General features: G+C 50.6%; 2 protein-coding genes and 1 long non-coding RNA gene across 16 annotated transcripts in view; 1 reads left to right on the top strand and 2 right to left on the bottom strand.

Moving 5' to 3' along the window:
* The window catches only part of LOC137666529 (uncharacterized), a 9,004-nt gene extending 8,689 nt beyond the window's left edge, over positions 1-315 (top strand). The window contains exon 3 of the long non-coding RNA XR_011048661.1: positions 1-315. This exon is cut by the window's left edge and continues 905 nt beyond it. This is a non-coding gene — a long non-coding RNA (uncharacterized lncRNA).
* A 31,926-nt stretch (positions 316-32,241) lies between these two features.
* On the bottom strand, positions 32,242-35,878 carry P2RY1 (purinergic receptor P2Y1). The gene is made up of 2 exons (XM_068406724.1): positions 35,749-35,878; positions 32,242-35,221 (listed from the first exon to the last, which is right to left on the bottom strand). Exon 2 carries the CDS (start codon positions 35,151-35,153, stop codon positions 34,062-34,064), a length of 1,092 nt encoding a protein of 363 aa, XP_068262825.1. The 5' UTR covers positions 35,154-35,221; positions 35,749-35,878; the 3' UTR covers positions 32,242-34,061.
* Positions 35,879-58,479: 22,601 nt separating this feature from the next.
* Positions 58,480-140,006, bottom strand: MBNL1 (muscleblind like splicing regulator 1). Of its 14 annotated transcripts, none has more exons than XM_068405969.1 (11): positions 139,837-140,006; positions 121,877-122,814; positions 82,864-83,034; positions 79,577-79,777; positions 73,660-73,917; positions 72,699-72,752; positions 71,727-71,880; positions 66,534-66,569; positions 65,745-65,839; positions 62,899-62,973; positions 58,480-61,857 (listed from the first exon to the last, which is right to left on the bottom strand). In XM_068405969.1, the coding sequence occupies exons 2-10, from the start codon at positions 122,048-122,050 to the stop codon at positions 62,917-62,919; spliced, it is 1,200 nt and encodes a 399-aa protein (XP_068262070.1). In that variant the 5' UTR covers positions 122,051-122,814; positions 139,837-140,006; the 3' UTR covers positions 58,480-61,857; positions 62,899-62,916. The 14 variants fall into 14 exon arrangements, with proteins under 14 accessions (XP_068262070.1, XP_068262069.1, XP_068262071.1 ...); XM_068405968.1 differs by lacking the exon at positions 139,837-140,006 and adding an exon at positions 139,501-139,592; XM_068405970.1 differs by lacking the exon at positions 139,837-140,006 and adding an exon at positions 133,273-133,463.
* Positions 140,007-143,109: the final 3,103 nt, after the last annotated feature.

Raw genomic sequence — 143,109 nt, 5'->3', positions numbered from 1 at the left:
AAACGAGATCTCAGGTCTGAGGATCTATTCCAGTTAATCCTACTCTAATGCTTGTGTTCATTTTGGCCAGTTCTTGATTGCTCAAGAAGAAGTGAACTTTGAGGATCTCTTAGTGTCAATGAAACAGATGTGGCGTTTTAACACTGTAAGCAAAACAAAATGTCAGGATGGTCGGAGGGTTTCAGTCTTCATCTGTACTTCAGGGTTCTTTGCTTGGTTTCACCCTCCCAGTGAAGCCTGCAGGCTACTTCACACCTTTTTGTGTAATGGTAAACTAAAAATTAAAACTAGATATGCCATTAGAGATGGCATACAAGGCACAAATATTTGTCAGTTATCCAATTTATCAAAATCAGTTAAAATTCCAAATCTCTTCCCCAGAGTGCTGACAACCAACCCGACAGCATCAGCAAAGTCTGGATTTGGACTGCTGATGTTCGAGGCATTAATACAAATACAAACTGCATTACAAATCTTCTGATATGTCTTCCACTTTTGGGGCAGACTATTGATAACTATTCTGAATACAATAATATATCAACACTGTTTCCTTGCTGGAAACAGGGGATGTGGGAAAAGCTTTTCTGCAGCCAAAAATAGACCTGATCCACTGACTTCCACTTCTAATGTCTGGCCACTGCAGGGACAAAAATGGAAACTGTGTACACTGTGGTGTGGTTTGGTCATGTAAGTTTCCTGACAGGTTGTTATCTTCCAGATGCTTTCACAGGCTGTTTAATGAAGCGTTGTGGTGTTCAGCCAGGTGTGCTGACGCTGAGGTGACTGACTAATGCAAATATATATATATATAAGAGTTGGTTTTGATTTTGTCGTTAACTAGTGCCTCGGTATCTGTACAGTAAACAACATATTTCATAATTTACATCAGATCCAATCCTTCTGCAAATATAAACAAATACATTCATGGGAACAGGAAAGTAAACTCAGTGGGACATCCATGGCTGCAGTGACAAATCAATTAGAAATAGTCTTTTTTTGTTGATTTTTTTTTAACGAAACCATCCAGCACCCAGGTGGTAAGGCTGGACAGCAGGAGGACAAGGGCTTTCGGGGCGTGCTGTGACCGGTGTTCAGCACGCGTGAGTCGTGTTTGCTCTGCGTCTGCCGGGTTCATGCCTGGTGTGAGCCCAGCGAGGGCAGTGCCTGGGTGGTGCGGTTAGAGCCCCTGAATCCCACCCCAAGAGCGTGAGTCACGCCTCGGGGCAGGGCTGGAAGCCGTTCCTGGGACTTGGGGAGTGGAGGGAAGCAGAGAGCACATAACACCTGGGACATTCTGTAGGTGTGGTGCTGACTCAGGCCAGCCGCAGCCAGATCTTAGATTTTTCTGACCAATGGACAGAATTAACCAGTTACAACAACAAAACACCATAGTTTAAACATCAGCAGCACGAAGTGGCCATCTGCCATGCCGTGTAAGATCAGTGAGGACCAAACCCAGCATCCCATCTCGGGAGGAGGACGCAGCTGGGGGCTGTAGGGCTGGGAACCGCCCCAGCAGTGCAGTGACAAACACGGCCAGAGCCCCTCAGCCCTGACAAACGCGTGCCCTGGGGGTCGGACAGCCTTGCCTTGGTGTGGAGGCCTGCCTTGCTTCGCAGCACGTAGTCATCAAGCTCAGCCATAAGAAGATTGACATCTATTCATAAATCGATTGCATTTAAACTCAGTCTGCTCACCACTCGTGCTGATAAAGGAGATTACCAGATGCTATTGCAAAATCAGATCACCCGACCAGAGGCACGGTGCAGAGGGACAGCGCTGCAGCTGCAGGCATGAGCTGCGTGCCAGCTGTGATGGGGAGCGTGCCCCCGCGCCCGGCCGTGCTCTGTGCTTGGTACCACGGTCACTGGTGCCTCCGCACAGCCGGGTGCCCTCTCGTTGCACAGACCTGGCTTTATTTTTAGCTGGGTTTGTGGAGAACGGCAGAAGTTGGGGCAAATTCCTTGCATCTTCTTTGCCACTCGCGTGTCTGTAGGGAGCAGGCACCACCAGGGAAAACAAAAGTGGGTTTGCTGTTTTAGTGACAAACATCACTGCTCTGAATGATTAAAAAAACGCTATCCGAGTGACAAATTCATTAAAAGCTAATTCTCTTATTGTACATGTAGCACGGCCGCTTATTCCCATCAGCAGCAGCAATCTTATAGAAGCTATAATTACATGTAATTAACTTTTCTCTCTCTTTCTTTTCAAAACCAAATACCTAAAAACCTGTGATCTCAGAAGAACAAGCTGTGTTAGAAGGGGAGAGCTGAACGTGGAGTCAGTCGTGGTCTGTTCTGCTAATGAATGTGCTCCACAGAAAATACACCCTGGGTTTTGCTTCCCTTGAAAAAGAGCAGAGGCTCCGACAAGAAGTATCTGGGATGTTGTGAACTTTACTGTTCTATAGTGACTATCACTGTATGGACTATTTCATAGTTGTAGAGAAGGATTGAGGCTCCTTAATATCTAACCTGAGGTTCAGGTTGGATTTAGGAAGCATTTCTTCTCAGCAAGGGTCATTAGCCATTGGAAGGGGCTGCCCAGGGAGGTGGTGGAGTCACCATCTCTGGAGGGGTTTAAGAAAAGCCTGGACATGGCACTTAGTGCCCTGGTCTAGTTGCCATGGTGGTGTCAGGGCAATGGTTGGACTCGATGATCCCAGAGGGCTCTTCCAACCTCATTGATTCTGTGACTCCTGTGCAAGGGGACTTGGCTGAAGGCAATGCTGACTCATGTAAGACATTTCAAAAGAGAAGTGGGATTATGGCATAAAAATTACTTAAAGCTCTCAAATTCCTGATCTTCTGATCACTACAGGACAAAGGTAATATAATTTTTTTAATGGTATGGACTGTACTTAGACTGTACCAGTAAGGGAATGTTTTGAGGGAATCAGTCGTAGTTCCTGGACAGAGAAAAGGTGGACGCTCTGAAGTTGCCTCTGGATCCAAGTGCTTTTTTCACTGATGTGACAATAAAAGCTGTACAAAGAAATGGATGAAAATAAACGCTGCATTTTCAATGCAGATGTTTTTGTAAGCGAAATTAAAGACAACACAGAGACGAAGAATGAAAGTTTGGAATATTAGTGATCCTTGGCTTCACGGGTGAAAACAAATTGTGAAAAAGGAGTAAAAGTTGTCTGGAACATTAACAAAAACCCTGTAAACTGTCTAAACTCTCTTTATTGTAGATTTACCATGACTCTACAAATAGACAGACTGTGTTCTTACTACAATTGCTTCGTTTTTAAAATAATGTATTAGTAGCAAAAGTAACATTTAAAAGTATAGTGTAGATAAAGACCAAACCACCGTTCCTGCTCCTACTTACCCTGTGTATAAAGCCATTGAGTGCTACAGCTATGCTGATAACTAAACTCGTAGTACAGTGAAGTTCTGTACATAGTATTTAAGCACTGAGAGCAGGCCCTGATGGTTTCACACACTGAGCCTGCTGTAAGGGTGCTTTTTCAGCATTAGGAAATCTATTGCTTAATTAATGTTTTATGGCAGTTTGCATATCTAAAGCACTGTATAAATGCTGAGTATGATTCAGTTGTCAGTATCTGAACATAAATTATTTTTTACACAGGGCTTGGGATAAGAAATTCCACAGGATTTGGCAAAATGGCTCATGCATTCCCAGTAATTTTACATAAAATCTGTTCATAGTGTCCATTGACTGGAAACAATACACATGATTCTTTTAGTTGAACTGCTTAATTCAGCAGATAACCACTGCTGCTTCATAGTTCATGGATGAGAATTTGAGAGAGCAGCTGAGGCATACATTTGAATGTGATTAATGACAAAGGAACCGTTTCAGAGGACAGAGGACACACTGTCTGCTTAGCTCGTAGTGCAGAACAAAAAGTCAGAGTGACCCCTTAGAGCTGAACCATCAAACAGGAGCTGGTCCTGCCCTGCCTGGGCAGGATGAAGGTGTGATGGATACATCAGTTTGAGCGCTCCTACCACAGTCCAACCTGGCACAGAGCTGGAGCATCAGCCACCAAACCCACGTACCCGTGAAATGCCTGCGAAGGGAAGGGGCAGGACAACCACCGTGGAGGGCCGTCATGGAGCATAGCCTTAGCACATAAAATAATTGCCTAGTAGTGTCTAAAACTGATTCATCCAGAAATTTCTGACAGCAGAAAATTTCTTTCTGCTGTTATTTTATGAAGTAGTGTTAGTGTTCACTCAAATAACGAAATCCTTCTTTAAATTGCCTGTTCTCCTCTGAACTGGGTATCTCAAGAGACTGGGTTGCAATGGGTGGGGTGTTTGCTCATCAGAAGATGACAGTCTGAGCTCAAGGAGGAAATTATTGCAACACACAGAGTAACAGCGTGGGCTCGCTTCATCCCTTGTTTTGGACAAAATCCATGAGATTTCACTCAGAGAGCTGTAAAACTGGACCCCAGAACTGCTGGCACTAGTTATTCCCTGCAGAATGTGTTTTCTCTTTTGCTTTCCTGTTTTATGCTCTTCGGGGCGGATCCCCTGTAGGTCTCTCAAAGCTACGAGGAAGTCTGGTCAGATCCCAGTGCTTGAGTGAGACCCAAGCTCTCAGCACCAATTTGCCTGGAGAGAATTCAAAGTTAGAGCTCGGATTAGTGGAGGACCAACAGCTTAAGTCGTTTGTGCTTTTCTTACATCTTCAGTTTGAGCAAGAGAGGTCTGAGACTTCTTCCCGCTGTTGGTACGTCTGCAGGGATAGTGAGAGTGTATGACAAACCCACCGCGCCTTTCCTGCGTGTTTTTATTAAATACAAAATACTTTAAATGCTCCTGGTGGAGCTGAGTGACTCACAGGGCTGGTAATGGGATTAGATCATTGGTTCAAGACTAGTTCAGGACCAATGTCCTGTAATCTGATAGATGTGGCTAAACCCTGTGTACTCGAGCTGTGGTTTGTGGAGCTTGTCCATACTATTCTTTAGTTCTAACCTAGGAATAGCTTCAGCATGCTAAGAGATTTCCATGTCTGCTGTCTCTCAGTGGTAGGTATAGTCATTCTCTCTCCTTTTCTGATAGGATTTTTATCTCATATGGAAGGACAGCATCTTTTTCTTCTCATTTAGTGCAAGGAAGCCTTGCTATGGCCAAGAGGGACAGCTTTCAAATTGCCCGAAGCTCATAAGTTTCAGAATATAAAAGTTCATATCTGCATTGGCCGGGATAAAGATGCTGTAATTGTATTTTATAAGAGCATCGGTGTGGTCACCGTTGCTTTCTCATGGAAGGAGAATGTAGAACGTGGCCCTTCACAGTCTGTCACCACTTCCATGTCATCTTTGGAAACAACAGGAGTCTTCACTTCATTTTCCTGTCCAGCACATAACTGCCAATATGTCCATATTCTTTCTGCTCTAGCATTAATTTTTCCCCATCATGCATATTTTAATTAAAGTGTGTTTATCTGCAGTTAGTTATTTCATGAGATTTCCAAAATCTCCTGAACCTGCCTGCAGGTGGTCTTCGGGGTGGAAAGGAAGGAGGCAAAGGGGAATGAAGCGTCGTTATTTCTGCCGTCACAGGAACAATCCTAGCAACAGCTGAGTTTAAGGAAGTTATATATATGTGCATATATATGTACATAAAAATATATACCAGGGTATTATATATTTACATGTACAAATATTAAATATATATTTAAATATATATATATACTATAGATTATATATTTCTATATGTAATACATATTATATATAATTACATATTTAATAGAATATGTATTCCATCTTAAAAATACATACACAATTCTGTATTCACCGTGTCTTTCGCTGTTCTGTTTCTGGGAATTACAGGCATCATTCTCACCCCCCGGTTTGCCAGGACTGCTGTGACCTGGCCACACCACCACCATTTCTGCCCCCAGCCAGGTCTGTCCATCTCCTTCCACAAGTCCCCTTTTTCTTTCTTTCTCAGGTTTTCTGTTCCTGATAAAATTGTTATTCTAGTTTCCAGCTCTTCCTGAGTGACTTGCAGGAGGCAGTGACAGGTTGCAATTTTAAATCCACTTAGCTATTTTTTCCGTGAATAATCCTGTTTGACAGGCTTTTCTCCCCTCCCTCCTTGTCATTAAGCACGGCTGCAGTTGGGGCTGAGCTAATTGATTCAGTTGGGGACACAAATGAGAGAGAGATTCTCAGCTACTGTAGCTGCAGCAGAAACAACAGGACTGGTGTCTGTCATCTAGTAACAGTTGGCGGCTCTCCATCTCCGCCACATTTGCCCTGGACGTCTCTTGCCTCCTGGCTCAGGCCGTGGCCGTGGGGAAGGGATGCCCCGTGGGATGCCCCTGCCCCGGGATGCCCCGTGGGATGCCCCTGCCCTGGGATGCCCCGTGGGGCCCCGAGGGCCAGGACCACTCGGCACAGGCACAGCTGCCCATGTCTCAGGGCACCACGGGGAGCTTCACCAAGGGAGGTGGCATGGATGGCCCTGGAGCTGGAGAGCTCTATGGACCCAGGAATGAGTAAGGCAAGATAACGCTGATGCAGTGGAGAACTGATATTCGGGCTGTGACGTTTTCCTTGACGTTTACTCCCTAGATTAAGCACGCATCCTTCAAAGGGCCCTGCCGAGTACTTGTTGTTTTTATTGCAGACAGCCTCCATTGTGCCAATGTCTTTTACAAGCCAAATTAATTCAGTCTTTTCCACTTAGTGTTTTTGACAGGGATTTTGAATAGGGTGGAATTAACAGGATGAATGCTGTGTGTTAACAACTGTTAGCTTTAGCCTAGCTGAACGATCAGTTGTATGTCCCTGCGCGGTTGCATCCCTTCATGTTGAAGCAGTCTGGGAAAAGTAATTTATTTTACTTCTTATTGATTAATTTAAAAGGTTTCTGCTTACCCTGTGCTTCTGAAAAGATACAAGCCTAGTTATTTTGAAAAGCTAATGGAATTTTTCAATTTGTAATGGATACAGCTATTGCCATCATGTTTAAGGGCTATTTGCCTCACATCCAATTGTCCGAGTAACCCACCCATACAGCACATCCACTCTGATGTGTTTGTGAGTCTAGAGGAGAGAGGGAAATAAAAAATAACCTCCTGTCCCCTTTTAATTGCTTATTTCCTGCTTAAGACAGCAAATGCCATTTTGCTGCTCCAGGATGGATGGGTGGGATGGGTTTGCGCTCCATTCGGAAGGCAGCACTTTAATTAATTATTACAGAAGCAAACTGAAAAAATACTTATTAGTAAAAATAAGCTAGAGGTAGTATTGTTTTCTTAAGCACGTAATAAATGCAGATGATTTCCTCCAAATGCATAAAGGTTCCAAAGTCACATAACGTGGCACTAATTGATCTGACTCTTACGTGCTGCCTGCTGAGCAGATGGGTTTATCCTTGTGCTCCAAACCAGAGGCTTGGCAGCTAAGTGGATAAAAGCTCTGGCCTTTCACCTCAGGTGCAGCTTTGGTTTAACAGCAACGTGGGGCTTGTCTTTCTCAACACTTCTCCTGTCTCTTTATGTGTAGAAGTTCATTCCTGGCTTGTTATTTACATTTCAGCTGTACTAAATTCCCTTTAAAAATTTGGTTTCTCTACAGTTTTCATGGGCTTTTCAAGGGCCTGAGATTTGATTAAGGGCAAAACATCAAATCTAGACTTTTTGTGATGTTTCAGCTCCAGGATGGTGCAAATATCACATGGAAAACTAGTGAAGTGGCACAGCTGGGAGAGCAAAACTCTCTCCCTGGGGCAGGCAAAGGCCGGGAGGAGCGGGACCAGGGATGCCAGCACACAAAATAATAAGCAAAGCTCTTAAAACTAATTAACAGCTACCACTTATGAAAGTTCTTTGGGTATTAATGAGAACTGCTGCCCCACTGATCTTGGCGTGCAGCATTTTCACGTTATCAAGGCAGAGAATGAAGCGAGTGGGAGTCAGGCGCGGGGAGCTTAATCAGTCACCGTGGGCTGAACACAGTCCTCGGCGCAGCGCTGGATCTCACGCTTAATAAATCATTGTGACAGATGTTGAGAAATCTGAAAGCTCGTATTTTAATGTGGTGCTAAATTCATGTAGACATGTCTACAGAATAAAAAATGAGAGTGCACCGACTGAGCCGGTCTAAATGCACTGAAATTTCATCATTAAGTGGCCATTTAAGCACCTTTGGGTTAATGCTTTTGGGGTGAGAAGTCGGAGATGTGTGTGTGGTGCTTGCACAGGACATGGGGCGGTGCCACGGGGAGCTGATGGGGTGACACGGCAGGAGGCTGCCAGTTCCCAGCTGCTGAGTCCCAGGGGGACCTTCAGCCTCTCTGGACTGCCTTGTGTCTCAGCTCTCTGCCATGTATCTGGGTGCTTTGTGCTTAAGCAAAGCTTACAGCTGGTGGTGTGTAAGAAAGCCAGACCCATCAGCTATTTACGTGATTGCTTCTCTGTGGTTGCTCGTCCCAGCAGAGCACTCAGACCAAAACATCCCCTGGCCCTGCAGGTGACAGGTCTGTCCTGGTGGGAGAGAAGGGCAGGTTATTTCTGTCACCTTCCCCAAGCAGCCACCGTGGCTACAGCAGGGCGCTGTCCCTAGCCAGCATCCCTCATCTCCCACAGAGAAGATAATTAGAAAAGCAATTATTTAAATCGTTTGGAGACCTTCCAGCTCACATACCTACCGTCGGAGAAGAGGGAAGGTGAAGGAGTGTTTCCAGAAAACAAACTCACACACTTCACATGTCCCAGGCTGAAGAAGGGGTTTGCCTGGTGACTGGTGCTGGCGGAGCCCGATTCATGTGAGCTGCATGAACGGGAGGCAACGGGGTTACTTCAGCCTCAGCCTGTGAAGGGCTGGGTGACAGTAAATTCCAGACTTTGATTTGGCTAAGGGAATAAGTCAGAAATATAGCTGAGGGCACAGGCTGTACTTCATTCCGTGTTCCTAGCGTTAGCGCTGCAATCAGCACATTGGCATCTACCCTTGAGAAGTGTTTGGTTTTGTGCTGCCTTGTCTTTGCGTTTCTGGGATTGCTCAATCACGTGGAGATAAATTTTATTTTAGTGGAAAAAGACTCTCATTAACTTCGATGAATGGCTTACAAATCCAGCCCGGCTTTACTTTGGTTTGCTTGCACTGGGGCGACCTCTGTGCTGGTCAGCCCCTGGTGGGTCACAAAAGGGGCTGCACAGCAAGTCCATATACAACTTGATACAGTGACTGGAGCCACAATCAAGTCAGTCTCTAGAGAGGGCAGCTGAGAGCCTGTGCAGAAGACAACTTAAAATTCCTTGCACCATCTTAATAAAAAAAGTGTCAAAGTTCCTTGAAACCTTAAATAATCCTTTACTCCCATGGCAGTTTGTGGTGGTTTCCCTGGTGTTTTCAGCCTTTTCCCTCTGGACGCAGGCTGGCACAGAGCTGGGAAGGGGAAGGGTTTCCAAGGGGGGTGAAGAGCTGCTGTTCCCTGCCGTGGGGTGAGCCAGCCCCGTCCATCCCTCCTGAAGGCCTTTTGGCTGGTTTCTTCACAACGCCCTGGAAATGGGGGTCACTCGTGCAGGGTATTAATGCTATGAGAATACTTAAAATCTTATAAACATTTTATTCAAATGTACTGGTTATTTCAGTGGTTAGTGTTAAGATAAGCTCCGTGTGTGTATTGTGTTTGAAGCCTCTGTGTCAGCACTCACCCCCTCCGGATCCCTCCTGAGCAGCGGGGACTGCTGAGGCTCAGAGCAAAGTTAATCAAATTGCCCTGAGCAGGGTTATCTAGTGAGGGGGCAGGAAGGGCAAATGCAGGTGGAGGTTTCACATCTGTAAACAACAGCTCCCCCAGCCCGGAGGGTTTGAAGCGGGGAAGGTCCCGTCTGACACATGCAGCCGTAGTTCCTGGAAGGAACAGGCTGGAACAATGGGAACACTGAGGCTCAACAACCCATCGGGAGGTTTCAAGCACCATTTGCTGCTCTTGTTTACAGTCTTGTCTGGTTTAAAATCAGTTCTCTAAGCCAAACAAGGTGACAAAAAGAGCCAGATTAGCCACCAGGATCAGTCTTCTGGCAGGGGTGTGTCAGCAGTTCGTCAAACAAAAAGGTGTTGAACATTCAAACTGGAGAACACCCAAAGAGGTGAGCCCACGTCTGCTCACCTTCATAAACAGGGCATTTATAGGTACGTACCTGAAGCTCTCCAACCACTAAGGCAAGATCACAGTTGAGAGCAGCCAAAGCGACGGGATGGACACAACTGCAGATCAGGGAGCTGACGAGGGGGTTTAGGAGAGGGTCCCCTTTCCCAGGTCCAACGGTATCCCAGCAATGAGGACAAAGCAAGAAGAATTCAAGGACTTGGTCAGCAGCTGGTGGAAATCATTGCAATTCCACTGGCTTCCACTGAGTTACCCCAGATTATAAATACTGAGTCCTGGGAGGGTTTTAAGCACTGGACTTATGGCCTTGTTGATATTGACCTTATTGATACATCTGCTGCTATTTTTTTTTGATGCAAAACAGATAAGTATTTGGTCTCAGTTGTGGTGTGGGTCCAAAATTGCTTCTGAAATAAGTGAGCAACCACCAGCTTTAAAAGCAACTCTTCTTCTTTATCACCCCCACACCAGGCAAGCCTGTAACCCTGTCTCCAAACCCCTCGTGGACTGAAACCTCTCTCCTGACAGGTCTAGCTGTTGGTCACAGCCACCAGGTACAGGAATAAATGGTGTATTTTTTACCTGAGCTGTTAGTTGGAGGATTTACATAAGTATACGAGAGCGGGTTTTCAGCTGGTATGAGAGCAGTCGGCTGCGCTCATCAGTGTTACACCGACCATTTGGGGTTGCTGCGCATTAAAGAGGGGGGTTTGTCATCTGAATGGGAGTCAGACTGGTCTAGGGTGTCGTGTACACTGCAAACAGCCACAGGGAGCAGGAACCCCAAACAGCACAGGTCCCTGCAGGGCTGGAGCCAGGGAACACCTCGGCCGCGTGGCCTCGGCGGAGCAGAGCGGGGAACGCCGCGTTGGCGAGCCTGGCACGGGCAGCCCCTCGAGCAGGGGCACCAGCTGCCCACCCTCACCAGCTGGCACTGCCTTCTCTCCCTTTCCCCCCCCTCAAAAGCATGGACATGTGCTCACACTTGGCTCTTCAGCCCAGCGGGAGCAGCTGCTGCCCCTTCCTGTGCTCGCCCGGAGGCCAGAGCTGCCACCCAAGCAGAGCTGGGGGCTGCGGGCAGGGCTGGGGGCTGAGGGCAGGGCTGGGGGCTGCGGGGCAGGGCTGGGCGCTGCGGGGCAGTGCCGGGGGGAGCAGGCTACAGCACCTTGTGGTGTGGTGCAGGAGGGAGCAGGCCTGTCGCTGTGCAGGTGCGATGCTCAGCCTTCCCCCGGTCCCCGGAGCAGGCCGGGAGGATGGATGCGAGCGGCAGGGCAAGTGGAGGGGATGGAGCAGCAACCCGGGGCAGCGAGTGCCATGGGGACATGGTGGGGAGGCAGCAGTGGTGGCACAGCCTGGCTCAGCTGGGGGCCACTGGCCGAGGTACAGGAGAGCCGGGGACCCCGCGCTGCCTCTGGCCAAAGGTCCCATGACACGAGGGCAGGCTCGGGACCGAACCGCTGCAAAAGGCAACACGTGAAGAGATACGCTGCTCTTCACCACCACCCTGGGCACAGAGGAAGCCTCGTACCTACTTCTGTGTGTAAAATATCTCCCAGGCAACAGAGCTCAGCAGAGAAGCTGCGTTATATCCAGCGGTGTCGGCTGAGTGGACTCTCGATGGTGGGGAACTGGCAGGATGCTCAGGTAGGTCAGCACTAACAGCCTGTTGAATATTTCCAGCACTGCAATATTATGAGTGTATTCCTGTTTATTTTCTACACCTCTGCCTGTTTCAAATTCAGCTTGGGTGTGGAATCGGTTTTAGATTGAGTTATATTTAAAAATGCAAACAGCAAAACCCCACGAAACCACCTGCTGCTCCTCATTCAGAGCTGGAAGCTGGTGAATCAAAAATTGAGGTCCGGTTTTAAACAGTATTTGACACTCTGTACTCAGGAGCATAATCTGTTTAACAGAAAGATAATTACAGTCGTTTGATTACAGCTCATGAACACACGTAAGGAGAAACGAAGTGTATTAGTTTCAGGTCCCCCCGCCCCGGCCCCTCGCTCCGGGCTCTCCCTGGGCTCGCTCCCTTGGTTCGGGCCGGGCGGGACAAACCCGCGGCCGCTGCCGCCACCTGGTGGCCCCGGCGGGGCTGTGCAGGCTGCGGGGGGCCGCGGGGCGAGCGGGGGCTCCGGGCGGGGGCTCCGGGCATGGGGGGCTGTAAGGGCTGTGCCTTTGCTGTGGGTCTTCTGGGCACCTGCTGGGGCCGAAGGGGCAGAGGGGGGCGGAGGTGCCAGCCCCGCACCAGCCGGGGGTCTCGGACCGCGGCTGCGGGGCTGAGCGCGCGGGGGGACTGTCCCCCCCGGCGGGGGCAGCCGGGGCTCTCCGGAGGCAAAGGAGGGACCGCAGAAGTTTGGGTGCTGTTTTCTTAACACCCTCTTTAACTCTTTCATAATACATGCCACAAAGGCAGCAAGGGGACGGGTGAGTCTTTGTGTTCTTCTTCTACGCCACCATGACCAGAATCGCTGCCAGGCGCATTGACCTCGGGGGCTGTGTGTGGAGCAGCATGAGAAACCTTGCTCTGGTGATGGCTCTGGGCACCGTGGCCTGCGTCCGCCCCCACAGACAGCCCCTGCCAGGGTGCCCTGGCTACACGGGGAGGGCAATGGGAGCCAGCCCCCCCAGCAGGGCAGAGCCCAGCGCCCGTTTATTCTTGGCCCCGTGCTCCAGCCGCCACGGCGGTCTCAAGTGACGCTAGTTGTCATGGCAGGTCCTGCCTCGTGCCCTTCCCTCGCTGGCAGGGGACGTCTGCGGTGCTGCAGTCACCAGCCAGCCCTGGGGTGTCACCTCCGGGGCAGGAGCTGAGCGTCGCTGCGGCCGTTGCCCCTCGTGGGCACAAATGGCTGGGCACGGGTCACCCTGTCTCTGCCCGCTGACCCCGGCGGGTGGTGACAGTTCTAGGACTGGCACGGTGACCCAGTCCTCTGCTGGCAGCTTTATTAATCGAGTATCACCAGGTTGAGTTTAAGATAAAGGCTCAGAAAATAAAATGTCTTTCATGTAAAAGGAAAACAAAATCCCGAGCACAACCCCTCTGCTTCCAGTCTGGTTTCTTACTAATTGCAGCGGTACAATACATCAGCTCGGTTCTGTTTGGTGTTTTCCAAGGGGGACTAGCTCTGCCTTTCATAGATTTCCTCAAGTCTTTTAGAAAAATGTGTTCTTTAAGGCTTCTTAAATAACCCTGCGAGCACAGGGCCTGTAACAGGAGGTGCCCACTGATGTTTGCTGGAGAAGGTTGGGGAGAGGGGATGACATTTCCAGGTCACAAGGAGTCCAGGTCACTCAGCTCCTCCCTCCCAGCACAGCCTGGGCTTCCCGAGGTGTAAAGGGGCACATGGGCTGGCACTGGTCCCTGCCTGGCTCCCAGCCCCCTGCGTGGGGCCGCCGGCCACCCTCCACAGAGGGTGCTGGGGAGTTTTGGCTTTAGTGGTGGGAGATGGAGGGCTCTGCATAATTAGTGCTGGGGAAGTATGTTAATTGTCTGGCAAACACTCTGTGGAGGTGGATTAACGTGTGTGAGCAGCAGGGTGCAGCATGGAGGATCCAACGGGACCCGGGACCCTTCTGTCACGTGTCTTTCCAGGATGCCACAAGCAACAGTTTGGGTGTTTGGTGTTTGTTACCTCATCTTCTCCCACCCCACCGCTCCGTTTGCAGCTTTCTCAAAGCCCGGCCACGTGCTGCTTCGCCGCAGCTCTTTGCCAAACGTTACTCACCGCGCAGCACAAGACTGACATATTTAGCCAGCGCAGAGACAGCATCACCAACTCTAAAACAGGCATGAAGGGGCCTGCAGCTACAGCTGGCAGCAGTGCCAGCGGGGCCGGGGCTGTGGTTAGCCGTGGGGCAGGACAGCGGTGGGTGCGTTACCCATCGCCACGCCAGTGCCAAAGCCACTTCTGCCCTCGCCCATCTCGGCTGCGCTGAGGCTGTCTCTGCCCAGCGCTGGCCCTGAGGGGCTCTGCACAGCCACCCGTCACCGCGTGTAACCCCGTCCTCCCGTGTCCTCCCTCCCGCTCCTGCCCCGCTCCCCGCGCCCGGCCGGTGCTGCCCGGGCACCCCGCGGGAGCCTGCGCTGAGCAGTAACCATGGCGATGCCTGCGCCTCGGGCCCGTCCTCCGGTGGATCCGCAGAGGAGGAGGAAGGCTGCTTCGCAGAAAAGCAGATTATTGTTGGCCATCGTCCCCTTCTAGATCTAGGAGGAGAAGAAACAAGTACATGCTTTGCTAAACACAGCTAAAATCTGGGTCAGGGTGAGACCAGCTCCACACAACAGTGAAAGATGTTGTCGTTCCCTGTCCATCCTTCGGTAAGGTGGGAGATAACACTGCCTTGAGCTGCCCAGCGTGTCACCTACCTGCTCCTGACACTGTTGCGAAGGACCAGAGCACAAGTGGCACTCGCACAATGCGTGTTGTTCTCATAAACCACACGCTGCAGAGAGGCAGAGCGGCCGGCTGTGCAGGACACAGGCACGTCACAAGCAGCAAACCTGCCTGATGGCCAGTAGCCTGCGTGTGGTGGGCAGAGATGCCCGGACACCTGCAGTTCCTGGGAAGATGGGACCCAACTTGAGGGATCTCAAGGGTATAAAATCCTTTGGTGCCAAACCGGGCAAGTGTAGAGTCCTGCATCTGGGCAAGAACAACCCCATGTACCAGCACAAGTTGGGGACAGACCTGTTGGAGAGCAGCGTAGGGGAAAGGTACCTGGGGGTCCTAGTGGACAGCAGGATGACCATGAGCCAGCAGTGTGCCCTTGTGGCCAAGAAGGCCAATGGCATCCTGGGGTGTATTAGAAGGGGTGTGGTTAGCAGATCGAGAGAGGTTCTCCTCCCCCTCTACTCTGCCCTGGTGAGGCCGCATCTGGAGTATTGTGTCCAGTTCTGGGCCCCTCAGTTCAAGAAGGACAGGGAACTGCTAGAGAGAGTCCAGCGCAGAGCCACGAAGATGATGAAGGGAGTGGAACATCTCCCTTATGAGGAGAGGCTGAGGGAGCTGGGTCTCTTTAGCTTGGAGAAGAGGAGACTGAGGGGTGACCTCATTAATGTTTATAAATATGTAAAGGGCAAGTGTCATGAGGATGGAGCCAGGCTCTTCTCAGTGACATCCCTTGACAGGACAAGGGGCAATGGGTGCAAGCTGGAGCACAGGAGGTTCCACTTAAATGTGAGGAAAAACTTCTTTACGGTGAGGGTGACCGAACACTGGCACAGGCTGCCCAGAGAGGGTGTGGAGTCTCCTTCTCTGGAGACATTCAAAACCCGCCTGGACGCGTTCCTGTGTGATATGGTCTAGGCAATCCTGCTCCGGCAGGGGGTTGGACTAGATGATCTTTCGAGGTCCCTTCCAATCCCTGACAGTCTGTGATTCTGTGATTCTGTAAACAATTCTTTCTAGTGTATTTCTCAATCGACCTGTGATACGTTATTTACGAGCTCACATTACAAGACCATCATTCTTTTAGTGGGGTTAGGACACTGTTGAGCTCGAGAGGAGAAATACTCTGACCTGCTGGGGTTACTGGGAGACTGTTTCATTCACCCTGCTTCCACCCTGACATATTTGCGTCTGCACCGTTTGCTGAGCGCGCTGCTGGAGCTCTGATTCACATTTTACCAAAACATCACGACTCCTTTCTCAGCCTCTCTCCACCCACCTCGCTTGGCTCCAGCCCCGACGCCGGTGCTCAGCCTGCCTCGCGTGGTGCCAGGGTTGTGCTCTCGCTGTGAGAGGAACGTGGAAGCGCTTTTAACCGTGGTGCTCTTTCTGCCACCTGCGCAGGGTCCCCCCCGGCCAGGCTGGGGGCTGCACCCGGGTCTGATCCTGCTGGGTGCTGTGGGCAGGTTGCAGCCGCCTGTCCCCCGTGCTCACCCCCAGCGCCCGGAGAGGCTGCGGGGAGCTGAGCTTCAACGGGACCAGCCCCGGACAGCCAGACTGGGGAGCATAAAAGTAGGATAAAGCTTTAGTTTTCCCCCAGATGCTCCTTCTTCAGGCGCTGGGAGGGGAGGACGGAGCCAAGCTGCAGGCAGGGCAGGCAGGGCGGGCAGCGGGGGTCACTGTGCCCCTGTGCCACCGGCCCCGGCCATGGCGCCTGGTCAGTTGGCAAGCGGCAGGTCCAGCCTGTGCCCTTGGTGAGGCCCGGCATGGCCGAGGGCAGCTCCAGCATGGCCAAGGGTGGCTCTGGCATGGCCAAGGGCGGCTCTGGGATGGGCAAGGGTGGCTCCGGCATGGCCAAGGGTGGCTCCGGCATGGCCAAGGGCAGCTCCGGCATGGCCAAGGGTGGCTCCGGCATGGCCAAGGGTGGCTCCAGGATGGCCAATGGCGGCTCCAGGATGGCCAAGGGTGGCTTGGGATGGCCAAGGGTGGCTCTGGCATGGCCAAGGGTGGCTCCGGCATGGCCAAGGGCAGCTCTGGCATGGCCAAGGGTGGCTCTGGCATGGCCAAGGGCGGCTCTGGCATGGCCAAGGGCGGCTCCGGGATGGCCAAGGGTGGCTCTGGCATGGCCAAGGGCAGCTCTGGCATGGCCAAGGGCGGCTCCGGGATGGCCAAGGGCAGCTCTGGCATGGCTGAGCATGGCTCCGGCGCAGGAGCCCGAGCCCTGGCTGGCGGCAGCCCGGCAGGAGGGGGCTGAGGCTGCCGCAGCGCTGGGGCTGAACGGGAGCCGGAGATGCGGCGTTACTGCAAGAGAAGCAGCCGTGGGAGGGTGGTATCCCTGGGATAATGTTTTCTCCCTGTCTCCCGTGCGATAATAAATGTTAGCTGGAGCGCAGCCGGAGCGCGAGGCGCGGCCGTGGGCGCTGCGCCCGGGGAGATGGAGAGTCCGGGGGGCGGCGTGAGAGCGATGGGGAGCGTGGGGAAGCTGCCTCGGGCAGGAGCCGCTCTGCTCCCAACAGCCGTGCTGCCGCTCCCAGTGCTCCCAGTGCTCCCAGCCGTGCTCCGTGCTCCAACACTGGCTGAACAACAGGTCTCCAACAGTTTGTTTCTTTACTTATTTTTAGCTTTTGCCGCCTTTAGCTGAAAGCACAGCTTGTGCAAGTGCAAAAATAGCATAAACGGTGTCCCGTAACGGGGTTTTATTTCCCCGTCGTCCATCGAGGGCTCCCGGTCGGTGCCGGTGGGTGCTGGGGGCTGTTCATGGCAGATGAAGCCCGGCACCCAGGCAAGGCTTCCTGCAGAGATGCTGCTTCTCACGGTCCGACCGGAGCCTGGCAAAAGTCAGGAGGTTTTCTAAGCAGGAGGGATTAAAAAAACTTGAGTCACGCTAAGGGGACTTGCCCAAAGCAACAGCGGGTTTGTGTCTGGTGGAGGTGACACAGAACTTGTTTGACATTTTCTTGCTACAGCTCTGACATAGTTATCCTGAGTATTTAATAAATAAAAAGCTGAACGAAACGCAGGACACATGGATGGCTGCGTGGAGCTGGGCAGAGGACGGCCTCCTGCAGCAAACCTCTCCCAACAGTTTCTGGTCCTCTCAAAAGAGGTATTTTTCTCCTGAATGCACCTGGGAAAGCAGCTTTGCTAAAATATTGAATTAAACTACTTTTTTTTTCTTCTTTTAAAGTGGTGATAAGCAGCTTAACACAATGAAAGGCGCTGGGGAGAAGATGCCTTGTAATTTTCCCTGGACGAGGGTCCCTGGGGACAGCCAGGAGGGATGTGGGGAGCCCAGGTCGGACCCAGCACCATCCCCTGAGCTGAGCTGGGGGCTCAGGGCCAAGGGGTGATCTTGCACTGGTGGGTTGGGTTTTTTTTTATTATCAGGTTGTCCTGGTTTCATGGGGATAAAATTATAGGCTCCCTTTTCTGTTCCGTGCTGTTTCAGTGTGTGCCCAGCTGTGGCTGGTGATGGAGGCCATGAGCAGTTAAACCCAGGGCAGCTGCCCCAGGCTGGCCCAGGTGTGTGCTGGGACATTGACCTCAGGGGTGCTATAAATGGGGAAGCTGCTGGGGATGGGGCTCTTGGCTCTGCTCTCCTCTCCATCCTTTCTCTCTGTTCTCAACAGTTATTATCCCTGGAGGGACTTGCCACCGCTCCATGAGCTAAGTATAATTTTGTCTTTTGTATTAGCATTGATATTGCTTTTCTTATTTTATTAAATCTGTTTAAATTTTAACCCATAAGCCCCCTTCCTTTTCCCCATTCCCTTTCTCAGCTGGGGAGGGGACATTGGGTGATAGAACAACTGGTTAGTGTTTAGCCCTGGGTGGGGGCTAAACAGAGACACAGATTTTATGGTAAAAGTATGGCAACGCCAGAGGAGAAGTTTCCTGATTCTCTTTGATTCTGGTATAATCAGATAATCTGTTTTATTTTAAAAAAATAAACCTTTGTCCCTGATTATTCCAGCCTGGAGTCTGGACGTGAGCTTTCGTACGCTTCAAACTCCCTGCGCTTGAGCACAGCATAAATCACTGCCTCTTCGACTGTAGCGTCACTCTTTCAGCAGTCTGTGCCCTGGTTTGCTTTTACCACCCGTTATATGGGGCATTCAGCTCCTCAGTGGCCAGCAGGGTAAAAAAAAAAATAAATCTTAAAAAAAAAAATTAATAAAAAAAAAAATTTAAAAAAATTAAAATATTTTAAAAAAACCCTGAACATAAATCTGTGTGGCTGCGCTGGGGCTGAGCAGCCCATGGTAGCCAGCCCCCTGCTATAGCCCATGCAGAAAACACCCCGTGTGCCACCACAGCCCCTCGGGAGCAGCTCCTGGAAATGTCACCTTAAATTTCCAGAAAAAAACGAACATGCAGCAAGTGGCTGGGAAACAGGAGTGGCAGGAGGTGGCTCTGAGCAGCTATTTTAGTGTTTGATTTTAAACCCCCAGGCAGTGAGTGCCCCTGGCAGAGCCCGAGGTGCCAGCGTTTGAGAAACGTGTTGAAGAGGGGGGAAAAAAAAAATAAAGATTTCTATTTCCTTAAGAGGTTTGCAAACGTGGTCTTTGGAGGACCGAGGGTGCTGATTAATTTGAACAAGCAGACAAAGACCCTGGCATCAATTAAACACTGCTGATGAGGTGAGGTCAGTAGTAATTATAACCTGCTCGTATCTTCACGCATTATAGACAGGTTTAATCTTTTTATTGCAAAGCTTTTTGCTGTAATGATGTGGTACGATGGGTTCCTGCCACTGAGAAAGGGCACAACTCTTCCTTTGTCCGTGATGCTGCGAGCCCCAGGTGCCATTTGGGGACAGAGGAGGGCACGCGCGTGCCAGCCTCCGCCGTGGGCATTTCCCATGATGGGCCACGCAAAGGCATCAACCAAAATTTCATTTTAAACCGAGCTATGAAACCTTACTGAGCGTTTAACCCAGACAATGAAGAGGGAGTGTGGTAGCGGGGCTCGGGGGGGTGTGTTGGGGGGAGGCTGGGCAGTGGGGAGCGGTGGCGAGGGGGCGGCTGCTGGCGCTCGCTTGGCTGCCAGAGCTGGAGGCGCAGACGGGGACGTTAATGCAGCCCCTCCATCACACTGCCGGCTGCCTCGGCACGTTATTGCTGATCTGACATCCCTGTTGAGAGTCTGTAGCTGAGGTGAGTCACGGTGGGAGCAGCAGTGGTGGGAGGGGAAGGAGCCGGACCGCAGCGCCGATGCCAGCCGGGCACGGGCAGCTCTCCCAGGGCACGCCGGCGGCTCTCCCTTCTCCTCCTCAGCTCCTCTCCCTGCTGATTTCCAGAAGCTGTGAAGGGTTTTGTCCAAATCATCAGTTACCTGTTGACGTTGCCTTGAGCATCGCTGTGCTGAGGGTGCGGGGGAACGGAGGGCTGTGCCAGGCTTCGGGACCACCGCCGGTGCTGCCTGCCCAAGCCGGGTCCTGGCGCTGCTGGGTCGCTGCTCCTGCGTGACCACCTCGGTCTGTCTACTACCAGCTTACACCCTGGTGCTGGAGGGGTTGTAGCTCAGGCAGGCTGGGCTGGAGCTCACAGCCCTGCTCTCCAGCTGCCCCCGGCATCCCTGGGGCTTGCTGGTAGGACACACTAATGTGGTTGTTGGACTATGTTCATTCAGTGGTCACTGGGCACTGAGACAAATGTATTGGATGTGTTGGAGAAAGTTTATATCCCAGTTAAGTGGCTTTTACAGTTCCAGCCCGGCTGAGAGTGCTGATGGGGTGGTTGGTGCTTTTGACTCAGTGCTTTGTTGCTCCAATGACTTTCCACGTGGTTTGGGGCATCCCTGTCACTCCTTGGTCCCTTCTCCCCCGGTGGCAGCAGTCTCCTAGCCCAGGGAGGGCTGGAGAGCAGATGCTGAAGGCACCGATGCTCAGACACAGCGGTGACCAGAGACTGACCCTCTCGTCCCTAGAGCCTCTCCTGGGCAACTTCTCCTTGGGTGGAGGGTGGCCGCTTTGGTCGGGCTCAGAGGGCTCCGTGGGGGTGACAGGGGATGAGTCCTGTCCCCACAGGTGCTGGCCAGGGCAGCTGCTGGTGGGTGGTGGCACCGTCACACTGCGCGGGCACTGTGTGTGTCACCACCTCTGGGAGGTGGAGTCACCATCTCTGGAGGGGTTTAAGAAAAGCCTGGACATGGCACTTAGTGCCCTGGTCTAGTTGCCATGGTGGTGTCAGGGCAATGGTTGGACTCGATGAGCTCAGAGGGCTCTTCCAACCTCATTGATTCTGTGGCCCCGTGGGGAGGCTGAGCTGCTGCCCTGTCCCTTCCCTCTCATCGCCTGCGTGTGCTGGGCACGTGTGTGTGCCATATGTGCCATGTGCTGCGTGTGCCACGTGTGCTGCGTGTGCCGAACTCACGGTGCAAGTTCTGCAAAGTGAAATCCCTGCTGTGCATCTCCACAGAGCTGCCCAAAAGCCCCAACAAGCTGCTGCCACCACTGCCTTTTCCCTCCCTGCTCCCCACGGTCACCATCCCCGCTGGCAGGTGCCAGCGTGCCTGTGGCTGGCCTGGGCTGGCCAACCTCTGCCAGCATGAGCATAAGGGGGACAAAGCCTCGTCACAGAGCACAGCTCGCTCCTGAAACAAGGCTGCTTTCTTCTCCAGGGTGAAGGATGAACTCGGGCTAGCTGAGAGCAGCTGGCGAGCGCGGCCGCTTGCTTGCCAGCCCGTGCCCACCCCGGCAGCGCCGCGTGTTTCTGTAACTGGTGCATTTCGGGTGGGTTTGCTCACGCCGAGCCCGGCCGTGGGAGTGCGCTGGGATCCGGGCTGTGCCTCCGCGCCGCTGCCGAGGCTGCTCTGAGCAGAAGCAGCTGGCGGAGGGGCTGCCTTGGCAGGCGCCCGTCTGAGCGGGGGGATGGCAGCGGAGAGGGCCGGGGCTGCGAGCCCACACCCGGGCCGTCCCGCAGCACCCGTGGGCATCACCGCGGGGGGTCTGGGGAGGGCACCCAGGCAGTGACAGACAGTGACATATTCAGCTGCCCACCACAAACCCCACGTCCTTCCTCAGAGTGGAGCCGAAACGCTGCTCTCCTCGCTGGGGGTTTGGGTTGCTCCCCGCGGCAGTGGGGAACCTGCCACCGGTGCCCCTGCCCGGGTGGTCTGTGGTGACCCTCCTCACGCAGCACCCAGGACTGCACGTCTCCAGGTTGTCACCTACTTATTTTTACGTGAAAGTCAGCAAATGACCAAGTGCAGCCTGCCAGGAGAGCAGCAGCCGATGGTTTGCAGGCGCCGGGTCCCCACAGACCCCGGGAGGGGACGCGGTGCCAGCGCTGGCGTGAGCTGCCCACACAAAACCCAGCAGTGCCACGGGGACCGTTTCTTTCTCTTTTGTTGCTGTTGGCTTTTCTTTAAATCACAGCACCAGTGCTAGCGAGGGCGTCAGGCACCCGGGGAGCAACCCCTTCACGCAGAGGGTGATTCAAAAGGTGCAACTGCACCTGCGTTACGCTCCGTTTTACTGGGTAAAACACGTTAACGACTTCACAGGTTTGGAGTCGGTGAGAACAAGCATCACACTCAAATCATTTCAAAGCAGAGATCTTGAAAACCACTGGCAGCCTGACACACTTCTCCATATGTTATATAAAGTAACTGTTTACAACATGAGCTGGCAAATATCGTATAATATAGGTAATAATTAGATGACACTGAAATATGACTCACTCTGAGTGATCTCATGTGCATATTTATACCCTTAGAAGTATTGCTGGGAAAGAAGAGCAAAAGCTTCTTGAGGAACAGCGGCCTGGCAGGCGTGTGGCTGCGGCTCCCGGACGGGGATTTCTGGGGTGCACAGCCCAGTTCAGCCCAGTGTCCTGGGGGATTTCTGGGGTGCACAGCCCGGTTCAGTCCAGTGTCCTGGGGGATTTCTGGGGGTGCACAGCCCAGTTCAGCCCAGTGTCCTGGGGGATTTCTGGGGTGCACAGCCCAGTTCAGCCCAGTGTCCTGGGGGATTTCTGGGGTGCACAGCCCGGTTCAGTCCCAGCATCCCAGGGGATTTCTGGGGTGCACAGCCCAGTTCAGCCCAGTGTCCCAGGGGATTTCTGGGGTGCACAGCCCAGTTCAGCCCCAGCATCCCAGGGCATTTCTGGAGGTGCACAGCCTGGTTCAGCCCAGTGTCCTGGGGGATTTCTGGGGGTGCCCAGCCTGGTTTAGCTCAGTGTCCCAGGGCTCCTCAGTGCCCTCGGTGCTGCAGGTGAGGTGTGGCACATCCAGCTCGAGGGGCACTGACATGGGCACACTGAGGAGCTGCTGCTTTGGCAACACTGAGCGGGATGAGGGCAGCTCAGAAGACAGAGAAAAACTGTAGAAAATTAGTAATTCACTGCACTCTGCCATGGTGAAATGAATCTGCTGTCCTCATTTTGGCTAAAGCCATCTGACTTCTACCTCATCAATCCTTTCCCTCCCGGCACCAGCCTGGGTCTCCTCCCTCCCACCAGCCCAACACGGGCTCAGCCCGTCCTGCCTGCGGAGCTGGTGGCTGCTGCTGGGAGCACCCCAGCAAGGCTCCTCTGGGCACCTCCGTTCCCACCAGGTCACCCGGAGCCTCGGTAGCTTCCAATATTAAATCTGGCATTTAATTACAGGCAGTGCTGGCAGCAGGGTTAGTCACCCGGGCACACCACAGCGGTGGGGAGCAGAGGCAGCACGGCCAGCGCGGTCACGCCGACGAGCTGCAGGAGCACTTCACAAGGTGCAAATTATTTCTGGGCTTTGCTGGGTTAGGCCCTGCCACATTCTAATTTAAGTTTATCTTGGCCTAAGAGGTGAATTCTTTTGTCTGATATTTTAAACAACTCGGTCCAAGAGGCAAAGCAGAGCCCAGGACGCAGCCCCTCACCTTGGCGTCGGATGCTGGTGCAAAGGGGGACAGGGCTGAGCAGCCCCGGCTCCGCCGTTCCCTCCGGGAGGTTTCCCACCAGGGTGAACGTACCGGTGCTTCTAGACCTGCTCCAACTCTTACAGGCACGGGCGGCTTCGTGCCGTGCTGGGCAAACCACCAAAGCAGCCTCTCTCGCTGCGAGGCTGGGGATTGCAGTAGCGGTTTCAAATGTGTCATTCAAAGCAGAAAAATATATATAAATTACAAGTGGATCTTAGCGTTTTAGGTACACACGCATGTATTTATACACCCCCCATGGATGTGCATGTGTATTTTTAGGTGCAGTGTAAATTGATCCTATCCATAAGCTCTCTGGTTAGTATAAGTCGATTAAGAAAGGCAGCAACTGAAAGCTTTTGTTTCAATAAAAATATAAAGGACTCATTTATATTTTTATATAATATAAAGGAAAATGGATTCAAAGTGAGTTTTGAAGGTTTACTTCCTTCCTCCAGGACGGGTGGTGATTTCTCCTAGGGAGGTGAAAAGCCCGTGCTGCTGCTGCTGCCTTGGCTCCCACGGTGCCCGTGGCTCCCAGGGCTGACACGCCATGAGCCGGGCGAGCGACAGGCAGGGCTGGGCTCGCTGTGGGCACGGATAACTACACCGAGGGCTGAGTCATCCCTGCCCGTATCAGCTGTGGGAGAGCTAAAACGAGCAGAGCTGGTGACCCAACCTGCTGGCGAGGGTTGGGGCCACGTGCTGGGGAATGGGATTCACTGGTATTCATTGGTATTCACTGGGATTCAATGGTATTCACTGGGATTCATTGGTATGCACTGGGATTCAATGGTATACACTGGGATTCACTGGGATTCACTGGTATTCACTGGTATTTAACCTCTTCTCCTTTCAGTAGCCTGTTGATGACCGCAGAGCCAGCCAAAGCAGCTTTTCAGTGTACTTATAAAGAAACAAATCCGTGGCGATGCTAGATATCGCTGGTATGATACCAGTCCTGCCAGCAAACGGCAACGAGAGATGTTTTTTTTTTTTCTTTGCAGATTTATTCCCCGAGCAGAAAGGGAAGGCTGGAGAACATTCTCACTGAATCACATCCAAGCAGCCGAGTCAGCCTCCTCCATCTGCTCCAAGCGAGGGTTTCGTTGTCGGTGTGCCTCCGTGGCCTCTCCGTACCTATTTCCCACGGTGCCACGTTGGACACCTGTAGGTCATTTTTCTTCTGATCTTTTGCTGTGCTCAGCTGTCCCTGACAAGTGACATTTTGCCCCGTAGCTGAAGGAGAGGGAACAACTTAGAAATAAAAGATCATTTTGGTGAAAAGCTGTTCTGGTGGTAGCGAGAGCCAGCTTACAAAAGCAGAGCTGTTACTCTGAATCGAGTCCCTGAAGTAATATCTGAATATTGGCATAATTTTTTTAAAAGCATTTAACATTGAAAACTTTATTTTTAGCCTGTAAATGTCAAGGCGAACGGCAGCCTTTCAATCTTCCTCTGCCTCCTCCTGCTCGGTGCCCGGAGCTCCCGCTCCCTCCAGCACCCTTCCGTGGGGCCGGGAGCCCCCTGAGTGGGGAGGAGGAGGGTGCTGCACCCGCCTGGGTCGAGGGGTGATGGGATGGGGGGTGTTGGGGCCAGGGGGTGTCAGGATGGGGTGATGGGATGGGGGGTGATGGGATGGAGAGTGTTAGGATGGGGGTGATGGGATGGGGGGTGTCTGGATGATGGGATGGAGGGTGATGGGATGGGGGTGTTGGGATGGGGGTGATGGGCTGGGGGGATGATGGGATGGGGGGTGTTGGGGCCAGGGGGTGTCAGGATGGGGTGATGGGCTGGGGGGTGTCGGGATGGGGGTGATGAGATGGGGGTTGTTGGGATGGGGAGTGATGGGCTGGGCGGTGCTGGGATGGGGAGTGCTGGGGCCAGGGGGTGTTGGGATGGGGGGGCATCAGGATTGGGGGTGATGGGCTGGGGGGTGTCGGGGTGGGGGGTGATGGGCTGGGGGGTGATGGGCTGGGGGGTGTTGGTGCCGCCGCGGGACTGGGGTGGGCAGGCAGAGGAAGCAGTCCCTCTCCCAGCTCCCTCCCTTCCCCGCAGGACTTTGTTTTAAAACAAGTAGTCTTTTAAAAATCTAGGGCAAGTCAGGCTCTTGCCAAAATTAGTCTTTGTGCAAGAGCGTGAGAAGGAATTTTAATGGGTAGCTGGTATGTGGGGATGGGGGAGATGACTGCTTTTACTATCTAAATGCTGGTTTAAATCAGGCTTTGCCACGCTCGCAGATATGTTTTACAGGAAGCATCGCTGCCACCGCTCAGAATACACAAGAATGTTAAACAACAAGTTACTTTGTGCTTTGTGCCAAACGTGTCCTGACACATCGCTGAGGCACATGGAAGCTGCAGCACAGAAGGAAGCACAGGCAGGGCCCGGGCGCGCTGCTTTTATCTGCCCTGCTTGGTGTCGCCGCGTCGGTAATTGCTGCAAAAACCCTTCACGGGCACTTCTTGTGGTTGATTTGCCTAAGTGAGGGGAGCAGGGAGAGGAAAAGCCACCCTCTGCTGTGCCTGGCCAGGGCCTGGGGTCCGGTACGGAGCCGCAGTTGGGATGGGGACGGGATGGGGACGGGAAGGGGGCAAGGATGGGGATGGGGATGGGGACAATGATGGGGATGGGAATAGGGATGGGGATGGGGATAGGGACAGGGATGGGGACAGGGATGGGAATAGGGATGGGGCTGGGGCTGGGGATGGGGATGGGGACGGGGATGGGGATGGGGATGGGGATGGGAATAGGGACAGGGATGGGGACAGGGATGGGAATAGGGATGGGGACGGAATGGGGATGGGAATAGGGATGGGGATGGGAATGGGAATAGGGACGGGGATGGGATGGGGATGGGAATAGGGATGGGAATGGGAATAGGGACAGGGACGGGGATGGGGATGGGAATGGGGATGGGAATAGGCACAGGAATGGGGACGGGGATGGGAATAGGGATGGAGATGGGGATGGGGACGGGGATGGGGATGAGGATGGGGACGGGCCAGTTCAGCAGCCAGGCTCCATGCAGTGGTCCCCGGCTGGCACTGCTGTGCCGAGCAGCGATGGGGTAAAGGACATGGCTGGTTATGGAGTGAAGGTAATAGAACACAGGGAAATGGGAGTTGCCGGGAAAAAAATAATTGTGTGGCTGCACGCCGAGCCCCGTCCTGGCTCCCGCCCGTGTCGGCACAGCCTGAGCCCTGCCCTGCTGCCTCCCCTGCCCGTGGGCTCTGCCAGCCCCGCGCAGCACCTGCACGGTTACCTGGAGGGGCTGACAGCTTGTGATTTCTTTCTGCAAAAATTACATTTGAATTCCTAAACCAGAATTCATAGGTACGGTCCTCTCCCCACGGCAAAGGGGTTTGTTATTTTTAACCGGGATTTTATGATCTCTGCCTGTGCTGGTCCCAGGTTTCCTGCCGACGCCGCGTGTGTCCCCCGGGACGTGCTGCGTGGCAGCCCCACTAATTCACAGCTCTCCTGGAGCAGGAGCAAAATCCACCCGCTGTGCTGCTCTTACTGGTTCCAGGGGCCGTGCCGGTCTGCCCGTATGCCCAGGCAGAACCTGTACGACTTCATTTCGCATTACTCCGTGTCTCTGAAGGCACCCGCAGGTCCAGGAGGGGTTTCCCTCTGAATCACAGACTGGTTTGGGTTGGAAGGGACCTTAAAGCCCATCCAGTTCCACCCCCTGCCACGGGCAGGGACACCTTCCACCAGACCAGGTTGCTCCCAGCCCCATCCAACCTGCCCTTGAGCACTGCCAGGGAGGGGGCAGCCACAGCTTCTCTGGGCAGTAATCCACAAAGAACCGAACATTCATGGTTTCTTAGAAGTACTTTTTAATTCTGAAATTAATGATAGCATAATGATAACTGACGCAGCGCTGAGGCGCTCGCCCTGCTCAGGGCGGTCCGTGAGCACGGCAGGGCTCCTGCTGATGGAGTTCGGTCCATCCCCGGGTTGCTGCAGGAGGAGCGGGCAGGGCGACTGCTGCTGCTGCGCCGAGGAGTCATTAACTGAACGGCAAAGAATTTTATGAATTATTTACATAAATAGCTCTGGCGTTCCTCGCCGATACAGGAATGCCAGGAAGGGTGGATGGTGTTTTGAGCACTTTAAAAGAGCGGAGCGTCTGGTGGTCGCTCAGGGACACGAGGATGCTCTGGCGGGCAGCAGCAGCCCTGGGAACGGTTTCCCCGTGGGATTTGCTGCCTGATGCTCGGCTGGGGAGTCTGGCATGGGGCAGTGGGGCACTGCCGCCTCGCAGGGCGGCCACGCTGCTCCCGACGGAGCACGGGGCTGGTGTGTGCGTCCCAGGGGCTATAAATACACCCCGCGCTTCGCTGTCCTCCCGGTGCCGCACGCAGAGGCACTGCTAGCGCTTGTGACACCCACGCTCAGCTGCCATGGAGCTTGCAAAGTCTCCGGGTATTTATATTTCTGCCAGCAGGCTCGGTTGGTTCAGTCTCAACCAGCTCTGATCTCTCCCACCTAACCCTCGCTCAGGTTTAACCCCAGCACCCCCCTGCCCCTCGCGTCGGAGCCTGATGCTGGCAGCAGCCACCTGAGCTGCGTGATTTGAAAACCCCCATTTATGTAATTATTTATCTGTTCAGCCACAGGCTTGTCTGCCATTTCCTAATGCTGTAAGATAATTTTTTAAAAGTATATAAACAAATATTCTTTGTGTTCACGCGCTGCTGGGGTAACAGCAAACCGCATGGGCACACCTAGGCCAGTGTTAAAGGAAGCCAGAAGTAAATGCACAGTCAGTTCAAGGATTAAAATATGGCATTTTCACACTGTTTATGTTAAATACAATCAGCAAGAGCAGAGCTTTACAAACCCCCCATGTTTCTAGACCTGACTTGTGAGTATTTAAAGGTTTCTGTGCTGAGGGTGGAAGAGGCTGATGGGTCTTAGTGGGCGTTGGATGGGAAAGGGGATGTCAGGAAGGTGTGAAACAGCAGATGGAAACTGTTTACTGATAGGAAAATATCATTATAATCGAAGAGATATTACAGCAAAGCTAAAAAGACCACGACCCTCCACTCCCTGCCCTGTGAACACGTGGCCCTAAAGCCCTGGGAGAGGAGGCATCGTCCGGGCGCTCACCCACTGCTCCTCAGCCCATCAGACTGCTCTTCTCAAGGTTTTAATTTGCAAACCTTTCATTATCTGTTTTTAAGGCTTCATCGCTGTCTGAAGAACCACCAGTGAACACGAATTACCTGCAACAACACAAAAGGCAGCAGCGGCGTTCCATCGCTTTATTGGCGCGGGTTCAGAGGGAGGTTGCTAGGTACAAGTGCCAGTAACTCCGTGGCTGCAGCTCTGCTGCCACTAAAAATAGTTACAACTCCAAAAGCCATGCCTAACAGTAAATGTACATGCAAACCGTGCTTTATTAAAAAACAAAATCTTTTTATTCGATAAAATCATAAATAAGGGGATTTATTTTTTTTTAACTACAATTTAATTAAAGCAGTTACACAGCCTGAGCTTAAATACCAATAACGCTGTCTCTGCAGGTATTGCAGGCAAATTTCACTAGTATTCACACAAAAATTGAACTTACTGGACAATATTAAAATCACAGTACTATAGAAAAATAAACATGTTCACGTATATCCTTGAAACACACCGTAGTTCCCAGCCACAACATAAGTAGTGGGTTTTAATCCACAAGTCGTTTGTCTTCAAAAATATTTGAAATTATTGTGCCAATAGAGTTAGGCTCCAGAAATACTAGTCTGTAGTAGATTCTGAGTTAGTGCAAAGAAGTTAGAAATAATATAGCAAATGTAAGCTGGGTGAAACAGTCCTATTCAAGCAGCTACAGTTGGTTTTGGGTTTTTTGGTTTGTGGTTTTTTTTTTTTTTTGGGTTTTTTTGTTTTGTTTTGGTTTTTTTTTTGCATTAAGGGCTTTTAGTGTAGGGCCAAACCACCCACCCCGAGGGCCAGCACTTCCCTGCAGCTCTGCCTGCACTGTCCCCAGTTTGCAACCAGCAGCTGTCGCACACGGCTGCGCAGGAGCTTGGAAAACATTTTTGTCCTGTTGAAATTTGACTTGAGGCTTATGGCTTCCTTCAAAACTGTTATATCAGAGGTGGAGACTGACCACTGCAGGGGGCAAATACAAATGTATAGACTTGAAAAATAATCATGGAATCGGTTTGGTTGGAAAGGACCTTGAAGATCATTGTGTCCAACCGTTAACCCAGCACTGCCAAGGCCACCACTAGGCACAGAAACGGCCCCACAGCCACCCCACGGGGAAACTGGGCTGGGAGGCAGCTTACTGGGGCAGCCAGTGCATCTCCTGCTCCACGCAGGGTCAGGCAAGACACTTCTGGTTCCCTGCACCTGATCATTACTTCATTAACTTGATGTCATATGAACTGGATTAAAGCAAAAAGTCCTAGGTGCTGTGTTATGAAAATGTACAAACTGACAGCAGATCATGTGGAGGTTTCACACTGATCTCATTTTGTGTTGAAGATTACCATATGTGGGAGTTAATGGGCATAAATGAGAAAAAAATTAACCCTGTGAGCTGGAGGAAGCACAATGCAGCTCACTAACCATGACTTGTGGATCATTGTAAAGGGCTTTGACACAACTTAAGCTCCAAATAACTATTATTTACCTCAAACCTTTTGGCATCCTTAGTGAATGATTTGTATTTATTAAAAGATTCCCAAATACTCCAGAGGAGGAATAGGTTAAAGCACGACCATGAAATCATAACATGTTTAACCTCCCTTGCTAGTCGAAGGCTAACACAGCACAAGGATGGGAGACAGAACGCTCAGGTGATCTTCTTGTAGTGAGACAACGAGCTGGATCTCCTTCCTGGTGACAGAGCCCATTGCCATCATTGCTCATTAATTAGCAGCCCAAGGGCTGTAGCCGAGGTTGCAGTCTCTTTGCATATTACAGAATCACAGAATCACGGAATCACCGAATCAACCAGGTTGGCAGAGCCCTCTGGGATCATCGAGTACAACCATTGCCCTGACACCACCATGGCAACTAGACCAGGGCACTAAGTGCCATGTCCAGGCTTTTCTTAAACCCCTCCAGAGATGGTGACTCCACCACCTCCCTGGGCAGCCCCTTCCAATGGCTAATGACCCTGGCTGAGAAGAAATGCTTCCTAATGTCCAACCTGAACCTCCCCTGGCGAAGCTTGAGGCTGTGTCCTCTTGTCCTGTCGCTGGTTGCCTGGGAGAAGAGGCCGACTCTGGAGAGCTCAGAAAGAAACCCCAGCTGAGTGGCTTAGGGAGAGGAGAAAGGTTCTTCACCTGACCCATCACAAAGGTTTATGTACAAACACAGGGTCCATCTTGGGGCTCGAAGGCTGGTGCACTGATTTTTTTTCTTCCACCAATACATTATAGTCAGGAAAAGTGCCAGAAGGCAAGTATTTAACAGACTCGCCAAGTTCGCCAGGAGCTAATGCCTCCAGCCCTCATGCTGCCTGGGGAAAATCGGCTTGGTTTTAGTTCTGGTGGTGTCCAATGTCCCCCCATCTGACCAGCTGCCTCTGCTGGGTCTGTCACCATGCAGGCAAAAACTAGTTGTGTGGGAGGATGTGAACTGGGTGTGACACTGCAGTGGTTGCAGCTATGCCATGTCCAATGCAGCAATGCTTAAATAAAAAAGAGCAGGAACTTTACATGAGGCTGTGAGGCTCAGCTTCGAGTGCCAGCTGGGTTCTGAGGATGCTGTGACATCTCCGTGTGTGCCCAGTGGGGAGCAGGACGTGGTTTGAGGTGTGAGCTCTGCAGGTCGTAGGAGCTGAAAGATGGAATATAAACTGTGTGTCAAATGTGTTTAACGATGATTTAATGATTTAGGTTAACAGTTGGACTTGATGATCTCAAAGGCCTTTTCCAACCAAAACGATTCTACACTCCGTGTTTGGTGGGAGGCTCCCATCTGCTCTGCGAGGTGAAGATGCCAAGTGCAGTTGCCTGCCACGGCTGATCATCAGACGTGATCTTCATTAAATGATCAAAACAGCTCTCAGTAATGAACTGGGTGGCTGCACAGTTCTCTTCAGCGAGGCAAGGCGAACCAGAGAGCTTCCAAGGGCTCACAAGGAAGGTATAAATACACGGCAGGCGTCCGAGAGCCAGAAGACTGCAGGGAAGCTCCGGGTGGTGGATCTCCATGAGTCCCTCCTGCTGCTGCTGGGCCCGGGGGTTTTGTCATGTTTGGGGTTCACACACCCCATAACAGCCAGCTGTCTTTGCCCCATCAGAGACAGATCACCAAAAGGCTGTAGGTCACCCCGCACGGACCAGCCTGGGTGTGCAGTTTTACAGCCGTGGCTGTTCAGGATCTTTTTTCAGCCATGGACTAGAGGAACATTTTATTTCCTCACTGAAAGAGAGAAATAGTCCACGAAAGGCTGGGAAATGAATACGATTTTAAACCTAGAGCAGCAGATTCAGAGAATATCCTATTTTTATGCTCTCTCTCCCCGTTTAATTCATCTGCCGTTCCCAACAAGACATGCCTCAGTTGAATGAAGTCTTGAATAATCACATAATAGGAGAAGTCATTTATGGTGAATCAGGCTCATTCTGCGGTGATATAAATAGGCTGTGCCGTTCCAGGCTTTGGCAGCAGGGATTAATTAGCAGTTGACCCTTGGCTGGGACCTCTTCACTACCTCTACATTTTTCATCTTACAGGGCTAAACGAGATCTTAACATGGCTTTAAGCAGCGACGCCTCCTAAGCAGCAGTTTAATTTGTCTCTAGGCTATGAATCAGAAGTTTAATTTATCACTCGGTTACATACCAACAGCAACTAGTCAGGGTGGAACTGAATTTATTATAAAGATGTTCTGTTAGAAGACACATTACAGTGATTGAAACATGCTGTTAAATTTCCCCTTAATGCCCAATTCTGAATAGGAACACGGAGAACCACACTTCACATACTTTACATTTAGCTTTCTAATAAATAAGTTCAATAAATAGGGATTCTGCAGATTAAGAAGCCGTACGTGTGAACAGAAGCTGCTTTACAATGTTGTCCAAAAATAACTAGAGCTATTCTTTTTTGTTACCAATCACCGGAAATCAGTAAGTAAAATGTAAGTATTTTACTATGAAGACTGGATGAACAAGGATCTGTTAAAAATCACCCTTAGGATTACACAGAACTTAATTTTGTACACTAAATTTATAATTTAGAGCATGCTTCCATACCATTTTTAGCACACAATATTTTCAAATAATAATACATTTCTTAGAAACACGAGACACGAATGAGACTGCCCATGTAAGAGTCCGTCTGTGCTCTGATCACTAGCTCTTGTGTTACACAACAGTGCAGCTTGACTAATTTTGGACGACCTATCCCACATTTGGAGATCTATAACAAAGAGCCAGATTTAGTCTCTAGTATATTGCAACATCGTGTTAATACAGTAATTTATTTGTCACAGTACAAAAAAGCGAATTCCTCCAATTATTTTATATATATATATAATATATAATCCATTTATATAATTTTTTTCTTGGGAAACAACTCTACGTTATCTCTGAAGGTTGCCAGGAACAGAAATATTCTCGTACCAAATGAAATGCAGGTAACTCGAGCGACTGCATCTCCACGTGTCTAGAAGGTACAGTTATTTCCAGCGCACGCCTTTCCAACGCTCTACCCGTAAAGATCTCCAGCGGCTCCCAACGCCGGCAGTCCCGTTGGCCACCCTCCGGGGAGGGCGGCTGGCCACTGGCCCTGCAGAGCCCACCCGGTCCCTGCCCGGCCCCGTCCCGTGGCTCCTCGCCACGCTGGTGTCCTCATCATGGCCAACAGGGTTGGGCCATCGGCTGCTCAGGACCGAAGCACCTCCGCACCGACGTCTGCTCGGGACCCGCACCGCCCCGCGCAGAGCACCGAGCCCTATCTGCCAGCGGCCAGGGGGCCAGTTCACCTGGAAGCCAATTTGCCTTTAAGGGGGGGGAGGGTCCAGGTTTTTCATGAACAACCATCGTAATCTGAAAGCGTAATCATGCACACACCAGTAAGCCCACCTTTTGTAAAACACCGGCACTCAAAGACGACTGAACCGTAAACGCTACCGAGTTATCAGATAATTATCAACACTAGAAGTAGATGAAGAAATAATAAAACTGTAAAGGTGAGAGACCTGCATCACGACTTTGATTTAAATACTTGTTTACAATGGCAAGTGAGCGAAGGGCTGGGTGTGTGGACTGAGCCTCGGAAGAGAAGATACTGCTCTTTCTTATTTTTATTTCCTATTTGCAAAGAGAGGCTGACAGAACATGTTTGAATGTGGCAGACTGAGTCATTAAAACAGAAGCACTTGGATTGCTTTCTTCCTTTAGGGGACTGACTTCATTTTACTTTATCTGACACAAGCCAGAAAGAAATGAGAATACTGTGAGGAGAAGGAAAGCTGAATTTTGACTCGTTATTTTCCATTAAAATTCTTCCGCTGACTTTGTGAAGCTTTTTCTGAGATCAGAAAATGAGGCTTTACCTAAAACAAATTTAAGAGACTGGCAGATTTCCCTCACACACCTGTAGCAATACAGTGTCCTACTGGCTCGAAGCAGCGGATTTGTTTCAAACCGTTCCCAAACCTTTTGCATTCGTTCACAAACTCGTATCTCCGTTCTGTTTATACTCAGATAAAATATTAAGGGTCATTTCCTCGCTCTTGGACTGCACGTTGTGTTCACTTCTTCTGGACGATTTCCTGGTGGCCCTGGAAAGCCGCCTTCGAAAGGTGTCACCCGCCAGGAAGTAAAGGATGGGGTCGACGCAGCTGTTGAGGCTGGCCAGGCCCCTGGTCACTTGGTAAGTGGCATAAACCTTGTCGTTGAAGGCACACATCTGTGGAGTCTGAAAATCCACCCTGGCTCTTAGATTTAAGGTCTTCATCACGTGGAAGGGAAGGTAAGACACAGCAAAGACCGTCAACACGATAATAACCAGGTAAATCGACTTCCTCCTGAGAGGAGAATCGTCCAAATCTTTGTTAATCAAAGCTTTCACAATCAGCCCATAGCAACCAAGAATCAGGATGAACGGGATGCAGAACATCAGCACGGTGGTGCACATGCTGTAAACGAAGTAACTTCTCAGGTAATCGTCGGCTGTCGTGTCGTAGCACGTTATGGTTTTATTTCTCCTTATCCCCGTCCCCGAGTAGAAGAGTATTGGAGAAATCACGGCCACCACGATGACCCAGACCAGGGTGCTGACGTACACCGCGTTCTTCTTCTTCAGCCTCCCCAGCGACTTCAAGGGGTGCACCACTCCCGTGTACCTGTGCACACTTATGCAAGTCAGAAACAAAATGCTGCCGTACAGGTTCACGTGGAAGATGAACCTCTGCAGCTTGCACATGATGTCCCCGAAGATCCAGTCTGTTTTGTTGAAGTAGTAAAAGATGAGGGCAGGCAGAGTCAAGACATACAAGAAATCGGCCAGTGCCAAGTTGAACATGTAAACCGAGATGCCGCTCCAAGGCCTCATATGGAAGACAAACATCCAGATGGCCACGCTGTTGCCCAAAAACCCAGTGATGAAGACCAGAATGTAGACAGTGGGCAGGTAATAGAACTGGAAGCCAGTTTTGGTGAGGGAACACTTGGTGGTGGCGTTTCCCGCAGACCAGCCGCTGCTGGATAACAGGTTGGGTTCAGTTCCATTCAGAGCAGCAGAGAAGAGCACTTCGGTCATGATCCTTCCCCCAGAGTCACATCGGTCTGAGGTGAAGCAACAAAGCCTCTACAGGAGCAGTAACGCATCTGAAACAAGAAAAGAGCGAAGAAAACCTCACTGGAAGGTGGAACCTGCCCGGCTTTCCTTCGGGGGGTTCCCAGCGGGTGTGCTCGGCTGAGCCTCTCCCACCCACCCAGCTCGGACCCGCGTGGGGCACGGGCGTCCCCCCCGCACGCCGGGAGCCAGGGGACCCCCGGCGGTCACTGCCGGGCCCCTCTGCGCGCCCCGCAGCGCCGCGCACCGGGACGGACATGCGGGGCGGGGCGACACCGACAGCGGGCTGGGCTGGCCCCGGGACGCGCCGGCGGGGAGCGGGGAAAGCGAAAGGGCGATCGCCGCGAAGGGGCAGCGGGGCCGGCGGGGGGCACCGCCCCGCCCGTAACCCCAGGCGAGCGCCGCCGCCCCCGCGGCTGCCGGCCCCGTCCCACGGCCCGCCCGGCCCCGCTCCCGCCCGGCTGCACCGCTCCCCTCCGCCCGCCCGGCCCCGCTCCCCGCGTCGCCCTCCGCCGCCGCGCCCCAGCCCGGCTCCGCGGAGCGCCGGGGCCGCCCTCACCTGCCTCCCTGGGCGCCCTCCGCAGCCCGCGCTCGCCTCTCCTCCGCCCGGCGGGGGGCGGCGTCCCGCCCGCAGCCGCCCCGGCCGAGCCGGCTCCCATCGCCGGGCAGCGGGGGGGCAGCGGCTCTACGGCGCGGGGCGCCCCTCCGTGACGGCGGCGCCGCCGCGGGGAGCGCGGCCGCAGCCCCTGTGCTGCGGGAGGCAGCGCCGGGCGGACTGCGGGCGGGACGAGGCGCCGGCTCGGCCCAGGGGCGCGCCCGCCCCCCGCACCGCCCCCGCCAGCGGGCGGCGCCCGCCGCTCCCCGCCCGCGCCGCACGGCGGCGGGGCCGCGCCGGGGGCTGCAGGGCCGCGGTGGGGCTGGGGCCGGTGGGCTCTGACCCCACCCGCCACCCTCGGGCCCCCGCAGCCCCCCGCGGTGATGGAGCAGGGGGACGCCGAGCCCCCGCCGCCCGTCCCCTCCCGGGAGGCCGCCGGTGCCGTCGGGCCGCCGGTGCGCGGCTCCTGCGCGGCTGCACAGCGCTCCCCTCGTTCTGCTCTCACTGAACCCTTCGAAATCTGCTCCGCAGCCCAGCTTCAGCTACGCGAACACGTTAATTGCTGTAAACGGAACAGCTGAGCAGAAATATGCTCTGCTGACCCCTAATTAAGCACTATACATTTGGCGCTTGAGTCAGAATACGATTATTATTTATTGTCTTAGCAAAACACAATCTGCTGCTTTCAGCCATTTCTTCCTCGTTCACATCTTAGCGAGGATGGGTGGCGAGTGAGACACGAGCTAGTCAGAGCCGCTCTCAGCTCAGAGCTGTGTTCTAGACGGAGGGTTATTAGCACTTCATGAATATGTATTCATTTTTCAAACTTTTCAGTCTGTCTAAATTATAAAACTACTTTGTAGGGGAAGCTTAAATGGGAAATCAGCTGCACATTATACCCCTGTAGAAACATGCGAGCGGATGCAGATAGAGCTGCCAGCCTGGTATCGCTTTTGGGGCAAGTTACACAGACTACAACTTTGAAGCAACAGCTTAAATTTTTGTAAATATAAGATATTTTCTCCAATATTAGTTTTTCTCCTCATCAGCTAACTGCATATTTACTGCTTTGAAGATGCTTTTTAATTTTAACGCAAATTGAATGTGAAGAGAAAGGAAAGTAAAAAATGGAACAAGAACAGCCACACCTGTAAAGTCTGTGTTGTAAAGCAAACCCGGTTACAAAGCTGTTCAGTGGTGCCCTCTAGGATTTTAAAGTGCCGGCAAAAATGAATCCCTGGCCTCGGCGTTCCCACGAGAGAAAAGACCCGACCCACAAAGCAGATGTATGGTGGATACAGTATAATCTCAAGCCCCCCATGCTGGTTTAGGAAAAAGCCATCTTGCTCCTCAGAAAATCAGCTGCGTGGCCAAAGCCAGAGTTTATTAAATAAAGAACTGGGATTATTGTGTAAAAATAAAAAAAAAAAACCCCAAGCGATGCTATTAGCATACAAGAAGCCTTTTAGTTTGTCTTTCCCTTTGTAATTGTTATTTCATTAGCGATTTTCTCAGTCCCATTGCTAACACGTAGCTTCTCTTGGCAGCTGCCTTGAATTCCCTGTCTTGAGCAAATCTTGAGTCATGCCGGAGCAGCGTCAGATAGCATCAGCAAACACGCACTCTGAACCCAGCCTGTTTGCCGCGGTTACCTGAGCAGCGCCATAAACCCCAACGGGGAGAGGAAAGGTCGGAGCAGTAATTCAGGGAGCCCACGGCTGCGGGGGAAGGAGGCAGTGCCTGGGATCTGTGCTCGCGCCCGAGGCGGGCTGAGGTGCAGGTGGCAGTGCCAGGCACAGGGCTGAGCTGTGGTGACCGTGCTGTGCCATGGTAGCCATGCTGTGGGGACGACACTGAGCCGTGGTGGCCATGCCGAGCCGAGGTGACCACGCTGAGCTGTGGTGGCCATCCCGAGACAAGGTGACCATGCTGAGGTGACCGTGCCGAACCGAGGTGGTCGTGCTGAGCCGTGGTGACTGTGCCATGGTGGCCATGCCAAGCCGTGGTGACCGTGCTGAGCCGAGGTGGCCGTGCTGAGGTGGCCATGCCAAGCCGAGGCGACCACGCTGAGCCGTGGTGGCCGCTCTGTGGTGACCGTGCTGTGGTGTGGTGGCCATGCTGAGCTGAGGTGACCACACTGAGCTGAGGTGGCCATGCCGAGCCACAGTGACCATGCCAAACCATGAGCAGGTGCCAGCAGCACAGGTGTGAGCAGGAGCAGGCCGGAGGAGGTGGCTGCGCGTGCCGGGTTGGCCCAGGCACCCCTGGCAGTGCTCACACCGACCTCAGGCTTACCGCTGACATGACCTTGGCGGGGACAGGAGAGGCAACACCTGATCTGGCGTGAAGCTGTGGCTGCATAGAGAGGTGACACCTCATCTGGCGTGACGTTCCTGTAGGACCAATGCGCATATTCAAGGTGGAGTACAAACATATAAATACCCGAAGGCAGAGGTGAATCTGTACCAAATCCATGCTTCACATCCTTCAGCTGCTCTACTGTTGATCCGTTACTAAAGACTCCAAGCTCAGATTTATAATCTGCTCTGAGAGACTTCAATTTATTTAGTCTTCTGTGCCAGGGCAGGATTTTCCAAGATACCTGACTCACCCCTGTGATTTTTTTCTGTGTGTCATCTCATTTTTCAACGGCTTTTTGGAAGGGTGAGCACCCGAAGCAGACGCCGCTGTGGCAGTGTTGCTGGCATTGATTACACGCACCAAGCTGCCCCCCTGCCCCAGCAGCTCCTGATGGTGCTCTCAAGGGTGGAACACCACGCTCGCCCACCATCTCCCGGCTTCTCCTGGCAAAGAACTTCCACCAGCAGCAGATCAGGTGCTACCACATACTGCAAACAGCAGCACCTTTCCACAATCCCACTCACCTTACCTCACACCAGTGGAAAAGAGCCATTTCCCCTTTTTGTGCATGTTTTCTAAATTGCTGGCATTCCTTTTTCTCCTGCCTCACATCTCTCACTTGGTCTGGGCTTTCGCTTTCCTTTTTTTACACCCCAGTTACGTGACCACTCAGAATTTCATCCTTCGCCTAGCCTAGCAGACCTCATCTGGTGCCTCTGCCTACACCACTTGTCCCCTCTCGCTACAGCCTGGGGCCAGCTGGGCACTGCCGACGGAGGGCAGAGGCATGGGGATGGCAGGGACCCCCCACTAAAGCTCCTCACCTGCTTTAGTGGCTTTGGACCTGCCAAACCGCCTGCCTGCTGCAGCCAGACCCAGCTACATCCCCGCTGCCTCATCGGCTGCCAGCATCAGCACCGCCCTCCCGAGCCTGCCAGCACTGGAAATGGAAATCTCACACGCTGGTTTTAACAGTTTGTGTGTTCTGACTGCGGTGCTTCAGCTGCAAAAGGTCCAAGCACTTAAGTAAAGAACGAGGCATATCTTTTAGCCGACGCACTATTACATGCCCTCATGCACAGCCAGCAAATTAGTGTCTTCCTGCTGGTGTCACTGATCTGCTCTTATTTTGGAGCACAACACCCAACCACGTTGCATCAGCACCTTTTCCTCCATACGCCTTGTAGCTGAAGAGGTTTCTGTCTGGTACAGCTGAAGCTGAACTCACTCCAGCTCTGCCTCTTAATGCGCTTTCTACAAAATCTGGGATTTTACACCGCTGATTCCCGTTAAACGGAATGTTTTGTTCTGTTAACAGCTGATTTAACTCAAACGGGTGATGTATCGCTAACGAGACGAGAAAGCATGCTCGAGAGCAAATGGAAATTCCCAGTCAGCCCAATTAGCGCTGAACCATCGCGGCGTGTGGGTGTGCAGAGGGAGCGATCCGGACATAAATCCAGCTGTTCCTACCTGTTGGTTTGGGTTATCAGGAAGAGCTAGGCGCAGATTTCAATATTTCAAAGCGTGCTGGTATGAACAACGGGCCCAAACCTGCTGCAGACTGAGAGGCTGGTAGAAAGGCTGAACATGAGCCAGCAGTGTGCCCAGGTGGCCAAGAAGGCCAATGGCATCCTGGCCTCTATTAGGAATAGTGTCGCCAGCCGGTCTGGGGAAGGGATCGTCCCTCTGTACTCGGCACTGGTGAGGCCGCACCTTGAATCCTGTGTCCAGTTCTGGGCCCCGCACTGCAAGAGAGATGTTGAGGTGTTGGAGCGAGTCCAGAGGAGGGCGACCAAGCTGGTGAAGGGTCTGGAGGGTCTGAGCTACGAGGAACGGCTGAGGGAGCTGGGGGTGTTTAGCCTGGAGAAGAGGAGGCTCAGAGGTGACCTTAGTGCAGTCTACAACTACCTGAAGGGAGGTTGTAGCGCAGTGGGAGTCGGCCTCTTCTCCCAGGCAACCAGCGCTAGGACAAGAGGACACAGCCTCAAGCTTGGCCAGGGGAGGTTCAGGTTGGACATTAGGAAGCATTTCTTCTCAGCAAGGGTCATTAGCCATTGGAAGGGGCTGCCCAGGGAGGTGGTGGAGTCCCCATCTCTGGAGGGGTTTAAGAAAAGCCTGGACATGGCACTTAGTGCCCTGGTCTAGTTGCCATGGTGGTGTCAGGGCAATGGTTGGACTCGATGATCCCAGAGGACTCTTCCAACCTCATTGATTCTGTGACCCCCATAAACGATCATCACAACACCTGCTCACAGGGAGGGTAAATGTGTGTCTGTCCATATGCACCCCTACACACAAGGCACCCCGTGTCTCACCGGGAGGCTGCTGGGAGGGGTGGGCAAGCACAGAGCTCGGGGGGGAGCAGCTCCTGCTCCCCGCTGCACGACATCCCATCTGCTGCAAACATGCCTATCACACATCTTACCTGCCTTGGCTTGTGACCTACCTGTTGGCTTGTGCTGAGCTTCCTTCCCCTGTTCATTAGGAAACTCTTCAGGTCAAATAATGCTTTATCACACCGTGTTTCTTTCTCCAGTCTCTGCAGTTTCATGTCTTCCTCTTCCGTTTGTCACAGAAGACGACACCTCTTCCCAGCACCCCTTGTACAGCGTGCAGACTTTCCACAGCGAGCCTGAAATAGTAATTTATTTTATTTTAAAATACTTCTGCCCGCAGTATTTAAAATACTACGCCTTTGAAACTGTGAGAGGTCCCTCGGCTGGACTTCCAGCGGACACCTGCACATAGGTGAGAACTGAGGAAATTCTGCCTTAAAGGATTCGAGCAAACACTGATTTGTTCCAAAAAAAGCAAAGCTCATCCTTGTCTATCTAAAAATACTTAAAAAATATATACTAGACAGACTGTTAGCAATGGCTATTTACCTCAGGTCTTGCTTCCTTCCAGCCTTAGCTTCACATGCTGAAAATGCCCAGGCCTGGCCTCGACTTGTGAGTAAATCTCTTTGGGAAGCGTGGGAGCGGGCGCCCGGGTGCATTTTTAATGCCTGAGCTGACATTTTGCTGTCTTGAAAACAAAAGCTGTTCCTGGGCTAATTAAACAGATCCGCACGCAGCAGAACGTGAGCCCCGAGGAGCGGCAGAGTCCCAGCAGGGTGTGAGCTTTGGAAGACAGAATCGCACAGCGTTGGGCACGCAGAAGGTTATAATTTTATAATCAATAGTGGGTAAATGTGGCGAGTGGCTGGTGGGGTCCATAAGACCCTGGCAAGTATCTGCTATGACTGTCACGGTGTCCCATGGGGATGAATACAAGTCTTTTCTTCTCCCTCTTTGCCTTTATGGCCATTTAGTGCCCTGGTCTAGTTGCCATGGTGGTGTCAGGGCAATGGTTGGACTCAGTGATCCCAGAGGGCTCTTCCAACCTCATTGATTCTGTGATTAATAGTATAAACCAACAAGAATAACGAAGCTGCTGTTTCAGAGAGCCTTCTGTATTTCAGAATATGCAAATAGCTCCTGATCAGCACTGCCACTGTGATACAACACAGCAATAAAAACAGTTAATGGAGGTGACATTAATCCTCGTAGAGCAGCTACACTTCCAGAGTCTAAAGACAACACAGAACACTGGAAAATTTGTTCTAATTACAGCAGGGAGCATCTTGCCTTCTTCCTATATTGCCGTTTTAAATTGAAATTACTATTCTCAGTAGAAAAGATCTTTTGTTCAGCTATCAGCCAAGAAGGAATTCTACTGAGAAGGTTTAATAGTGCGTTAATACTCACATTACAGAGTTTCCTCAGATGGCCCAGACGACAAACAGGCAGGAAGCAGCGAAGATCACACACCAAGGGAAAGAAAATGAAGTATTTCAATTAAGTCCTTGCTACCTAATGCATCGAGGGAAATGAACACAGCACACACTGAGGTGCTATAACTGAAGCACCCATGAGTGTGTCTCGGTGGGGTCCAGGGACAGGTTTTTCCCCATGTGGCACTGCAATGCCCAGCTGTGTAAATCCGCATGGTGGGCTGGCTGTTGTTTTTAGCCCTCTCTGGGTCATCTGGACCAAAGTCAGCAGAGCAAAGCCCTCGGTTTTCTGCTGTGGCTGCAGCAAACCTGCGCTCCCTGGGTGCCCTTCCAATGGCTAATGACCCTTGCTGAGAAGAAATGCTTCCTAATGTCCAACCTGACCCTCCCCTGGTGAAGCTTGAGGCTATATTTGTGTAAGGAGATACCAGAAAATATGGTAATATTGGATAATCAATTAAATTTCCCTTCTGATATTTCTTTATAAATGTGTTTAAAAGTAGGGACAATCGTTTCTTGGCATTTTAATATATTATTTGATCAGGTCACCTGGTTAAAATAAACTTTGTCGACACTAGGAGTATAGGAAAGCTAAAATCAGACAATGTTCTCAGGTGCTAAACTTTCCGACTGTGTATGAAACACGGAAAGAAGATGTTAAAACTGATCTGGCACAGTTTTTTAAAAGCTATGATTAAGAAATCAGAGAACAGTAATGTAATAATAGGTGAAAGCCTGGCACGTTGCCTTTCTATGGGCTGGAGGTAGCAGCAACCGCGATTTAAGAGTGTTGGGGGTGACCTCCCGCTGCTGCCAGCAAACCCCCTCGCTGACACCCTTCTGAGCTGTCATCCTTCCAGTTTGCTTTATGCCATACCCACATTTTCCTTCCCAGTCAGCTCTACAAGAGCTGATCTAGATAAAAGGAGGAACATGCCACATACCCACGCACGACATTGTATTTCCTGCAGAAATCCCACCTGGGGCCGTGGTGGGTGACCAGCCCTGCCTGTCCCTCCCTCCCATCAATTTGCCTTTTTACAAACTGCCCTCCCTCCCAGTCCTGCCCGAAGGGTTTATCTGGGGAAGGAAGGGCCCTGAAAATACCAGCCATGGAAATGGAAACTGAATTATTCAGTTTTGTGCTGCCGCATAACGAATCCTGGATTTTTCAGCTGTCCTGATGCCAGCGCTCTATTTTATTTTGGGAATATCTGAAAATATGGTAACAACAAAGAAGTGTCAGGAGTTCAAACTAAGCATTACAAGTCCCTTTTTTTCAGACTCTTCTGCTGGGTTTGAAGCTGATCAGGAGCTCCCTTTCAACACCCCTGTGCTGATGCCTCCGCAGCCAGGCCCTTTCATTCCTCCTCCAGCTATTGTTCCCTTTCTCATTATCCCGCAGCTCCTTCTCTCCGCTCTGGCCTCCCTCCTCCCTGGAGCTGCTGCGTGGGTCGCAGTCACCTCAAGTGTTAAACACTTCCCTGCCACGTCTCAGAGCACCCAGGCTCTCTGCAACTCCGTGAAACTCCAGTATGCACTGGACAACTTAAGGTAACATCCGATAGCTCCCATCAACAATTATGAAGCAGGTGATGCCAAGGAATGAGCAAGGAGATACATCAGTACCTGAAATAAAAAATCTTAATGAAAGCTTAATCATGTAGGACAAAGCCAGCTCAGCTCTTACTGGAAACAAATACCCTGGCAATCATTACTAAGGCCATTTCTAATTTAATGTGCAGTTGCTGAAGCAACAGCTTCAGTTTAAGCTGCAAAGGCTGAGCACTGAGTCCTCATCCCCATCGGAACCCCCCTGTTTTCAGCAAATCACACTGGGATCAGGTCTCTTGTTACATCTATTTGAGCTCCCATTCCTTATGATGTCCCTGATTTTGCCCCCTGTTTCACACCAAACAAGTCACCTCTCTGATTTTTCACCACCCACCATGTGCAACCATTTTGTACATTAAATCCTTCCAGATGCCCGCCCAGGGGTACCGAGTGATGCCTGGCTGCTCCCAACTCATTCCCAAACCCCACACAGACATACACGAGGCGTGGAGCCATCCAAACCCCTGAAACAGGTCAGGCAAAGAGACCTGCCATCCCCTCAGGTGAATTTTAGGCTTTTCCCCTCTTTTAGTATTTGCCTTTTTTGCCTAGAAATCAAATCAGCTCACCCTGGGCATGCTGCACCTGCTGACAGCCGGCAGTGCCCACAGGGGTCTGTGGTGAGGCCATGCCTGCCTGCAGGACCCCCTGCTCCCACCCCCATGTCTGCAGGACCCCCTGCTCCCCCCCCAATGGCTGCAGGACCCCCCACTCCCACCCCAACGGCTGCAGGACCCCCCTGCTCCCCGATGATGCCAGCGGCTGGTGCCCGCTGCGGGATCATCTCTCCCTCCTGCGCTGCACTAATGCTTTCCATCCCCTTAATGGTTGTTTATTGGGCTCTTAAGGGATTAACCTTTGGCTTTTAAAAGTGGAGCTTATGACAGGAGCCCAGTCTAAAAATGCACTGGAAAAAAAGAAATCACTGGCATATATAATCTTTTTTTTTATAATCTCTAGAATTTACCTAAAAGAACCCATCGCTAAGGAAAAATACCCCCGTTAGTGTTCAAACATGAATATGTTTGTTGTTGTATGAATATTTTAAAGTGATTAATGATTGATTTGAATGTCTTGTATTTAATATAATCTGCTTTAGCATCTTTCTGTACTTGCCACGAGAGAGGGGAGGGGGAAACAGAGGCAGCTGCAGGTCGTGGGGCCCCAGGATCACCCCAGCACCCTTCCCGGGGATCCGTCCCGCACCCTCTGCCCCCCGCAGCCTGCTCAGGGCATCCTGCTCCGAGCCCTCCTCGCCCCGCTGCCCGCGCCCTCGCCAGGGACCTGCCTCAGGCCCCCAGCCTGCACAGAGCTGCCCAGCTTTTCATTCCTGTACCCCCACCTTTAAGAAATGGCATCACCACACATAATTATAAACTTTTAAAATCTTGATTTGACACAGTTGTAAGTGTTAAGAAAAGGGAAGGTTCCCTATTTTGTCCTTTTAGCCTGCACCCAGGGCTAAACAATAACCAGTTGTTATATCACCCAAGACCTCTTCCCAGCTGAGAAAAGGGATTGGGAAAAGGAGGGAGACTTGTGGGTTAAAATTTAAACAGATTTAATAAAATAAGAAAACCAACATCAATGCTAATACAAAAGACACAAAATTATACTTAGCTCATGAAGTGGTGGCAAGTCCCTCCAGGGATCACAATCATTGAGGAGAAGGATGGAGAGGAGAGCAGAGCCAAGAGCCCCCTCCCCAGCAGCTTCCCCATTTATGGTGCCCCTGAGGTCAATGTCCCAGCACACACCTGGGCCAGCCTGGGGCAGCTGCCCTGGGTTTAACTGCTCATGGCCTCGATCACCAGCCACAGCTGGGCACACACTGGAACAGCGTGGGACAGAAAAGGGAGTCTGTAATTTTATCCCCACGAACCCAGGACACCTCTGACTCTGTGCGGTCTTACAGGAGGCTTCTCCCAGCGACACCGTCCTGCCCCAGAGTAACGAGTCCCTGCAAAGAGACAGGGAATTTCTTTGACCAAATTCAGTTCCCCTTAAATAACCCCATCAGCTCACGCTGGAGGGGCCGTGAGCTCGCACCGGCTTTGCAGCCCAGAGGCGCTTGCTGGTGCCCCCGAGACGTTGCACCGTGGGGTTTGGCTCAGGAGGGTTTCTCACCATGAGCCCCACTGACTGCCAGGATTCACGTCAACTGGCTGCTTCACCCAAACAGCCGCTCGAGGGGAGCGTGACACCCACCCCCCAAACACCCCCCCACGCACCCGGGTCCTTCCCCAGCTCTCCCCAAGCCCCTGCACATCGGCCCCGCTGCTGCAGGTACCAAACCTACACCATTAAAATTCATCTCCTTTCTGTGCTTTTTCTCTAGTGGATAAAAACTGATTTTTTTAAAAATTATTATTTTTTTTAGCGCTGATTAATATTTAAATGCATCTCCTTAGGGGCTGTTTGAAAAAAAGGCAGAGCCTTTGAAGGGGGGAACACTGAACAGCACCAAAGCACGTAATTTAATTTATATTATCTTGTTTAAATTAATGCTGGGTTTTAAAAGGCTGTTTAAAATCAGGACAAAGGAATCACTGGCAGTGTTAACTGTGCCACTTAGAGTAAATAGGCTTTTGTAGAGAAATGTAAAAATAAATATGCTGTTCTTCTCGCAGCCCCACTGATCGCTCCATAATGAAAGCAGGCAGGCAGATGAATGTGCTTTCAGTGAAAACACACAGGAAAAATGACAGGCTCATGGTTATTTACTTCAGGTTTTGAAATGAAATTATGGCAATTATTTTGCTCTTCAGGACACAAAACACTGAATTAATAGAACTCGCAGCAGATGAATATTCAATTATCCTGATTTAGTGTGTTTTGTGGCTGAAGCAATAAGCAAACATTCCTTCTGTGTCTGCTGGCACGGCCCTGCCCGGGCAGCGTTTGCCCCCTTGGGAGCCCAGGGCACCCTGCCCCGGGACCGGGGCTGAGCAGATGGCCCAGGGACACGGCCTCACTCGGAGGGGCCACCCGGCCACCGCGGGCAGCGAAGCCCTCGCCTCTCCCACGGCCGCCTGTTTACAAGGCTGTGGACAAACAGTTCAAAAGTTTGTAAACAAAAACTTCTGTTCCCAGAGAGGTTTTTCCCCAGGACAGACAGAGCAGAGTACGTGACTGGTGCTACCTGTACTCCACAAACCACCAGAAGTTGTTTAGATGACACATTTAGATGGTGGGGCCCAGCGTTACGGGTTCGTACGCTCAGCATGGGCTCAAACTCCACAACAAGTTATTGTTGTTGTTCTCCTTCCACGCTGCGTGCTCAGTGAAGTTACCAGCTGGAGGAAGCGACTCTCAGACCCTCCTCACCCTCGGTACACGGGATCGCAACCTGTGGGTAAATACCCGCACGCACACGCGAGGTGACGTGGTTATCGCATCGCAAACCCGCTCCGACCGGGTGACGTGTGTTTGTGCTCCACAGGCTGAGTAAATAACGGCTTAAATAAACCAGAAATAGTCATTATTAAAAACTGCCTCCCCAGCCAGACGCACCGTGGCGGCTGTGCCACCGTTTCCCGCACCCCGCTGACCCACGGACACGGCACAAGGACGAGGTCAGCACCCCCAGTGCCCTTTAATGCTGTTAAAGCTGGCGAGCCCCAGGCCTGGCTTGGGCTGTCAGCTGGATCTAACGGTGGAGAGTGCCACTTGTGGGGTCCTGACCCGCACAGGGCCACCAGCTTTGCTCCAAACCCTGGGGTGGGACCAGCTAGTCCTGCCCGCCCTGCCCCACTGCACCTCCATGCAAGGAGCATTAAGGGCAAGACTTACTCTTCCAGCTCACAACTATACGTTAGAAAACACACAGGTGAAGAGTTTTTGGAGTATTTTTCTGCTCATAATGGCAAGGGTTTGGTTTTGAAATCAACAAACTACCACGTGGCTGTTACTAAAAGACCCAGCAAGGGTCATTAGGCATTGGAAGGGGCTGCCCAGGGAGGTGGTGGAGTCACCATCTCTGGAGGGGTTTAAGAAAAGCCTGGACATGGCACTTAGTGCCCTGGTCTAGTTGCCATGGTGGTGTCAGGGCAATGGTTGGACTCGATGATCCCAGAGGGCTCTTCCAACCTGATTAATTCTGTGTTTCTGTGAAGATTTCCTCTAGTTTCCCCTTCATAGGGTATTTCTTTCAGGCTCACACAGCCTTACAGGAGGGGGTATTAGCACAGCACAAGCCAACATGTTTACAGCTTCGTGTTTAAATTTGAAAACGTGTTTTCTAAACTGATGGCTGTATATTTTCAGACCTTTCCAAAGCGCTTGTTTTCCTTTGTATAGCTTCTGCTTCATTATTCTAATTTAATAAAACCACAGCTAAGGCAGAGAGCCGACTCTTTCTGGCTAATGACAGACTTTGATTTGTTTGTACTTCTTGTTATAGATTTTTCCTAATTACAAGCATTTTTCAGAGGCAGTTGAAAAAAAAAAATAAACGAGCAGCTGGTTTGAATGTGCAACCTATTATTGTATTTCCTAGAGCTGTGGAAAAAGTATTACACTCCCAGTAGGATGATTTTCAACAGAGGAGGGCAGAGGAGGCATTTTCCAGCTGGGAGTCCATCTCACCTCCCTCCCTCCCCCAGTGTTAAGCCAAGAACAAGCTCATTTTTCAGCCCTTGTGGTACCCACCCAGCTCAGAGTGCGACACGGGGGCTCTCCCCAGGACCCTCCGTGGGGCAACCGGGGCGGGGAGGAAGAGGAGCAGCATCCCCAGGACCTGCCGTGCTCGGTAGGAGAGAAGAGGGGTCTGCAGGGTCTGGGTGAGCACGGAAGGGAGGGCAAGCATAGAATAGCCTCGTGTGGAAGATGCTTTTCAAAGCAAAGAAAAACAGCCAAGAAATGGCAACTAAGTCTGCAGTGGCTTCAGAAACCAGCCCGTCACCCCAAAAGCCTTTCACACCAGCCTCGGAGGTGGGTGCAGTGTGACCCAGTCCTCACCTATCAGTACAACAATTAAATACCAATGGGAATATCTCCTGAGGTACAGACAGACATTTTTCCCAAGCAGATGATGTTATTTACTGCACAAATGTACATATTTTAAAGTCCTGTGTGAGCTCTCGCAGTAAGCGAGCGAGTTTCTGGCTGTGGGCAGGACCAAGCAGACCTTCCTCACCAAACACAGCCCTGCCGTTGCCAGTCGCAGTTTTGGCCGCTGCTTCTCACGCAGTTCATTAGAAATCACGCACGTGTTATAAAACTGTGTTGCTAAACGCCCTGGTAACTCATCCAAGTCAAAGTCCCTGCATGTTTGATTCATTCTCTGAACAAAGACTGATTTTCCTATGAAAACAAACCACTTCACCCCTTAGGCAAGAGGTTTCTGAAGGTGGTTTTGTTGGTTTTTTTTTTCCCTTAAAGATAACATACTTCATTGGAGAAACCATTTTAAGGCTTGAATCAAAAGAAAAAATGGTTAGGAGCCTGTGTTGTTTACCAGGGCAAATTTGGAAAAGGTTCTACTTAGATCAAACCATCCACATTTTCCCTTGGCAGCGTGTTGTAGGAGGGTTACAACCCCAGCACAGCCAGCCAGCTCCTAGCAAGTCTGCCTTTTAGCTGCCCTAATTTTTGCAGAGCAGCAAAGAAACGCAGCGACACGGTCACCGAGACCATTGTCTCAGGGAAAGCGCAGTGCTGGGGCCGTTCAGGAGGAGAGCCTGGGGCAGGGAGCTGGGAGGGCCAAGGTTTGCTTTGCCAGGACCCACGGCTCCCGCAGGCAAGGCTTCTTCCGAAAAATAATCCTCCCGCTCCCACGCCATGAATTTTTTAGCGTGATTCATTTAAAAGAAGAATTAATTCCAGCGTGGTTGGCCGTGCAGGGATTTTCTAATAGCAAAGTGGAGTTGCTGCAGCCTGACCACAACTAAGTGCCATGTCCAGGCTTTTCTTAAACCCCTCCAGAGATGGTGACTCCACCAGCTCCCTGGGCAGCCCCTTCCAATGGCTAATGACCCTTGCTGAGAAGAAATGCTTCCTAATGTCCAACCTGACCCTCCCCTGGCCAAGCTTGAGGCTGTGTCCTCTTGTCCTAGCGCTGGTTGCCTGGGAGAAGAGGCCGACTCCCACTGCGCTACAACCTCCCTTCAGGTAGTTGCAGACTGCACTAAGGTCACTTCTGAGCCTCCTCTTCTCCAGTTGGTGGATCCCGCAGTCCGGGAGCACATTTCAAAGCTGATTCCCCTCATGCCACAGCCCTTTTGGTTTTCCTCGGAAGCTGCTGTCACGCGGTGGGCCAGGGCCCTGAGCCCCCGGACCCACCTGCCCAGGAGGGAGCAGGAGCACGGGGCGAGGGCAGGTTTGCTGCGGCCCTGGGCAGCGTTCCCTTTTCATAGAATCACAGAATCAGTTGGTTAAAGGACCTTTAAGATCATCGAGTCCAACCATAACCCAGCACTGCCAAGGCCACCACTAACCCATGTCCCAGCACCACATCTACACGGCTTTTAAATCCCTCCAGGGATGGGGACTCCACCACTGCCTGGGGCAGCATGTTCCAACGCTTGACAACCCATCCAGTGAAGAAATTGTTCCTGATACGCAATTTTCCTGCCTGCAGCCCCAGCCCCTGCCCTCTCCTGCCGCCACCTCCCTGAGCCTTGCCCAGACAGCGCAGGGCTTAATTGCTGCATTAGGAGCAAAGAGCTAAAGTACACACGCTTTCCCAGTAAAGGTGATTCTGCACAAGCTGCTCAGGGTCTGAGTGCCAGCGGGCGATAACAAGAGGAGAAGCTGCGGGGAGCAGCCGCTGCTCTCCTGGCCGGGGTGCCGGGATGCTCCGCAGAGCCCCAGCCGCCCACCCCAGGGCTTCACACGCAGGTCAGACGGTTTGTGCTGTTGAAAAATCCCAGCTGGATTTCAGCGGCTGAGCAGAGCAGCGTGTCTGCAAAGGCTCCTGCGGCATTTGAACTCGGGGCAGTTCATCCCAGAGCCTTTGTTGACATTTTATAGCCTTTTTGTTTGTAAATTTCCTCCCCTCCACAATGGGGAACCAGCTGCTCCCCACACACAGCTCCGCACACACGGTTATAGCTCTCAGGCTGAGCGATCTCGCTGACCCCGGATACAGGCCTGCTTAATAATTAATGACTTTTTAAAATTACTGGAAGGCAGCACACATTCCTCCAGCGCGCTGAGGAGGAAAGCAGACCCTGGTTTAACAGGAGCCAACGGGAAGCGGCGCAGCCCGGGCGCTCCGGGAAGCTCTCCCTGTCAGCAGGAAGGTCACGCCATGGAAGTTGTTAAAGTTTGCCCCTTCCCACAGTCCTGGGAGCAGTTTTCAGCCACGGAAAAACCACTGGGCTGTTTGAATAAGTCACCAGTTCTCAGAGACACCCAATGCTGTTTCCCCACACAGAAAACCAGGCGGTTTTCCTCTTGGGAAGGGCTTTGGGAGGTACGTGGGGCTCTGCCCTGTGGAGCGTTTTGCTGGTCTCCGACAGCTCTGCTCCAAAGACCCATCACAGTTCATCACAAATTAGAGCTGGCCCAAGAGATTTAAAAACAAACCACTATTTCTGTTCCCTGGGAAATTCTGACACGTTTTGAAATAAGCTGCAAATTTTGTAACATTCCTATTTGCTATTCACTATTTTGAGTCAAAATATTAGTTTTTTTCACATTGAATAGTGCTAAACCAAAAAAACCGCGAGAGCATGGCAGCGTTTCAAGCTGTTAACACCATTTTACTCTAAAATGTTCCCATAAATAGGAAAGGCTAAATAAGTTACACCACACAACTTCAGAAAACTAACATAAACTCGTGAACAAAACTACCAGGAAATGCAGCTTCTCCTCACCAAAGCTTCATTCTACACCGTGATTCCGATCGCCAAAGTGTTCCTCGTTTAACCCAGTTTCTAAAAGACCTTTGAAAATGTTCATGTGGTTTTTTTCCCCCTCTTTAAAAAAAGATGCATGTGGTTTTGCAGAGGGAGTTACGACGAGTTTTCCTCTCTCGTTGCATTTACTCCCCTGCCAGCCGCAATCCCCGGCAAGGGGTGGCAAACCTGGGGTGGCAAAAAACGTTGTTTTTTTTTCCCCCAGTGTTAACTTCCTTGTCTGTCTGCAGTCACAGTCGATTGAGCTCAGTGCTGCCGTGCCCTCCCCTCACAACCCCCAAGCCATGTCCCCCCCCCAAGTCACCCCGCACGCACCCTGGGGCTGCCCGTGCCCGCCGGCCTCCTCCGGCCAGGGAAGCTCATCAGCTAATTAAGAGAGAAACTCAGCTCTCACAGCCTCCGTAACCCAGCGTGTGTCTGACAAGCCAACACTTAATTAAAACAAATCCCCACACGATTTGCAAACAATCTTTTTTTTTTTAATTACAGCGCGTTGCCCACCAGAGGAATATTTTTAACGAGTTGTGTAACACTGTGGCCATCGCCCACCCGCTGCTGGCGCTCGGAAGGATACACTCATTTTCTTGTAGCTTCTTTTTTTACCCTGCACCAACGTGCGCAGACCAGCACCCGCCTGGAGGAACAAGCCCCGGGACGCCCTGGTGATGCCCGCAGAGGGGCTCGGGCAGCACCAGGCTGGTGGTGCCCAGGGGACCTGGCCCAGTACCCCTTGTCCCCGCTGTGGCTGGGGGAACTGGGCACGGCACGGGGGTCCACCATGAGCCCCCCCGGCTCCATCGCAGCGCTGGGGCTGCACCCACATCCCTCCTGCTGCGGGTTACGGGTGGGTGGTGAGAGCCAGCGGCTTCCCCGCAGCCACGGGGCCAACATCGCGCGGGAGCTTTGCCCGCAGCAGAGCTGGGGCTGGCGGCGGCGCAGCGGCACGGCCCGACCACGCTGGGTGGGTTTGGCAGGAGGACGCGCTCCCCTCACCAAAACCACCCCGATCCCATCGCTGGGGCGAGGCGGGGAAGGAAAGCGGCGCAGGGACCCAACACGCTCCAACCGCGACCAGTGCGTAGGACAAAACACAAGCTCCAGCGCCGTGTTAGTGCTCGTCCCCTCCTTTATCTAGAGGAGGTGTGAACACAGCCGTATTTTAGCCCTAATTAAGCCAATCCCAACACGTGCAGTGACAACGAGCGACCTGGGATCCAGGGCTACCAGGACACGCTGCGCTCCGGGAACGACGGCATCAAGGATGAGGTGGGAAGGCACCGCGCTCGCACGGGGGCTGGAGCCCTGCGGCGCAGGCAGACGGGCCTCCCCCGAGCGTAAAACCGAGGGTGACTCAGCTCCCCGCGGCGTGGAGGCAAACCACGGGGCTCCTGCCACGGCGGCGGGTGGGTGGGATGGTCCTGGCACGCACCCCGTGCCCATGGCCATGGGTGAGGACCGTGGGGCTCCAAGCAGCATCCTGGGGGTGCTTGGCCCCAAACAGCATCCCCGGGGGGTGCTCGGCCCCCAGCAGCATCCCCGGGGGGTGCTCGGCCCCCAGCAGCATCCCCGGGGGGTGCTCGGCCCCCAGCAGCATCCCCGGGGGGTGGCTCGTGGCCGCGGTGCGCCTGGCAGGCAGCGCGCTCGCCGAAAGGCATCGCCGCCTTGGCAAGGGAGGCGGCTTTCCAGACAAGAAGAGACACGAAGCTGTTGACACATTTCTTCCTGTTCCCGTTCAAAACCCCATCGCAAGCGGAGCTGCGAGCGAGTCACGTGCCGGATTTAACAGATTTCTTCCCAGAATGAGACTTCAGCTCAGAAGGGGAGGACAGGAGGGATTAAAAAAAAAATCAATACAAAACTCTGTTTGCCTGCGAGGACTGTCACAGCACGCTCAGAACAGGGTGCCAAATTCTTCGCTGATTTCTGCCCTGTAGTAGCCTGAACTGATGCCACTTGGAAAGCAAAAGACTTACGTAGCAGTTTGGTTCTTAGAATTATTAATATCCACTCTATTGGGAAAGAATCTACAAATAAAGTGGAACAAGAGAACATTGTCCATCCGTCACCAGTGGGTACCTTTGAACTGCAGCACTGCAAACCATCGCCTGGGATTGGGGTGGTGGGGAAGGAGGGATTAAAGAAAAAGGGAAAGGATCACAAGCATGTCCCTTGTCCTTTCCCCTGCTGTCTGTCCATCCGCCTGCCCGGTGCCAGGCTGGAGGGATGACGACGTGCCCGGCAGAGTGGGGTGTGGGTGAAGGGGAGGGCTGCGAGAGACTGAAACGGGGTGACATGTAAAGTGCCAGAAAGTAAACGGGGAAGTGGCGAGAGCAGCATTTAATGCTGCACGTGAAACAGCACAGAAGAGGCACGTGAAAAGCAGAGTGAGGGGCTGGCAGCTCCCGACGCTGGGTGCTGCCCGTGGGACGTCGCCCCGTGCCTGCGCGTTGGGGCAGCTCAGGGCGTGGGGCCAGCGCCGTCCTGTCCCATCCTGCCCCGTCCTGTCCCACCCTGTCCCCGTGGGAGCAGGGCAGCGCTCAGCCCCACAGCAGCCCCCAGCTCAGCGTTCACCCTGGGCATGATGGGGGGTTGGCAGGACCCTGGGACGCAGATCAGACCCCAGGGGAGCAAGTCCCAGCCCTGGGAGCGGGCACACAGCTGCCAGGGCGCTGGGCACAGCCCCGTCCTCCTCCTTGTGAGGAACGAGGGCTTTTGCCGGCATCGGTTGAGCAGGGAGATGCGTGTGTGAACTAGCAGCTGGATGAGGTTTTGCCGTGCTGCGAGCGAGCGAAGGCTGAATTCCTGAGAGGGAAAACAGATTGGGAAAGAGCAGATTGCCCAATCGCCTCCCCGTGAGTCAGACAGCACCGACCCTGGCACGCTGCTGCCCGGCAGCGAGCGCGGTGTTCAACCGGAGAACCAGACCCCGACGGCGCTGGGCTGAGCCACGCCGCTGCCGAGGCAGGGATTTAGAGTCACAGAGTCGTTTTTTTTGGAAAGGACCTTTAAGATCATCGAGTCCAAACATTAACCCAGCACTGCCAAGGCCACCACTAACCCATGTCCCTCAGCACCACATCTACACGGCTTTTAAATCCCCCCAGGGATGGGGACTCCACCACTGCCCTGGGCAGCCTGTTCCAGTGCTTGACAGCCCTTTCTGTGAAGAAATTGTTCCTGATCTCCAATCTAAACCTCCCCTGGCACAACTTGAGGCCATTTCCTCTGGGAGAAGAGACCGACACCAAGGGGGCCAGGCTTGCTTTGGCAGTGTGGGGTGAGCCCTGGCCAGCTGCCCGCCGGGGACCCAGGGCTGGTGAGCCGTGGTGCTGCCGCAGCCAGCAGCGTCCTTGCCCTGCAGTCCCTGGCACACAGCCTGCCCTGGGGACACAGACACTGTGGGGATGGCGACTACCGCGGGAGGGCTGTGGTTGTGGGGCAAACAAGAATTGAGATGCCCAGCGTTTTCCTGACGAGTTCCAGCAATGAACAGCCCTGCACAGGTCGCACCTCTCGGCTCCACCATCCAACCCCAAGATGCTGCTTCCCTGCCCGTGTCTTGCCCAGCACCCTGGTCCCCACAGCTCGGGGACACCCAGCCCATCCTGCTTGTGCACCCTGGTCCCAGAGCTCGGGGACACCCTGCCCCAGTACAACCAGAGCCTCCGGATCAGCTGCAGTTACTGATCACGCAAACAAGTCGCAGCTCAGCGGGGTCACAGCGATGGACATCAGTAAAACTCTGTTGACTGCAAGATGGTTTGTGCCCCAGGTGCCACAGGGATCTCCTGGCCCACTGGTTTTGTGTTACAGATAAAACACAAACGGGCAACACAGACACAGCGCTTGCACCGCACCTTAGAGACACGCGTCCTGCATGGAGCCGGTTTAGGGAATGGGCACAGCTAAAGGGGCAGCGATACCTGGCATCGGGAGAGATTAATACAGCAAAGCAGCAGTCAGTGACATTAGGAAGGAGCACTGAGAGGTGCTCAGATGCCCTATAAAATTGCTCTGTGGGTAAGTCAGATGCTTGTTATTTCACTCAGGCTCTTCCATAACTTGCTCCTTCTCACTCTGTATCTGTGCGTCTATTTTAGGATGAAATTCTCCATTCAGCACAGATGTTCAGAACTGGGTTTCGTGCAGTAACCATCTTTTCACATAATTTTCTTTTTTGCACCAGAAGTTACGAACAGCAGAAGGGGCCGGAGCCAGCAGCAGCTGCCAGAGGCTCGGTGAAACGACGCACTGGGTACATCTTCCCCCCCCCAGCCCCAGACACGGACTGACACATTTAGCACGTGTGTGTACTCGTTACAAAGGCGGCATTTTAAGTACAGGTGTTATTTCAGCACCCAACCAGCTTTGCTGCAGGACACTGGGCACTGGGAGAAGCTTTTCTCCGTGCCTCGGTGGCCGGACGCGGTGCCCGGCCCTATCAGCAGGACGCAGGGCTCTGTTTTTAGCTTCCCCAAGAGAAGCCGCTCAGCGGAGGTCAGCGTGTCGCCGCGGGAGTTTCCCCCGTGACGCTGCGCCCCGCTCACGCTAACAGCAAGATACACAGTTTGTTTTGTGTGAAGTGTGGTTTGGGGCTCTTAAAGCCCAGCAGCACTTGAGAGGAAGGTAGAAAGCAGCAGCTCCCACTGCTGACCTTTTGCTGGGCCAGAGCTATGCACTTAGAGGGGAAAAAACGAGATGTGGGTGGAAGAGGCAATTAGCAACACGGCTTTACAGAAGGGCTGGTTTGGTTTCCTCACGCAGCGTTTTGCAATGCCCCCACAGAGCCCCAGATACCGTGTGCTCCATGTACGGCCGGGGCTGGATAACCAGCACATCCAGGCAAGCATGGCTGGGGATTAATAACAGCACCGAAGGAAGAGCAGGGAAGAAACCATTTCCCTTCTAACTGGACGTTATCTCCAGTGCAGACGCTGCTCTCCAGCACGAGCATCCCACCTCCTTCCTGGCCAAGCCCATCCAGGCATCTCACCAGCACCCCACGGCTCGGGCGCCCACGCTCAGCCCTGCTGTTGCCTTCCCACTCCTCCAGCCCGGGACGGGGTGGGCTCGCTCCCCCGAGCGCTCAGATCCCCCATCCTCGGGAAGTGCCCCAAGCGCCTCCCACCGCTGCAGGATCTCGTAGCTGAGGGCACGGGAAAACGGTCAGAGTGGTTTTGCCCTCCCCACCCCCAGAGCCACCCCTGTACCCCCCCACTGGGCACCTGCCAGGGGGTGACCCCACTCCATCACCCCAAGAGGGACTGAACGTGGGGTGCTGTGCCACGTGCTGCTTGCTCTCAGCATAACCTGCCTTTTTCCATCCCATAATTGTCACTCTTCTCTAGCCACCGCGGAACTGAACGTTTCCCTGTTGGTGCCATGTCACTGCCAACACACACCGCATGCAGCTTGCTAAACTCCTGCTTTCAGCTGGTTCCTTGACTCTATGCAAACAAGGGAGACTTTTCCACCCCCCCCAGCCCTGGAGGCTGCTGGCAGCAAACACCCGGTGCAGGGCACCCCGCTGCAAACACCGTGGCACAGGCCAGCTGCAGGAGGTCCATCCCCCTCTGACCTCCTTAACAGCAGCATCAAGCACCCGTGACCACCCTGCGCTTGACTCACGCCCTCTCAGAGCCACGACAGAGGCACAAACCCGAGGGGAACCCCACAGCACCACAGCCCCAGCGCCGCCAGCCAGCACCCGGGTGAGCTGGGCTGGACCTGGCCCAGGCTGACCAGGTGAGGAGAGCTCGGCCAGCGGTGGGCACGCACCAGGGTGAGGTCTCCACAGCGCTGGTGCCCTCCTGAGCGATCTCCCCCAGGGACCCCAAGCCATGCCCGCCCCAGCCACCACCAGCAGCCAGCTCCTACCTGCACAGCAAGGCCTCCAGCTCCCTCCTGCAGCAGCAGCTCCCTCCAGCCCCGCTGCCTCCAGCCCTTTATCCCCAGCTGATGCCCATCACACCCGCCCCCGCCCACCCCTGGGACCGCCCCCACCGCCGCAGCACCTGGGCAATGCCCCAAACCCGCCTCCCACCCGCTGGGGCCGCAGGAGCTGGTGCTGGGACAGGTCCCACAGCCCAGTGTGGGGGCATGGCAGGCACGCAGGGTGGCCATGCTGCTCCCCCTGGCCCCACGGGGGGATGTATTAATTACAATGTAATGTATTAATTACAGCTAATACCTGGATGCAAAAAGACCCTCAGAGTTACTCTGCTTCCTTCTTCCTGACGCCGTTCCCTGTTCCCATCACAAATCACACCATTAAAACGCCTTTTCAGGTTTCTGCTCCTCCTTCCCCAAGGGCTGAGGATCCTTCCCTCGTGTCAGAAAGCACCTCAGCTGCGGACACACGTGGATCCCTTCGAACAAAATTCTCTCCTTTGGTTTAACATCCGTTACGGTTGTTCCTGCTCCTGCGGCTGGTCCCTGGCGAGGCGCCACGGCCGTGGGCTTCCCGGGCCGCTTTGGCAGGAGCTCCTTCTCGTGGCTCTCCTCAGCAGCTGAGTGCTTTTATCTTCTCTCGGCTCCCCGGCGAGAGCCCCGCTGCGGGCAGAGCTCCTGCTCGGTACCCGCTTCCCGGTGCCAGAGCCGGCTGATGCCCCACGGGAACCTCCCCGGCCACCTCCGTCGCTCAGAGAGGAAATCGGGTGTCACCTCTGCTCACTTAGAGCATCGGCGCTGCCTGACACATCACTTTCTAACTTGGCAGCTAAATGTGATGAAGAATTGCACCCCGGGGCAGGGCTGGAGGGTCCCTCCTTTTACCCGTGTCGTGGGAGCACTGCCACAGCTCGCTTGGGGTCCGTGGTACCCCGCTGCTGCGTGTTTATCCTCTGCATTTAATGACAACATCACATATATTGAGTGTGCTTAATGGATATCCCTTATATCTAACACCCTGTGCACTGTTGAAGAAAAAACCCCAATATCAGCATCTAAGGTTGCATCTAAGTTTCTTCCCACAAATAAATCACATCCCTTCAGACGAACGAACGCGCAGATGAGATTAAAAATATGGGCAAAAGAACCCGGTGCGATTTTTAACCTGATATAGAAAAACTTAAAGAGAACTTTTATTAGGGCAATTTCACTTTATTTTTTCCATACAGCAAGGTCAACTATAGCAGTAATAATAAAATAAGCATAAAAACAAATTGCAGCCCAGGACAGAGTACATAATTCGGAGCAACTACAAGCCAAAAGTAAGTCTGTGGTTACATAATAGTAAAACCAAGCACACCCGTCCTTTCAGCAGGTGAAAGCTGCGGGGTTGCAAATAAGTGCAACGTCACTAATTAGTCGGGGTGAGGGCTGGGGAGATCAAAGGAACGGCCTCATCCCTTCCTCCTCCCAGCTTTGCATACGTAACGACAAGTGTCTCAACGCTTCGCATTAAACCGGTAAAACTTCCCAGGGTTTTATTTTCACCTGCTAAAAGAACAGGACCACTACAGCGATAAAAATAATCACCTAACGACTACAGCTACGGTGTGCTGTTTGGTTTGCCTGTTCATGATTTAACTCTTTTGTGAAAGTCCGTATTTGTTTTGAAGAATCTTTTTTTTTGTGAACAATAAACCACTGAAATTGTCAGAAACTGGCTTGAATAGCATATACCCTTAATATATCTTTTTGATACTTTAAACATGCAGTAGTTTTTGAATAATGTACGGAATATTTGATCCATGATTTCACCTTGATGGTTTGAAGTACCTGCTTTTTTTTTTTCCTTTTTTTTTCTTTTTTTTTTTTTATTTTATTAATGATTTTCAGGCAGATCTGAACCAGTGGAGCTTTTGTCAGTCATGAGATCTCGGAAGGATGGCATATCTTTCCAGCTGAAAAAATCCTGGCAAACTACAAGCTGTCCACATAAAGCAAAGCAACTTTTTTGAAGGGGTATGGAGTGCTAACTCTGTGCCACTTTTGCAAGCAATTTTGTTCAGCCTGTCATTTTTATTAGCCTTAACAAAACTCCTTGTAATTATAGACATTTTTATTCAAAATAAGATCTTACTATTATACAGGTTTCTCTCTTTTTTGACTATATACAGAAGTGCAAAAAGTCAACCTTCTCTCTATACGTTCCCACATGCTAAACTGCAGCATAATCAACCCTCAAGAGTTTGCACACACACACTATAATTCTTGTTACGTAAACTTTGAGTATTTGGATTATCAACAAAAAGTCCCTTGATCTATTGATTATGCAGCTTATTTATAACAAGGCCTGATATTCAGGGATTTCAAAAAATATTTAAACAATATTTTAACATTTGAAATGGATACAGTAGAAAATAAATTTTATTCTAATATCTAGGAACTAGATTTTCTCATAATAACTAATTACAAACAAAATAAATCATCAAAATATTACTCAATTGTCTGCCAGGATTGTTGCGATAGCAACAACTTAACTTCTTACTTAGCAATGATTATATAATTATAAGATATCCATATAAAAGATCTTTGTTCTTTTAATGAAAACTAGACAAGAACTAACAATGACTGACATTCTTACATTGTAATATTAAATCAGTAAAATATAAATCATTTAGTTAACAATAATACGAATACTCATATGACACTACATGTAAATTCAAAACTGAGTATGTTATGAAGAAAACTACTTTTTTTTTTTTTGTATTTTGAAAAAGTCATCAGTAAACTCTAATAAAACAAAATTCTATAAACTGAAATGGTATTCAACTGGTAATAGAAAATGAAAACGATCTAATAAATGTAAGAAAGAAAAACTACACTTTTAACAAGAAAAAAATAAGTAATATCCTCTAATGTTAAGTCACTACAATAACATGTGAAGTCACCTATACTTTCTTAACACGATTGAAATTACATTGGTATGGGTTTTAACCCGTAATGTAAGAATCTAAGGCTTTAATAGATGTACAGTACAATCAGTAAAATCAACACATCATTCTTATACTATAAAGCATCTCTCTCAAGCATAAAAACTCGCAGTAAACTCGGAAGTATGGAGAGTTCTAGAACCGAACTCGCGCTTCTTCCACCCCACGCCACGCTACCAGTGACCTGGCCCCCACGTCAGCACTTTGCTGAACAGAGCAAAAATATCCTTTACTAGCTGCAACATCCAAACCACAAAAAGGAATTCCTTTGGATGAATCCGTTCGTAAAACTCGAATGCACATCTATTTGTTTTGTTTTTATTTTGTAAAGGCTTTCTAAGGCTATAAGCAGTTAATCCGAACAAAAAAAAAAAATCACATATAAAACTCCCCCCAGTATTTAACCCACCCGATTTCTACGCTAATTAACATCTCCATTTTTTCATGTTTTGGTTTGTCATGCATCTGGTGTCAGTGCTTCTCTCGTCTTTGTTTAGAGTCACCGCGTAACGCGTGACTGTGATGGAGTAAAAGCGAAACCCATCTGCAGAACATTTATAGTCCTTTTGACTGTCGACAGAGGCTATAAATAGAAGCAAAAGAAGTTCCTCCAACATTTGTTACTGTGTCTCAGAAATGGCTTTTCCCTTTCGTATATCACGTTATACAGTAAAATATGCATAAATATCACACTACAATGCCTTAGGGTCGTCTATATGTCCAGTAGGGGTTAATTTGCACGGCTGGAGCATCTTCCTTGTGCTGCCTACTGTCACTGCAAGGAGCGGTTGGCCATTTCTGAGACAGCTTTGGTTTGCAACAGAACGGTGCCCTTTGACTGGTTAGTACTGATGAAGGAAGTGAAAACGTGGTTCTGAAAATAACACTGCAGAAATAATACTCTCCTGGGATGTACAGTCTATGGCACTTCATGAGAATCCGTAACAACGTGGTACTTAAAGCCATGGATGTGCTTTAAAATATACACAGTTGTGGTTTTGCTTGGCACATTCATCTCTGTCAGATACCTCTCTTACCACTTCTTACAATCTATTACATTAAAAATATTACTCTTAAACAAAAAGTACTGTGCATGCACGCTCTCATCTATAATGGCAATTTTAAATACAAGGTGCACCTTCGTTATTTGTAAACCTTGAAAGAAATAAACTTACTTTAAAAAATTATATCTTGGTCTACAGACGTACCAATACATAATAGATTCATGGTTACATCATCGTCTGTCTTTTCAAGGTGACACACATGATTATGTAGGAAACAGGCTGCATATGCATGTTCAAATCCATATGCATACTTCGGTGCTAGAAAAGATAGACAATGCTGTAGTTTTTAGACAATAAGATCACCTCAGCACAAATATCAATTAAATGTACAAAGTATATAGGCAACAGTGTGCAGTGGATTTCCAAGTTCTCGTTTCATCTCGTTAACATGCAAGGTGTGGATGTCTTACTGCTGAGGGAGTTTCCGAGTGTCGCTTGACCGTATATACATTATGGCTAATGAGCTTCTCCTCTTCCCAACCCAGACACGCTGCCCTTTTCTCTTTAGTTATGATCTGGAAAGGAGAAAAGACAAAGCATCTTCAACGCAGTCATAACTTTTTGTTCGCACCACGTCAGCCCAAACTGCCTCTGCACCGGGGCGATGTGCGGCCGAGCACCGGGGAGCGTGCACCAACCCCCGGACAGCCCTTCAGCACCGCTCCTGCAGCAGAGCTTCCCTTCACGCCCCGACCCTGCAGTGGTAAAGCACAGACACCCCGGCCTCCCGCTGCTCCCAGAAGGAAGAACTGTTATTATCAACCCACTGTGGCAAATCAGCTGCCCTAGGGGAGGTGATGCGCTGCGCGGGGTCGTAATGACAACAGGCAATTTAGCAGCAGACTGGAAACTGCCATTGACTCAGGAAGATACAGGGGAAAAAAACCCCTCTCCATCTTAGGCACACAAACCTGGATCTCAAACCGCAGGAGAAAGGTGACACACAAAAGCTGACACACACACCACCTGCAGTCACCGTGCGGGTACGAACCACGCCTGTGCCGTGGGACCTCTCCTCGCCACACCGCCCGTGCCAGGAAAACACTGTGCGTAACGCACCGTGCTCTGACACCCGTGTCCGAGGGGATTCGGGCCTCAGCCAGGCAGGTGGCTAACCTGCACGGTCAGAGGCGCTGCCTTTCCAAACTTGGAGATCTAAAATTAGTTCTTTCTAAACACAGCGTAGCGGAACCACCTCCCCCCTCCAGACCTGGCTCTCGTCAGTGCTAGAGCCTTCATCCTTTATAAACAAGATGTAAAACTCTAATTTTAGACTCTGATTTTGCTGTTCAGGAGTTTATCCATCCGTATCACATGTCCCTTCTACACGTACAAACTAACACCGACATCTGGTCCAACACACTAGCTAAGGTGGCCGCTGCTAACCATGGGATCTCCACTCAGAGAAGAATGGAGTCAGTGGAATTCAGAGCCTCCTCCCCTGGATCTTATTAGTTTTCTTAGAAAGAAAATAAAAACATTCTCTCCCTGAAAAAGACAACTTATGCACACATAAAGGTACGAAAACTGCAAGCAGCAAGACATTGGGAACTTACTGTTTGATGGCAAAATGTCTACATCTGTGTAACATACTTGTGGCTAGTCAGATGTTCGGCAGATATTATGGGTATCTACAGGTTAAAAAACATAAACAATTAATAACACGTGCAAGGAGCCAACCCAGAGACACAGCATTTTGCTACAGAACATAAGTTTGGAAAAGTGAGGATCAGCTGTGAGTTGGTGGATTTTATATTGTAACTATAAGTTAAGGTCAACTGATGTGCTACAATAGCAACTTAAACTGGAAAACGTTGTGTTAAATACTACTTGACAAATATAAATAAGTATTATTGGTTGTTTAGGAAATAAGAGAAGTTAAAATCTACAAAGTCATGCAGTGCAGTCATTGAAAATAGCCCTTTTTGTTGGCCTACACAAAATTCTGTGCTTTCAGTGTATCATTTAAAACGATAAATTCTACGGTGGCCTTGTTGCAGCCTGATTTTGTGAAGTGTTCACTGCTTTCACCGCCTCGGTTTGTGAATGCCAAACCTAAGATGCCCTGAGCTGGATTTTCACGGCTGGTGAAAACCCACTGTGGAGAAGAGCTGCCTGCTCTTCCCGTGGCCGCTGCGGGCACCACGGCGGGTCAGCTGAAAAGCTGAGACCCCCCAAAGCAGTGAAACAATTCCCAAAATGTTTGTCTGCACACACAGTACGTGCCTCTCTCGCAGTGCCCCCATCAACTCAGCTTCCCATTAAAAAAAAACAATTAAAATCAGCGTAATGACCAGCGGTACAACTAACAAACTGATACTGTGCATCCCACCCTTGGTCCCAGCCCGCAGCCCTCCGTGCGCAGGGTGAAGCCCCCGACCCCGCGGGCCAGCCCCTCGGGCAGGGGCAGCACGGGGGCTGGCGGGGGCTGAGGACCCGTGGGTGACCCTGCACGGCAGGCAGGACCCAGGTCCGGCTGGAGGGAGCAAACAGCGGCGCCCACGGACAGGGAACGCGCTGGGGCGTGCGACACAAGATTGACTGGCAGCATCACCAACATCTGTGGCACTTGAAGACTCTTTCCTCGTGGGTGCTAAGGCTGAGCTGTTCACCCACACAAGAAAGCGAACGGGGAGGCTTCCTCTTAACTAAACCATCTCCAGGTCTTGGTGTTGGTTTTTGCCCCCCTTGCGCCCTCTCCTCCCCTAGCAGCTCCACACAACTCTACGACATCGCCAGCTCGCACAGACACGGGCTCCAAGCACAAGGAAGCTTCTCGTACCATGTCTTCCTACTGCTGCAGGCCAGGCTGTTGCACCCGAGTGTGTAGAAGCGTCAGGGACAGTGCTGCCGGAGCACGCCAGGGACCTTCAACACCAGTCAGTGAAGATGAAGGGCCAGATCTCGAGACTTTGGGCATGCACGCACGTTGCATCATGTGGCAATCGAGAATCTCAGCATTGCTCACATCGTATATACATATATTTGCTATATATGTATATATTGAGGTTTGGCTGCAGGACTTCACTACGTGTGTTACGAGGCTCCAGGGAGGACGTGCATGGAATGATCGGGTTCTACACCAGAAAGCTGCCCTGTGATCTACTTGGGAAGTGCATGGTTATTTAGACAGAGATGGTTTTAAAAAATAATGATGTTTTTCTGTGGCTCGGCTTGTTCTCACAACTATCTGGACTTACAGAGGAAACACACACCTAAATTAATTGTGTGGTGCAATAAATTACAATATTAAGAAACTCTGGGCATACAGGCGGATTTTTTTGAACTGTGAACTATCCAGGTCGCTTCTGAGGCTGGGGATGTGCACGCCTATCTATCGCTGCAACAGCGGCATGGCAGCTGAGCCTGCCTTAAAAACTGACACCTCTCCTCAGAATTAACATCTCGTACAGAACCACAGCTGCAAAATGCTGGAGAAAACACTCAGTTCCCTCTTCTAAAAGGTGATTCCCACCGAGTCGAGAGCAATACCTACACGTTAGACCAGAGCTGATGGTTTCATAACATAAGGCAATTCTACCTTCCTAGTAAATCCCAAAAATCATTTTTTTTAAGAGAAAGAAGAGGGTCTTTTAAAAGTTTTTCCTGTTGCACTCGCAGCCAGATGCGCTACAGAAACCTGCAGTTCTGACAACCCAGCTAGATAAAAACAACAGGCCACGTTGTGTGCTCAGCTCTGGCCCCTGGTACTCATCTTTCTGGCTTTTCGGGGAGGACTTTTAATCACTTATCTAGTACAGCATTATTCTTTTGCTCCTGAAATACATCCACACATGGCAACAATCGGGGTAGCTACAGAGAAATAAAACCAGACTCTAATGGACATTTTCCTAACTGACGTCTGTCGACTGCAACAAGCGACGGGCCCTTTCCCAGCAGAATCACCAGCTGAACCACAGGTTTAAAAGGAGTTTGTGTGGCCCATGCTCAAACGCTTGTTTTGCTCTTGGAAGAGGAGAGTCAGAACATGCTCAGACTGCTCAGTTCAGCCTGTTAAAACCCTGATCCTGCAACCCCTCTGCACAAAGGTTTCACTGCCTTTCGCTGGAGTTCTGCACTAAAAGGAACTGTCGGCTTCACAGAAATAGAAATAAATAATGGGTTCAGTGTATTATCCCGTTCTCTTCACACCTCTGAGAGCAGAAATAAGCAGCACGGCCCATAAATGTTAAGACTGAGTCAGAGACTCTATTATTAATTATTTTTAGCATCAGAAACGGAACCGCAGCACCTTTTGAGCACGGACAAAGGCTTATTCAGCTGTGCTGCAGGTCTGAGAGAGAATGTGTAGGCCAACAAGAGGTAAAATCAAAACCCCCATGCTCATTAAAAGCACCGATTTCAAGTTGTCTGTAAGGAACAAAGCTGTAAATTAGCAAACCTGGTTGGCTGTGGCTGTTGCAGCGAAGGGAACACTTGTGGCAGATGTTGTTGCTGCAGACACAGTGGCTGGCGTAGCACCGTGCACCATGGGAACTTTCGGAAGGAAAATCATATAAGCAAACATACAGAAGAGTGGAGCAGTATGGGGACCAGAGCGACACGTGGGAGGACAATTGAGCATGGTATTTATCACAGCAAAAAGCCCGAGACGTCATTGCCAGCGCGTGACATGCAACCACAGTGCAAAGCAGGACGACATTCCAGGGAGAAAGAGGGGAGGGGAACGAAAGAGAAAAAAAGGGGAAAACGCTTGTTACCATCAAATCAAGAACATCGACACAAACAAGCTTAACCATTTCAATACAAAAACCAACAGAGGAATTTTTAAATGCCCTCATATTTACAAATTTTTGCCTTTTAAGAATTCAACCCAAATATTTACTGCAAACAAAAATTAATCTTGTTGAAGGACAGTCTATGTGGCTATAGTAAGATACAGTCTTTATTTAACACGAGATAGTTTCTAAACACTGGAAAACTCATAGTCCAATCAAAATCCACCAAGGAACAATGTGCAATTCAAACAACTGCTATACAAAATTAACAACGTCTGTGTGTCCGTGTCAATTAAATAAAACAATTGCATTTAATTGACAGGTGTTAGTGCGGAAGGCTGAGGGAGATGGATTGGCACAAGAGCTGTAAGTTAAAATCTAGCAGTGGATTTTGAGGGTCCGTGAGCTGCACCACAGGTTTAAGATAATCAAGAAACAAAGCTGGCACCTACCAACACTTGTAGCGGGTGTCATGCACAATATTGAGCCTGCCCATCATGCATTGCAACAGGAAGGTGGATTTGGAAAGGGAAAAGAATTAAAACAACCCATCACACGTGTCATTAGAAAATTTCATTTGAACAAAGAAGAAAAACTGTTATTATGGGAACAGTGGCATGTAACTGTCAGCACAATCAAACCACACAGTAGCACAGTGAGCCTTCAGAACTAGCCTTCAGTGAGGGGGAACGAGCTGATCGAGCTGTGTGCTGGTGTAGTGTTTGCCTCTGTAGCACTGTGGAATATGAGCACGGCCAGGAAAAGCTGCTTTGGGGTTATTTTAGAACTCTTTTAGTCTTAAATCTTTTTGCCTTTTGACATAAGCTTTGTAAAGGTCTTCACCCTGGTTCCTCCACATTAAAATCCACTGAAGTTGCACCATGAGTTGTCATGTGTAGGCGAACACCAGGTGAATCTGGCACGCAGTGCTCCTGCAGTATCCGTACGGCCCCTGCGGGCTGCCGGTGGAGTGAAGTGACCCTGACTGCCCTCTGCTCCGTCTGCCTCACACGGAGGTCAGCGGAGGGACTGAACAGCCAAAGCCTCCCGTGCGGCTCATGGCAGCACCCAAGAACACTTGTTCAGCGTTTTTTTTCTACGTTATTGGATGTATTTTAAGCTGCTGGTGTCTGGGCTCACAACCTGCAACTCTCTTAGGCTACATAAAACAACTGAAGTGACAGCACCTGGTGAATTCTGCCCTGCAGCTAGAGAGCCAACAGCAGCGTGGTGTTTTTAGGAACGTTACAGTATCATTTTTCAACTATCACTAAGTTGGTAATTCTGTTTGCTTTACATGGCAAAATGCCTTCCACCAGCCTGAACTCAGAATCTTCTATTCTTGCTTCCCGTGTGATAAAGATACACTGATATTCCAGAATACCCATTTTTAATAAACAATTTACTTTTTTATTTAAGAAATAACATTTATTAACACTGCTAATTATGCCTGACACAGCAGAAATGGAAATAAACTCTGAAATCTGGGAGCAGAGATTGGAGTGGAAATGGAAATGTATTCTAGAGGAGTGCCCGTGGAGCCACGGCCATGCTGCCTCCTCGACAGTACGTGACCTAACGAGGGGGAGAGGAAATTGCTCCAGCCGGTGCCAAGCGTTGTGGTGCCTCGCACAATCTCAAGAGCATTTAACTAAGCAGGGAAAAAGTCAGCCAGTAATTACTGCTGGGGACAAGGTTATTCTCTGTCATCACTGTATCTGCAAGGCTACAAAGAAAAGGGCATAATCGTGTTTCCTAATTACTCTTCTATTTCTGTGTCATGGAAGAGACTGAAAATATCCACAAAGAAAGGTTAAATAAAAGGGCAGTTTTTCTGACTTCCCCAAGCACCAATCATGGGTGAAATCAGTGGGACCACTTGCAGGATTAAAAAATGGAGCAAAATTTGGCTACAAAGTGCAAAAATAAAACTGCTTTGTCGGTCCCTCCTATGACATCTCTATGGTGTTAATGAGGTGACACCAAGAACCAAGAAAGACAAGTTAGACTTTCATACTGACTCTGAAATATCACTGTAAAGCTTTTCAGCTCAGAATCTTAGTCCGAGTTATCATCATTAAGGTTATAACCAGCGCACACAGTTTTGAAAGGGAATTGAAGCGAACGAACACAAGGCAGGAATGAAAATCCTAGCTAGGGTGCAATAACTTGCAAATACGAAGACATAATGCTGTATGACCCTCTTACCAGTAATAAGAATCGTTTTTGCTATGACCTTAAAATTCATCTTGACTTCAGAAGCTTTGACTGACTAATGAGAATGCATGAATAATAAATGTGCAGTTTCAAATGTTCCCTAGCTTTGCAGCACAAGGTAGAATTTAATTCAAGGATGTGCTCAGTTAACTGATCATAACTTCACAACCATAATAAAATAAAGCTATTTTTATAAATATTCTAGGTTTACTGGTGTTTTGAGCATTTTTTTTTTCTCTTCTCTCCCTCGTATTATTCCCCTTAGTCTATTTATTCTGCTCAATCTGCTAAACCCTAATTAAAAATATCACCATAGACAGCATAAGCAGCCCTGCCGGAGCGAAGAGCTGTGCCTGATCCTTCCCTCTCTAACGTTCTGGAGCAGAGCAGTGTTTTCACCCAGACCCAGAAGCCCCAGGGAGGAAGGTGCTTACACCGATACCGCTTTAGGAAAGCATCTGCAGACTGAGTCCCAGTGATGAGCAAGTGAAGAGCTCTGGAGCTGGAGCTGCAGTAACTAAATAAATATGCAATGCGTTAAGTGAACGGCAGAGGTGGCTGAAGCCTCGCCGTGGCTGGCGACGTGGCCAGCTGCCCCGCTGCGATTCTGCCCCTCGCAGGTCCATCAGGACAGCAGCTCTGGGAGGGTCCTGTAAACCTGACCCCTTTCTTGTGGAGGAGAACCCCTTCAAAGACCGCCTGGGCACCCAGTTTGCACACACAGGATGGTAACAAGCACCAGGGCGTGACTTTCACCCAGCTGCACACAGGAGCTCTCTGCCTGCACGGACAAACGTACCCCGGCCAGCTCAGTCCCTGCAGGACGCAGAGCACGTGCAGAAGCAGTGATCGCCCAGTAACGGGTGCTCTGCAAGGGCACAGCCCCGCAGAGAACCCTGTGCCCGCGTGTCTGCCATGGCAGCCAGGACCAAGTACCCAAACGAGCCGTGAACACCTATTAAGTTTGTACATTCGGCGGACTAACTCCACTTACTTCAACTAGCCAACACCACAAGTGTTCCCAGTTCTTTCTTGCAACACCTTTTAGACTCCCCTCTCAGTTTGGGGACAGCTTCCAGTAGCCGAGGTTTCTGGGAGACCTCAGGAGGGGAGCTGTGCAGAGGGAGCTTTATTTGAGAGCGGTGGGATGAGTATCTAAGAGCATTTAATCATTTAAAGTGTGCTGGAGTGCCAGTGTCCGTCCCCTGGCATGGACGATCCCTTTACTTGCTTTCACATGCCCTGGCATACAGGCAGCCAGAATTCTGCCTCACAATTCAGAAGAGGTATCTGGGTTTGTCTGGAACACGAGTGGAAAACTCTCAAGGGTGAAACATCGAGAGTGAAGTGCCCTGCAGAGAGGAGGGTCCTGCCAAGACCCTCCACGGGGGTACACACCTGCACCGTGTAGGTTCTGTCAGTGTCCTGCCCTCCAGACCCGCTGCATTTTCACACGTTGCAGCTGAAGCAACTAAGAACACATACGAGTAATTACACTTTGGGTGTCTGAACCTGAAAAATGTCACTTTAATTCAGATCCATGGCAGTGGAGCTCTGTGCTTTCCTGCCGGTTCCTAGGGACTGACAGAGAAACTGTTTCCAGATGACTGTGCACAAACAGGACTGATGCTAGTTAATTTTAAGTGGGGAAAACTGAAAAGGGCAAGGTGGCAAAATTTTCAATCTTTTGGGAAAGTACTGGATTACTGGAAAGCTCAAACTGCTGCTATCTGGAAAATATAAAAAGAGAATTTACAGTAGCTCATGCTAAAAAATCCTTTACTTTTCTTGTTTAACACAAACTTCAGTGGTCAAGAAAAGTCAAATGAAGCATCAAGAACCACTGTGCAAACTCCTGTAGGTTTCAGTATAGTTTTTCTAGAGAAGAGCTGAGGTAGGTTGTGTGTAAGTGCTGACATGAAAGATCCCAGTCAGTGACATAGTGCCAATGAGGTCTGACACACACGAACCATAACCCCGGCTTCTAAGTTCAAGGGGTGTGATTCAGAGCAGCTCAAGTACCTCCAGAAATCATCCAGCCCCTCGCTGACTTAATGGAAGCTGGAAAATTGTGTGGTTTACTACCTACCTCAGTAATGCTCTGCTAAAACAAATCTGTGAAACTGTTTAATATCTACAGGACGGACTGTGATTGCATAAGCACGTTTATATGAATTTTAGTATGGGGGCTAGGGATCTGATCTAAAGCTCACTCAATCAGTCTTTCTGCTGACTCCAACGAGCCTTGCAACAAGCTCTCACTAATGTATTGCAGTGGCTGCAATGCATTTCGGAACATAAATAAGTTATTAAAATTCACTGCATCAAGCAACTGATTTTTGTGCCATTTAAATGACACGCGTTGGTTGTATGCCAGATGAAGAAAGAATGGTAAAAGGCATTATACCAAATTCCTGGGAACATACTTGCCAAAAACGTTTAGGATAAAATCCTTAAAGTTTTCTGGTGAAGATGGAATAGCTGTATTTTCTTTCCTCCCCTCCCCTCCCACTAGTCTGCATTACTAAGGGCTGTCCTCACTGACTCCTGCCAATTTTATGAGTACGGATCTATCGGACGTCCTCTGCACCCCTCCTAGAATGACAGTGCTCTTTTATTGTGGGGTCATATGTAACAAACTAACTCAGCTGTGTTAACACAGGCATAAATTCACAGGACGTACTAGATATATAATTTTTCACGAAGTGCTGTTTGCAGAACCAAAACATATGTTCCAACTTTAAGTCCCACCGCTTGTCCTCTGAAGGGATTTCTGCTTGTGTAAGTAGGACAGGCATCAGTTCTTCAGCAGTTATACTAGGACAAGTGCAGATGTGGCCACTCTTGAATAAGAAAAAGTGCACCCTGGTTCTGCTTAGTCAGCCCTGAGGCTTTAGTGGTAGAGGCTACACCTACACACCTTGATTTCTCGTGTAGGTTCATAACTAGCCTGTCTGTGAGACTGCCTGCCTGTGCCTTCTGCGATCACTGCACCATAATTAAAATTAAAACCTTCAAGTGCGTGACTCGGAACAACTGTCGCTAAGCACATGAAGGCAAAGAGGTCTGACAGCAAAGAGAAACAACTACAACAGCTTAGGAGATGTGTAACGAAGAGAAGTTAATCGAGGGAAAGAGGAAGGAGAGAGATTTCAAATTCTGATTGGGGATGACAGAGCATGACGCTGATTTTTATGTTAGCCTGGAAAACACCCACCCAGCTTCCGAGAGGAGCAGAGAGAAGCCAGCCTTCCTGCAGCCAGTAGCTCCTCTGCCCGCGGCCTGCCGGGCACCGGGGCTGCCTGCGCCGGGCACCAGCCACCGCCACGCAAACACCTCTGTGCACTTGCCGCCAGGAACAAACCGTTATTTCCTAGTGCATTTTTCCCTTCTCCCTCCCCAGAAAAAGGCAAACGAGAAGCACTCACCTGGTGGGAGAAAGGCTGTATGCTGCTGTAACTGCATGTTGGCAAGAGCTTGCTGGTATTGGAAAATACCAGTGTTAAAGACTGCGGTGGCACCGTTGGTTTTTTCAAGCGCAGGCCTCTTTGGTAATGGGGGAAGTACAGCTTGAGGAATTCCCTGAATGGTGGATGGGTATAAAAATAAAGTCCAGTAAAAAAAAGAAAAAAAAAAAAGAGGGTGGGGTGTGGAGGAGGACGGGAGGGAGGGAGAAGAAAAGGAAAGAGAAAAAAGAAAAAAGAAAAATCAGTAGAAGGCAAAAAAACCAGGCAGCACCATGTTTATCCATGAGCAAGCAAGCAGCATAGCAGACTTAACTACCAAATAAAAGGCGAGGTAAAAGCTTTACGAGGGAGCACTACTTTAGCCTACGTTACAGCGGCACAGGTAACGTGTCGGAGCCGTACGTTATAGGACCCGGCGTAAATACCACGCTGCTGTAAAGCTTCGGGGCTTCGATGGGGAGCGAGGCTATCGGGGCGGGGAAGCAGCGCTGCGAGCTCCATGAGGATCAACACGTAGAAGCGATGTTAATAGTCACCGTCCGGAGCGGATGGCAGGGCCGCCGGCGCCAACCCACTCCCCGGGCCCCAGCGCCTGCCCGGCATGCAGAGCGCGCGCCGCATGCCGGCACCCCGGCCGCCTCCGCGCCGCGAAGCCATGCCAACGCACCCTGCGCCGCGGCCCTGCGCCACGGCACCCTGGGGGGGGACGGGAGGGACATGGGAGGGGAGGGAAGGGGCCGGGAGGGGGCCGGCGGGGCGCGGGGGCCTGCTCCGGGGCCTTGCCCTGCGGCCTGGCCCGGCCCAGCCGCCCCCGCGCCCCTCGCCGGGGACGGGGCGTGGGGACACGGGGATATTCCGTTTCTACACATGAACCCCAAACTCGACTCTACGATACAGCTACATGCCAAGCTAAAAGGTGAAAGGTCATAGTACCAGGTCAAAGGTTGCCTCGAGGGGTCGCTTCAGTGATTTGACAGCCGACTGAGTCTTAATTAGCAGGCAGCGAGCACATGATGGCAATGGCCAGTGGGGTCAAGCGCATTAACATAAACAGCAAGCAGAGGTGCATCATGGGGGCAGCAGTGCATTGGGTAGGTGAGAAAAAACAAATAAAAACAAATCACCGGATGCCGTGTACAACGGTAACAAGACTAGGCATGCACGGGGGGCCGGCGGGGCACCCGCCTCCCGCCCCGGCCCCCTCCCGCGGGCAGGCCGGGCGAGGCGCGGGGCGCTCGGGGCGACGCAGGAGCCGGAACGGGGCTCCCCGCAACCGGCCTCCGGGAGCCCGCGGCTACCGCCTTGCCCGCTCCTCCTGGCCGCCGCACCCCAGCACCCGCCGGGCTCCTCTCCCACACCCCCCGGGGCTGGGCACAGAGGGGACGCCAGGCCCTGAGCAGTCCCACACGTGGCTGCTCCGGCTACGAGGTTTGCTGCACTGCCCTGCGGGCGGGGGCCTGGGGAGGTGGGCTACGAATAGCATCAACACAGTAAGGTGGACTCCAAACTAAGTCTCTACAAACGTGGACTTACGGTAACTGAAATACGGGTTTATCTATCTGTGCAACTAGATAGATACACACCTACCCACACACAAACATACAATGAACTATATATAGATATATGCACACACACGTACAGACATCCACACACGTATGCACACATATATGTACATATAGATACTCTGTACATCAGCAGGCAAAATTAGTGAAACGCCTTCACGGTCTGGAACTACTTAAGAGCAGATCTGGCACCACATGCTGAGAAAGCTCATTGCACCGTGTAGTGCCCAGGCCCCCCAGCACACGCACCCCCCTCCAGCAGGGACAGCTAACACATCAATTATCGCCTCTCGCCAACGGGCTTCTACTCCGGAGGTGTTTTCCGAACTCACCATGGCAGCTGCGGTCGCCGCTGCCTGGGCAGCTGCAGCTTGGTTAACCTGGTACTGGGCAGCCTTGATCTTGGCTTGCAGGTGTGCAGGAGGGTGGAAATATTTGCACTTTTCCCGTGAGCATCTCCCTTTGATGTAATCCATGCAGACGGTGACGGTGTTGTCGTTGGTGTCGATCATCGCGCTGTCGGCGGGGTGAGCGAACCGGCAGTCGTTCTCTCCCCTGTTGCAGTTGCCACGCTGGTACTCTCGACATACCTGTGACACCGGGAAAAGACAACTCGCTTAGTTGGGTGTTGTGGGCACGGCTCAGAGTGGTGTCAGGGTTTCTGAAGGTCTGCGGGAGCGCCGCGAGGACGGGTGACAGCCCCAGGAGGAGCACAGCGGCGGTGGGACGGTGGGCTCGGCTCCCTGGCAGCAGGGACCTGGCTCTCTAGAGCCACTTCTGATGCCAAAGAGCATCAAACCCCAGCAGGACGAGCCAAGCGCACAGCGGGTTTTATTTTGGCTCCCGCCTAGCCGCCCACAGGGCTGCTCTGTTCTCTGAAGAGACGTGCTGTGGGAAGCTCTCAGAGATCACCCCAAGCACCGCAGCGCTCGGACGCGGTGCACACTAACTTCATCACCAGCACAAGCATCGGCTCCCTCTTCACACACCTTGCAAACCCTGTGTTTAAACAAGTGACGTGTGTTCTTTCCACGGCCAGCTCTTCACAGACCGCAAACAAAAATGCATTTGTCATTTTAGTTTTGCAAAGGCTATAGGAAACAGAAAGGGACAAAAGCAACCAAGTCTGTACAAAAATAAAACCACTTTAGTAGATGGAATTTCCTTTTAAAGGTGGGTGCCCATGAGCTTGGATCATCAGCATTTCCTCAAGGACCTTGGCTCTGATCCCTGCAACAAACCAAATTTGGTTGTTACTTGGTTTCCATCCACGCTAGTGCTCTAGCTGCTTTTTAACCCCTGTGCTGCTTCAAGTTCCAGCTGCCCACCACCTAAGACTTAGGAAATGACACCCCCAAAGGACACGAGCAATGCCATCTGTGAACCTGCTCGCGGGGAACACCCATTTCTCCAGGGTCATTCCAGCATCGCCCTATTTATAGTCTTTTTCCACGTGGTGACAAAGACCCTGGATGTGTATTTGCAGCGGAGCCAAACGAGCCAGTCCAGGCTCCTCCATCGCTCTTGTTCATCCCCATGGCCTGCTGCTCGTGGCTCGGTGCTTGCAGAACTGCTTCTGCAGCACACATGAAACAGGCTGGGCAAACTCCTCAGCTGGAAAATAACCACTTGCCTTCCAGCTAACTCTTCAAAATTTGATTTGATGTGCTTTGGTTATTTGTTTGCAGTCTAGAAGTAAACTGAAGTCTTTTCCTCTGAAGATAAAGGATGCAACTAATGTCAGTTAACTGTCTTTGCTCTTTGCCTTGTATTGCTGATCCACAAAACCAACATCTCAAAACCACTCCACTTGTAAGCAAGAACTACTCCATTAATGACACAAAGATGATATCTACAAATTCATATATAAGTGTGTATATATATAAAAAAATGTATCTATACACAGAGAAAGGAAAAGCAGCCACAGAGAAGTTAATTTTATCGTAGTTAAAAACCAAAGATGACCAGAAAACTGAAATAACAGGCAGACAGAGATAACCTTTGGCACTTTCATAGAGCTGCCATGCAGTAGCTGAGATAAGGCAATGAATGGTCTCTCTCAGTGCTCCTTACCAGATCTGAACGATGGTTTACAGCAGTCAGACACAAACCAAAATACTGCCAGTCCTTTTAATCAGTGTGACCCGTAACCACTGTGCTGGCAGCCAAGAATGGTTCCAATTCGTGTTTATTTAAAAGCAAGCATTGAAAATGGTGGTTTTTTTGCCACAGGCATGCAGTAGTGTATCATTCATCTGCTTGAGTAAAGAGAGGCGTGGAAGAATGATGTGTTGTCTGGTCTTTCAGATCTGGAGAGTTTCTATTTAGTTATTTATTAATAGCCCTGTAATTAGTATCAGAATTTGCAACTCAGAAACATAAATGAAAGAGGCACGTGTACATGGCCAGCCTGCCTGCAGAAAGGCTGAGCTAGTGCTGCAATATTACCCACTCACTGGAATTCACTCAACTTGTCCTAACCTTGGGCTGAGTTTATTTTGATTGCCCCGTTGGGATTCCGGTTGCCCACCCTGGTGCGGAGACAACGGGCAGGAGTTTGGCTGCAGGGACATGGACAGCAAAGTCCATGAGCAAGTCACACCTCCCTGCTCCTGCTCTGCACTAAGAGAATTTATCAAACGGCCGTACTGAGCAAACGGCACCGCTAAGCCAGACTTCTTGATTACCCAAGATCTGAAAGTCTCCAAGAACTTCTAAGCTGCTTCTTTCTGGCAAAAAAAAAGGTATATATGAAACAAGCAGGAAGCTGCAGCTTGGTTGTGGTCATTCTTGATTCTTGAACACTTCTAATAGAAAATGATGGCATCCAAACGGAAACATATGCTTTTAAAATAAAACGGTTAGGCAGTTCCTTTCTCTCTCACTTCCCTGTCCTTCTCACTTCTAGTTCACTCAAAGAGCCACGCTTTTGTTCAAGGTATTTCTGGCAGGAGAGGAGTGTGAGGAAAGCTGTAGGAGAAGCCTCAGCCCTCGACATTTCCACCCTGAGATCCAGATTCCTTACAGGAGTGGCCGAACGCACGGGACACCCAATGCTATCTGTACAGGAGACACAGCCCGAACACGCATGAAACCCATCCTACTGCTAGCAACAGTCACCGACCCTGTCTTACGAATACTCCTATTAACCCAGGAGACCAGGCACGCTGCCTGACAGATGTGTTGTCTGCCTCCTTTCCTTAAAATCCCAGGTACATGTACCGAGAGCTTTTAACCCTGGGACAGTCTGATCCAGTACCCCAGAACACGTGCGCTAACTTAATTAACTCAGAGTACATCATTCTTGAAAATAAGTATTTAAAATTCTAAGCAGGACAAATCATATTCCAAGATTAGATGCTAACATCACGGTGGTTATTTTTCTCAAGGACAGTTCATTCCAAGGGAGAGGGAGCTAAGCCTTATAAAGCTCCCTAATCATGTCCTAACGAACGGCAACACCGACAGCAATAAGCTCACTTAAAGAGCAGGTAGACTCACGCTGGCTTCTCTGAGAGGCAACAACCAGACCATGCAAAATCCTTCAAATCAGTTCTGCATTTCTGTAATCCATGAAGTACATTAAAACGTTTTGCTGTTCATAAAAATGATGTGCTTATTTGGTATTTCTCTACTAAATTTGAATACTCCAGAGTATTCAAATACACTGGAAGGCACTGGCAAATTATCTTCTCACCTGGATATTTCACTATTTAAACTGCATTTGCTGAAGGGAAAAAAGGAGAAGGAACAGACACTCCCTCCCCCCAACAGATACTACTTCTGTAAGAGAGCAGCGTGGTGTGGAACTGCACAGCCAGTGGGTCAACCTGGACGTGCTCTGGACCCCAGGCAAAATAAAAAGCAAAACTTGAACAGCTTAAAGGGTGGGAGAAGCTGGATTTCTTGAAAGTTACCTACGTGGTGCGCTGGCTCGAGCAGAGCCAGGGGAAGGCCCTGTGAGGAGGCAGGGCTGGCACAGCCCTCCTCCAAGGACAAGGACATCTCCCAAGAGCGGAGCCCACCGACACAAAAGCAGTTACAGCGGAGAAGGCTGCTGGGTGCTGACCGAGCCGGGACGTTCGTCAGCTGAACACGGCTGAGCAGCCGGTGTCCTGCTCAGCTGGGTGCCGGCTCTGAGCTGAGCCCATGTGAGGGCTGGTGCCGCCTTCCTGGCGCTGCCGAGGGCCTTCCCCGGGGTGCTGCCCTGCAGGAGCTCGGCCAGCCCGCGGGGACCCAGCCCACCCCTGCATGGCCAGCAGCTCCCAGAGGAGTCCCCGCACAACTCCCTCTCGTGCAGAGGCGTTTGTCTCAGCAGTGTATCACTTGTCTAAATAGCTTTATAAACAGAACGCAAGCGACCAGAGGACCAAACCCCGCACGTTGTAGCCCCAGATCTCGTTCGCTCCCCGTGCACTCTGGTCACAGTCTGCCAGCCCGCACAAGCTCTGCCCTGAAGGCACCACGTGAAGAGGTGCCCCCGCGCAGACCCTCCGGGGTCCCACCGACACACGCGCTTCCCTGGCCGTGGGCAGAGCTGGTACTCAGGGACTTCGGGGATGTCCTGCTCCTGCTTACAGACAGAAAGCTTTTGAGCTTGTCCCCAACACCACTGACCAGCACCGTGGCCTCTGCACGGCTGGAAGCACAAACACAGCAGCTGACCTTGGCGCTGCGACCCAAAGGGCTCCCCGCCACGGGCATCCTCCTCTCAGTACCCATTTCCGAATCTAGTGTGATTTATTTATGAATTTATCTAATTGCATTTTGGTTTTAATCCACCCTTGGCAGGTATCCATCATGAAACAGAGTCCTCAAAGGGAAAATATCCCTCGGTGATTCTGAACAGCCACCGGGCGCCAGCTCTCAGCAACGTGCGGCTGCCTCTCCTGTAACCTGACCGTGCTTTGGGGAACGCTTTCCTGGGAGAAAACATCTCTAAAAAGGGAAATGATGCGATCCCGCAGAAGGGGAACCTGTGCTGACGTGAGCTCCGAGAATAGTGACAGCGGCAGCGGGAAGTGCTCACGGCCAGATGACCCTCCACGCTCCTCCCAGCCCACAGCCTTCTGAGCAGCAGCTTGTCACTCAGAGATGCCACTAAGAAAAGGAATTGGTTTTCCTTGTAAGGAGAATTAACCCCTGTTAACGCAGATGCACGGGCAGAAGGAAAGTGTCACAATTACAGCTGGCTGCGTTTTAAAAGAGAGATCCTTCCTGCTCCTCCTGTCGTGCTGCCTGAGCTCAGGGATCAAATCCAAAAGCAGAACAACCCGTCCACGCCCCGCACCCCAACCTGCTGCAGTACCAGGATCTCCAAGACCTGCCACTGCACTAACGCTGCCGGAGGCTACTGCTGAGCACCGGGGCGGGGGCTGAGGGCAGAGCAGGGCGCTGGGGCTGCAGGGATGGTCACGGCGCAGCTCGGCTCTCTCCATCACCGATCACAGCTGCCGCGGCTGCTGCACGGCGCCGGAGAGGGAGAGCACCAGCGGCCGTGCCACAGGGAGGGCCGGCCTCTCGCAGGCGGTGCGTGCCCTGACACACGGCCGTGTCCAAGTGTCCGACAGACAAACGGGGTGACAGCGGATCGCCCCGCGTGCTCGGTGTGCCCACACACGGGCTGTGCTCGCAGGTGTGCCTCGAGCGCGCGGCAGCCGGCGGCACGTCGCTGGCTCACCGCCCACGCTGCCGCAGCGCTGATAAGGTGCCGAAAACACTGTCAGGCCTTTCAGATTAGAAAGATTCAGGGCAAGGGAGAGTACCAGCTAGAGAGCACTATCGCTTGTCAGGGTTGTAGGGAGGATGATAAGCTGGCGCGGGAGGCGGGCAGGGCAGTGCTGGCACCCTCTGTCCAAGCGAGGGGAAGGGAGAGGCTGAGAGCCATCTTTTACCCAGGCAGCTGAAGCTCTGCCTTTACGCTTGGTACCGTGCCCACACAACCCGCACGTTAACACCTTCTGGGCACACACTAACACTGTTTCGAGGCACTCTTGCTGCTGCCACCATCATTCCTGAAAGGGCTCATGTCCATTTCTTTCTGCAACGGAGGGTCAGAAGCAGAACCGCAAGCGTTAACTTACTGTATGATCACCCAGTCACTCCCCGTCCTTACCTGTCACCAACACACGACAGTACCAGCTGAAGCGAAACCTGCATTATTTTCTTTCACAAGGAAAATATTTTATATCTAGAGAACATAATAAATGATGCAACTTGTGAGAGTAAGTTACACGTATCGGCTCCTACCTCCAGCCTGTCTGTCCTCATGAGCTTCTGGGCAGCGGCGGCGGCAGCGGCAGGAACCGGGACACCGGGGTTCCCTGTCACCAGCATCGGGGCGGTGGGCAGGATCTCTGCTGGGACCAGGCCTGGGGAGACGGGCCCCAGGTAGGGGTTGAAGGCGGCTGATGCGTTGGTGGCTAAGCTCGGTGTAACAGAAAACATGGGCTGCAATCACAGAAAAGGAGGAGAAAGACACTTTAAGGATTTATATTCGCCATAACAACTTTCTGGCTATCATGTTGAGCACAGCGGCGGTGAGTTTCTGTTACTAATGGGAAAGAAGCGTTTGTCCTGTTTGTGGGGCACGAAGAACACCCGTGCAAACACCGTACACGAGCGAGAGCACGAGGACAGGCATCCCCCGCCAGCCTGCCCTGGTTCTCCTGCTCGAGCTTGCAGCACGTGGCAGCTCTGGGAGCTGACTCTCGTTTGAGCAACGCCATCAGAACGAGCACGCCTCAGGCCACGGGAGAAAGTCTGAGGCTCCCAGAGGGACACGGCCAGAACGTGCACAAACAGCAGCTCACGGGGAGAAAGGCGTCTGCGCCAGAGCCCCACACGCCACCAAACCACACTCAGCCTCAGACACAGATAAACACGTCTCTGACCCCGATGACAGCCAGCGCTGGGTCAGAAATTACAGAGGTTTAATACAGGAACAGGACCAGACGACCATGATCATTCATTCTCACAAAATCAAACAGAGATATTCAGAAATACGCTGCATCAAGGATATGATTTAGACTAAAACATTAAGCCATGCAAATACTGAGGGGTTTGTTTGTTTGCTTGTTTTAAAAAAGAAGGGGTCAGATGCTCTCGCAGGCTGTCACATGTTGTGAAGATAATTGGATGTAGAGGACCAAATGATGCTGTGAGACCAAAGGCAGCGATGTTACACCGCAGTCAAGGTTAAATAACTCTTCTGCCCCCCTGAATGCAAAGGCACTGCGCTACCAGCGTAACCGCCGAACAGAATTTAGTGTTTATCTTCAGTACCTAAATGAAGCAGTTACTCAAGGCATGTAGAATTTTCTTCCAAACTAATTTTTAGAGGGAAAAACAAGTACAGAGTTAACGCAACTCTTTTTCTCTGTTTCCGATCTGTTCGAGCCAGCCAGCACATAACACCACATGTTTTTGTATTCCTGAGGAAATGACTGAACCACTCGGAGGCAAGGAATAAGCCCACGTGAAACACTGGACAAAAACACATGCAGAGATTAGTGAAGAAAAAATAAGGGACGTTGTGAAAATGGGAGCAATTTCTTTAATGTCTCTGGTTTTTCATCCATGTGAATGAACAGGCAAATTGTACAGGAAATAGAATATTGCTCTTAAATACACTATTAATCAACTGCAATTTTCATTGCTGTGTTATCAGCTATGTAATAACGAACGCTGAGAATAAAACTACGAACCACTCTGTCAGTGTGTAACTTAAGAGATACTAATGTTTGATTTGAGCCCAATATACTCACTGTACAGTAAATAAAAGCCTATCCCATTTATTTTCTACTGAGATCATTCTATGCTAATATAAATACCCTGCGGCCTTTAGACTACTGTAAAATCGCAGCGTATTTTATCAGAGCCACTTCACATTATCCTTACGTTGACTGCTTCGTATAAACCCGAGAGAGCCCTGTTTGGTTACAATTCATGAAACAAGCAGGTTAACAGAGCAGAATATTTTAAGCAATGGTTCTTACTGTTGGCTGCATTTTGACTCAAGCTTTCTCATGGTCCCCAATGTGACTCTGCTGGCACTAAGGCTGTATTGCTGTACTCAAACCAGGAAATAAAAATAAAATTGTGGCATGTGTACAGGTCTGTGTTGTGCTGTTGAAACTGAAAACTCATTTTGAGCTTGCTCTGGAGTTAAAGCACGTCAAGCACAGCCTGCTTTTGAGCCCTCCAGCTGTAGACACCTCGTTTGTTCCTGATCTGAAAGCCATGGGCAGCGGGAGCAGGGAGCAGGCGCGGTGCCCGGGCGCCCCTGGGACACGGCGGTGCCACCGTGCTGAGGCTGCCTCAGCTCACCTCCTCGCCCCGGTGACACGGAGGGTTTCATTTAAAGTAAAGTCAATCCAAAGAGAGAAAACACAATGTGGTATCTTCTCGTGCTGTGCTAGCAGGTACTAAAGGCAATGTACCGTGACCATCCTACCACCACGCTGCCTGCTTTTCTCCCCCACATACGCTTTTTCTCGAAACAGCCAAAGCATAAAGCTCTGTGGGAGAGTAACAGTTGTATTAATGAATCAAATACCCTACAAAATATCTACTGGGATTCTGCAGACCCACGAAACCAGGGCCAAACAACCATCTGGCACAAGCGTGAGAGTCCTTTCTGCTGAGGTGATTTTTCCTAAGGATTTAGCTACATTTTGAGGAGTATTAATTGTTGCTACGTTTTTTGAAATAAAAATTGAAGAACTCATCGAACAGAGTGAATACAGCTTTCCTAATGGAAGGTATCTAGAAAGTAAATCCAACTCCCTAAACCCTACCTTTGCCAGCAAGCAAGGAATAAAATAATTGTCAGAGAAGTGCTAATGCAGATATATTTATTTTACATCTATTTCTCAGTTTATTTTTTCCTTTGCTACCATTTTACCCATGGAAAGAGAGCGCTTCACCAGGGGAGCATTGTTTGCCTGTCATGTAGGATATCCCAGCCTTGCTCAGACATTCATCAGCGCCAGTCCCGCTCATACATTAATCAACACCCTCTAATGTCTGAGCTAGAAATGTGTATCAAAAGGGGTCTGGGCCAAATGTATCCACAGGTTAGCTCCAACAACGTGGAGCTCTGCCTGACAACGTGCTGCAAACCCAAAGCCCAGCTCCAGCGGGTAATTCCCTGAGAAGGTTCCCCTGGGTGAATGGAAAACATCCAGGGGGAATCCTCTCAAACCCAGGCATTTCCCAGAGCACATGAAATTGCAAAGGACAACGTCTGTTTAAGAAAATCCCACGCAGATCACTCACTCTCTTACTTTTAAGAAATAAGTTGCAAAAAAATGAATTAAATTAACAAAAGATTAACAAAACTAATTAACAATATGACTTCAGGCAAGGGAGAATTAAGAGTACAAAGACATACAGACCGACCAGCATTTCATTGTACTCTATTTCTCCACCGGTTACCGACGTTTGTGGGATTTTCCAGCACGTCAGCACACCTGCTGACCTCCTTCAGCTACAACTCCTCGTACTCACTGATCGAAGGCAAAAAGCGCACGTACCACAGGCTGCAACGGGGCACCAGGCATCATGGCGTTGGCAAGCTGCATCTGCTGGGCCAGCATGGCCATGTTCTTCTGCTGAATCAGGTTATTGCGTCCATTGATCTCCAGCTGCGTTTTTAAGTGTGGTGGTGGGTGAAGGTATTTGCAGTTTTCCCTTGAACATCGACCCTGAAGAAGAGAATGGACACAACTGGCTTAGAAGCTATAGGAGTATCTTTGGTCATAGAATCACAGAACCATTTTGGTGGGAAAGGACCTTTAAGATCATCGAGTCCAACCATTAACCCAGCACTGCCAAGGCCACCACTAACCCATGTCCCTCAGCACCACATCTACACGGCTTTTAAATCCCTCCAGGGATGGGGACTCCACCACTGCCCTGGGCAGCCTGTTCCAGCGCTTGACAGCCCTTTCGGGGAAGAAATTGTCCCTGATCTCCAATCTAAACCTCCCCTGGTGCAACTTGAGGCCGGTTCCTCTCGTCCTATCACTTGTTACCTGGGAGAAGAGACCGACCCCCCCTCACTACACCCTCCTTTCAGGCAGTTGTAGAGAGCGAGAAGGTCTCCCCTCAGCCTCCTTTTCTCCAGGCTAAACCCCCCCAGGTCCCTCAGCCGCTCCCCATCACACTTGTGCTCCAGACCCTTCCACCAGCTCCGTTGCCCTTCTCTGGACTCGCTCCAGCACCTCAAAGACTTTCAGCCGCTTGCTCTGCCTTCCCGAAGGATGTATTCCTGCAGTACCACTCCAAAAAATACCGTCCCTTTTCGAAGCTGCTGAAGGCAAGCAAATACCAGTTGCTTTGCATGCCCACCCTGCACGGGCATAGGTTTTTGCCCAGTGAAGGTTGTGCCCCGGGACTCTGACGGGCTCCCCCTGCCCACGGGGCTGCCCCGGGGAGCGGGTGGCTGTGGAAACGTTCCAGGCTCGCTGCTCTCTCCGCTGCGCAGGGGCACCAGCAAGACGGGGGCAAAACAGCATTGGCAGGACACTTTCTTTTACAGGTCTTTCACCAGACCTGGAGTACAGGACAGCCTCTTACACATGGTGCATTTTTCTTGCAATTGTGTAAACCAAACAAGAAAATCAGAATTGACTTGTTCCTAAATTTTTCATTAAATTCAGATGTGGTAAACAACAAATTTAACACACTGATTTTACTTGGATGAAAGGACATTCATCAGTTTGACAACCATTCACATAAAGAAGTAATAAAATACAATTCTATGTACTATATATCCAGTCCCCACTGCACCTCCTTGTTACCACGTAAACCAGCACGTAAGAGAACCCTGCTCGGTGAACTCTGAACGCGGTGTCTTGCCCTGGGGGGGTCCCGGCTGGGGCGTGGGGAGCTGGGCACGAGGGTGACTTCCAAAAACTAGACCCAAGTCGCCCCAGCTGTGGCCCCACTGTAAAATCTGCTGAGAGGCACAGCCTGAGCGAAGGGCACTGCCAGCACTGCCACGGCGTGGGGCGGAGGAGAACCCCTCTTCTGATGGCGTGGGAGCTGTGATCTCGCATGCCATGAGACGTCAGAAAATGCAAATTCATTAATATGGATGCTTTACACACTAACTGTTCTTTAAAAGTGTAACACCAGCCCATACTTTCACTAAACGGATGATAACAATTAAAAAAAAACCAACTAAAAAGGATTGAATACTTTTTTTGAAAAAAACAGATTCCTTAAATTACATTTTTTTTCCTTTACTCATTCATCTTTGAAATAAATCCAAACAGGAACAATGACAAGGCAAAAGACAGCCTTAATTTCAGTAAAAAACTGTTTTTATCAGGAAACCAATTAATTCAATACAGTTTGACCTTATACTGCAATTTTGCTCAGAAAGTTAAAACGCATTCTTGTTATCAGATCTGCCAGAAATCTAATTTGTGCGATGATTTTTGTCCCCCCTTAAGGCTGGGATAAGCGGTTTGCTGCTGCCCCCCTCCCAATCCGTCTCTCCTGCTGGCAGCCCAGAGGGCTTAAAACTCATTTTCATAGTCACCTGCCATCTGAGGAGATACCTGACCCAGAGAAAAACATGGACAGTTTGGTGGATGCCTTCAGGCCACCCACCAGGAGCACAGAAAGCCCGTGTACCTGCACACCACTGCTGTAACCAACAGCAAACCAGCCCACCTCTCCGAGCAGCCGTTCGTAACCCGACGGTGGGAAGAGCCCCTGAAGTCACCTGCAAGAACATCCCCCTGGTGACACAGCTCCAGATGCTGGAAAGCAACGGAGACAGGGGCCAGATAACGCACAAAAGCCAAGAGCACAACATCTACACCACAGATAAGATGGGGAAAAAAAACACGTGCAGCCTGAGGAAATATTTGGACAGGGGAACGGAGTTTCCTACTGCAAATAAGGGTTAGGATGCTCCAGTAACAAACAGGAACGATTCGTAAGTAGAAGATGGTGCCAACAGGAATCGGTGGTTACGGAGGGTGAATTTTACACGTGTGTGCACATACACGCGTACACGTGTGCACACGTGCAGCTGCCGGTCGCTGTTCACCCGTGGGATGCTTTCGGATCAAATGACCCTCAACCCTCTCCTTTAACACCTCACCCACACCACCATTCAGCATTTAAGCCACTTCGCACAAACAAACCAACCTCATTTCAGCACATCTTCATTTATGTCAATTCTTCTCTTCATGCTAAAACCTACGTTAATTGTTGCTACCTCTAAGTAACACAGGGCAAAATCACACATTCACTAGCTGCCTGGAAGATGGTATCTTACATCAGCATAGTGTAAAAATCACACTTAATTACTGCTAAATGAGTAACATGAAACTACAACATGTTGCTGAAGTTGGAGAGGAGCAATTAACAAACCTCATTCCAAAATGCAGATTAAACTCAATGTCCTTATTTCAGCGGTGGGGTTTAGGCTGCTCCACACCTCTCCAGCCTGGATCCAAAGTCTGCCAGGATGTGCTGGACATCATGACCGCTTCATGTACGTCATAGACTCAAATGCTTTAAAGCCAGAAGAAACCATTCCCATGATCTAACGCGATGTCCTCTGGCTCCTGCGAAGCAAGGAGCCCCCTCCGCTGTTGCCCCATCATTTCTATTGCTTAGCAGCTGGTCTTCAAGGAAGACGATTTACTCCAAGTTGAAGACTACAAGAACAAATCACATCCCCAGGTAAACTGTGCTTACGCTTAGTTATCATTAGCTACTATCAAAATTTTACATCTTTCTAGTTTCTTTGGTGCTTCAGAGTCTAGGGCAGCATTTAACTTGCACCTTCTTGAATTTTCAGATCGCACCAGATCTTCCAGAAGAAATGGCTGGAAATGGCTTTCTTGCCTGACTTACACTCCACGGGCCCTCAGGAACGGTGCACAGAGCAGACCCAGCAGCCGTGCCGGGGCCGCGCGGGCCGCTCTCACATGATGTTTTTCTCCAGCTCTCGTATCAACAGCGCCCGGGCAGAGAGCCCAGGCCGAGCTGAGCAGCCAGCCCGACTGCCATGGAGCGAGGGCAGCGTGATGGTGCAGGGGTTTAAGCTGTCCAGCCTTGGCAAAGAGCAGGTGACAGGGAGGAGTGGGTGGCACTGCCTGTTGTGGGCCAGGGACGCCAGGACGCTACACGGAAAACACCAAACACGCTTTTCCACCCTCGCACAGCTCCCTAAGAAATAAAGAATAAACCCCAAAGCACACAGATTACAGAATCCCAGAATCAATGAGGTTGGAAGAGCCCTCTGGGATCATCGAGTCCAACCATTGCCCTGACACCACCATGGCAACTAGACCAGGGCACTAAGTGCCACGTCCAGTCTTGTCTTAAAAAAGAATTATTGTGCCGAGTTTTTAGCTGGAAATAGGAATCAATAAAAACATGTCTGTAGGAAAATATTTACTTTGTTTATTCGTTTGTTGACAGAAAATGCCTGTTTTCTTGGAATTGCCTATTTATTTCCCCAGACAGGTGGAAATGAGCAGCGCCAGACAGCAGCACTTGCCGGTGTGTTTGGGAACCACTGCGACACGGCAGGGATGGGCTGAAGGAGGGGAACCTTTCCGGGGACAGCCACAGGGAAATGTGTTTTTCCTACTGTATTTTTCAAATTCTCTTACAGAAAAAAATCATTACTTATTGGGGCAGACACATTTCAGCCGTGCAGATTTCTGTTTAAATTACCACTAAAATACCAGGGAGCAGTATAATCATTCAGCTGACAGCAGCTACCATACAAAGCCAAACTTTTAAGCCTTGTTTGAAATACAGGGGCAAGTACACGCTGCCTGCTGCTCTCGCTCCAGAAGCAAACCTTTTAAACTCACGCTGGGTCTCAATTTTTGTCTTAGTTTTTAATATACGAATTTATTTCCTATTCTGTACATTTCGCTTTCACTGCTCAAAAATGCCGTGAAGAAGAACAGCCCCCTCCGGCCGTGGGATCAGGGTGGGTATTTCTACAAGACTTGGATCATCTCACAAACACGTTGGGTTTTGATGTTACACCTAGCTATGAGCCAGAAAGGAGCCCGTTTCGGTGAGGTCACTACCACGTCCTTCTCCACACCACCATCCTTCTGTCAAGTGCAGCACGCCCTGTTTCTCAGATCCCACTCTAGATGTTAGCAATAGAACGGCAATTCTTGCTCTCTGAAAGTAATTTCCTTCCAGAAAATACCCTGATTGCATGTTTAGTAATGAAAAAGTATTCTTGGGATTCACCTCTGAGACTGCAAGCTCCTCTACCCACTGCAGTTACGGCTTTGGTAATACGGGTACCAACAATTTTTACTTTTTCCTTGAGGGAATATTTAATGGAAGTATCAGCAGAAGTCAATAACTAATTAACAAGAAGATAATTTGAGCTTGGTGTGCTGCAGAGCCCTCTGTGCCAGCGTGCCGCTGCCCAGCAGAGAGGCGTGACCCACCGGCAGCCCCGAGGCGCGGTGACAGCCCCGGTGCCCACCCACGGCGTTGGGCAACATCCTCTGTGCCCTGCAAACGCTCTCGCCAAGGCCAGAGCTGAGCCTTCCTCTCACCCACTGGGCAGTGAGTGCCTGCAAACCCCCTGGCTCACGCACACCCAGCCTTTGTGCACGTATCTGCACCAAGGTCTGAAGAGCAGGTCCCTGACTTGGGTAGTTGCTATTAGGCCTTCAAAGCTGTTTCAAGAGCTTGCAAACATCCCTGGCTTTCAGTACCCACATAAACTTCCAACCAATTCAAATCCAAAATAATTTCTTTCCAATATCTCCTTAGAAACACCCTCTGATCTGTCACGCAAAGGCAGAACAGCAAACTCATCACCCCGTCGACTTGGCTCCCGGCTAAAACTTTCTTGGAAAGCGCAGCCCAGTGACGCAATAAATAAGGTCTAATTAGCAAACTGCTCTTGCGAGGTCATTGCTCCTCCGGGTGCAACCCGCCAGGACCCCACGGCGCCGGCGTGAGGGACCCGCGGGACCCCAGGGCAGCCCCCGCGCAGGGGCACTGCCGAAGCCAAGGGACGCTCTGTGCAGCGAGGCCATGTGTAGCTGCTGTCAGCATTCCCTCCAGCCACGGGGTGTGCACAGCCACGGGGACACCGCTCGGCACGGCAACCAAACCCACGGGATGGGAGAGTGGCAGAAGGCGACACTGCGTTTGCATTTCTATTTGTGATGATTAGACAGTGACAGCGCTGGGATGCCGGTACGTTTGGCGAGGGGGCACCCTGCGCAGAGGAGTTGATGTGGGAGGATCGGCAAACGTCAGGTTGGGCACAGCCAAGGCAGAAATACAGAATTTTGAATGGACAGAGACTAAATACAGATCACAGCTATGCTGTCACTTGGCACACCCCCAGAGCGCAGGCTGAGCACGGCCATCCCGCCGTCGCTGTTTAAGGTTATCCCTCTGCAACAGTGTAAACCCACAGGAACCAAACAGAGCCAGCGAGCCGGTGTGTGCCATCGCTCTGCCCGTCCCTGGCACGGCCCTGATGCCGTCCCTCGGCCCGGGCACGCTGCCTGACCCCGCATGGAGCTCTCTGGGCTGCTGGAGGCAGGGAACACCGACCACCCCCCACCCATCTGAAGCGAACACATCTGTAGGGGCGGGTTTCAGAACGGCGGTGGCTCTGGGGCGGTCTCAGACGAGCCGTGCCAGCCTGCCGGAGCTGTTTGTTTGTGCTATTTTTGTACCACTGCGGTAGCTCAGCCCGAGTCACCGAGCGCTTGCTGCACCACTCTGCGCGTGTTTATACACGAACTGCTGCTCACAACAGCAAAGGGGAAAGCTGCTTGTTCTCCATCAGCCCACCAAGACTTTACCATTAAAATACCACCACAGCAGCCCCGGGGCAGAGGAGAACCGAGAGCACCAACGTGCGGAGACGTCACTGGAATGAACCCTGGCTCTGCCCCCACGGCCCCTTGCTTGCTTGCTGAAATTTTTAGCGCACATTGGCTCCGGGACATCCTGAGAGCAAATTAATTCTCCAGTTAAAAACTGTTGCTTAGCAACGGGGTTTGAGATGCAGCAGAGACAAGTGGGGTGCCCGTGATGGCTGGCTGCGGGCGAGGAGCCGCTCTGCCCCGGGGTGCACAGCCCGCAGCCGGTGCCGGACCCCCACCTCGAGGGAGGGGTCTGTGGGGCACCTCGTGTGCAACACGTGAAAACAACCCTCCGGTGCCCCAGGGAAACACACGCTGCGGCCCAAACTCTGCTCCAGACCCTGCTCTCGCTTATTCCAAAGTGAAACTGAAGTGGAAGAAACCCCAGCCCTGTGGAGCTGTTCTGGGTTCATGCAGCACTGCTACCGTTGTTGCTCCTGTTAAATCAAGGAGACAACCTCCACGCCGCAGGATGCAAAGAGCTCGGCTTTTAAACATAAAAATGTGCACCAGAAACAGGCTGTCAGCTCTGCTGAGGGCCTCTGGCAGCTACCACGGCACCGAACCACCTGCGATGTTACAATGGACTCACCAAAGTCACTGTGCCATCAGTCACCACGTCCTGCTTGTCACAACCCGCACCCGCGCGAGCCAGGGCCAGCAAACCAGCAGCCACGCTGAACAGCGCCGCTGGAACACGTTTAGTATTTTTGATCCAAAACAAACACGCAAACACCTCCCTCTTTTAGGGAGCATAAATTCCTTCCGACAGCAGAGAGCTCGGCGCATGAAAACGCAGGCAGGAAGATGGCTGCTACGTAAAATCCGAACGGTGCCTGTAAATGGTAAAACTATTTATACCGATGCCCACGTGTTTTACAGGAAAACACTTGACGACACGAAAGCTATAGTTTGCTTTTTAAAAATAAACTGTTTTCACACGTTTTGTTGTAGTAGCTGGCCTGCCAGGCATACATTCAGATAAACTTCCTTAATATTAAACCAAAAGAGCTACTGGACCTGTTTTACTGACTTGAAGCCCACAGCGTGCAGTCCCGGTGAGTCCATGGCGACTCCGAAGCCGGACGGTGACCCAGAGGCAGGACCACGATGGCTGAGGCACCAGACACGTTGATGTACAGCCCGTTTCGAGACCCAACACATGCCAGAGGAGCTGCTGCACCCCGGCTCCTCCATGCCCACCAGTGCCCAGGGAGGCTGGCCCTGCGGCACCCCCCCACCGCAGCCAGGCCCCGGCTCACAGCCCCACAGCCGGCCAAGGAGACAGTGCGGGCTTGGACACTCCCCAGTAACTCTCACTTGTGACCAGAATGCCTGTGGGTGGCAAACGCATGTCTTCGGAGGAAGACGAGGGCACCGGCCCCCTGCAGACCCCTCAGCCCACTCCACGCCTGGGCTGTGGCACGGGGATGCCGATGGCGGCACACGAGCCGGTGCTCGCACCCTCTCAGACACGCTTTTTCTACTTAAGGTGAAAGCTGAAAACGAATTCAGCTTTTTTCCAGGGGGAAACGGCTGTGATTGTTTTCTTTTGTCCAAACCCCCACACTCCAGATGTGTGGGGAGCTCGTTTTTGGCTCCCCAGGAGGTGTACGAGAGGGCACGGGTATCCCTCACCCTGATGCATCCCTGAGGTTCCTCCGGAAGCTGAGCCAGACAAACCCGCCACTCACTGAACGATAACGAGGTGTGCTTCGTCATTAGCCACTCACGCGGGCACAGAACAGCATGACGTGGGCCGGGTCACCCCGAGGTGCAGACCACAGCTGCTGGCAGCACACTCCCAGTGAGTCTGGAGAACTGGGAGAGACAAACCGCCCCCCCTCGAAACGCACGCACCCGCCTTGAGCCCAGCGAGCGGCCCGGTGACGTGCAGCGTGTCAGGGGACCGCAGGGGCTGGCAGTGATGGATGCAGCAGGTCAGGTCTCTCCCCTCGTTAGCAGCTCAAGCTGCCCTTCACACCTCATCTGTTCCCCCAGTTATCACCGCCACGCTTTGATCCGCCCAAGCACACTTCTCTGGGCTGGCAAATTGCCCCTAAATGTCCCGCTGAGCGACAGCCCAGTCCCACCTCCCACAGAGGTGGGTGAGCTGCCACCGGCCCCAGCTTTATAATACTGGCCTCTAATTAAAGAAACTTGTAAGTAAGGTAGAATCCAACCTACCCACCAAGCACAGAGCTGCCGTGGGGGAGGCGCGGGGTGCGAGCGGCCAGGTCCGACGGCAGCCCGGAGGTGGCACGGTGCCGAGCCAGTGCTGCCGCGCAGAGACCGGCAGCCACGACACCCGCAGCGGAGTCCCTGCTTGCAGAAGGAAGGCAGCAGAAAACGTGATAAGGAGTTGATTAAACGGCAGTGGATGAGAATAAATATTGACAACAGCTGCTGAATTTCTGTTAAACAAAAGATTTCACATAAACACGCGCCGGCCAGTCACAGCTGAACATCCCACTGTAAAACACCGATGCTGAGGAGCACGGCACTGGGTGCACGGCCACAGCACTGGGTGACACCAGGAGAGGGGCCGCATCCATGCCACATGTGTGACACCAGGAGAGGGGCCGCATCCATGCCACACGTGTGACACCAGGAGAGGGGCCGCATCCATGCCACATGTGTGACACCAGGAGAGGGGCTGCATCCCTGCCACACGTGTGACACCAGGAGAGGGGCTGCATCCACGCCACACGTGTGCTGAGACGAGCTGGTGGTGCGCAGCCACCCAGCATCGCTAGGACGGCCCCGGGGCACTGCTCTGCCAGCAGTGGGCAAGCCATGTCCCACTGCCCCCACCTCATCCCAGCAGCTCATCAGCCACAATAACTGACATCAGTAAATCACAAATTTTGGATGGTGTCACTGCTGGAATCCAGGCAGGCAGGAACAGAAAAATCAGCAATAAAAAAAAATCTGTACCTCGTTTCTCCTCGCCATTTCACAACACTCTCACAGCAGTGCCTGACCTGCTGCCTGCTGATTTTGGGGAAGAGCCCCCGGGCCCAGCTGCCCTCACCCCCCGGGAGGTGCCAGGGGTCTGGGGTCACACACCTTGCAGCGCCGAAGATGAAATAAATCGCACGCAGCACCCCGCAGCATCATCCCCGTGCTGCCCCGCGTCGCCGAGTACGGATTGCTGTCAGCACTGACATTATGAAGTTCTCATGGAGAACGCATTTTTAATGAATAGCAACAATAAAATAAAGGATAAAAATCGCCGGGATAACTTTCCAGAGCCCTCAGTTCAGCTTGAATCTGCCTCCCCTCAAGGCTTTCTGCCGGACTGCAACAGCCGCCAAGTGTTAGCAAAGAAAAGCAGAAAGCATTTTTAACAACCACAGAAAAACGCCCTGGGTTTTATTAGGCAGCAGAAACACACAGTTAACCAGCCCTTAAATACGAGTCCTGGGGAGCGGATTTGTAGTGGGGAGTGTGACAGGGTCACGAGAGCAGCGGGACCTGGCAGCCGGCGGTGACACCAGCGCGGCGGTGGCACGCACACCAGCCTTCTCCTTCCTTGTGTTTCGACCAGTCTCCTCTGCAAAGCCCCAAACCAGCCACTTCGCAGCGTCAACAAGACTCAACACCATGTTGCTTTTGCTGGCCTTTGCCTCCCTCCGTTTACCAGCAGGCTTTAGCGTCACAGTCCCTGCAGGGACCCGGGGACTGCCCTGGGTACCACCCGGGCACCATCCCATCGCCATCCCTGCCCGGCTCTGGACAGTGCCTCAGCAAAGCTGGGGCAAGGAAATGCAGCTATTTCACCTCTGACTATAAACTTCTTCATTAAACTTATTAAAGGTGCTGCAGTAGAAAGCAAGCAAATAATTTCTGCTTTTAAAGCGCTGTAAACACTGGGCAGACACACTGAGTACGTCTGGTTAACTCCTGTTTCCAGGAACACCAACCAAAGCTCAGCCACGCTCTGGCAACGAGCTTAACTGTGGTTCGGAGCTGGTTTAAGCTGGGTTTCAAACTGCTCTTTCTCTAAGACCTTAACCCTACAAGTTTTATGCTTTTTAATGATCTTTGTGCATCTTTTCATATCTTTAATTTTCATATCTTTAATTATCTTTGTGCATCTTTTCATATCCAGTACAGCCATAAAAGACACTAAAGTGACCACTTAATGACGTCTTTGTGTGTGTACCTTGCAGGTAACAGTCTCAAACTCCCTAATTTACCGCTCTGGCTTACACTGCTAATGGCACCTGTACGGGAGGAAACGCAGCGGAGCTGTCACATCGCCATGAAATTCAACAGGCTTAAAAAAAAGAAAGAAAACAGAGTAAGCAGACTCCCAGCATGAAACCAGAAGGAAAGAAAACAGCACAGCGGCGTATCCTGCCCCGCTGTCTCTGAAGCCGGCAGGGAGCTGCCCCGGGCTTTGCTGGGAGGGCTCAGTGCTCCGGCCACCCCCGCACGGGGACTGAGGCAGGGACGTGCCCGAGCCTCTCCCCCAGCCAGCGGCGTGGGACGGGATGGGATGGGACGAGATGGGATGGGATGGGATGGGATGGATGCACCTTCTGCTCCAGCCCCACCAAGCCCTCGCCCTGTCATCACCAGCAATCCAAACTGCACAGCCCCAAGCAGGAGCAGACTGGGAGAAAGAAGGGGAAACACAGAGTGATCCCCAGCTCCAGGAGCAGCGGGATGGGGCTGGGGACAGGGATGGGGACGTTCACGCCTGCACCACTTTGCTTTGCACCCTCCTCTCCTGCGCAGCACCTGCAACGGCATCACCGAAAGCTTCATCCAGCCCAAGCCCGTCTGTAGCCCGGGGGTAAGGTGGCCACTGGAGCCTCTACCAAACCACCCTGAATCTCTGTTTCCTAACAGCCGCTGGCAAATGCATCAACAGCTTATGGAAATACACGTTTCTAATCCTTCAATACAATTTGGGATTGATGTTCACACTATTGCAAATATCTGTATATCCACGTGTCTGTACATACACATTGTATGTACCAATTTATCAATATTTAGATTTACACCACCGTCACTCCCAAGACACACCAACTCTGTAGGCTGAGACAGAGTAGCACCGGATTCCTTCCCAAGCACCCTCCGCCTGCCCCCCACAACCAGGGCTGCACTGCAGGCCAAGAGGGAATTGCATTTTTCCAGGCCTATACAGGAAACCCAAATGCCCCCCAAGAGCTGGTTATCTCCCCGGGGCTGCACGTGGGTAACAGCAGCGTTAGAAACTATGTTTCTTGCAGGGACTTCAGAAACTGCTCCCTCTAAACTCCTAAAGCCACAAAATCCTTTTAGAGCAATCTCTAGTAATCCGTATGATCCTTACTCAAGCATGTAATAACTAACATTTTAAGAGTAAAACGAATGACTTTATGTCAAACACACGCAAGATTTAATCTCTTTCTCATTACAGCTTCCAGCAGTGCCAAGCAGCGAGCGGCTGTGACCAAGGCAGCGCTGCACAAAGCCTCGCCAGCTGCAGGTACCCAGGATTACTCCTACCAACACTTCTGCTCACAGTCTATAATCCCCAGTAAACGACTCGGTCTGAAAAACAGTCCCTTTGCCGCCCCGCCTCTGCTCCTAGGATCTCAGCAGCTCCGAGTAAATGATTAAAATGAGCGGCAAGCTGAAGGTCCCTCGGGTTCCACTGCAACTGGTTAATGGATGTACTGCAGCATAATTAATATTTAACAATATTTTCAGGCTTCTGATTTGTTTTGGTGTGGTATGACAGAACACAGGCAAGGTGTCAAACGCTGCTCCAAACTGGGGGAACAAACAAAAAGGACACGGCCCGTGCTCAGCAGAGCTGCTCAGACAGGTGAAGAAGGGAATGCCACAAGAGGGATGACACCGTGTGTGTTATCACACACCTTTTACATAGCTGATGTATTTTAAAATTCTTCAGACACCTGCCCTGGCTGTCTGCAGGGGTGTTCCCACCGTCCCAGCCCCGGCTCCATCCCCACCGCCTGCCCGCACACTCTTTGCAGTCCCGTTGACTCAAGCACATTCTTCTTATTAGATATCAAACGTAACCTTTAAGGTAGATATATGCACGTGTAAAATAGAAAAAGAACCCCAGATGTAACTATTTTCATTTGTTTTTGCAGCACACTGGCATTTTAAACCTCTTCTACCTGGTGAGAAAGGGGAGGTGGTTGGCATGGTGATCCGAAGTGGATAATTAGTATCCTCACCCAAGCGTAAATACGCAGGAGAATTCTCCATTATAGGTGTTATATTTCAAACTGAATTGCTGTAGTTTAAAAATAAAATCCTGCTTTTGTGATGTCAAGAGAGAGAAACTGCCATCACCTGTTGCTTGCATCTGCAAACACAGAGTAAGCTGAGGCCAAATACAGCGAGCCTGAGCTCGCAGCAAGCGGGACACGGGGCTGGGTGGCCCCGGACGTGCCTCTGCCTCTCTCGATTTGTAAAGCTCTTCCCTAAACCGCACGGGCACGACACAGAGCCCTGCTACAGCAGCTTAATAAACGTGACCTGGAACATACAGAACAGGCAAAGCAACAAGCAGCACGAGAGGGGGCAAGGCACCATCGCTGCGCCGATCCTTCTGCGCAGAGCCCGGGACCGAGCCTGGCGGGGGGCACCCGCTGCAGAAGGGACCCCCAGCCTGGCACCCCTGAAGGCTGCATTTAGCTCCCACTGACACCCGCGGCCGCAGTGTACCCCCAGCCTGGCATCCCCCTGCCCAGCACCCCCTGCTCAGCATCCCCAGCCTGGCATCCCCCTGCCCAGCATCCCCAGCCTGGCACCCCCTGCTCAGCATCCCCAGCCTGGCACCCCCCCACCCAGCATCCCCAGCCTGGCACCCCCCCTGCCCGCCCCACTCAGACAGGGCACCTGGCCCTTCCAACACACCGATGGGACCAGCACCCTCCCCAGCCTGCAGCTGGATGCGGCCAGGGACTGAAGGGCCCCTTCCACGACGTGCACAGGGGGGTTGGGGTAAGCTCCAGAACAACTTTATGGCAACGCTACACCATCACATTGCGATTCTGATGTCTGAGCCGTGAGCAACGTTAACAGACTGCAGCTGCAGACTGCCATGTTCCTTTCTAAACGGGAGTGATTTGATAACCAATTCACAACATACCCACTGCAAAACCAAAAATATCCTTTAAAAAAGATCTAAAATATTTTCAGAAAATTTCACCTTAATTATACATGCAATTAATTTCCCTCTTTAAGCTCTGCATCTCATTTCCAGCACGCTGCTCCAACAGCTTTCCACAGCGCTGTAGCTGCGCTCACAGCTGTGCCTGCCTGCGCTTCCACCGCCGCTGCAAAGGGCCTGGGTTTTTTTTAATAATACCAATTTGAAGGCAGTCCTTCACACACGGGGGAGGCAGCAGGAGCCGGTGCATCCTCAGCAATACAGCAGGACCTGGAGCCGCCCCCATCACACCTCACCACCGCTGCTGAAATGTGTCCCTGTTTTTCAAAGCGGCAGAGCGCTGCAGACCTGCGGGACTCATTGAAAACCAAAGACAAGCCCAAGAGCTGCTGACAGGCTGCCACAACGCTCAAACCAGGCACGGCACGGAGCTGCGCTCGGGGAGGAAAGCCTGAGCGTGGGTGTAAGATGCTGCAAAGGGGATAAGCACTGAGACAGAAGAGGGATGTTCCCCAGCCTCGCTCGCCTGTACTGAAGCAATCGCACCAGCTTGGTTTGGATGTCCGAAAGCTTCATTGCTATAAACCTCTTCTGTAACACCTGGGAGGCGCCTCATCTGCCTCCATCCTAATTAATAACCTGGCTGCTGAGGGCCGAAGCCCCAGGTGAAACGAGGACACCGACTGCAAGGCTCTGCTGTGCCGGCCGAGACGTCAGAGGCCGCGCAGCCCGCCAGCGCCGGGCAGCCTCTCCTCGCGTTTATAGTTAAGGTCGTTGCTGAACAACCAAAAAATTAATGTCATATCAATAAATTGTTCTCTGCTTTCCAACAGCACACCGAGGGCCCTCCTTCAGCAATCTGAAGGTCAATTGCTGTCATCATTTTTTGTCTGGATTTTTACTGAAGAGAGGTTGATTTAAAAGCATTGGTGAAAACTGCAGCACCCCCCCGCCACCAACAGTGGAAATCACTGCTGGAATCACAACCTGAAAATGCCAACACGACGTGTTTGGCAAGACCTACCTGCATCACTCCTGCTGGCCCTCCTCTGGAAGGGACTCCACCGGGTACGGGCTAACGGCAGCTCATTTTGGAACCTCAAAGCTGTGCTCAAAAGCTATCTTATGTTCCAGTCAAATGCTGAAAACTCCACATTTTAAAATCCCTCTCATCTAAATGGTCATTTCCACCACTAAAAGGCAGGTGAGGTCTCAGCTGGGAGGACCAGCGGTGCTCCTGTGAGCAGAGAGCACGGAGAACAGAGGGGATGCCTGAGCACGTCCCAACAGCGAAGAGCTGATGATGCCTTCTCCCTGCTGACACGGTCGGTTTAGGGGGAGAGGACAGGTTTCTGGGGAAGGGGAAAAAACAGAATGCGAAATTTGTCAGGTCTTGAGGTACTACTTACAAATATGAAAATTATTTTCAGATAAATAAAACATTTCCCTGAAGCCAAGGTCAACCAGTCAAATGGGAACTGCTCTGCCAATCCATACCAAAGCCAGGGAAATGATTTGAAATGCATTCCCTGAGCCCTGCTCCGAGATGCCACTTTTGTTTGAATGTGAAAAGCAGAGAGGGAATCTTCACCACACAAACACCCAGCACGGGGCCCAAACGAGTCTTTATACAAGTAAGGAAGAGCGGGTTAGCGGCACTACGGGAAGGAACTGCTATTTTTACACAGAAAAGTGAATAGTTTCTTTCTCTCCGACTGCTTTAGCCACAAAATCACCCGTATGCTGAAATCCTCGTAAAATGCCTGAAAAGAAAAACAAGCCAAAACGCTGCCTGTGCAGTGCAAGAGAGTTTACTTCCATCCCCTAATATTTCAGGCAGACAATGAACTGGATCCCTGATCTGCAGAAATCCTGCTGCGTTTGACAGGTGACGTACGTACTCAGACCCGCACAACCAGGCTCGCCCCTCGGGAACCTTTCTCCCAGGTTTACAAAGGATAACAATTTTGAATTACCAGCATGAGAAATGATCTTGAATCAGTAATGCCACCCTGAGCAATAAGCTCTGCTTCTCCGTGCAGCTCCGTCAGAGCTGGCTGGCATTTTTAGTCAAACCAGACACATTAAATCCAGCATGTTTCGCTCGCTCAGAAGCCCCCCGACTGCAGGGCATGGATGCAGGGAGGCTCGGAGGAGTGACCTGCTGTTCAGGAACACAAACAGCTCCCCAGTCCCTAACCCGCACCCGCCTGAGGCATTTTACACCACAGCAAACTTTCTCACATGGGAACATAGCGCTTCAATAACATCCAAACCTTTCTACTTAATTACTGCACATACCGGCACTGCCAAAATAAACCGAGAGCAGTAGCTATGGAGGGGAAGGGGGAGAGATGTCAGGGGCCTGTGACAGAGACTCCCTTGGGCATTTCAGCACATAACAACATGTTCACGCTGGGGGACGCCTGTGTGGGTGCCACTCAGTGTGTGACAGCAGGGGACAGGCTGCCTTCGGCAGCTGACACCGAGTTCTGCCTTTGGCAACCAACAACCTAACACTTCTGGCCCTTTTTGTATGGTTTGCTTACACAGTAATCAAATCAAGGCCATTCAGTCTACTCAGTAATAAAAAAAAAGGAGAGAATGAAGTAACAGCCACAGAAGAAAGGCCTACGCAGGAGGCACGGTTCACTTTTACCTTTTATTGCACTGGATTTCAAAACCGGTTTGGTCTAAACTTATGGGGCTGTTTGAAAAGAGACACAAAAGAAAAACTTAAAAGCACATAGAAAAGGAAGGAAAAACGCTTAAAGCTTCTAGCAATGAGAGACATCAGGCCTGAGGACGTCCCTCTTCCAGCCAGCATCACTGCTGTGACAAAAAAGACAAAGCCACAAATGTACCTGAGTAAGCAGAAAACACTTCCCCTGTCCAACAAGAACTTTAGAAACTAATAAAAGCTGAAGAATTTCTGTTCTGAAAAAAAAAAGAATCCAGAGCGAACAGTTGGTCTGTGTATCCAAACAAGCCAAGAAGTGTCAGCATCCGATTGTTATTTACTGTGCTGATGGGGCTGGAGCTGTCAGAAGCTGCCGTAAGCAGCAGCACGCTGAACGAAGCAGTAATTAATGGGCGATCACGCCCCAGCGCAGCGCAAGGCCAGCTGCCCGCGGGTCAGCTCCTGTCACACCTCACCACGCTGCCTGGGCTGCCATGGGACAACTACAAAGCTTCCCGTGGCTTGACATCACTACGCTTAACGAGTTATCAATGGCAATGCAGTTTTGCAAGACTTAATCAGTAGTTCAACAGGAATTAAATCACAGAATCACAGAGTCAATGAGGTTGGAAGAGCCCTCTGGGATCATCGAGTCCAACCGTTGCCCTGACACCACCATGGCAACTAGACCAGGGCACTAAGTGCCATGTCCAGGCTTTTCTTAAACCCCTCCAGAGATGGTGACTCCACCACCTCCCTGGGCAGCCCCTTCCAATGGCTAATGACCCTTGCTGAGAAGAAATGCTTCCTAATGTCCAACCTGAACCTCCCCTGGCCAAGCTTGAGGCTGTGTCCTCTTGTCCTAGCGCTGGTTGCCCGGGAGAAGAGGCCGATTCCCACTGCGCTACAACCTCCCTTCAGGTAGTTGTAGACTGCACTAAGGTCACCTCTGAGCCTCCTCTTCTCCAGGCTGAACACCCCCAGCTCCCTCAGCCATTCCTCGCAGGTCAGACCCTCCAGACCCTTCACCACCTTGGTCGCCCTCCTCTGGACTCGCTCCAACACCTCAACATCTTTCCTGAAGTGCGGGGCCCACAACTGGACACAGGATTCCTCTTGATTCTGTCGGCTGGCAATTAAATACCCCCGTCCCTTTTGAAACTTTTCTTTTAAAGCTTAATTCTGTCTTTTTTGAAGTGAAAATCAGAGAACAATCATTAAAAGATAAAGATCAGGCTGACAGAAAGTTAGACTTGCATTTTTCCTTAAACGTGCAAGACAGAACAAACACTGCTCTGCTCTTCTTCCTCTCTACTGCATCATAATTATAACGTAAGTAAAATCGTTAGCTTTGGCCCTGGCTGAACTTCATATTCCACCAGTGACATCCTTCTCTCAGACCTAAGACTGATTACCAGAAATCATATATAAGAAGTTTTATGTAAAGGAATAGTAAACACACTTCAAAAGGGAGCAGGGTGAAGGCTGGCTACATGGCACACAACTGCCATGGAAACTTCCCTGATTAAAAAAACCCAAATAAATTACCCATCAGCTACAGGGTAGGGCAGGGGATACCTTCTGTTGCTCTTCACAACTGCTTCTCGCTCTCCTTGCTGTCTGCTGGGTGTGGAAGGAAAGGAGGTGTTTGAAGAGTGGAGGATTTGGTGGAAAAGAGAGCTCACACGTGAAATTTGTCAGACAGCAGGCACTGAAACGCAGGGGGGATGCAGTAAGTTGAGTTTTTAAGAGATCTGGAGGCCAGCTCTAGGAAACGTGCCAGGAATAGCTGGTGGTAGAAAGAGATGCCCCTCAGGACAGGTAAGCAAAGCTCTGGAGAACCATCATGATCAGTGCCACTACAAAAAAAAGGGACAAGGAATAAAAAAGAAAATAGAAACAATTGATTTGGATAGGTAAGACCAAAGAGCCTGAGGAAAAAGCAGTGCAGAGAGCACACCACCACGGGGCAAGTGGAAAGGAGAGGAGGGGGTGGAGGAAGAGGACTGAAGAGGAGAACAAAAGGCTTTGCAAGATGAAGATGGGAAAGTCCAGCGTTTCAAATATCACTAGTTAAAGAATTGAGGTATAAATTTCAGATTTTTTTATAAATGGGTTGATTTTCAGAGAGGCTGAGTGCTTTGTATCCAAAAAACAGGGGACACGCCTCAAGATGTTCCTAAATGCTCAGGATGTCTGAGTAAGCCCTCGGTGGCAGGGCAAGGCGAGGCCCTGACTCAGCTACCCAGGGCCACCCCTAATACACAAAAATAACTTGTTTATTCCTCCTGATGTGTTATTTTTACACTGGCAGCTCTGGGTATCCGTGGCGGTTTGCTGCCCCGCTGGTCCCTGCGAAAGCACGTGGTGGGGGCCGGGTGTGTGAGCCCCGCAGGGCGCCGGATCGGGGACGTCCCTGCCCGGCCTGGCTGTCCCACCTCGGTGCAGAGGGGCTGGGAGAGGTCCTCATACCTGGGGGGGGCTATGAGGAACACCTTCAGCCACTGCCCACCCTGCCAGCCGTGCCGGGCACCCGGGGAGAGCCGCCCTCCACTGCCCTCGGAGCTCCAGAGAGAAAGCCTGTGCCTGCTGGAGGAGGGACGCTTGATTTCTGATGGTCTAGAGGAAAGCCCTTCTAAATCAAAAGGTGCCCGTGGTTTCCAGCGAGGCAGAAACAATTCCTTTACACACACGAGCAGGACGTATCAGCTGAGGACAACTTAGGGATGCCCACCCTGGCTGCACCCAAACCACTGCGTAAAGGAAGAGCCAAAGCGCAGCTTCCCGTTCTGCAGCCTGCACGGCGGCTCACAGCACATTCCTGGAGTAACTCGTTCAAGCTCCTCCGGGGCTGACTTCTCTTCATAAATACTGGGTTTGGTGGATACACGTCCAGCTGAGCGAACACGAACACCCCTGAGGGCTGCTACTAACAAAGCGTGGCTGGCGAAGGGTACGTGGGAGCACGACGGAGCCGGAGCAGGACAGCAGCAGAGGAAGCTGCTGGCAAGTCAATATTGCTCAACACGACACCAGTGTTGGGGAAAAACTGAGAGAGTGGAATAACAGGAAGCTTAGTCACTTCTGGACAAAAAAAGCAAAGCGTACGAGAGCGGGGCGGGAGGGGAGCGGAGCGGCTGGGCTGGGAGGGCCGGGAGAGCGGGGCTCAGCTCGAGGACGGGCAGCAAACCCCTCGCTGTGAGCACGGCAGGGTCTGCTGCACCCCAGGCACCTCCAGCTCACGACTTCTGCTCATGACCGAGGTCAAACTGTGGCCTAGTTAAACCACAGCCCCAGCTTCTCCTCCGCCTTCCCAAGCATGGAGAGCACCGCAGCTGCTCGGCTTGGGGGCAGGTAAGAAAACACTAGGGGAGGCCAAGGAGGGCTGAACTACAGCAGCTAGAATTTCAGGGTGTATTTAATTTTTAACAATTACCATTATCATTCAAATCTACCACAGAACAGCTTCAGGAGGTAAGTGTGAGCGACGCAGCACGGGCCACCCTTCACAGACCGCCCGCTCCCATGAGGAACTGCCACCGACACGGCGATGGAGCCGGCCCGCGGCTGCACCGGGGTGTGCGAACCACGGGGAGAAACGCTGAAAGGAAGATTAGATTTACCTGATGGTGACCTTCCACAGGGAAAAGTCCTCGTTACCCCTAAAATGCGGTCTGCACTGCTGGCTGACCAAGGGTTAATGGCACTGGGTCTTAGTAAAGGGACTACGTTAGAAAAACACAAATCCAAAATTGTACTGCATCGTCTGGAAGGGCATGTGTAGCAAGAGAGAAAGACAAATTTAAAATAATTAGAGGCTAGATAAAGAAAGCAACCAAACCATGCCAAAATGGAAGATAAAATTGATTAATGACGTTTTTTACTGCTTAGGGAAATGAGGGAAGGAAAGGATGTAATGAACAAATGGTTCAGCAGCAGAGAAATAAAAAGAACAACTTTATGGTTTAAAAATTACTACAATGAAGGTCTGTCTGTAAGTAATTCAGATTTCAGTGGCAAAAAAAAAGAGAACCAGTTGATATATTTGCTATCAGGAAGAAAAGGGAGAGTTAAGTGTCTTTAACAAAGAACAAGTTTAAGCAAGCAAGGGTAGCAAAGGAAAAGTGTCGTGGGCAAATAAAGGCTGATCCATCAGGTTTGTTTTACCTAGCAAGTGTGTGCTGAGGCACAATAAAAGCTTCCTAACCAAATAAACAGCCTCGCAGCCCCTGCAGGCTGACCGCAGCCCGGCGTGCGGCCCGAGGCCCGGGCCAGCGAACCCGAGCAGTGGAGCCACGCGCGAGGGCTCACATAAAGCACCGCTTCACGATGCGTTTTGGGGCTCGCTTGTCGTGTTTATTTAAAAAAAACCAAACCCAAACACAGCCCTGAAGTGGTGTAACAGCTACATGGGAAAACAAGAACAAGAGGAGGACACCAGCCCCAGCCAGTGGGAAGGGAAGCTTGCCTTGCCTTGTTTCTAACACACAGAATCAACCAGGTTGGAAGAGCCCTCTGGGATCATCGAGTCCAACCATTGCCCTGACACCACCATGGCAACTAGACCAGGGCACTAAGTGCCATGTCCAGGCTTTTCTTAAACCCCTCCAGAGATGGTGACTCCACCACCTCCCTGGGCAGCCCCTTCCAATGCCTAATGACCCTTGCTGAGAAGAAATGCTTCCTAATGTCCAACCTGACCCTCCCCTGGCCAAGCTTGAGGCTGTGTCCTCTTGTCCTAGCGCTGGTTGCCTGGGAGAAGAGGCCGACTCCCACTGCGCTACAACCTCCCTTCAGGTAGTTGTAGACTGCACTAAGGTCACCTCTGAGCCTCCTCTTCTCCAGGCTAAACACCCCCAGCTCCCTCAGCCGTTCCTCGTAGGTCAGACCCTCCAGACCCTTCCCCAGCTTGGTCGCCCTCCTCTGCACTCGCTCCAACACCTAGAAACGTGCACGTTAGCGACACGCCACACGCGTGGTGCGGCGGGGAGGGAGAGCAGAGCACACGGAGCAGCTAGTGCGCAGCCTGAGCACCTCAGGCCACATGGGACGAGCCCAGCAGCATGGCATGGCCCTGCCGACATGCAGGTGGAGGGCAAAGGGGTGGCCGGCGGGCACCTGGGTGAGGCTGGCCGAGCAGAGCCGGCACTGCCTTTGCAAACCTCACCGGGCAGACACCATGCTCACGGCACGATGGGCACGGAGCGGCCCTCCACAGACCACAGGCACTGCGTCCACCAGCCCAGCCCACTTCTGCCCGGCTCCGGAGGGGTCACCTGATGCCACAAGTAAAGCTTGGTTTAATTTCTAATTCGTGGTGGCCAGCTGTGGCTTGCCTTCACCACGCAGCAACGAAACAGCACCCGAGGCACGGGCTCAGCCCAGTGTCCAGCCACCGCGCCCTCAGGTCAGCGTCCGGCTCCGCCACCGACACGCCGTGACGTGATCCAATAATCATTAACACTGGGACATGGAAACACCAACGACAATTGGAAGTTTCAACCCATACCGATGAAGAATTTCTCGCTCAGAGCCCTGTCCTGCACCGCCTGCAGCGGAGGGGAACGGCAGGACGCCGCTGTCCTGGCAGCAAAGCTGGACTCAACTCGCCCTGTATCAGTCACAGACTTTTTTTTTTATACAGCTTTGGAATAATTTCCTGCACTAAGTGCTTTCCAGGCCTCATAACACTGATATTGTAGATCAATATTTTACAAAGACAAAGCTGCGTGACGGATGTAAGCACTAATTAAACCATATCTAACAAGCAGCGCTGCTGTAATCACACACTCAGGATCCCTTTTAGCTTTTACACCAGAGGTTTGGCCTTGCTCACTTTCTACATAAAACAAAGTGACAACAAAACGACAGAACAAAAGATCCACTGTAAGTCACGGTGTGCAAATAAAGATAGTATCTACATTGTCCGTACCAGCGCAAATATAATTAAGGCTACAAGAAAACATCGCTTGCCCTCAGGAGCTCTCCGTCTTCTCTGTTAAAGCCCCTGTATAGGCTTTACTTTTAAAAATGCAACTCTTTGTTAGAGCAAATACACACACACATCCACTGCATGGATCCGTGCTGTTAGAACGAGTCCAAGAGGTCTCACGCTTGAGGAGCTGGGACTCCGCATGGCCCCAGCCAAGGCTGGTAACACAGGACCACACACCGCAGCACTGTCTGTCCCCCTTGGCTGCAGGGACATCCCCGTGTCCCCTGCGTGGTCCCAAGGGGAGGCTGTCACTGCCCTTGGCACCAGCCAGCAGCCCCGCTACCACGCTGGGATACACGCCTTGTTCTCCTTGGAAAGGACCCAGGTAAAAACCTGTGTGTGCTCAGGAACGTGGCTGCAGGATATTTGGTATCAGAGCCTCGAAAAGCCAAACTCTGTTGAAGTCACAAGCTGGGGGGAAAAAAAGGCAATGATAGCTCAAAAAAGCTTATGGAATATGTGACAGCGACATCAGAGGAGCAGAAAGTACATAGAAACAGCAGAAACTGTTGTTCAGCATCTGCAATGTCTTACAGAGCATCTGGGCTCTGCAGGAACAAAGCGGGGAAGATTAATCTGCCCTTTTTTGCTTGAGCTGTTGAATAGAGGAGGTCAATGGGCATGGATGAGTGGGCAACACAGATGGCAGGATTTATTTTTCTGAAGTTAAACCATCACAAAATATGCCAAAATACTGCTTTGTGGTGAGGATGTCCTTTAATTGCTTATTTTAACATGGGCGCTGACAACTGAAACGTCCTGTCGCAAAACCAAGCTGTGCAGACAGCAGCAGCAGCTCTGCCCCGGAGGGAAGCTCGGCTCCCAGGTCCCCCCGCGCCCGGGTGGCAGCAGCAGGCTGGCGGGGGTCCCACCCACCAGCAGGAAGGTACGAAAACCCCAATGCAAGGGTGAAAAGGGTGGGTTATTTGTTTTACAGAAGCAATCACAGAATCAATGAGGTTGGAAGAGCCCTCTGGGCTCATCGAGTCCAACCATTGCCCTGACACCACCATGGCAACTAGACCAGGGCACTAAGTGCCATGTCCAGGCTTTTCTTAAACCCCTCCAGAGATGGTGACTCCACCACCTCCCTGGGCAGCCCCTTCCAATGACTAATGACCCTTGCTGAGAAGAAAAATCTTTCTGTAGGAAGTGGCATTTGTACTAATGGCAGTTTAAGTTCGTTATAAGACATGTCAACAGTTCCACTACCTTTCCCGTATACAGCGAGAAGAAGAGCACCCAACCTCTGCAGATATTATCTGTAGTGCCTATGAGCTCAAAAACACGCCTATGACCTGAAGGCTTGCAGTGTTCAGCCACATAGCTGGTGGGAAATTAAAAATTTTCCATGTGTGGGAGCCAACTGAACTGATGAAACAAAAAGTAACATTCAGAAGGAAGACCAGCGTATCATGATCTCATTGGAGAGGCACTTTTTCCCTCATCTCAGCATGTGTAAGGCAGAATCAAAGTCACAGAGATGAGAGCATCGGCCTCGGGGCTGGGCTGGAGAGCTGTCTTACAGGTGTTGGCTCTTCAAGAACCTAAATTCTCCTTTAATGTATTTCTCACAGATCTATGGGGGGGAAATAACTGATTTCTGAGTATTAAAAAGAAATAGAAACACCATTACATTCCCCTCTTTTGCCCCACCTTTTATTTTTTAAAAAAAAAAGTGAGACCAGATTGGCTGCAGAAGTGGTAAAACAAGAAAGAAGTGACATAGCAAACTTTCTGCCCTACCACCTCTCTACAATAAAACAAGTCCAAGCTGGAAGCTTTGCCCACCACTGCTGCCAAGCCCTGTGTTAGGCAGGCCCCTAAAAAGAGCTCCCTGAGCCCTCGAGTGCTCAGCACTGAGTGTTTCTGCCTGGGAATGCAGGTCCCAGCTGCCAGGAGGTAAAGCACCTCCCAACCACCACAGCAACACCCCTGGAAATCCCTGCCCTCCTCAGCTCCTGAGGGCGATGGCATTTTTTAAACAAAGTCAAGGAGCAGAAGCTGAACTGAGTAATTTGTCAGGTGATCAAAACAGAACTGAAGCAGTCACTTAATAGATTTAACTACTTGTCACTTAAATAGAACAGAGAGAAAAGAATGAAGCAACTATGGACGGTGCTGGACAAGTGACTTTTTGCTGTACTCCAGACAACAATAAAATCCAGCAACGCTTTCCAAATTTTAAAAATTAAATATGGGTGTATTTTTAGCAACTGCTCTCTTCAATTTGTTTAAGCACCAAGCAGAGTTTCTCAATTCACAAAAGGACTTTCCAGCCAACCACCCACCTCCCACCCCGAGGGAAATCCCTGCTCACTCCCGGCCGTGGCTGTCACAAAGGTGTCACCGCCACACCAGCTCTCTCCAGTCTCAAGCAATGTGTGTGGGGAATGAGATCAGGGAAACGTTCCTTTCCAAAAAGGATTAAAAACAAACCACCAAAGCACTGCAAACACACGCAGCAGCAACACCCGTCCGTGTGTACGAACCAAGGAAACCCACCGCCACCAACCATGACTTTATCAGGACACAGAGACAGAAAGGAGTCAGGCAGGAAAGGGACCTCTCAGCTCCAGAGCCCTTCTGGAATCAGCGGTAGATGAAGTGTAAAACTGAGGAGTAATTTTGACAGTGTGATTTATACCATAAAGGTTAATTTCATGTGAAATAAACCAGATTAACACCAAGCTCAGCTATTTTTCAAACCAGTGCAGTTAATAAGGGCAAAAAACATAAATAGAAATCAAAGTCAAATTACTTTCAGGGTCTTTTTTTCCCCTCTTTGAATCATGGTAGGTACATGAGACAGCCTGCGAGGTGAGCTGGGGAGCTCGACGGGGCGGGCTGAACATCCCTGCCGTGCCCGAGCGCAGCAGGATAACTCCACCTGCCCTCTCCACCCACGCTGCCAGCTCTGTGCCACTTCAGCACACTTGGCAGGGGTCCAGCAGACCTCCAGCCCCAAACAGCCACGCACCACATCCATCATGCCCAGTCCCAGCCGCTGGAGACACTGCCCTTCCCCAGCCTCGGCGCCAAGGAAGAAGGGGATGTCTTGCAGCGGGTGTGAAAGGAAAACACCGACTAAGCCTTAGCTTGTGTGAATGTTTTCCTAAAATGTTTTGTTATGTGTCAAATGCTTCACTATAAAAGTTTTATTTACAGATTTTGCCAAGCTAAAGACAGGTGTTTTAAAAAAGTAATTACTGGAAACATCCCAGGTCAGCTTGCACAGGGCTCTGGCAACGTGATCTAGTGGAAGATGTCCCTGGTTACTGCTGGGGGGTTGGACAAGATGGCCTTTAAAGGTCCCTTCCAACCCAAACCGTTCTATGATTCTATGTATTTCCTCTACCACTTCTTCAAGCTTTACCACTGCAAAAAAAACAGAGTCAGCAGGTGTCTAATCCTACTCAGGTCACTTGGTGTTTCCCTCATGTCTCTAGAGGGAAGAAAACTCTGTCCTTACCGCAAAGCTCCGCTTCTGTTAAACCTAACGAGCACTTCCCTGCCTCTCACCCACGGGCTCTGCGGGGAGCTCTCTTCTGGTTTCCTGCACGCTAGTCAACGGACGCCAAAAAGACAGCAAGTACAAAGGAGCTGTTAAAAACAGCCTGACTTAGCAACCTATTCATGGAGGTTGTTAAAAACAGCCTGACTTAACAACCTATTCATGATACAGACCGATATAAAGCCAGGGAAAGCGATGCACTACGGTTAGTAAATCATGTAACAGCTGGAACACCTCTTGCTACCTGCATTATGCAAACACACAACACAGGTATTACAAACAACCACTGCTGATGTGTGTGCACACACACGAGCCCGCTCCCCAGCACCGCCAGCCCGTCTGCTCGCAGCTAATTAATCACCGACAACACTTCTCTGTGCCAAACGCTTTCATCAGAACCCAAACCCATCGCTGGAATCTCAGATTTTGATGTCAGATATCAATTTTGATAACAGATCTACTTATGTTTCGTGATCCTTTCAAGTACCCTGGGAGCAGCGTGTGCCTGGATGCCAGGCCGGCCGGCTGGCACACGGGTTACACGAGCTGTGCTGTGTACCAGGGCCGCCCTGGGAAACGAACACTGAAATGTGTGACAAACATCATGCAGAAATATTCCACATATTTACAGACGTTAAAATACCCTCAGCTAACGGCCTGAAACATGAAGAGGCAGCCTCTGCTCCCCTTCATACTTTCAGTGCCTTACTTAAACCAAATGTTAGAAGCTTCCAACAAGGCAAAAGTAGGTGCACTTTCCTCCATGTTAAAAAAATCCATCAACAAGCATTAGTCTTCTCTTCAGATATATTTAAAATCACACCAGTAACCACGCTTGCAACTAGGTACAAAAAACTCTCTTGCAAAGAGCTGGCAGCAACTGAGAACAAACTCATTTTCTCAGGGAATTTAAGAGCCTTTCTGCATGCTACACCCAACCAATGCATTGCCCTGAACAGTTTAGTTCTCCATGTCTCGTGTCTCCCTGGTTCTTCCTCTTCCCCTTCTGTCTGCTCACACATTTAGGCAGAGTCCTTTCTCCCTCGGTATCTCTCGGGTGGTGTAACAGCACCTGAGCTCCTCCAAGATCACGCCTTTTTTTCTGTCTTCCATCCCTCCTTTTAATTTCTTTCTTTCTTCGGCTTTGTCTTGTTTTCTAGTCAGAGATTTCATCATCTCCTTACACATATTACGCCTGTAAGCTGGAGCATGCCTGTGGTCGTCACCTCCTCTTCCCCTTGACTACTTTCTGTTCTCACTTCCCCATCTCCGCGCACGCTGACGTGCCTCTCACCCATCCCACCCACGAGCGCCTTCCCCGGGACCCAGCTCTCCTCCAAAGCCCAGCACGTGTACACGCTATCTGCTTTCACTTACAGCTAAATGTACTGCAAAAAATGAGGCAAAACGGCATTAACATGTACCAGTTCCCTCGCTGGCTATGATACATTTGCATAAAAATTTTAGCATCTACACGTCTTTGTTCTTCCAGCCTTGAATTAAAGCAAACTGACCAACCCTCTCCTTGCAGAACCTCCTGCAAAAATGTCCTTAATGTACTAGAGCAAATTAAAATAGACCTAAGAAAACTGGTTGAATTCCTTATATACCAAATAGAATGAGATTAAAAAACCCTTCTGATTTCAAGAAATGCTTTAAAAAGGAAGAGGTAAGTGCAGCAGCTGCATTCAAAACCTTGCATACAGCAACTACAATGGCATTCTTCCTTCCACACACAGTTGTACAGATTTTTAAAGAAACTACTTGTAACATATTCTGTTCATCTAAATATTCATGGCTCCCATCCTGTCAACATTCATGTACTTGAAACACACTGACCGGCGCGTTACCCCAGAGTTACACCGACACAGGCTCCCGGGCTGTGGTGCTGTGCCCTGGCACACAGAGCTCACCATTGGGGTGGGCATCACCCTAACGAACCCGGGCAGTGAGGGCCAACCACCCACCCTGCCACGACACGGCTGGCCAGGTCCTGAGCAGGGTCAGTAACATGATGATGGTTAAATGAATGTTAATGACAACTAACCACTTTGTGATACGGCTGTTTCAGATCACGTGGGTATGGGATATTTGAGTTTATACTCAATAAACTTTGTTTCAGTTTCTCCCCATCTTTTTTTTCCCCTAAGTATAAAATCCAGCCATCCATGGTTCAAACAGGAGATGTGATATAAAAAAGCAGACAGAATTTCTGCTATTCTGAACCTTAACCAGTACAACTGGCACCTCTCCCTATGAAAAGCTGTTTACTTGGACATAAAGAAGCTGTATCAATTTATACCTAAACCAAAACCCACCAACCGGCACTTCAAGGAGGTTTTAAAACCAAATGAGAAATAATTCCCAAGTCAGTTTTTTTCTGCATTTTTTAAATCATCATTTGAATGAATTACCTGCATGATTCAAAACTTTTAAAAGCAGAATGAGCAACACTGCATACAACTTGCGCTTTGGAACACTCATCTCTGTTCAAAGGAACCAGGCACATACAACCTTAACCATCTACAGCTACTTTAATTAACGCCTTTTAGCGGTACCACTATAGGAAAAGGCGGCTCTCTCTCCAGTCCCAGCTGCTCCGAGCATCTCCCCCAGGCTGAACCCCACAGCCAGCTCTCAGCAGAGGGCTGTAGGGTCCTGCTCCGCTGAAACTTAACTGAAGAGTGCTGCTAAATGACGGCGAGAGAACGGCAATCATTGTAAGACCCCCGGAGAAGGCAGGGTATCCAAACCAGACTGGCTCTGTGTACAATTTAAGCTTATTTCAGTCAATTTCTAGGCTTCAGGAAAGTAGTGTTCCAGGAGAGCTTCAAACGCAGTAATCCATGATCTAATAAGCTTCCAGTCACCAAAAAGCTGGTGTTTCTGCCTTCCCACAACAGCATTCTTACCTTTGCTGATTCATTTATTTTAATGATACGAGTAGCTGCACCACAAACAAGCCAGCTGCACCACACTGTGCAGGCACTTAAATTTCAGTTTATATCTAATCACCGTGCCCTTGTCCCTCACACATGCTGCGCTTCCACCTTGCTCTCCCCTTCCCGCGTCGTTTCAGTCCTCCACTAATACCTTCTTGCACATTTTCAAACAGGTCCTTGCTTAGTGCATCTATGTCCTTACACTTAACTTATATTTTAGCTGATTTGTTGCCATTAGGCTTATTTAACAATTGCATGCCAAGAAGTGAATTTCTCACCAACATTATTACATTTTTATATGCCTTTAAGTTTATTCCTCCTAGAGAGTTCAATAAGCTTCCTTGCAAACTCATCCCCCCTCAGCACAAATACTGCTCCATGTATTCCACGCTTTCACAGGTGAGAGCACAGAAACACCTGTGTGTTCACTGCTCTGTTCGCACATTAATGAGATTAACACGAAGAACATTTTCTGAACAAAAAATACAACTTGCAAGTAAGTTGTTACGAGTAAGCTGGGGAACTTACTTGTTATTGGGGGGAAAAAAGTTTAGATACTTCTAAACACTTTTCCCAGCAATATTTTAAGCTACCATCCAACCCTATATTGATATTACCTTTGCTAGTACCAGTAGGAAAGTGCAGGTAGTTTTACCTTCAACGCAATGAAAAGCTGAGCTGACCCTACAGTCTGGAGACCCCTTCAACTAGTGCTCTCAGAAATTTATAACCATTTCCAAAAGAGCCAGTTTTAACTGAAGCTGCAGCTACTGCTGTTCTAAAAGGCAAGGATATGTTAAAGCAAATGACCTTCTGATCGCACCCTACCACCAGGAAGCTGAATTCCAGACACAATTTACCCATCAAAAGCTGGCTCTAAACCCTGATTGCACCACAGCAAAGGGGACGTGCCAAGAGAGCCACAGCCTGCCCAGCTCCTCTCACCCTCCCTCCAGCTCACACCATGCTCTGCACTCAGAGCTGCTGCACGCCGACGGCTGATTCCTCTCAAAGAGCACGACCAAGTGTACGATCCTTTTTTGTCTTCACCAATGTCAGTTTATAGTGAGCCTCGAGGTCCCAGAAAACATTTCACAGAAGACTACTTTCTTCTGACATTTTCAAAAGACTTCAGTTAAACGTGTGAACTCTTGCTCCTGTATTAAGGAATGAAGAAAAAATGTGCACTGTTCCTGACACCGCTACTACACACAGCTCAGCATCTGCCAGGCTCCCGGGAAGTGGAAAACCTCTCCACGAGCCAGCCAGTAACAGCTGGAAAGAGCCTCTCAAAATAAACATGCCACCTCTCCCTCACCAAGTCCAGAAGAACAGCACCAAAATCACAGAATCATGGAATCATAGATGTTAGGGGTTGGAAGGGACCTCTGGAGATCACCGAGTCCAACCCCCTGCCAGAGCAGGACCAGTCTAGGGCAGGTTACCCAGGAACGCATCCAGACAGGGCTTGAAAGTCTCCAGAGAAGGAGACTCCACAACCTCTCTGGGGAGCCTGTTCCAGTGCTCTGTAACCCTTACAGGAAAGAAGTTCTTCCTCATGTTGAGGTTGAACTTCTTGTGCTCTAGCTTGCACTCATTGCAATGCACAAGTGAAAAGACCTTGTTTTAGACTGAACCCCGTCAGGATCAAGAAATTAATTTCTGCAATGGATTATCAGTCTGTGCTCGTAGAGAGTAACCCCTGTTATAAATTCATCACGGAACTCCGCTTGCCCACTTGCACACTCTTACACATGGTTATTCCTCAGACTTCTCTCCAGCACGTATAAAGCACAACTAGTCAAATTTCTCAAAATTCACTGTTGTGTCTTTCTGCAGTCTCAGCCTAGTAACGTTTATGATCAGCTTGTACTGACGCTTTCAAGACTGAGGACGTTTTTAAAAGGACGCGCGTCTAGAGAAAGGAGAGGGAAAGGGAAAACAACACTGGAAAAGCCAGAAACTGAAGCAGCATTAATATTGCTAGGGGCTAAAATGCCCCAGGGCTGCTGATGTCCCTGAAGGTCTGCAGGTGTGTATCTCCCTGGGACAGCAACTCCATCTATCACCAGGAGATAGGAAAGACTTAAGAGCAGAAAACGACAGCCTTTACTCCTGCAAAGTGATGGCTACCTACGACACCTGCAGCTACCCTGGGCTGGCACGGCTGCTCCTGGACTGTGGGTCTTTTCAGCATGTCCACAAACAAATGATCCCATTTCCCAGGTGCCCTGCTGACCTCCTCGTACCTGAGCCGACTCTTGCCCGTGATCTGCCCCAGCCACAAACTGCCATCATCAGTCTCGGGTCCAACAGCGCATTTGCTCCTGCTGGTCACAGAATCACAGAATCAATCAGGTTGGAAGAGCCCTCTGGGATCATCGAGTCCAACCATTGCCCTGACACCACCATGGCAACTAGACCATGGCACTAAGTGCCATGTCCAGTCTTGTCTTAAACGCCTCCAGAGATGGTGACTCCACCACCTCCCTGGGCAGCCCCTTCCAATGGCTAATGACCCTTGCTGAGAAGAAATGCTTCCTAATGTCCAACCTGACCCTCCCCTGGCCAAGCTTGAGGCTGTGTCCTCTTGTCCTATCGCTAGTTGCCTGGGAGAAGAGGCCGACTCCCACTCCACTACAACCTCCCTTCAGGTAGTTGTAGACTGCACTAAGGTCACCTCTGAGCCTCCTCTTCTCCAGGCTAAACACCCCCAGCTCCCTCAGCCGTTCCTCGTAGGTCAGACCCTCCAGACCCTTCACCACTTGGTCACCCTCCTCTGCACTCGCTCCAACACCTCAACATCTCTCTTGAAGTGCGGGGCCCAGAACTGGACACAGGATTCAAGGTGTGGCCTCACCAGTGCCGAGTACAGAGGGACGATCCCTTCCCCAGACCGGCTGGCTGCACTATTCCTAACAGAGGCCAGGATGCCATTGGCCTTCTTGGCCACCTGGGCACACTGCTGGCATCTCCCACATCTCCCCTCCACCTCCCACATCCCCACAGCGCCTTCTCTGCGCCGGCCGCTTCCTGGCCCCTCAGGCACATCAGGACACGTGCCTGTACATGGACGTGAAGGACCATTGCCGTACTTTGCCATTCCTCTTTTTCAAACACAAATTTCAGCCTCGCAACTATTTATGTTTATTACTTAAGACTGGAAACTATCCCATTCGAATTCAGTGAAATCATGCCAACAACAAGTAAACGGCTTGCCTTCCTAAAAGACCTGCTCCTTTCTTCAAACAGTGTGCTCTTCCTCTTTCACTAACTCTCTGTGCTATTTCGCCAAGTTAGGAATGGTCCAGAGGAATCTGGAGCTGAAGAGAGTCTTTCCAGGAACTTCACAGGACTTGAAGTGCTCTCGAGATGCAAGCTCAATCCAAGCTCGCTACCCCAGCCGGCCCCTCCAAACCCTCCTGCTAAAGCACCACCGCTCTTCAGCAGCCTTTGAGCAAGCTTCTAACGTGTCAGCACTTCCCACCGGAGCAGCACTGGTGCTCCCAGCATCCCGCCTCTGAAAAGCGAGAGAACTTTTCAGGATGGTGGAGAGCCTGCAGTCCAAGTGCCAATCTCAGAGCTGCTTCCAACTACCTCAATGGGTATTTTGTATCAATTACATAATTAGATATTCCCTAATGAAGAGGGTATGTCATAAGGATTTCAAGAAATTCAAACATGAACTCCGAAAAGGTTTTCTTATTTGCATAATCCCATGTTTCAGTATAATACAATTCAGCATTTACTTAAATCTTATTTCAATAGCAGTAGCCCTTCAGGTGGCAACGTGCAAATTAAGGAAAAAGACAGAACTCTGGATCAGAATCAAAGCATCTCTCTTCTTATTTTGTACAGGAACTAACTGAACTGCTGCTGTGCAGCCCTGGATGAAGAAATGAAAAGCCTGGCTGCCCCAGCCATCGCGGGGGGCTGGCAGTCAGGCTGTGCCGCTCGCGGGCACACTCACCTGCATGAGTCCGGTCCCTCGCGATTAAGGCTGACACAAGCACGCCAATTAGCCCAGCGACTCAGCGAGGTGGCTCCAGATCCTTTGAAGACTAGAAAGATCTCCCTGTTATTTCCCCCAAGCATTGTAACACAGGCCTGGTGGGAGGAAACACACAGCGAGGCAATCGGGGGACAAAATCGAGCAATTAGTGTCACCGAAACCGCCCGTAGCCTGGGATCCTGGTCCTCAGAACCGGAGAGCCGACCTGCCGCCGCGGGCAGCGCTGGCCCGGGAAGGGGCTCCAGTTGCACCACACTCTGTGGCCTCCCTTTTGTCCCCTTTGAAAGTGACAGAAGCAGAGGAGAGACATAGGATACGCAGGAACGCATTTTAATTGCTCTTCGCCGAAGTCTTCTCTGCTCCAAGCCTGTGCTTGAGCACGGGGCATTGCTGACCCCCGCGCCGCCGAGTCCGGACCCCGACCAGCAGCGGGACGGTGCCGGGAGCTGGTTCCCACAGCGAGAACCGCTGCTGCAGGACAGGGAGAGCAGGCGCTCAGCTCCCCACCGAGCCTGGCCCCACACACCCATCACCAACCCATGGGGAAACACAGCACGGCACAGAGGAAGCACAAGAAAACAGGGAGAGGATTAAAGAGGTGTCCGTTACTAATCATCCCCCAAACAATGCTGTTTTTTCTCTTAACAGTGTTTTCAGACTGACCAAACTGTAGGGGCACAGCAGACCTGCCCTGGCTTTGAGACTCCTCGGAGAGCCTGGCTGTTCTCAGACGCCAGACACGGCTCCCGCACGGGAGCTGTTCCCGACACGGAGCACAGACTCCTCAGAAGCGCCCGGGGCAGCACTCCCAGCCACCCTGCCGGGCTAACGAGGCCACGCAGCCCCCACCGAGAAACCTTAAGGCTTCTCCAAAGTCAAAAACCAGATGTGGTCATTCCGCCTTGAACGTAATTTGTTGCTTCCAACAAATTTTAGCATGAACCTTGGCAACAAGGCATCTGTATTCAGAAAAACAGCAACAGAGACTTGGGGTCATCCCAGGAAGGAGAGAGGCCTCAGAGGCGGCTTCTGACCACTCAGTCGAGGACTTGGGACAAATGACTGAATATTCTTGACATGAGGCTTTCTTATGTTACTCTTTAAATTTGCCTTTTTAAATTTTCCCTGCACATTAGTTCAGTTTTGCTGATTTTGACCGTACCCAGCAGAGCTCCTGACCCACACTGGTTTCTACTACGTACAGCCTCTCAAAAAATGACACTGCAAGTGCCGCCATGCAATGTTTTAATTTTTTTTTAATTTCTTCCTGCAGATGTAGAGCTGGAACTGTAATATGAACTCTGAACACCATACTGAGCCGTAACTCTTTTGTCGGAGTATCTGATAAGGTTTCAAACTGCCATTTATATTCCCACAGAGGAACACACATGGCTTCGATTGTTTGCTTTTTTAATGGACTATTTGCCACTCAGCCTCACAATTGCACCATTTTCCCAGTGTATTTGCCACTCTCCCTTTGCTTCCTCCTCTGGAGCTCGGCCTACTGGCAGACACACAAGCTGAAGAGGAGAAAAACGGCAAACCAGATCTTAGGAATTCGAACACTGTTTATATTTTCATTTTTTTCCAAGGGTTACTGCTTTACGAGTTTCCTTGGAACCAGGCGTGTGTCCATCTGCCTCCCAGCCCCGAGCCGAGCCCAGCTCTGCGCCCCGAGCGCTGTTACTGCCTCGCACTCGGGTGATGCCGTACGCCCTAAAGTTAAAATTACTGCAGAGTCTCCTGATGAACTATAGCTTAAACTCCTGGTCACTATGTTTCTGCATTTCTTCTTCTGTCTTAATTAAAGGACAGACAAAGCCAATGACCTGCCACTCTCACATTATTAGTGAAATATTCTTACCATGATTTTCTTTGTATTAAAATAAATAAATAAGGTCCTTATTCTACACCCTCCGGTAAGTACAGCAGGAAGGGGAACGACAAGTCAAAAAATCATTATTTTTTAAAGCAGTGACAAAACAGAGAGATTTGAACAATTAACAATTACACCTCTGAGGTGGTAGAAAGTGCTCACCGAGTTCATCTATAATAATAATAATGCATCAATATAATTTTAAGGCTTCTCAGTAAGAAGTGGCCTGTCGCTTTTCCAGGGTTGAGGAGTTTCACTTTTAAAAAATAAGTACTTTTACAACAGAAGATAAAATACTAACATACTCTGTATTGGTGGATCACAAGGCACCAGAGCTTCAAACTCAGACATGATCAGTGAAAAGACTTGAACTTCTAGCCTCCAGCTTCTTCTTAGAATTTCAAAAAAGCAGAGAAATGTGAAAGTTCAAGACTTTTCAGCTGTTGAAGGAAGAACAGGAAAAAGCTTTTACACTACATCGGGACCTCCAACTCGAGCATGAAGCAGCTGCCTGAGGAGGAGTGTAACTTCAGACAGCAAAAATTCACTTGAAAGCACTACAGCAAAGGCAGTCCGAGTCCACAACACCCCTTCCCCACTTTCTTCCTCACTGTTTTTATACTTTGAAACATACGTGGCTAGGAAAGGCCGTGGGGCAGCCCAAGGCCATGTGGCAACCCAAGGTTGTGGCGTGCACAGACGTGCTGCAGGCAGGCTGATGGGGTGTCCTCGGCGCATCCACAGCCTCCCACCAGATCTGCATTCGACATCCATCTCCCCACTGTTCAGACACCTTTATCTCAGTTTTCAGGAGACGTCAGATGACTCACTCATCTATCGGAACATCTGATGAAGTTAATGTAATTTCAAAAATGAATCCTATTTAGGCGTATTTTTCCAAGCAAAAAAATTAAGAAAAATGTTTTCAAATCATGCTAAAAATCTAATTTCTGTTGCAAACTGGTTTCCTGATTTAGGAACCCAAGAGCTTATTTTTGCCGTAGACAGTTTAACAGGCTTTTAGGCATCCAAATTTAGGAAAAAATCCTACAGCATTTAAACGCTGCAGAGCCATAGCTGGGGCTGACTCAGCCACTCAAGTGCACAATTTGAATATACTACATAATCATTCCTGTTTTAAAATTATCCTCCTAATATCTAAGGGCTAGATTATCCCACAGGCATTTATCTTGATTAAGGCACCACCCTAAGGACAGCCTTGCAGATCTCATTAGGACTAATTACGAAGCAGGGTATTCAGCAGAGGGATGATAGCATCTTGCTCTGATTGACACGGCCCTGACCTCTTCCTCGCGCTACCTCACGGAGGTCACAGTGTCTTCCTTTTTCTCCCCCATTCTCGTTAACATGTAATAACCGCTGCTTGTCACCAAATGAGAATTAAGAAGGGACCCGGCAGGTACACACACGCTTCCCCAGGAGTGACACGTGTCCGGCTCAGCGCTGCACAGCCCCAGGTCCTCAAGCCGCCCCTGCAAACACCAACACGGTCCCACGTGGAGGAGAGCTGCGCAGGAGCAGGTGCCCCTCTCTTTCCGCTCCAGACCTACCTACACAGTTTCTCCTTTCATTTCACAAGGAGGACAAAAAAAAAAAATCAGAAAGTATTTTTCCCAAGCTGAAAGTTCCAGTTCTGGAATCTATTTGTACCTGCTACAGGGCGACCAGAGGAGCCGTACTGCCTGCGAGCTCCGGGCGCTCCGGCCCTGCACGGCACCCGCGGAGCACACTGGGACGGAGGCCAAAGTCTGCGGGGCAGAGCTGAAGGGTGCTGCCATTTCAGCGGGTCCCCGCAGAAAGTATTTGCTTTGCCTGTTTATGTTCTAAATATAGCCGAGCACACCGGCCATCTCCAGCTCCTGAGCCAGGGCTGCTGTCGGGGGCTGCGGCGCTGCAGCACCACCACTCACCTGCCCGACGGCAGCCAACACAGCGTGTTTTCTCAGACATAGTTTGTAAAGAAAAATTCAGCGACTAAATATCTGCCTTATGTCCAAGAGACAGTGCAAGCATAGCTGTTTAGTTAATACTAATACTATGTACATTTATTAGAAATCAAGTACTTTAGCATTAAGGTCACTTTTTAGGTGTACTGCTATTTTAGTAAAGAGCAAAGACGTTATGGCTACGCTGAATTACTGAAATACTATAAATGACTTTTGGATGCCCTAACCAAAAAATTTTTTTTTATTTCCTTGGGTAAACTATTAACTGACCTTACAGGGTCGAGACAAATCCGGTGCAACACTTCCCTAAATTGTTTTTGCATAGCATCTGAAGTTTGTGATATTGCAGAAAATGTAACAAACGGTTTGGCTTCATGCACACAAATAGTGACAGAGATGGGAACCAAAACCCAGCCCAAGGAACTGCCTTTCTACCACGTGGACTGGGCAGGGGAGTCAGTGAAGAGGCACTCCATTTTCTGTTTACCAAAGGTATTTTCATACATTTTAGAAGCTAATTAACTAAACAAACAGAACAAACCAGGGCCCGAGCGCGAGCTGTTCTCCCGGCTCTGGCGGTGGCAGCGATGGGCCCGGGCCTGGCCCCGCTCTGCAGCGAGATCCCCTGGATCCCCGCAGCCTCTCCCGCACGCAGCACCTCAGCCACGAGTAAACCTTTTCGCAGGAACACAAGCAAAAGGAGCCGGTAAGCAGTGTATTTTTAAAGAGCAGATCCCTTCGCAGCTTACAGCTCAGCTACCGCGCTGCTGTACACGGGGCAGCAGAAGGCTCTTTCCGACAGGATATTCTGCAGCAATGTAATAACACTGTAATGTTACCTGCTGCTATTATCCACAGACCTCGCAGCTCTTTACAAAGGTGATAATTACCTCCTTCATTAGAAAAGGAAACAGAGGAGCCCTGCTGATGGCGGCAGAAGAGCCAGCCTCGCTGCTGGGAATGGGGAAGCCTGGCCGGTCCCCAGTTCATCTCTCACCCTCTCCGGCCTCCTCGTCCAGCACCGAGATTTTAAGGCACTTCCAACGACCAGGGATGTCAGAAATCTGAGCAGAGGACACTGATGTACGGCGAGCTCAGGTGATGCCTCCCATAGCGAAGGAGATCCACGCCCAGTTAGCTTTGGCGTCTTGCTCTCGGCTGGATCCTCGCTCTGAAAAGCGCGAGGCCTGCGGGGTGAGGCCGTGCGGCCCAACAGCGGCTCAGGGGGAAACTGAACCGGGGGACACCGCGGGTACTATTTTACCAGCCAATACATCTTCACTCTCACCCCCTCTCCCAGTGAGGCAGGTTTACGTCTCCCAGGCCAGGCCGGCGTTTCCAGTAGGTGTGCCACCATGGGCCGCAGCACGGCCAACACCGACGTGCTGGCGGGGTGGCCCCGGCGGCACAGCGTCCTCGTTCACCCTCTACCCTGATCTGTGACAAGACACATTTTTAAACTCAGGAGCATTGCAGGATTTATATAAAACCGCTATAAACCCCCTCCCCGCCCAGCTCCCGCTGTGATGGGGGCCTGGCTGCACGAGCGACCTGCAGCCGCTGGTTACTGCTGCGACTCTGCCACGAGCCAACTCCACGCACTCGGGTTCTGCTCCGCGTCCTGGGATTTAGTCCCACGGAGAAAATTAGACCGTGGAAAATCTGACAGGTGTATTTCTGTTGCCCAACTTTTGATTTTTTATGACTCTGCTGAATTAATTCTGTCCTGTTTGTGGGATGAGTATTTTAAATGTTATTTAATTCATAAAAAATGAAGGGAAGGGGCTGCGATCCACACATTTAACACCTACTACTGAAACTACAGCTACAGTAAACCAGCAGCCATACATTTACAGCACCTAACTCGGATATGCCTCCTAAAAACCACCGTGAGGCTGTACCCTCTCTGCTACAGCCCTGCTTGCACGTCTAGAGGCACCCTGCCTTCTGCTAAGCGTCGTCCTTCCCTTCAGCAAGTGCATTTGTGACACAGGCACGATGACCGCAGCAGTCCCAAACACAGAAACACAAGCAGGGTGCTCACAGACACCCAAATAACCCCGGGAGGAAAACACTCTTCTAAGATTCACCATCAGCTGTCTAGAGACACCAACAACCCGCTGGTAGTTACGAGATGGAAACAAATCCTCATATTGCTTACGTGGTTTGTGCTATTAAAAACACAGAATCCTTACAGTGACTTTGCTGTTTCTACGTGAAGCGCCCTTTATTCCAGCTACAGGCAGAGAATAATTTGGAGGCAAAGAACCAGTCACTGTAGCCATACCAGAGGATTTGAGCCCTGCCAGGCGCATTTTCCCTTCATTCCCCCTATCCTTCCCCTTCCCCTGAGGAAAACAGCAAAACAAATCAACAAGCATCAATAAAATAACAGCAGCAAAACATCCCACTGCTGGCAGCCAGCAATTGCTCCCTTTCTGCCTCTGGGGTTTCTCTGGCTACAACTGCTGCTTTCATTAACCGTATATCCTTGAAAATAATATAATATTTACTCACTTTCAACGAATCAAAGCAGGCGATTACGCGTCCGTTTTCAACTTGGCAGCTTTTCGATGGGTGTGCAAATTTACATTCCGTGTCTGGTCGTGAGCAAGTCCCCCTTTGGAACTCCCTACACACTTCCAGCGTTAGCCATTTTGTGTCCCGAATTGGTGTGACACTTACAGCCATCTTTAGATTTTACAGGTAGTTAAAATTTCCAATAAAACAGACAAACGAGTAGCTGAACTGATAAACTGGAAATGATGCCACCTCCAGAATACTTTTTGTCCCCCGCTGCCTATTTTAAAAGTACGTGTAAAACGGGGTGGCCACAACCTCAAGGAAAAGACGTGCCACCGGGAGTTCAGAGCGTGACACTGTTAATCGACAGAGGTTTCGTACTTAGAGAAACGCCAGGATTACCAGCGAGGGGAGGGTTAAAAAGTGTGGCCCGGGACTAGCCTCGTGCGCTCAGTAACCCATCCTGGGTGCCAACCGGAGCCCACAGTGCAAGCATGAAAACGTGGCAGACCCTCTGAGACGGGATTTCCGAGCTGCTTTCAGGGAAGTTGTCTGAAAGGTAATCTCCACGCAGCTGAGTTTGCAGCGGGGCTTTGTGGTGCAATCGGTATCGATTAGTTTGGCATAGACAGATGCAGCAGTTTAGAGCAACGATCGAGACTGGATTTTTTTTTTTTTGGTCTCCTCCTCTCCTTGATTTTCGGGCAGCAGGTATCTGACCTTCTCAGCAAACTTTGACAGTAAAGCAGCGCACGGCAAGGCCCGAGAGCGCCGTTCCGCCGGCGGTGGGTGCAGCGGGTGGCTGGCTAGAGGTGGCGGCGACGCGCTGTCCTCGCCGTCTAGCTGGCAGCAAGCAAGGCAAAAAGCAGCGGCTGCTCTAGAAGCGGTCCCAAGCAGCAGAGACGTCAGGAAAGGCACTTCTTAGTACCAACCTGCAGAGAGAAGGAGACACGTTACAAGTCACGGGCGGCAGTCGCGGTGTCCGTCCCGCGGGGCCGCCCCGCGCAGGGCACTCACGCCAGCCGCCGGGCTGCGCGGCCGCTGCCCCGCGCGGAGCCAGCCATGGCCGGGAGCGAGCCAATCGCAGCGCGCCTTGCAGCGATACTGCGGGCAGGAAGCCAATGGCGGGGGCCGTCTTATGAAAGGTCGCGCCTGTCAGACGCTGGCCGCGCTGCCCCGCCGGGCCGCCGCAGGACGGGCGCGTGGGCCCGGCTCCGCCCGGCGCGCAGCGAGGGGACGGGCCGCGGCGGCGGCGGCGATGGCACCGGCCGCTGGCCGCCCGCTTCCGCCCCGCCCCGGGCCTGGCGCGGCCCGCAGCAGGCCGGGCCCGCCGCCCCGCCGGGAGCCCGGCACAGCGCTGCGTTACGGCGCGGCTGTCACCGCCCGCGGCCGGGCAGCGGCACGGCGGCCCCCGCTCCTCCTACGGCCAGACCCGCCGGGCCGGCTCGGCCCCGGTGCCGCCGCTGACTGGCCGGGACAGCAACTGCGCGCTCCTGCACAGCCCCGGTCACCGATACGGACCCGCGTCGGGGTCACTGCAAACGGGCCCGGAGCCGCGTTCCCCTCAGAGCTCGGGAAATAACGTGCCAGCACGTATCGACTGCCCCTCTCCAGCAGAGAGTGGCTGCTCGGCGCTCGGGTGCTTTCCTGCCCTTAACGTACCGCAGGTGAACTACAAGATTCGTGATAAACAGCACGCAGGCATTTAACGTCTAGCAATGAGAGGGGGGTAACCCTTTCCCCTCAGATGCCGAGGTGGCATGCCCAGCTTTGCCACAGAAGCCTGGTGCCATGTGTAAACATAACTCCACGATAAATTATAACTCTTGTCCCAGCCTGGAGATCTCAACGGAGCAGCCTGGAGCGCAGAGCAGAGGGGCTCTCGCGGCAATGCCCATAGCACGCTGCAGGACAACACCGGAGCCCACGAGCAACCCCGAGGATGGGAACTCTCCTGGCAGCACTGCAACCCCCAGCAGCATCCCACCTGCTGTTCGAGTCCTCCTCTTTGTAAAGACACTGCTCCATCATTTGTATATTCCCCTCCACGCCCCAAAGCAGCACCACTGATGCTGTCATCAGAAAGTGGTGCTGGTCAGCGTGGATGCAAACCAACAGATGAGGAAAATCTACGAGGAGCCTTTTTCCAGGGACTAAGTGATCAGAACAACAAACTACAGGAGAAGTAAAGCACACCTAATACGGCTAATAAGATTATAACAGGCACCGTGGTTTCCTTGCCAGGACACTTCTAATCATGCCCACGTTTTTAATCCCTGCTAGCAGGAAGGAAACGACTGTGCATAATGACTTGCAAGCACAAGTTAGCAGCTAGGTGTCTTCTTGGTAAACACAGATATTCATTCAACTGCCTAAAATTCAGAAGTCAGAGTCATCCCGTGCCAGCAGTGACTCCTGATCAGCACTGTGGGATACACCAGAGACACAGGTCTTGAAAACTCATTCTGCAAACAAGTTTGGTTCTCCCAGCTGTGCCACGCTACCCAGCCACGATGGGTTAGCACCAAGAGATTTCAAAGTGCAGAACAATATGCCGGGGCCTCAGGAAGCCGCCTGCCCAGGGCCGCGTGCCAGCGGGCCCGCCCGGGTGGGACAGGCTCCAGGCATCCCCACCTGCCTCGTGCAGGCCTGCCCTTCGCACCAGAGAGCTTTCGGAAGCCTAAAACACATCACCCAGCCTCCAGCCAAGGTGTACTGCAACGCACCCTCTCCTCCACAGGCTTCCTCTCACCATCACTCTTCCACAGCACAAAACAACGACTTTTGATGTTATTTTGTTATGAATGTTTATTTCCTGTGAGACTCCAAGAGGGCGAATGCCGATGCAGGCACCAAAAGCTCTACAACGAAGCTGTGAAACAGCTCTAAGCAGGGATTTTCTCCTGTTCATCAGCTTGGTATACAATCCATACCAAGCATTGATTTTTCCACACACCAAGAAGAGTTAGAGCATTAATTGATGTAATTTACATGCTAAAGCCAAAGCAAGTTAAAGGCCACCTTTTCGAAACAGGATATTTAATTTCACTCTCATCACAAGAGTAGTCACCCCTAACAAGGAAAGAAAGATAGCATGAAGGCAACACACAAAATGGAAACAGATGAAAACTATCTTTTGTGCTCACATGTAGTGAAAGGAATCATCTTCCTGGTAAAACTCACAAAACTATGTTTTATTCCTAACTTTGTAATAAGTTTTCTATTTGGAATCAGACTAGCCACTTACAGCGAAATCCTGCTCCTGTTGAGGTCAGTGACGTATCTGTAACTGCATTAGATGAGGCTGAATTTCACCCTTCATTCTTCAGGCTGCCAGCTACGAAAAGAAAAGTATTACTCCAAGTAGCTGTGATGCCTCAGAGGTAAATCTGCTGAATGTGAAGAACTGCTAGATGTGTATTTTGTCTGCACAGTTACTTGAAGAAAAATTGTTTTGTCAGAATTTGTTTTCATCTACCTGAAAACATAGCCAGAAATGTCAGCTTTAGAAATAGCCTTCTAGCAAAAATAAAGACCGACTTCAGAGCAGAGGCATAGCTTCAATATCCCCACTAAATAAAGGAAGCTGTTAGCATAGGATTCTATTTTTTTTAATCTGCATAACTATTTTCCTCTCACTTTGAAATTCTCTTGTGATATTCCAAGTCAATAAGGAGCCCCAATAAGCCTCAGATACTAAAGGAGATCCCTGTCTGCAAAAATACCCCAGCAGGCAGATGTGACGTGTCTCTTTGGGCTGTGTCTGATAAACTAGGAAAGACTGCAACAAACCCAGAGGGAGGAACCACAGGAAAAGGGTTGAGTTGATTCTTAATAATTTTTTTTTTTTAAAACTTAATTAAAATTTATTTTGGGGCTGACAGTTTCCAGACTCCACCTAGTAGGCCATTCAGTACTAAAGGCTCTTCTTAATCCACAGCTGGGTTTTGAAGTTCACCTTTTGAAATCTGAAAGTATTTGCTACTTGTCTTGGGACTGTTGCAACATTGGCTTGGACAAAGCATAACCTTGCCTTCACTGATTATTGGGGATACAAGGAAAAAGCAGCTAAGAAAATTGAAAGTAAATTAAAAAGTGACTCTCAGAAAAGACAAAAGAGAGGAATAACACTGAGAAGTCATTCCTTAAGAGGGGTGACTTAGTTGTCTGCTGAGCTAGGTGAATGAAAATGATTAAGAAACAGCTTCACATATCAACGGAAAGGTCATCTGGAAACACCCAAGAAAGTGAAACTAACCCAGAAAGGACCACGTGATGATGGTTTCTAAGTTCTTGTTCTATGTGCAATTTTTATTACTTCCCGTTATTGCTATAAAGAAATGTTGTACAGCCAGGTTAATGATTTGTTTCTCCTCCTCTTGTCGTTACAGTCTCTGACACAAAAATAAGGTATCTGGACAGGAGTGTCTCGCTGCACTGAGAACTTCTCACTCGTCCTGTACCTGGGTTTGCTGGACGTTCCTGCTTTCTCTATCTCAATTCACACACGTCTCTCAGAAAGAAAGATGTATAAAGCTGGACAGGCAAAAAGCACAACACTAAAGAACATGGCAGGGAAGAATGCTATTTTTCTGCTCAAAGTGGAAGCTGAAAACGCCAGTCTCAATGACATGAGAACTGTCAGCAGGAACAGATAATTACACAACATGAACCCATCCTCATGACAATGACTCTAATGAGACAGGACATGGAATAAAATCAATATTCTATTTACACTGACAGTACAGTCTCAAGGCTTGAAATTGCCAAATGGCTGTCTTTTAAATAAAGAAATACAAAAATCACTGACTGCCTTGCAGGATTTTCAGAACACCTCTGCCAAATTCAAAGTTGTACCAATAACATATCTCAACGTAAAATTTGGAAAAGATACAGCAATTACTTCATGGCACAGTTGAGGGATATAATTATACTGCTGTCACAAAATTAAGCAGAAACAATGAGCTAATTAACATCTTGGCCACATAACAGTGAAGGACTGGTTAAAGAAAAATATTCTTTAGTAAACTAATGATGAACAAACCGAACTGGTCTTGCACTCTAGCTCTGTAGGAAGTGTACCCACTACATCATACGACAGCACCTAAAAGCAAAAAGGCCCCTCTCCCAATTCTGTACTATATATATATTTTACATATATCAGGAAAAAGTCGAGCTCCAAGGCAGCAGCACAGAGCAGCCAGCTCCGGAGTGGGGTGCCCGGACACTGCACCATTTGAGATGCATTCACAGCCCCCCACAGCCCAGCAACTCGTGGCTTACACACAGCTTGGTAAAACTACAAGCACATATTAGCACTGAACTACTAAGCAAGTCCCACACCGGATCTGTAAAGAAACTGTCAACACTACTTCTATGGCCCAGATATTTTGCATAATATACATCGTTTTAGCAGTAGTACTACTAGTAGTAGTGTTTTAAAGGTTATTTCTGTACTGTTTGACAGAGTTGCTTGGGAAGGCAGTGCAACCTCCCACTGCCTTCAGTGGGCTGCTCAGGCAGATCCTCATCAGATGCGTTATCTCGAGTGTCTTTCACAGTTTCTGAAACCGTTTTAGCAGGAACACCTAACTGTGACATGACATCGGAATTCAACACATCCAGGTGTACTCAGTTCATGAAAACTGGATAAATAATGAAAAAAGAGGCAACATGTCGTAAAGTCAGCGCGCCCTGTTGCACACGTGTTACTGCAGTGTGCAGAAGTCAGGTATTTCCATGAAATCAGTTCTCCAAGATCTACATCCCTAATCAAACTGTGAACCCACTCCTAACGACAGTGTAATGGCACTGACACACAAATCCCAGAGCCCAATCCTTTCTTACTTTAGATTAATTACAGTAATGCTATTTTCAAGTCAGAAAGTTACACTGCAAATTCCATAAACCCTTTTTCCTTTAAAGAGTGGATGGTTATGAATTAACCACTATTACTGTAATTAAAAAAAAACTTTAAGAAGTCAAGAAATATGCCTGTGGAAATTTTTCTTTTTTTATAACCTAAGCTATAGATCAATCTCCTTTACAAAAGTTAGGACCAGAGACTTGCACAATTCACATTACCTGACAGCATTAGATGGATGTGTATTTATAAACTAGAAGAGGGGAAGGCCATGTCTGTCCCTAGACTAGGAAACGTGTGTACTGGCTGTGATTCTGCTCCTTCAACTCGTAAGTCAGAGACAGCAGACGGCAGGAAGGGCTGCTCTGCATTTAACCCATTTTGCTCTTGATTTATGTACTACAAAGCAGTCTCATACCCATCCACACCGCTGAAGCTGCAAATGCTGTTTCTGGCAGTAAAAACGTATCCATACTATAATTCCTTTACCATAACATTGACATAATATATTTTAGAACTAGGAAGTTCTGCATTACCCTGGCATAGGGGAATTTCAACCATAAAAGAAGTGACATTTCCCACACAAGTTGAAAAATAAGTTGTTTATCCTTAAAAATAATCTAGTGATTTAACTTAAAACTCCGAGAAGTAATTGTTTTTAAAAAGAAAACTAATTGAACTGAAATAACCAAAAGCTCTTTTCTTAAAATCAGTCTTATGTGCTTGTTCTAATTAATATTAATTTTAAACATTGTACTTCTACACAAAGACATTTGAGAGGCCGTAACAACGTAACTATGCACTCTTCCAAAAAGTACGGAGCTATTTATTAATCTGACTCTTGCACATTAAAGACATTTTGTTTGATTAACTGCAACCACACATAAGCCAAGCGACGCAGGAGAGGAGCGAGGTGACCCACGCCAGCGGCACCACGCCAGGATCAGTCCCCACAAACCCAGTGTCACCTCTGGGCACAGCTGGCCCAACAGGTCAGTCACTCTGAGTTGTCCGCCCCACGCTGTCCCCTGCCACCAGAAAGGCACATTTCACCTGTAAAACGTTTCCTACCCTCCCCGGCATCCCGGATGCATGTGACTCTGTAAACTGGTTTCAATGGGAGCAGGCTGGGGTGCCTGCTGATTACACAGCCAAGCGTTAACGAGGACCACCCCGCGTGCAGCAGGGTTTGGGTGTTTTCCTCGAGGACACAGCCACGTGTGAACCTCAGCACAAGTCCCACCGCTGAGATCCAAAACTGGGAGCTACTGTAGCAATGGCAGAAAGGATAGCAACCCATCGCTGAAAAACACTCCCACGTTGCCAGGTGATTGCTAACTGCACCCGTGTGTGTATTATAAAATGTTACATGTAAACAAAACATCATTAGTAGCACCATCCATGATAACTACTGCAGAAAAAGCAACGTCCATGACTCAGCAAGAAGCCACTGCTTCCCTCTAACATCAAATTCAGCTGATGCCGATGGTTTCGGGAGGAAAAGCGACCCGGAGGAGCCCTCACTCGTGGGAGATGCGGCAGACACCAGCCTAGCTTCTTGCAGGTCAGATGCCTTAATATCTACTTTATAGCAAGGGGAAATACACTGGCACCTTATTACTGCTCAGGTTCCCGCTTTTTACAGTCACATACATCGTTTTTCACTTCCCTTCCTAAAGCAGCTGCCACGTGGCCCTGGTTGCAGAGGGTGGCTTTCTCCTTCCCCAGAAACGGCTGGATAAAGCAGTGGGTAAACGGAGTCTTGAGAGACCACTGCCCGATGGGTTACGGCGCCTACACGGCCTGTGCTAACATTATTATTAATTTATTAGAAATAGCATTTGCTCCAGCCAACAAGCTCCTCCGCTTAGCTTCGCTAACCCGCCCCAGTCCAGGCATCCCCTCACCAAACTCTAGATTTTAAAGTTCTTGCCCGTTCGCATGACGATCGCTTTGTATGTGAATAACTATGAATGAGGAGTCTGGGTGCAGCCACCACATCCTTGCATACGCCAAATTAATCAGCGAGATTAAATCTGAACTTAATTACCGGAAACAGAACAGGCCTTTCATGTCACCTGCGTGCTGTCCCACTCCCGGTGGCACCGCGGGGTCCCACTGCCCTGACCCCCCCCACACCGCTGCTCGCCCTGCGGAGAGGGGACCCCCGCAGCTGGGCAGGACAGGGCGTCTCCCACACAAGGCAGCGCGGGGCACCTTACCACCAACTGCCGGCTGCAGAAAGGGGCATGCTCCCAGCGAGGCCAATCACAGGTTGTAATTACGTGGATTGCTTCATCTTGCGTCTGACTTGAGGGCAAACAAAAAGGGACGTGAAGACAGCTAATGAGGAACACGTTACACAGAGTTCCGCTTTCGCCAGCGAGTTAGAACTCGGCTGTCGATGGCCTGGTCGCTTCAGCTGAGCAGCGGTGAGCTGTGGCAACGCTGTGACAGTCACGTGCTGCTCTCCAAGGACGAGAAAATTACATGGGAATGGGTGAAAATGGGTTGCCGATGCGGCAGGGACTGCAGGAGAGCGGCTCCCCCGGACAGAGCGCGGGCAATGCCAAGCCAGTGCCCTGGCACGGGGACCCACGGCTCCGAAAGCCCCCCGTCCCCAACACCCGCAGCACTGCCATGCCAGGGACACCCAGCACAGCGGGGCATCGCCAGCCTGGTGCAAGGACGTAACCGCCCGACTCCTGCTAACAGGAACGTGAATCACGGGGCAAGGGCAGCGCTGCAGAACTCCTCCAGCGTCTGTTGCAAGACAGGAGATAAAGCCGACTGCGTCTCAGTTCAAAGCCTTCTGTTTCGCAAGGAATCTCAAATCCAAAATAGAGTATTTTCTATGTTTTAATACATTCTGGCCTTACATTTAATTTATATTTATCAGTCATATCCTTCCGAGATAGTAAAAATTTGTATGACTTATCAGAAAATACAATGAATCTAAAATAATTTCATTATTTATGTAAGAATCCAAACCCTAGAGAATGGGGTTTTAACTCACTGTGCTCTGTCACCACCTGAGATATCCGAGATAACTGTTACGCACTAATGTAAGAGCAAAATGATTCTTCAGTATACAGCAAAACTAACCGAGTTTGGGAGGTGCTTTCCTTGCCTTAGCAGAGATCACTACACACACAGCGCTCAGCAGCACAGAAACACTGATGGGATTAATTTTGCATCATGAACAATCCCATCCAAGCTAAATAAATACATGATATCAAAGAAAAGTTCCAAATTAGTCACTAGTATTAAAAAGACATAACAAAAACTGAATGACTATGCTTTATTTTAGGAAAGAAGTGACAAATGTCTTTCAGGCCATTTGTTCAATCACTATTTGCTATAATTCATTGTTATGCTTGTTCATCTTGAATCATGATGTTTATGTAGCTCACAATAACCATGAAAAACAACCCGCTAACGGCCCCTGTTTGGAACAGCTTCTTCTGCACAAAACCTCAGCCAGAAGGACCACCATGACTGATGGAGGTGGATTTCCAAGTCCCAGCGCCCCGGCAGAGCCCTGCACACACGGCTCGCGGTCCCGTCCCCAACAGCCTCCTTCCTGAGCAAGGAGAAGGGAGCTGTGTCCTCCTTGCTCGCTCGGTAGGCAACCTTTTTTGTGCTCAACTGGTGCCAAATCACAGAACACATAACCTTCAGACTCCCATTAACTCTTCTGGCAGAAGAAATGGCCTCTATATATTCATGCAACATAAAAATGGATCACTTTCCCCAAAAGCCTGCTACCACAGAATAAAAACACCAATCTTAACGTGTCAACGGACCACAGCTGTGGACCAAAAATTTTAGACAAGAAGTGTCCGAAAGACTCAGGATATTGTCAGCGTTACTTTAAACATTCATCATTTTTAAACTAGCCAGGATAACAGCTTAAAGAATGACGCCACATGAAAACCCAATACAGAAGAGTGCTCAAGCCCATTTAACGGGGACGCCCAGCCAGCCCCACACTGCTCCTGGTAACACTCCAGCGCGGCACGGCAAGCGCAGAGCCTTGCGTAATACCCAACACATTCATCATCACTGTCTACCTCCACTATTTTTATCTGCTTTCCCGTAGTATTCCTCACATGGAAGATTCCTCTCGATCCTCTACTTGATTTCTCCTCGATCCGTCTCCATTTTCATTAGTGTACCTGTGGAAGCTACCCGACCTGAACACCACAGGGAAGGAATTTCGGACAAAGCTCAAAAGTAAATTAGAGTCTTCCTTGTATTTGCACTCTTACCTCTAAAAATCATTTAAAAATAACTGAATATGAAAGTTTAAAATTCTAGTCTTGCGCAGAAAACAGGGAATATTTAGAAAATAGCTTCTGAAAGGATTTACGAAAAAGCAACTTTTATAAAAATGGTGATTAAAGACAGAATGCTTAGAAGCTGTACAAAACAAACCAAACAAACCCAAAGCAATAATTTTGTCAGTCATGCAGAAAAATGACTGAAAGAAGTTCAAATTCTTGTATTTCAGTTGCCACCATTGGCTGTATTTAATTAGAAGAATTGAACAGAGCTGCATCTGCTTTTCACAAAAAATCACATCATTAAGGATTTATTTATGGAATATATTTGCACATAAATACAGAAGCTCAATAAAATGCTGATAAGCAGCAAGTGAGGTATTTTCCCAGGGACTTCCTTCTCCACGGTTTGCAAAGCTAAGTCATAGCAGCCACTGCCTGTACTCCCAGAAGAACTGTTACACATCAAAAAGCTGAAAAGCACGTAGCTATATTACTAGTATCATGGATTCACTCACTACCTTTGATTTTTCACTGCTTGTGAAAGAAATCTCAAAGTCAGTTTAAGATTTGCCTTCATATCGAGCACTGAAGGATTCCCACATAAAACTGCGCACGGAAAGGACTCCACTGAAAACCAAAAGTGATCACACAAAGCCAAGAGCGCTGCCCAGGCACTAATAAAGTCTTTCAAACACTGGAAGAAACATTTTTTGTTTGGATTTTTTTTTCAGAGAGTCACAGAAAAAAAATACTAGAGTTTATTTCTCACAAGTAAATCATGCCGTGTTTATCAGTACGTGCAGTTGACAGGCCCTTTCTCCCATGGAAACCAGATGGCACAAGCAACACCGAAATAGCCAGCGTCAGTTGGGACGGGAGCACCGGCCCTGGGGGACCGGCGAGGAGGAGGAGGAGGAGGAGGAAGGGCAGTTCTGCACAGCCAGCCCCAGAGCAGCCACCACCCCACCGCACCTCGGCAGACGTCGGAGCGGCGGCTCCCGGGCGCCTGCGCACACAGACACACGGATTTTCTCTGGTGAATCCAGGCCTAATTACCGCTGCCTTCAGCCTGGCAACCTGCTCGGAAAACCTGACACATCTGCCTGGCTCAGCGAGCTCCCGGCGCCTGCACGCTCCTCCACGGTGCCCCGGGGAGCGCGGAGTTTAAAGGCTCGAGACCTCGGGGACAGCTAGACCCAATTAAAGCAGCGAACTTCACTTTCCTACAGCAGTTTACTTACATTTAAAAGAAAAGCTTATCTCCGTGCACGCTGTGTAGTGGCACTGCAGCGGAGGTAAGGTCTCGGGAGCGTGCTCCTGTCCCGTGCACCCCGCTGCAGGCTGGCCTACGGCCATGCACCGCTGGACCACCTCCTCCCCACGCAAAGGGGGCTTGGGGTGAAGGACAGCCGAGAGAGGAGCGCCGAGGGCCTTCCAGAACCGAGCTGACGAGCTCTGATCCCTCTCCCTTATTTAGAAGGAAAAATTCCCATTAACTTCTCTGGAAGCAGGATTGGGCCCAGAGCCCAAGCATGCTCCGGGTTCCCAAGCCCTTACTCACCGCTCGCAGCCGGACCCATCGCGCGGGAGCCAGCAGGAATGCACGGAGCCGCCCCGGGCAGCCAGGGCTGTGGAGCCGGGGGTCCCGCACCGCGCTGCCCGCCACTCCCCCCGCCCGCACCCCTGGCACCCGCGCTCAGCCAGGGGAACAACCCCGCGCTTCGTACCCGCTGCGCTAAATACCATACGTGTACTTTATAAATACCATCCTCTGTGGGCACGTGTAAAGGGTGAACGCAGATGCCACCAACCGAGCTTCCAGGGCAGGGTCTTCAGGCAAACCTGAACTCACAGCCACCCACAGCCACGCGGTATTTATAACACTTTCAACATTTTACTTTTCTCTCCAAATAATGCCTTCTCCAAGTTCAAGCCCAAGGCATGTTTTCCCTTGCCAGATGATCTGTGACTGTCTCATGACTTATTACACTGTTATCATCACTAAGCTTAGCAAACAGGGCTGCTAAGTCTATTAATCTTCTGAAACACAAAGTCTGAAACCGTAGAAACAAAACATCTCGCTACCAGACATATAAAATGTGGTATAGTGAGATAAGGCCAAAATTCAGTGCGCGCGCTGTTCATTTTTTTCTGTGCCACTGCAAGCAAGACTGATGCACTTTTGTCTGAACCAACTCTGAATGTAACGTTAACGACAAGTATTTGAGTGAAAAAAATTCCTTTTACCGCCGCAGCCTCCCTCAGGGGCAAGCAGTGAGGTACCAACGGGAACACCTGGGCTGTATGCAGGAGTTTAAACTGCCACCTCTAAAGTCAAAGAGCTGATAAAATGAGTCAAACACAGCTGGGCTAGCGATGGAGGGCTGTGTGAAAGCCATGTCCAGCCACCAGACATATTTTAACCTGTCTAGTATTTACTTCTTTTTATTGTGCTGAAATTCATTCTGATTCAGCCACCTTGCACATTTATTTCCCAAAATATTTTTCTGTGAAAACAAATATTTGCCATATTTGCCAGAAGCACAAGGTCCTAAGAGCCACGCAGGCAGCTGCACACTTTCTGACTGCTCAAATAAGGGCTGGAAGTTGTTTCTGTCCGAGCCTTCCTGCCAGCAGCGACGGCAGCTCCCGGCACAGCCGGGCTGCAGAAGGACACGCAGGCCCGGGGGGCCGTGCCCCCACGCTGGTTAATGCTGATTATACACTTGGCTTGCGGAAACGATAGCCTGGCTACACAAACCTCCCGGCCCATTTTGCTTTACGCAGTCCTGGCCTCCTCCTTTTCCTGAGCCATCTGTAAATTCAAACAAAAATGAACCCCGAGTGCCCTGTTTAGCATCCCACTGGCAGAAGTCTACTTTTACCTTATAAACTGCTGCTGATATTTCTAATTAATACCAAATAGCAATCATCCCATTAAAAATTCAAGCTGCATTTAGTGAGAACTTAAATTAGACTTCAGTGAGGGCTAACAGATTGTATCTACTGCAAACCTGGACTTAATTTTGTTATAGTACATTAAAGGAACTACCTTCCAGCTACCTCAAAGAAAGGTATTTTGGATAAAAATATTATTTTGTAACAATGCAGCACATGCATGTAATTTCAGATCAGCCTCAGAGCAGGAAACTTTACTGCTGGTTCTGAATGCACATAACAGTGTGAAACAACATTTGTCACTGGCTTTATTCTCCAAACGAAGCACTCAGACGTTTGCCCTGCACAAACTGCTGTGGGCAGAACGGCAACATCGACTGCTCGCCTGAACATCCTCACCAGGAACCACACTCCATTAGCAAATGCTGTATGCAAACCCTTCCCCTCTCAACTTTTTATATTAAATGTGTATTTTTTTATCTTGGGATGTATTCAAGTTTCATCACAACTGTGATACAGTTTTAATGGTCCCTTCTCTTTCCCTGTTAATTGCTGGGAGCTCTCATTGACACTAATTGCAATTGCACAGCCTCCCAGCAGAAGACTCCAAATGTCACCGAGGATAGCAATAAAAAAACATTCATGTTTATCCTTCTGGTAAATAATTATGGGGTAGTAGGAAGGAAATGTTGTTTACTTTGCTGCATTACTTGGGAAACTAAGTTTACAGTATGTAATTGCTAATAAAATTTTAAAAATAGTAATAATCATAGGCATCTGCTCTAATCCCTAAGGAACACAAACAGTGGAGACCACCACATCTGCAGGCAGAGGAAAGCCCTGGAGCCTCTGCCCGCCCCAGGTCCTCCTGCCACCCCTCTGCCTGAGGGGCTGCAAACAGCAGGACATTAACCAACCTCCTGGACCTGCACAGCGAGCTTTGCTCGCACTCCGGCACATCTCTGAGCCCTCTGGCAGCACCTGCACGTTGGTGTGCAGGATTATTCTTACAAATGAACACCAGCACAAACCCACACTACGTCAGGCAACACCTGATCCCTGACATTAGTGTCCTTCCTTGTTCAGACTGGAAAACTGTCATAAAAATATACAAAATACAACTACAGTAAAGTTCCTTCTGGACAGGAGTAGTTGCAGGAATTTTTTGATAAATATTCATAGTTACAGAAGTCATCCTCAGCATGGGCAAAAATCATAAAACTATGACAACAAAAGGGAACAGAACTTTTGTTGCAGTTTTATCTTAACGAGCTGGTCTTTGTTAACAGCAAAATCACCTCTTCATAGCATCTGCATTTAAAATGTGCACAAGGCAAAGGAAAACACACATTAAGCCTAATGAATAGTTATTGCAAGGCATCTTTTATAACCCAACACGTGTGCCTTCCTCGGTGTCAGCTGTTAGAAAAATGACCTTTGCAGTTTATACACGCAGCTCCTGAGCAGCAACCACCCTCTGTTCTGGGCATCAAGAGGTGCTACGGCTCATCCTCCTAACTACAGGCATTCCTGGGTCGTTATCACCTCTGCATTAAATCTGAAGGAGCAGAATAAAACAAGTACTCAAAGGAAGTAAAAACAGAGAGGAAAGCATGTGTTTTAATCCGAACTGGCCACGAGATCTTCATCTACACCACACATGAAAGAACCTTTACTGTGGCCCCACAACCCATCCTGGACAGTACGGTAAAAACCACGCAGCTTTAACGTCCGTCTCCTCTGAGCACCCAAAATAATGGCCCTGTGGAGCGACACCCTTCTGACTGTGTAATGCTCATTTCAGCTGTTTGCTGTGATGCATCACCACCTCCTGCACTCCACAGGGATTTTCCGTGTTTCCGAGATACACGGGCTCTAACTTCAGGGGAGTCAGATTTGCAGCCGACGCAGGGATGCGAAGCGATGCAGCTCAGACGCTGTGCACAGGCCACAGAAGAGCACCTTTACCAGTCCTGAAAACCCCTTGGAGACAGCCTGCAGCGAATGGCATTACAGGTTCTTTTCAATAGTATCTTCCCTGCTGATAAAATTTTGGAAAGTAGCATTTTCAGTGCTCCTGAGACATGCAAACTGGACAAGCACCAGAAACCTCCATGCAAAACAGGCTGTAAAATAAAGCATCAGCAGCACCTGTTACTTTCAAACGCTTGTCAGCGTGTGGTATTTGTCATGGAGGTGTCTACAAATGTTTGTTTATTCAATCCTTGGCCTCACTACAGGAAGCAGAATACAGATAAACTCAGGAATTATTACCTAGTAATACTAGAAAATGATGAACAGCATCTGAGACTTAGCAAAGCAACAAAGTAGGAGAATTCAAGAGGTGGAGTAATGCAAAACAAAATTAATCTCTCTCCAAAACCTGAAAATGAATGTCTACATTTAAGGCTTGAAGCAGCTTGAAAGCGCCCACAACACCGTACACCGACAGCAGCGAGTCAGTGAAAGAGAAACTTCTTGGCCGTGATTGCCTACAGAAAACCTCTGAGTAAAGACTACTCTGAATTATGATTATGATTACTTCCGCAATTAGATAGTAATATACCAGAGAAATTTTAAATTAAAATTTTCTGCTTCCACTAATTAAACCACTTTGCTGATACTCCTGTAGATAGATACTATCCATTACCTTGTTCATCTACGAGATCCAAATACAAACTGCTCACATAATGCCCCGATTTTGCCCATTGATGCAACTGCCTCACGGTACAACAAAGCATCCCTGGACTCTGAGCCTTGCCTGCCATTCAAAATAAATTTAATCTGGTGATGGCTTTAAGGAAATTAGACAAAAACAGGCCCTGTCACTTTCTCTCTCATGTATCAGACTAGGAAATCTGTTGCCTGCGTATCTTTCCTCAGTAGCCTGAGTAAATAACAACTGCACAATCCTGTGCTTTTAGGTGTCACGTAAGCTAGGCAGGCTCCACGTTTATTGTTAATTCATGCATACAGCGTCCAGGGCAGTAAGTTTTCAAGATTTTCTCAAGTCTGGAGACTAACTGGTTATGAAACTTCAAACGTTCAGTCATGGCCATCACTTTTCCATTTAAACACCTTTTGTGTCAACTAAGCCTGAAGCAGTTTTGTAGCTCAGAAGCCCAGCCTTTAAATCCAGGCAAGTCCAATTCCATTTTACAATGTCCTAGTCTACACCTGACCCGACACGAGCTGAGGAAAGCAGAGTGACGCAGGCCTCACAAAACGTAAATTGCAAAAGCACACGCAGTTTTGTCACCGTTTCAGTGATCCCAGGGTTGCCAAGTCTTTAATTTCGTTCTCTTCTATCCGCTCTAAATTGTCATAATATTGTTACACGTCAGCAGGTCTGGCAAGGGTCAGCACCGAACACGAGCAGGCAGATCCACCGCAGCTTCCCAGTCCCCAACCTGGGGCGCTCACCCTCCAACTTCCCTGGCAGTAATTGGTACCATTGGTTAATTATTTATTATGCAAATTATTTCCTTGTTGGCACCACAGGACCAATTAGAACCTTTTTTCCATAGTGCTAAAGGAGATACAGTTCAGCTATTCAATGTTATTATTCACTATTTACATAACTCTCTCCTGCCCATTCTGTTAAACCTGCTCTCATGCAGTTTCACTGTCTCTACCTCTTCGTCACCAGTGCCCTTCTGCTACTGCCATGTTTTGCAGCACACGTTCTCCCCTCTCAAAAAACGACCAAAATAAATAACTTAATTCTAAAATAAATTAATCATCATTTTTCTAAAGTAACCACCTTATCCAGACGTTATCCCTGCATTCTTCTCTTCCTCTACACTAACATCTTAACGAAGTGATTTGTTTGCAGTAACTAGATGCAGAACAAAGTTCTGAATAAAGAACTTTCTCTAAAAATAATAATAAAAAAAGCTCTATTTCCACCCAGTTAATCCACACGCTCCCGACGGGGGAGGCAGCGCAGCGAGCTCGGATGAAGCCGGGATGCTGCCCAGCACCGCCATGTGCCCGCACCGCGCTGGGGCCGCCCCCCCGGAGTCACCCTCCTCTTTAAAAACCCACCCGAAACCCTCGTGCTCTTGCGGAGCCCCCGCCGCTCCCGGGCCCCGCGGGCTGCGCAGCCCGGCGCCGCGCCCCGCCACGGCCCACCCGCCGCCCCGCACCGCCGCCGGCCCGGCCCGGCCCTCCCGCCCTCGGGGCCTTCCCCGGGCCGCGCCGCTCGCCCCCCGCACCTGCCCCGCGCGGCGGCGGGGCCGGGCCCCGGCAGCGGGCGGGTCACGCGTGGCGCGCTGCCACGGGCGGGCCCTGACACCCCGCCGCCGCCCGCCCCGGGAAGGGACGCGCGGGCAGGCGGGGCCGCGCCCCGGGGCGCCGCTCCCGGTCCCCCCCCCCCCCGCGGCGGAGGCCGGCGGCTCCTCCCGCCCCGGCCCGCGTCCCCGGCGAGCGGAGCGGAGCGCACGGCCCCCCCCTTCCCCCGCGCCGCCGCCCCGGGCAGGCCGCCGCCCGCGGGGCCCGCCGCGCCGGGGGAGGCCGCTGGGCCGGGGCGGGGGTAGCGGCGCCCCCGGGCACCCGCCGGCAGCACTCACCTCTGGCATGCTCGCGGGGCGGGCGGGCGGCGGCCCGGCCCGGGCACGGCGGAGGCGGCCCGGCCCAGTCAGCGGCGCATGCTGACAGCGCCGCCGGCGCGGCGGGCGGGCGGGAGGCGGCGGCAGCGGCCCGGGCTCCCCGCGCCGGCCCCGGCTTCCGCCGCCGCCCCCGCCCCGCCCGGAAGCGCGCCCCGGCCGCGGCCCCGCGGGCAGCCCCGTGCCCCGCCACGGCCCCGCGGGGAGACCCGGTCCCCGCCATGGCCCCCCAAGGGAGCCCCGGGCCCAGCCCCGGCGCCGCGGGGAGCCCGGGCCCAGCCCCGTCCCGGCCGCGCTCACCTAAGCCAGGCGCAGCCTCCGGGATCCGGGCGACACAAACCCGAGGAAAAGGTGACGAGCGGAGGCGTCGCGGGCTGCCCTCCCCCGGGGAGCGGCCCCCCTCATCCTCCCAGCGGCGGAGCGGCCCGGCGCCTCATGAGTCACGGTGCCCGAGCCCCGCACACGTGCCCGGCCCCGCCGCCGCCTCCGGTGTCGGAGGAAAGGGAAAGGAAAAAAAAAAAAAGAAAGAAAAAAGCCAATCGGGGGGAGGGAAGCGAGTGGAAAATGTCTCCGGCGGAGCCGCCCGCCCGCCCCGCCCGGCCTGCGGCGCCAGGGCGGCAGCACGAGGGGCCTCACGCCGCCTTTACCCACTGTAATGTTATTTTTCCAGAGCCCCCAAAATGCTCACGCTCTAACGAGGCAACAGCAGTGATCTGCTCTCCAGAGCAGGCACAAAGATGACGCTTTCACCCTGTTTCCCACTCTTTTCTTGGCAAATAAAGTGCGTTGTGAACTGGTCAGTTTGGTCCCAACGAGCCGCAACCCTGTCCCTTCGAGAGCAGCACGCCCATCACCGAGGTGCCAGTTCTGCTCTGCCCAGTGTCACATCAGTACCACCGTACTGGTGACGCCGACGGGAGCAGGGCAGAAAAAGGAGCTACAGTAATACGGATTAGTCAAGACACAACGTAAACGTGTCCCGGCAGGACGCTCACATCTAGGGCCACGCACGAAGGAATCTCAAGAGAACAACGTGGCACTAACCTCGACAAAGAGAAGGACATACACCCAAATGCACCGAGAGCCGGGCAGGTGCCAGGCAGGGGGGTGTGCACAGTGGTGCTGGGGGACACGCGGAGCCTGGTCCCACCGGGAAGCAGGACAGGAGCTCCAGAGATGGTGGTGGGCATGGAACGGTGGAAAGAACTGGAAACAGCCTGCTAATGGCAAGAGTGGAGGAAGCACAGCAATGATCTTCCAAGATTTAAGGACACTATAAAGAGCAGGGAACAATCTTGTCTCTGTATTTATGGTGGTGAGGACAAGAAGATGGGCTTAAAGTGCAGGGAGAGAGATTCAGGTTGGACTTAGAGGGAGAAAAAAGGGCTGACAAGGGTACTAAATCAAGGTTAGACACTCATCTTGAGGAGTGATTTAGGTACACTCCATCCTGCCTGGGGCAAGGGAATGGATTAAGCGACCTTTCGTGGTCCCTCTTCTAGCTCGCTCTTCCTCTGACCCTGCCGAGGTTTACTCTTTTTGATCTATACTTCTCCTTTAAAGTGTGCAGTCTGTTCCATCCCCGAGGCTCACAATATACCTCTTACATCGTTCACTCTCGCTTTTTTTTTGCCATTTGCCATAAAAGAGTCCTGTGCCTTTGAAAACCGTGTTATTCAGTTCTCTATATTTTACCATTTTAACAAAATCAGTGGCAGGATTCTCTGACTTTCTCTTCTGATATCAAGGCAGCAGTCGTGTCTTAGCCAAACTCACACCCAAACCCTACAAATATTTGCACTGATTCCATTTTGCTTAGGATTTTTTTTCAGAGTATTATAGCATATGAAGCAACTGTTCATTGATAAGGCTGAGTATATATCAATGCATATACACTTAGGTTTTAAAAAAACCCCTCAATTATTCTCTTTTCCCTTAAACTTTTAATTTAAATTTCTGAGAACTTTTACCTTACAGCAAGCAGTTTAACAGTTTCTGTCTTCATCAGCAGGGACTGCACTAAGGTCACCTCTGAGCCTCCTCTTCTCCAGACTAAACACCCCCAGCTCCCTCAACTGTTCCTCATAGGTCAGACCCTCCAGACCCTTCCCCAGCTTGGTTGCCCTCCTCTGCACTCACTCCAACACCTCAACATCTCGAATTGCAGGGCCCAGAACTGGACACAGGATTCAAGGTGCGGCCTCACCAGTGCCGAGTACAGAGGGAAAGCCACGCACTTGAAAAATTAAACCACACAAAACTACAGAAGGCTTCTCTATGCTTATGTTTTCACATTTGGTCTGATCTCCCTCCTAGCTCCCTGAGAGCCCAGGCCAGCGCCCCAGTCCAGCACGGGCACTTCACCCAAGGGCTGATTTAACGCTTCAGTGCACATGCTGCTTGAGCTGTCCCATGCCCCACGTCTCTCCTCCTGCTCACCTCCTGCTGTGTGCAGACCCCAGGTGCTCCCAACGCCCAGTCCTTTACACCTTACGCTCTTTGGTGACTGTATTCAGAATTCTGATCCCTCTATTATTCACTATTTTCAGCCCTACTACCACGCCGGGTTCTCTGGACTGGAAGCATGTGGTGGCCCCTGCAGCACTTGGGGCTGACGCTGTGACAGGCAGCAGTGCCCTGCTGCCAGGACACCCCCCCACGGCCTCCCTCCCTCCCCCGGGCAGGCTCCCATTGTCAGACCTGGTTTAATTTCAGCCTCCCTCTCTTTCCACAGGCTGGCACTCCCATGCCACCTATTTTTTTTAAACTGTGAAGTTGGTCTTCATCCCCAGTCAGCATGAACGGCAGACAACAAGGAAACTACAAGGCACATCGACATCAGGGAAGACAAAGAAAAAGGCAAAGGCTTTATCTCCAGTATCAGGAGTGTAACTTGCTTGTGTTGAACATCTCTGCCAACACAGACACCTGCTTCCGGCTTTATTTTTTCTACCAAACACACTGGGGGTTGTAGTTCTGCTAGAAATGTGTCTTTCCCTCTTCTCCCTCTCGTGCTTGTCTTTTCCCCCCAAATCTTGTAATTTGTGTTTATAATTCTGAGCGTCACTCGTTGCTCGTACTCAGTTGTTCCAGAATATGTTTATTTTTACCTTACAAATGAAAAAAAATCAGTGCTAAAGTAGCATCTCCACTGCAATTGAGTGCTGCTGTTATGCATTGATAGATACTGAGCTTCTGTTGACTTCGGAAATTTCAAATGATCACTCAGAATTACATCCACCACATCCTTCAATCCGTAACAGAATAAGCCAAAGCACTTTGCTGTTTGCTTTGAAATTTGTTATGCTTGGAGACTAGAAGAAATCTGCCTTTAAATTCTCCTTTTTCCCTGATCCGTACCCAGGGCCGAACTAAGCAAAGAGTTATGTTTTGTGAAACGAGCTGATAACGTGCTTTTTGGCTTTAATGAATAATTCCTCGCTTTACTTTGAGAGACAAATAATACTACCTGCTCAGGAGAGCAGAACTCCAGCTGTTTCCTTCTTGAGGCTTTTTGTTCTATTATACAGCCTGGCATGAATATAATTACCTTTTCTTTCTGCGTGCTCTAAT

Source organism: Nyctibius grandis, chromosome 8, assembly GCF_013368605.1.
Source record: "Nyctibius grandis isolate bNycGra1 chromosome 8, bNycGra1.pri, whole genome shotgun sequence".
NCBI lineage: Eukaryota > Metazoa > Chordata > Aves > Nyctibiiformes > Nyctibiidae > Nyctibius > Nyctibius grandis.
The sequence above is the reverse complement of the archived record's forward strand: the minus strand, read 5'-3'. Positions and strand labels throughout refer to the sequence as shown.

What these genes read in the sequence shown, in the direction of transcription:
- P2RY1 (XM_068406724.1), bottom strand. Translation starts at nt 35,153, where the DNA reads ATGACCGAAGTGCTCTTCTCTGCTGCTCTGAATGGAACTGAACCCAAC.
- MBNL1 (XM_068405969.1), bottom strand. Translation starts at nt 122,050, where the DNA reads ATGGCTGTAAGTGTCACACCAATTCGGGACACAAAATGGCTAACGCTG. An exon ending in TCGAGGCAACCTTTGACCTG is followed by an intron (nt 71,881 to 72,698) that starts GTACTATGACCT and finishes TCCACCATTCAG; the next exon opens with GGAATTCCTCAAGCTGTACT. An exon ending in TACAGCCTTTCTCCCACCAG is followed by an intron (nt 66,570 to 71,726) that starts GTGAGTGCTTCT and finishes CATGATGGGCAG; the next exon opens with GCTCAATATTGTGCATGACA.